The following is a 140,474-nucleotide window of genomic DNA, read 5'->3' as shown; positions in this document are numbered from 1 at the left end:
AAAAGAGCCCTGCGAAGCAAGCTTTATTAATGAAGATGGAGAGGTCATGTGACTTCCCCTAGGCCACACCGATGGGATTAAATCTAGCAGAGCTAATATACTCAACCACCCTGTCTATTACTTCTGTATGGAGGCTCTTTCTCATCTTGTGTGGGATGGGGAAAAAACTGAAGTCCATCAGTAGAGGCAACTGTATGTGGGTTCTGTAATGGAACACCATCATTCAGAAAGAGCTGGAGTCAGCTGTGCAAGTTCTATCATGAAATAATGGGCACAGTGCTTGTTGGATAGGAAAATCTGTTTGGAGCCACAATAATAATACAGCAGGTAATACAGTGGGTAAGGCACTTGCTTGGCAAGGAGCAGACCAGGGTTCGATCCCTGGCACCACATATGGCCCCCCAAGCACTGCCAGGAATGACTCCTGGGCACAGAGCCAGGAGTAAGCCCTGAATACTGCCGAGTGTGGCCCAATCCTTTCCTCTCCCCCACCTCTAAGAAAATGCTGTAGAACAGTAGACATTTATGTAAACCTTTATTTTAAAACTACTGTTTTTTTTTTGGTGGGGGGGGGGCAACACCCAGCAGTGCTTAGGGTTTACTTCTGACTCTGTTGTCAAGGATCACTCCTGGTGGGATTAGGGGATCACCAGGTGCTGGTGATTGAACCCCAGCTGGCCGCATGCGAGACAAATATCCTTCCTGCTATACTATCACTCCGGCCCAGTAGAGGATTTTAATGTGGGAACTTGTCACACTATTCCCATTCCATCCACAGGACTTCCCTGGTCAAGATTTCAGGGACAAGCGCTCTGGACTCTCTGAGGCTCTTCCCTCTGGTCTCTCACTGAGAGGGAGTCCTGACTTTGCTGAGAGTTGGGACCAGAGCGTCATGTCAGGAGGGGTAGGGTTGGCAGATAGAAGGAAGCCAGAAGTGTGAATCCTCCCTGGAAAGTGGGGGTGCATCTGAGAGTGACCACCGGAGGGTCGCCTTCAGAAATTTGATGGGAGGAGAGGGCAAATGGGTGGAGGTAGAAAGATGGGAGAGGGTGGTCCTGGCCCTGGGCAGCGTACTGGAAAAGAAAGCACACGGGACAGAAACAGAGTCAGGATTGGAGGCTGAGAGTGGAGGCGGAGATTGCCAACAGACCATAGCATCTGTGGCTTGGCACAAGAGACCACTGGATTACTCCTTGTGTGACTTTGGGTGAGCTGCTTACTCTCTCTGAACTTCTTTCCCTCTATCATCACTGTATCGCTGTCATCCTGTTGTTCATTGATTTCCTCGAGCAGGCACCAGTAACGTTTCCTTTGTCCTAGCCCTGAGATTTTAGAAAGTGCCACATTCAAGGTTCTTTCAGGGTCAGGAGAATGAGGCCCATCATTGTTACTGTTTTTGGCATATTGAATATGCCACGGGGAGTTTGCCAGACTCTGCCGTGTGGACAGGATAATTTTGGTAGCCTGCCAGGTTCTCCAGAGTAAGAACTAGGTAATAAGATGTCGCACAGCCGCGGGCGGGGAGGGAAACTCAACCCACCCTCCTCCAAGGGACCCGGGTGAGGACAGCTAGGCACGGAGGCAAGAGACTCTGCACTGTTCTCTTCTGGGAGCTGGGTTTTATAGTCTTTGGGTCTTGGCCATTGATGGGATTACACTGCGCCGGGGGCAGTTGGTGGGTGTAACGCCTACATATTAGAAGATGGGGGATCTGGGTGGAGGAGGCCCAGTCCCAATCAGAGCAGGCTTGGACATCTACGGCCCGGGTCCCGCACACCTGGGTTCCTCTGTCGGTTCCTTCGTGCGTGAGGCTTGTCTGAGCATGTGGAGAGTGGTCACGTGTGGAGAGTGGTCTTCAGCATGGCTGTGGCTGGAACCGGTCTTCAGCTGCCGGGGCTCTGCTCTGGGCGGGGAGGGAAACTCAACCCACCCTCCTCCAAGGGACCTCGGTGAGGACAGCCAGGCGCGAAGGCTGGAGACTCTGCCTCTATCATGGGAAGGATAAAGCCAACCAACCAGTTAACTGAGATAAAACTTATGAACAGATACAGAGCAAGCTGTTTGTCAAGGTAGTTAGCCACTTGGATCCTTGAAATATTCCAGCCTGAGCTCGGTTACTGCCCCCTTCACCCTGGGCATGAGTAAGACAGGATGCAAGCTCATGCACTGTGGAAGCTTTAGGGAAACCTAAGTTCATTGAGAAGATGCTGGGGAGGGGACTGGAGATATTTATAGGGGTTAAGGTGCTTGTCTTGCATGCAACTGACCTTATTTGGATCCCTGACACTGCATGTAATTCCCTGAGCACAGAGCCACAAGTAAGTCTTAAGTAGCACTTGGTGTAGTTCCACCCCCAACCCCCATAAAATAAACACACATTTCAAAAAGGGATAATGGGGAAGCTCACAGGGGCTCTCGGAAGACCATGTAGCCAAGGTCAGGAACAAAGCTGGGAAACCTGTAGCCGCCTGCCCCAGTCTAAAGAGGACTCTGAACCCCTCGGAGTCCGTTTCTTCCTCTACTGTCCCAGAAGCCTTTGTGGCACCAATCCCAGAGATTGGTCTCCACCCCATCTGGCACCTCAGTTATGACTTCTGTCCCACTGTCTGGGGTTGTTGGGGTGTCTGACTAGACCTGCCACATGGGCTGTTACAGTAGGAGGCACCTCCAGACTGATGCTGGAGCAGCGCCAGATGTTAGGCATCCCCAAAACCTGACAAAAGCCTACACAGGAACCAGAAACCAAGTAGAGCAGTTCCCGTGCTTGAGATAGTTTTGTGGGCAGAGCACTGTGCCGGGAAGCAGTGGAGGCAGCGGTGGAGGAGGTAAGTAGACAGCAGCAAACCAGGGAGCAGAGAAGAATCATGGTCTGTCCCTGGCCACAGGCAAGACTCCAAGATGCCCCTGTGGAGTCCGGGCCAGCCGGTTTACATGGTGGGTGGCATGTGATGATCACTGGAACCCTGCAGGGATGTGCAAGCCTCCAGGGTCGGGGGGTAAGGAGGGGTGCGCAGGGGGTGCCTTCTGTTCATGAGAATGCTGACATTTGCTCAGACTGGAGAGCTGCGTCCTGACTGAAGGCCCGTGGCTATTGGCTTCTGCCTTCTGAACATTTTGCTGGACCCCGTAGAGGTGTCCTGTGCCCTGCCTCAGCTCTCCCTCAAATGAGAGAACAGAATATTCACACCGGGGAGACCAGCAGTGGGCCAAGGAAGGGGAGCCTTGTCTGCCCCTTCCTGGGTTCTCATCCCGCCATGCCGGCACATGCCCCTGCCTGTCCCTGACCTGCTGTCACCGTCCCTGTCTTTCCTGCCATCAGCACTGACTGGTTCTTTCCCAGCCTGGCCCCTATCCCCAAATCAATCCCAGCTCCACGTCCCAGCCCTGCACTGTGTCTCCTGTTTAGCCTTCGGGTCCTCCAGAGAGGTGCCCCCCCAACCCAATTCCCCATTGTGGTCCCCAAACAAGCGCAGGTTCCAGCAACATGGCCGTAGTGGTGAAGGTAGGTGGGCGGCTCCTGTATTGGGTCCTGCAGGGCTCCCCACCTTTGCCCCTGACCATTCCGCCCATTTCCTATTTGCGGTGACTTCAAAGGTCACACCTTCCTGTCATCTCAACCACAGGCAGTGGCTCTGATGGCACTATTAGCCCACCCCCCTCCCTTCTCGGTCCAGAGGGGACTGCGCCAGTGTGTAATGTGCCTCACTCAGGCCAGGCAGCCCCTCTGGGGTGTGGGTGGTTTGGCAGGACACTGATGCTTCCTCAGTTTCCCTGAGAAGTTGTGGATGAGCCAGAACTCGACGGGGGGGGGGGGGGGGGGGTCCCCGTTAGGGGGAAGTTGTGGTTGGTGGGAGTGAACTTCAAAGGGTCTGACTCCTCAGCTCCCTGCAGCCCGAGTCTGAAATGTTCCCTCAGGGACTGGGCTTTCTGGGATGTAGTCTGAGGAGTACCTTGGGTCTTATTCTGGCCCAGGCTGCGAACTGCCTGTCTCTCACTTCTGCCAGGTTCATCTCTCTTCATCTTCTTCCTGCTCCTCCTATAAGAAGGCACCAGCTTCTGCACACCAGCCAGTCCATCGTCTCGCTGGGCAGGTAGAGAAACTGAGGCCGGGAAGGGTAGGGACTGGCCCTGGGCACACAGCCAGGCAGTGGCTGGGAAGTGGCTCCACTCATGTGCACTGTCCACCCGCAGGTGCAAGGGCATGAAGGAGCACTCCCTGAAGAGCTGGGTTGTGGCCCTGAGCTGGGAGCACCGAGGGCCACCAGGTAAGCTGGGGTCTCGTCCTACCTTGGTGCCTTTGGAGCCCCTTGAGCGCCACAATCTTTGAGACTTTAGAGATGCCCCTGACCCAGGTCTCAGTCTTTGCTGTAGGCAGGGCTGGGGCAGGGCCGGCTGGAGCTGAATGTAGGGGCTCAGGCCCAGCCTGCAGCCTTTGAAGGGAACCTGGCTCCATCCAAAGCCCAGCAGATGCTCTGAGAGCTGGTGGGAGCAGAGTGGTCAGGAAGGGGGCGTGGGAGGGAGCCAGGGTGAGAGGGGGGTTCTAGGCAGCAAAAGAGAGCAATCCTTGGTTGAGGGAAGGAATGGCCATTTGAGTCAGAGACAGGGTGGGGTGGGGGAGGTCTAGCTTTTCTCCCATTGCAAACCAAACTAAGAGTGGGGTTCACCCCCACCTCAGGAGTCCCGTCCCTGGTTGCCAAGCCCCTCCCCCCGCCCCCAGCCCTCCAGTCTTCACAGCCTGCAGGATGTAGATGCCCATGGCCATCCTATATTAGTCCCTTCCCAATGGCCCCAGCCTGGCCCACCCTGCTGGCCTCTTCTGTGGGCCTGGAGCTCTATCCATGTCAGGGTGGCCATGCAGGGCCATGCAGGGTCTTAGAGGGGCCACCTCAAGCACAAGTAAAACCCAGGGCGGGACAGACTTCTTAGGAGGGATTAAAAATGGAGGGATAGTCTTAGATTTCAAGGGAAGTGGGGAGTCCAGAGTCAGCCTCAGGCACACATTCCCATGTTAGCTCAAGTGTTCTGGTTTTGGGGTGCTTGAGGAGGTGACACCTGAGCAATGGTGACTTTGTCCAACAGTGCCCAGGAGCTGGTATAGGTGAGGTAAAGCCCTGTGAGTGGGGCAGGGAGGGTTGGGGGTGCTGCTAGTGATGTGAAATGCTCGAGCTAGGGTCTCTGTTACCAGAGCTTGAAGGAAACTCAGCAGTCAGCATGGGGGCCTGGGCTCCCTTTTCTTCCCTCTATGGAGAGCCTCAGTATGCCTTTGCCCTGCAGACACTGTGATGGGGACCATATGGGATGCCGGGGATCGAATCTGGGCTGGCCACGTGTAAGGCAAATGCCTACCCGCTGTACTATCACTCTGATCCCACCCTTGTGACTTCTGGGGGAAGAGTTGGTGCTGCGGGATCCAGCACAGATAGAAAGAAGTAGTTCAATGAACCAGTCAGTGGTGATCTGGTCTAACGACCTTCTCATGGGCTGCTGCATCTGGGTCCCATGATTGCTCTTCTCTACTGATCTAAATGTTTCTAGGCTCCTGCATTCATCTGCCTTCCTCTGTCCCCATTCTCTGTATCTTGTGTGGCCCTGTTGGAAGAACCACCTGCAATCAGGGACACGCTCTCCCAGGGACTGGCACCATCCCTACCTAGCCTTTTCAGTGTGGCTGATACAATTGAGAAGTGAAACTTCTGTTTATTTATTTTTTTAGGGAGTGGGGAGGCACACCCAGCAGCGACCAGGGCTTACTCCTGGCTCTACACTCAGGAATCACTCTTGGCATGTCCAAGGGACCATAGAGAGTGCCAAGACTGAACTCAGGTCAGCCTCACGCAAGGCAATATCTCCCTGTCCCTGAAACCTCTTTATTTATTTATTTTTTTTCAAGCAAAATAGTCTTTTTGTTTAGTTTTTGGGCTACACCTAGCAGTGCTCAAGGATTATTCCTGGCTTTGCAGTCAGGAATTTTTTTTTTGGCGGTGCTCAGGGTACCATAATGGAATGTCAGGGATTGAACCCAGATTGGCTACGTGCAAAGAAAGGGCCCTACCTGCTGTACTATCTCTCCAGCCCTAGTAAAATAATTTCATTTAAAAAATGTTAGTTAGAGGGGCTGGAGCAACAGCACAGAGGGTAGGGCGTTTGCCTTGCATGCAGCCAACCCGGGTTCGATTCCCAGCATCCCATGTGGTCCCCTGAGCACCGCTAGGAGTAATTTCTGAGTGCAGAGCTAGGAGTAACCCCTGTGCATCACTGGGTGTGACCCAAAAAGAAAAAAAATTTAGTTAGAGAAATGTGTGGAACGAGAAAGAGGGAGAGATACATATTTAAGAGAGAACATGGAGCTTCTTTGACACAGTGGAAAAAGACAGAGTGAATCCTTTTTTGTCCTTATTTACGATAATAATGCCATCACATGTGTCTGGTGACTGCCGCTCTGGCCATGACAGAACTGTCCTCATCTTGGGTGCCTTTTCACTTTTTGTTGGAAGGGTTTGTTTTAGAGCCACACCTGGCTGTGCTCAGGGCTTCCTCCTGACTCTGAGCTCAGGGATCATTATTGGAGGACTAGGGGACCATATGGGGTGCTAGGAATTGTTTTTGTTTTCTTTTTGGGTCACACCTGGCAATGCACAGAGGTTACTCCTGCCTCGGCACTAAGGAATTACCCCTGGCAGTGCTCAGGGGACCATATGGGATGCTGGGAATTGAACCTGGGTCTGCCCTACCCAAGGCAAATGCTCTACCCGCTGTGCTATTGCTCTAGTCCCTGGGGTGCTAGGAACTGAATGGATCAACCTTAGGCAAAGTAGGTGCCCTCCCCGCTATACTGTCTACTCAGCCCCCTCCACCCTGGCTGCTTTTTGGATGTTTTTTTCTTACCCAATGAAGCCCATCCCCAAAATGTCAGTTTTTCTTGGTCAGGGCAGTTGCAGGCCCAGAGGCACTGGGGGAAGCCCCTGGCACATCACACATGTCCTTGCAGGCTAGAGTTCTCTCCCACCCCTGCGGACAGGCTAGGAATAGAACTGACCCCAGGCTGAGGGGGTTCTGATAGTCTCCCCACTTTCTCTCTCAGAGTCACCAGGCTGCATACCAGTTCCAGAGAGAGCGAGAAACTCAAGGACCTTTGGAGCAGGGACAAGATGGAGAGCCAGCTGGAAAGAGTCTCTGAGAGGAGCCCCCATCCCTCCCCCTCCCCAAACAGAAGCTCCTCCCCAGATGCCTGGGACACTCTGAAAACCTCCAGCTCCATGTACCTTCTGCTCCAGTCCCCCTCCTGCTCCCCTCTCTAATGCACTCCCCCTCTGCATCAGCCCCTTCTATCCTGCCTACCCTCTTCGCCCTCCACCCTGCCTGCCTGCAGGTGGAGCAGTGTCTTCCGCCCAGTATTCCCACTCTTCATGCTAGCCCAGGATGCCTCCCACCTGGTGCCCAGCTTACTGAGGAGTGTCAATGAGCCAGAGCACCACAGGGCCTCAGGGGACACCCTGTTTTCCCAACCAGGGGCTACCCAAGCCTCCCATCCATCCCAGTCTTCCCAGGCCCAGAACGCAGGCCCCAGTATGGCCCCGACTGTGCTGGAAAGGGGGCTCCAGCAAAGCGGAATCCCCCAGGGTCCTGGGCAGCCGCCTCAGCACTGCCTTATCCGCTGAAGAAAGAACGGCAGGATCCAGTAGAGTGTAACGAGTATAGCAAGAGCTTCAGACAACTGTCCAACCTCAAGGTATGGACTCCTCCCCCTGACACTTCAGCGCCCCCTGCATCCCACCAATCCTGCCTCTAAAACCATCCAGGACTCCCGAGCAGCCACAGGATGTGATCTGGGAGGATTCATTTGGTTCCTCAGTGTCACACCTATAGAGACAGGTCCTCTCTACCCGAAAGGACTCATAAGTTCATCTGAGTTGAGTTCAAAACAAAAAACAGGCTGCATGGAGGTTTGAAGAACGTTGCTTTGATGGAGGGGCGCTGTTAGGCATTATTTCAGTCTCTCAACACTGAGCTCAAAATTCTTTCCTGAGAGATGCTCCTTTCTGGATTCCCAGTGGATCCTTCTTTTGTTCTTTTTCTTGAAGCTCAGGTTGGAGGTATGGGGGAGATTTCTGTGAGTCTAGACCACAGATAAGACAACAGCCTTTTACAGTGGGATTCCACAAATCAGCGCTGGGGCTGTTGGTGTCATCATTTGTATGGACAGCAGGGGGCAACAGTGGGTGCATGGCTGTGGGTGTAGGGAACAGCCGCTAAGGCTAAGAAGGCACCCACTGAATCTGAGAAAAGATACGGTTAATTGGGGAAACGTCCCCTTCAGCTTCTCCAGGGCATGGGCTCTCAGACACTGAAGAGCCTCAAACCGCCCACTGAGCCAGAGAACATGCAGAAAGCCCCAGTACCACAGATTTTGAACAACTGGTCTGAGACGAGACCGGGAGATCAGCATCCATTAGGTTTCCCGCCCGAGTGGCTACTTCTCTGAGGACCTCACTTTGAGAAGCAGTGCTGTATCTCCATGGCTACCCCCCCCCCCACACACACACACAAACACCTGGCCCCCTCCCACAGGGCAAGAGGAGGTGTGGGTATCCTGGGGCGTGAAAGGATACCCTGAGGGGGACATATTGGGAATGGAGGCACCGTGATACCAAAAGGGGTCTTGCTGGGGTATACGAAGATATTTGGAGAGGATGTGAGGTCCTTCTGGGAGATCTGCACTTCTCCCCCACCTGGCTCAGGTTCGCCTGTGTGTTACAGTGGGAAGCGTCCGTTCCAGTGTGCCCTGTACCAGAAGAGCTTCACCCATTTAGTTCACCCACCTGCAGAAGCATTACGTGATGCATACTGAGGAGCAATCCCACAAGTGCCCGATGAACCCTCCCTTACCTTCCCAGGCCCTGAGCAGCAGTGTATGTGTGTGTGTGTGTGTGTGTGTGTGTGTGTATGGGGGGGTGACACCCGTAGCCTCCAATTCCTCGTCCTCCTCCTAAGCACACTCCCTCTCTGCCTGGATGACTGGGCACACTCATGCGGGATGTCCAGGCTCCATCCCAGGTACTGAATGGTCCCCTGAGCACTGCCCTTCTGAGTGTGCCCTGCCTCCTCACCAGAAAAGAAAGAAAATGATTCCACTTTGTCTGAAAGGCCCTGGAGAACAGGACCTGAGATGGTGTCTGTGGGGAGAATGTAATGAAGGTGAGGGGTCCACGGGGTCCCCTTGGATTGCAGGAGGAGTTAATGTCAGAATGTGTACCAAGTAAGTCAAAATAGTCAGTTTGGCATTAGACCCCCGTCTCAAGCCTCCCACAGCCCTTGGGAGGTGAGAAGGTGAAGATTCTGTCTGTATTTCCCATAGATGGAAATGATAGTAATGGGCCAGTGAGATGTCTGGGCGACTAGGGTTCGAATCCAGGCCCTGACTTCATCTTGGGTTAGTTAGCGAGTCCACTCCCGTGAGCCTCTGCCTTCTCACTAGATCCTAGGAGTTGTACGAGGACTTAGTCACGCTGCTTCAGGGTTCCAGGGAAGAATGAGATGAGTCCAGTCCCTGGCATGTGGTAGGCAGCTTCCAGTTAATGGTAATTACAGTCACTGACACCACAGCCCTACGCATAAGGCTGCTATGTGATGATGTCATTCAGTCCACCCTACTTGTGCGGTTAGGTGTTAATAACCACATGTCACCAATAAGGAGAGCAAGACTCAGAGGGGGCGTCACCTATAAAGTTCACATGGGGAGTCAAAGAAGCAGGACACGCACCCTGGTCCTGACTGGCTCCAGTGCTCCAAACATGGGATCCCAGGGAGAAGCCAGGGACTGAGGGCAAAGCTTACAGTGACCAGGAGATGGGGTGGGAGCGGAAAAGGGGAAAGTTGAGATGTTGAGCCCCCTCCTACCTCCCGAGAGGGTTGAGCTAACCCTGTGCTCCTTCCCATCAGATGTGCTATAAGCATTTCTGCAGCTCCAGTAACCTCAAGGCCCACATGTGCCTGCACTCTGGGATGCAGCCCTTCCAGTGCAGTGTCTTCCCAGTATGTTTATCTGATGCTACACCAGCATCTGATCTGGAGCGATAGCACAACGGTTAGGGCATTTGCCTTGCACGCAGCTGACCCAGCTGATCCGCGTTCGATTCCTCTGCCCCTCTCGGAGAGCCCGGCAAGCTACTGAGACTAGCAAGCCACCCGTGACGTATTCGATATGCCAAAAACAGTAACAACAAGTCTCACAATGGAGACGTTACTGGGTCCGCTTGAGCAAACCGATGAACAACGGGAGGACAGTGCTACAGTACTACACCAGCATCTGCACAGGCCCCCAGACTGGTCGCCTGGTGCTCAGCCACCTGCCCTTGGGCCCTCTCACTTCCCTTGCCCGATGGCACCAGGGAGCAACAGATCTTGTAGCGACACCATCAAAGAACCTGGACACAGACAAGGTCAAGGTGTCCTTGGCATCCCAGAAAAATCCAGGTCAGCCAGACTGAGATGTGGGCAGCAGGCCTTCACTGGGAGGGGGCTGGGGCTGAACAATGAAAGGATTTTCTCCTGGATGCGTGAAGGCCTCTGGGACTTCCACAGTGAGAGGGGAGGCTCTGGCGTGCTTGCCACATCCACACCACCCCTGGGAGCAGAGGAGGAAGCACGGCCAGGGAGAACCCAGCCCTCCTAATGCCTTTGGTTCTGTTTCCTGCCTGGATGGGACCTGCCAGACACAAGACCTTGGTCTTGACCCACTCAGGACAGAGCAGCTCCACCCCCATCCCCATGAGGCCCTGCGTGTCTCGTGCCTGCGGGCCCATACCTGACTTAGAGTATTTGGTTTCTTTCTTGAACCAGATGATCCAGCGTTTGTCCAGATGTCTGCTACTTTGCACGGCCTCTGGTCTCAGTTCCTAGGTGCTGCGTCAGCTGGTGCACTGCTCCTGAACAGGCCAGGAATCACACAAACCTCTGGGAGCGAAGAAACACAAGGATGTCACTCTCCATCAAGGCCATGGTGATCAAAGGCTAGGAAAGTCCCGCAGAGGCCAAAGGAGGTGTCACAGGGAAGGGGCAGAGGCCTGATAGCGTGGAAGAAGTGGAAAGTGAGCCTGGGCAATTGGAACTCTTCCTGTTGCCCCAGAGGGTCCCCTCAAACGTGTAAGGTGTTCCCTACCCTAGAGAGTTAGGGAGGTAGCATTAGTGAGAAAAGGCCAGCGCCTGGGAGGCTTAAAAGCCCAGGTTATTATCACAGTAAACCCGAGGTATTACTAAATAATAGAGTAATTTTCAGGTGAGGAGGAATGGAGAAGCCACAGAGATAGAACAGTGGGTGCTTGTCTTGTACATAGCCGACCGGGGTTCGATTCCCAGCATTACGTGTGGTCCCCCAACTCTGCCAGGAGTGATCCCTGAACACAGAGCCAGGAGTCAGCCTTAAGGACTCCTGGGTGTGACCCCCAAACAAAAACAAGACTTTAGTCCCCTGGACAAGTTCCAACAGGAGGCGCCGTGCTGCTGAGACGGGTAGGTTTAGAGCGGTTCCCCCACCCGATAAGGGGCGAGATTTGCGCTGAGTTGAAGAGTCTTCAGGACCGAGAGAACCCTGAGAGCGGGAAGGGCTGGGATACTGCAAAATCGGCTCCAGAAACCAAAGTCTGCATTCTATGCCCCGAGCCCCGCCCCCGGACGCACGTCAGCCCCGCCCAGTCGGAAAGACGGAGGGCTCCGTCGGTCCCTCAGTCAGTCCCTCCTTCCGTCCCGCTCCTCCGGTGCAAGACCCAGCGCTCTGCCTCGCCACCGGCTCGCGCCTCCTGCGCATCTGGAACTGGTGGGGTTGGAGGCTGCCCCGGCCCCTTGGAGAGCTAAAGAACAGGAGTGGGGGTCGGAGCGATAGTACAGCGGGTTGGGCGCTTGCCTTGCACGCGGCTCACCCGGGTTCGATCCTTGGCATCCCACCGCCAGGAGTAATTCCTGGGTTCAGAACCAGGAGTGACCCTTGAGCATCGCCGGGTGTGCCTCCTCCCTCCCCCTCCCCCCCCCCAAAAAAAAACAACAACAACAAGAGCCGGCGGGCCCAGGAGCTAAGTTAAGGAGCTGGAGCGCAGACTACGTGCCCGAGCCCCGGCGTCCAACCCGCACCACCCCCACCTGGCCCGACCCCATAGCACCAAGCTGGGGAGTGGTCCATAACCCCAAATCCCCTCCAAATGATAATAAATATAAGTAGTACCATTATTTATTTTTTTTTTTTCAAAGCAGTTCAAGCACTAGGACCGAGAGCAAGTCCTGGGGTGGGCGTGGAAAGCTCGACAAGCACGGGGCAAAGCGCACGCCTTGCTCCAGGACAGGCACAGCATCTAGGTAGATCCTCCCTCCACACCGACTGCGGGAGGAGCCCCACTGTTGGTTCAGCGGGGCGGGCCGGAGGAGGAGGTGTTTCTCCGCTAATGAGCGGATCCGGGTGACCCCTGCGGCCAGGACCCGGCGCTGTCCGGTGCCTGAGGCTCTGAGCCCTCGTTATGGCTGTGCCTCGGCGGGGGAGCCTGGGGTCCCGTTTGCTCCGACGCCTGGTCGGGCTTGGGGGCTGGAGAGAGCGCAGGGGGAAGCGGACCCCGGAGGAGTCCAGAGGCCGGGATAGGTGAGGGGGTTGCAGGGGGGACCGTGTGGGACACGTAGGGGCCTGGTGTGTGTGTGTGTGTGTGTGTGTGTGTGTGTGTGTGTGTGTGAGTGTGTGATCTTGGTTCTGTGACTATGAACCAGTCTCTATGAATTCCACTTGCTCTTTTATTTGGGGGCGGGAACAGAAGCTCCAACCAGGAGTGTTTATAGGACTGACTACTCCTTGCAGTGCTCAGGGGTTATGTGGTTCAGGGGCTCTACCACAGCTTCCCACAAGCAAAATGTGCTCTGTCTGTTGAGCTGTCTCTGGGCACCCCAACCCTCCTCTGCTCTTTGGAAATGAAAACCACTTTGGCAAATCCTGAGTCAGCCAGGTGGCCTGCTGACAAAGGTATCCTCTCCAGAGACAGCTGGAAAGGCAAATGCAAAAGCTCCTTCCTCGTGGACTTTGACCCTCACTCTGCAGGCCTGTTTACCTGCAGCTTCACTTCCCAGTGTCACTCACTCCCTGACAGTTTCTGACACACTGTGGTCCTAGATGCCTCAGAGGGAACGGTTCCCTGCCCACCTCCAGGTACTAACAATGACCCTGAACTTGCCACTAGCTTCCTGTCTTGGCTAGATCAAGTTACTGAATCCTCACAGTCGCTCCACGAGGCAGGACTCAACTTCCTCATGACTCACATTCAAGCTGAGAGAGACACAGTCACCTGCCTATAGTTGTTCAGCTGGGAAACGGTGGTATAGACAGAATCTGCAGTAGGTGACTCCGAAGCCCACCCCAAAGGCCCCGGTGCTCTTACCTGGGTCCCAGTGGGACCGAGCTCTGACCTCACCCAAGTGCCACTGGCCTGTGACTTGAGCAAATGCTTCCATCTTTCTGTGCCCTGCCCGATGGTAGCAGGTGTCTTGTACAGAAGAGAAAAGTCTCTTTGAGTGGTGGAAGAGTGGCAGGAGAGGGTCAGTTAGGAGGACCCCACTTGGGCTTCCAGGACCTAGATCCGGAGGGGACAGCGTGAGTTCCCTTTCGGGCACAAATGTTTGTGTGTCTGTGCAGTTAGTGGCAATTTGTTCTGATTTTATCAAACCACAGATGCCTCCAGCCTGCCTGGGAGGGTAGGGGTGTGGTGGGGGCAGAGGCAGGGGAGGGGTGATACCCTTTCTCCGGAGGGAGGATCTAGCCACCCTGTGCCTGGAAGCCTGGGAGCCTGGGGATGCCTTGCCCGCCCCCACGGGAGACACACCCTCCACCTTTACCCTGGCTGGCAGGAACATGCCCGATAGGCCCAGGTGGTGCGGCCCCTCCCTTTCCCCTCTTGTGGGGAAGTAGAGTTAGGTTGCAGGTGAGTCAGGGTGGGGAGGGCTGAGAAAGCCTGTACAGACTCCTGGGTCCATGTGGTGACACATCTCGTGTGTGTACTAGGCCTCGGTTCTCTCCAGCACAGAGATTCCTGATCCCCTCCCTGGGCGTCCTGATGGGTGGGGGTGAGGGTTAGAAGCTCAGAGGAGGAAGCCAAGGCCCTTCCCCATCTTCCCCCAAGAGTGCAGGAATGTCCAAAGAGGCTTCAGAGGGAGAACCTCCACTCCAAGGCTGTGTGACACTGGGTCAGTCACTCAGCCTCTCTGGTCCTCAGTCTCCTTGAGAAAAGGGTACACTAATATCCACTTTTTTAGGATTACTGGAAGGCTTGAAGTTCATGAAGCCACACTGCTTAGTGCCAAGCCTGACTCAGAAAGATGGCGAACTCCCTAGCCATGGGGTTGCCTTATCCCCATTCTTGTGCCAGGCCCATCCTGCTTCCTGTCTCTGAAGCAGAACCCCCTCCTGGACCAGCCAGTACAGGGATAAAGAGCTTGGCTTGCATGTAGCCTACCCTGGTTTGTTTGTTTGTTTATTTGTTTTGGGGCCACACCCAGCGGTGCACAAGGATTACTCCCAGCTCTGAACACAGAAATTACTTTTGGCGGTGCTCAGGGGATCATATGGGATATCAGGAATCGACCCAGGTTGACCGTGTGCAAGACAAACGCCCGACCCACTGTATTATCCCTCCAGCCCCTCCAACCCTGCTTTGATCCCCTTACACCACATGGTCCCCTCAGTCCCACAAAGAAAAGGAGCTCCTCCCCCTTGTGGGACTTGAGAGCAGTAGAGGCAGGACACGGGGACAGACTGGGGCGGGAAAGGAGGAGGCCACTACACTCCCTTCCTCCTGTGCTTCCTTTCCAGGTCCTGGGGTGGCCAGAGCTGCCCTGATCTGGCTGGGCAGGGGAGCACCAGCAATATTAGCCTCAAGGTAGGAGAGAAGAGGGAAGAAAAAGGGGGGCCTCTGGGAAGGGCAGGGAAGTCCCTGAGAACCCTGACTTAACAGTCAGGCCTCTGGAGTTCCCAAGTCCTGCATCTTAATGTCTGGTTCTCTGTGGGATCCTGAGCTCATCTGTCAGCCCTGCCTCTGGACCTCAGTTTTCCCATCTGTAAAATGGAAACATAACTCTTCTAGGATCATTGTGAGAATAAATCAGTGGGTGGGGAGCACCAGCCCAGGGCCTGCCTGAGTTTTCTAATGCCAGGACCCTTGTGGGAGCACAGCTAGGGGTAGTGCCTGTTCCCAGGACCCCCTTTTCCATACTTCCTCCATTTTGGGCTCCTTTTCATCACTTCATGGCATGGCTCCCCAGGGGTAATGCTGGGCCAGCGGCTTATCTTTCTTGCCAGTGCCCCACCTGCATCCACACCTGAGCTGTTGATTGGACAGTGACAGGTGTCACCCTGATCTGGAGGTGGCTGTGGCTCTGAATGTCATTAATAATTACGAGCGTTTGTGGGGCTCTGCGCGTCCTCTGCCTCGGTTATCTCACCTAATCTCCGCAGTACCCCGGAAGCAGGCACTGTTATTAGCATGCTCATTGGACACGGGGGAACGCGCCAGCGGTGGGAGCTGATTTTCTCAGGCCTCCCCATGAATGTCTCTACCCACCTATCTTTGGAGGGGTTCAGCTGTCGAGGAACAAGAGGCCATATTCATTTCAAGGATGAGTGCATGGAGACATTTGGGTTCCAGAGGCTGGGAGAAAAAGTCTAATTCCACACATAGCTTCTCTGCAGCAAGGATGCAGCCTGGCCCTGAGAACAGGTGACTTGGACGGGCAATGGGTCCTGAGCCTCCTATGAGCCTGGGTCCCTATAGAACAAAGATGACAAAGGCTACAGTCCTGCCTTCTCTAGGGGGACCCTCTCCTCTTGCTGCCCCCTCCCCATATCGCAGGTAATTCTCAATGCCAAGGTACCTTCTCCCAGGTGTGCCTGGGTCCCTCAGGCTGGCAGGTTCACTGGGGAACTGGAGGTGGTTGTAGGCTCCCTGAAAGCCTGGAAATGGCAGAGGTCATGGGCACTGAGGCAGGGATGCCCACGCCCTTAATCTCCAGGAAAGTTGATGCCCAGAGCCTGAGGCCCATCGACACCCATGAAGGAGGCCACTGGTTAACAGAGCCACTGGGATTCTGCCCTGTGGAGGCAGGGCTGGGCATTGCCTCTCCTCAGCCTGGTGCCTGCGAGGCAGCTCTTTTGTGACTTCAAGCCTGTGTGGTCCTCTCTGGTCTCACATTGCCTGCAGACAGGGGTGAGGGATAAGCTAAATGCTAAGGGGCTTGCATAGAACTCTGCCCCTTGTGCTGCTGTCTGAGGTCAGCTCAGCTTCTGCTGTGCCGGTGACTAGGACAGCAGCCAAGGGTGGGTGGGAGATGCTGCCCCAGATCCTCGCTTCTGCTTTCCCCCAGACCCAAGTGCAGAGTTGCTCCGAATGGGACCTTCTTTCAAGAAGTCATGACTCCTCCTGGTCTTGGAAGCCGCGACACAGCTCAGGGGGCCTGGCTCCACCACCGACACTGGGACGCCTCCAGAGGCCAGCGGTGGGCAGTGCCTGTGACCTAGCCAGCTCTGCCCCCCTGAGCCCTGAGAGTTCTGCAGTGGCCTCAGCAGAGCTAACAGGTGCCAGGAGCCCTTCAGGTCTGGTAACAAATCTTGAACATTCGGAACAAGCACCTCCAAGGAGCGCCTGCCCGGAGCAACCCCAATCCACAGCCCCCAAGGCCCCTCTGGGGCCACCCAGCAACCAGGGTGAGCAGCCCTGCCCTGAGGGCTTCCCCGTGGCTGAAGGGGCAAAGGGCGAACCTGCCATCCCTGAGCCAGCCCTGCCAGCCCCAGCCCAGACCCTGCACGAGCGTCCTTTGGCCAGAAGGACCCGCTACTGCATCACTGTCACCCTTCAGGGGCGCAGGGAGGAGGGTGAGTGGCCCAAACCGGCCCAACCAGCTCCCCACCCCTGCGGCCCTGAGGAATCCAGAGGCTGGCGGGAGCCTTCCCAGGGGCCCCGCCCCATCACGGGGTGCTCCACAGACACGCCCCAGGAGCCCGGGCAGAGAGCCCCACCGAGCCCGGGGAGCACGGGCCAGAGACGGGAACTCCAGACCAGCTGGACACCTGGGTCCTCACATAGTGGGTGAGTACAAGCCGGTCCCAGCTGGGCCCAGGGGAGGGAAGGGCCTCCCACCTGCTCCCCGCGGGTGTCTGCCTAGTCTCTCTGCGTCACCATGAGCCCATTCATTCAGCTCTGGACTCACCATCCCCACCCTGCCCCAGCCCGTTCTCATCTCTTTCCCCTCACCCAAAAATTACCGCTGGAACCCTGAATCTGTGCTGCTCTCCTCCCCGGTCCACCTGAGGGGTTATGGGGCTTGTGTCAGGGAGAGAGCTCCCGGTTTCCCTCAGCCACACCCACCCCTCCTCAGTGCTGTTCAGGGAACACAGACCCAGCACTGGCTGTCCTGGGGTCTCCCTCTCAGGGCCTAGAGGTATGAGAAAAGAGGAAGGAGGAGGAGGTTACAGGGACAAGCTTTGGACTCCAGGGCCGCACTGAAATAGCAGGGATGCTTATTAATAACGCCTGGGTCGCAGCGGTAATTATCCCGCCTGGCTCTGTCGGCAGCCACAGGCCTAGACATCCAGCCTCCCGAGCTTTGGTTTCATTTTGGATCCAAAATGGCCTGGTGTGGGCTCCAAGGTGGGAGAGCAGGTCCCCTAAGATGCACTGAGGGTGGAGTGAACCCAGACCACTTAGGACAAGCAAGAAGGGGCATTGGCCCTCTGGGAAGTTCCCGGGGATGGTGGTGGGGTCTGTCCTGTGTGATTTGTTTCATGAGATTGATCCTATTTAATCCTCAGGATAGGACTAACCCTGCTCCCCACCCCCAGTGACAGTAGGGGAGCTCAGGCTCAGAGAAGTGACAACACCTGGCCAGAGCTGGCTAACAAGAAAAGGGACTGGAATTTGAACCTCCCCACGTCTCTGTCCTGCTCCTGAGAGAGGTGCTGTTGATTTGGTGCTGTGTGGATACAGGCTGAGTGCGGCTGTCCTGCCATGGGGATGCCCTGGTGTTCTGTGACCTGGAGGAGGCAGATTGGCAGCTTTGCACAAGCTAGGCTGCCCTGGGGGTACCGGGTCATGTGTCAAGGAAGAGGGGGCTGGGGGACCCAGGCTGACTTAGCTCTGTTTGGGGGCCTCAGCTAAGGAGAAGCAGCGGAGGCAGGTCCTGGGGGGCAGGTGGGGCCAGGCAGGAGCACTGTGTAGATCTAGGGGCTCTATCTGCCATTTTCTGGTTATTAGGGCCCGGGTGGGTAACAATAGACTCAGGAAGGAGGCAGGAGACCTCCCGGGACATCAAGTATCTGTGTCCCTTTTCTGGGCCAGGATTGGCAAAAATGGGAGGTAGGAACCTGGGATACACTTGAGACTGCCAGGGGAAAAGCGCCTGACATATCTTTGTCCACGTGTGTGCCTGAGAACCAGTGCGACCCTGAGCAGGGCCCAGCCTTGGGCTGACTGTGTATGGATGATGAGAGAGCACGTGTGTGTCATTGCATCTTCATGTTTCCGTGGTGTGACTTGTCTGTCTGCTGTGTCTCTGACAGTCTGTTACTGGGTGGCTCTGTGTTTGTTTTTCTGTCTGGCCATGTGTCTCCGTGAGTGTCTGCATTTTTGTGCCCATGGGACCCCGTGGGTCTGTGTTGGGATGTGTCTGGGTGACGCAGCGGTATTTGCGGGCCCGTGGGCCCGTGGACTGGTTTGGCCTAGTTTGGGGGTGACTCACAGGTAAGCAAGGAGAATCCAAGACTTGTTGGGTTAGACCAGGCTCTTTCCCACACTCCCCCCGCCCCCTCCTCAGCCTCTCCCTTCCCAGCTCCACACACCTAGTTACGAGGTCGCAGGTCACCGTCAACAAATCCTCTTCTGGTTTGTGGCCCTGGGGAAGAGAAGCACTGCTGCCAGCTTGGGAGAGGTGTCCTGGCTCACTGGGGTGTGTCTTCAGAGCAAAGACAAAAGCAAGGAGCTATAGGCAGGCCAATTCCATTCTCATTTTGAAGAACATTCTAGCAGTCATGATTATCCAGGCAGGGACCAGTTGTCAAATGGTGACTTCCCTGTCCCTAGAGGTATGCAAGGGGAAGCAAATAACCAAATGCCTGTGGAATGAGTGGCTGTCAGGGGTGTTGGCTGGGGCTGGGTCGAGAAAGGCTTTGAATTCTGATTGTTGGGAGGTCATTAACAAGATCTGATTAGCAATGGCTTTTCCTATTGCTCTGCTGAAGTTTATGGAGCTTCCAAATATGGTTCTTTGATTCCTGGGCTCCTAAATAGAGTTTTCCTGTAATAGTTGCCTTTGGATGAACCTAACTTGGCCTAGCAGACCACTCTAAGCAACTGCCATGAAGTGAATGGACTCTTAGAACCTAGACATCTCCGTACTATCAAACCTGTCAGGGAGAGGGAGCAGCACTGACTGGTGGTTGTTATTCTTGTCATTCAGAAACGGACTAGGTGCTGGAGAGGCAGCTCAGCCACTGAGCACATGATCTGAAGGCAAGAGGCCCATATTTCAATCCCCAACACTGCATGCTCCCCTGAGCACTACTGGGAATAATCCCTGAGCACTGCTGGCTGTGGCCCCCAAATAAATAAACCCCTACCCCCCAAAACAAAAATGGAGTGGAGGTTCGGAGTGGGGGACTATCAAGAGGGTGCAGCTTCATGTTGGGGAATACTAGCTCAGAGGACAGGGCTTTGTTGGAAGAAAGGGATTGTCAGTGGGCAGGGGGCATGGTTCACAGGGTGGGCGCATGTGCTTGGCATCCAGGAGCACTAGGCTTGATCCCTGGCACAATAGGGAACTCCAAGCATCACAAGGAATGGCCCCTCCAGCCAGGAATAGCCCCTGATCACTGCTGGGTGTGACTCCCCCAAACAGTGGGGGGTGTTTAGTGGGGATGAAGGGGAGGGTTGGGGGGGTCTCAGGAAAGTTCCACGAGCCAGGGCCACATGTAACTCCTGTTCTGAAACTCTGGGGATGGTCCCCATACTCAAGGTTTTGTTAGGTTCCTCAGACCCTGTCCCCACATATGTTCTGGCTCTTGTGGTCCCAAAGGCAGGTCAGGCTTCGCTGGGCCTCAGTATCTTTCATCTCTGTCCCTCGTAAAACTTGAGTCACTGCTGGGGCCACAGGACAGGGTCAAAGTACTGGGTTCTGCCAGCTACTCAGGAGGCAGGAAGCTAGAGATGGGAGGAGATGAGGGTAGTGGCTTCATTCCTGACTAAGTTCCCTCATCATGATCTGGGGGCATCCTATGGGCTGGAGGAGTCTATGTAAGTTTGACTGCCCTGAGGCTGGGGATGAGTAACCACTTTTGGGGTTTTTGGGGGTCTGAGAAGAAAATTACCGTTGTGTGTGTGGCCTGAATGTTGGAGTGAGAAAGTTGGAGGCTAGACTGCTGTGTGTTTGCTGACAGGACCCCTCCAAACCAGAGCACCCCGCCACCTACACTAGGGAGAAACTAGGGAGATGGGATCAGCCACACTCATATATGGTCCCAAGGGCCAATTCCTGGCTCTGTACCCTGGGCTCACTTGTGGGGATGCTTGGGCAACCATATATGGTGCCGGGGATCAAACTGGCATCATGTATGCAACGCAAGACAAAGCGAGAACCTTACCTCTATATTATTTTTCTGGCTCTGGGAAATTTTTTTTTCTTTTGGTTTTTGGGCTATACTTGACTTTGCTCAGAGCTTACTCCAGGCTCTGTTCAGGGATCATTCTTGGTATGTTTGGAAGCCCATATATGTGCCAGGGGTGGAACCAGGACCATGCAAGGAACCAGGACCATGCAAGGAAGGTGTCCCACTCACTGGACTATCTCTCCAGCCCCAGGGCAACTTTCTTAACCTCTCTGAAACTTCCCCCTGGTGTATATTTATAACTCTCAGTAATATTTATAACTTAAAAACTTACAAGTTGATAATTTATTCCTTATGAGGTATCAAACAGTCTTCCCTTGAAAATTCGAGAGGCTAAGGAATGAAATAGTACAGCGGGTAGGGCGTTCGCCTTACAAGCGGCCAACATGGCCGACCCGAGTTCGATTCCTCCGCCCCTCTCGGAGAGCCCGGGAAGCTACTGAGAGTATCTGATATGCCAGACACAGTAACAACAAAGTCTCCAATGGAGACGTTACTGGGCCCGCTCGAGCAAATCGACGATCAACGGGAGGGCCTTTACCTTTACCTTTACCTCGAGCAAAGGAATGAAAAGCTCCTAGCCCCAGCAAAGCGAGGCTTCAGCAGATGGTAGCTGGCATTTAACAGTCATTGCAGCATGTTCACCAGCGAGCTTCTAGGTGACTGCGACGTCTTCTTGGGCCTCTATTATTACTGTTCCCCATTTAGCAAGACCCCTGTTGCCTCAAGGGCAGGTGGGAAGGGCAAAGAGGGAAGGTAGGATGAGTTGTGTGATGAGATCCCGGTATGGTAGGATGTGCTGAGTGAGGGAGTAGGAGCGGGAGTGATAGTACAGTACGTAGAGCACTTGATTTGCATATGGCTGACCCAGGTTCGATCCATAGCACCTTATATGGTCCTCTGAGTCCCCCAGGAGTGATCTCTGAGCAGAGAGAACCAGGAGTCAGCTCTGAACACTGCCAGTGTGTCTCTAAAATAAAAACAAAGCCAGAGGAGGAGACAGGAGAGAATATGCCTGGATGTAGATTCGACTGTAAATTCTTTTTTTGTTGTTTTGTTTTTGGGCTATACTTGGTGATGCTCAGGGGTTATTTCTGGCCCTGAACTCACTCCTGGTGAGTTTGGAGGACCTATATGGGATGCTGGGGATCAAACCTGAGTCTGCTGCATGCAAGGCAAGGCAAGCACCCTACCTAATGTCCTATCTTTTTTTTTCTTTTCTTTTTTGGGTCACACCTGGCGATGCACAGGGGTTACTCCTGTCTCATGCACTCAGGTATTAATTCTGACTGTGCTCAGGGGACCATATGAGATGCTGGGAATCGAACCTGGGTTGGCTGCGTGCAAGGCAAACACCCTACCCACTGTGCTATTGCTCCAGCTCCTAATGTACTATCTGTGTCCCAATATGTTCCCTTTTTTTGGGGGGGGGAGTGGGGAAAGCCATACTTAGTGGTGCTCAGGGTTTATTCCTGGCTCTGTTCTCAGGGATCACTCTGGAAGGGCTCTGGGGACCATATGGGGTTCTGGGGGATGAATTTGGGTAAGCAGCATGCAAGGCAAGCGTCTACCCCGTTGGACTATCTCTCCAGCCCTCAACTGTAAATTCTAAGCACTGATTGAACTTAATAGCAGCCTCTCCTGGTGGTCTCTGCCGATCCTGTTTCTTCCTGAGGACTCCAAGGGAGAGAATGCCAGAGGACCGCAGGAAGGAGAGTGGGGTGAGGTCCAGAGTGCAGCTCCCCAGGGCTCCTCTCAGACCAGCAGGTGCACCCAAACATGCCTGGGCTGTGCTGTGCTGTGCCTGCATCCCACGGCTGACCAGGTGCACTGGTGCGTGGAGGCAGCTTGCATTTATCCTGAATGGGATCCTTCAGGTGACTGTCCACAGATTCTCAGAGCAGCAGTGTTAGAGTGAGGAGTGGACCTGCAGGAGAGAAGAGGCCAGCTCCATGTCAGCCAACCAGTGAACGACAAGGCCAGAGAGAACCAGTTTAGTAGGAGGTCAACCTCCTTATGTTAAGGAGCAGGGGCCAGGAGCAGCCTGGGCTTTCACCTTTCCCTCTCCTCTGGGATCTGGGGCTCCTGGGGATCAGGGGGTCACCAGCCAAGAAATGCACCTCTCTTCTTGGCTCAGGCCTCTACCACATCCTCCCTGAGGGGGACCCATGAAAGTAAGGAGCAGACAGATGATGAAGCAGGAGGAACCTGTGATGTGTCTGAGCTTTCCCTGTCCTGACGGGGGCAAGGGCAGATATTCTGCTTGTGGAGAATCACCCCCTGTCCTCGTTTCTCCCCTTCTAGCACCGTCTGCAGGCAGCTGGACAGCAGCGAGCCCAGGAACCCGCAGGACAGGCTGCGGGGGCCCGACATGGAGGAGGCCGGAGGGCCCCCGGCTCGGGCTGAGGCCCGCGTGGTGAGCGCCACGCTGATGTGGAGACAGCGCAGCCCTGCCCAGGACGAGGTCAGACATCACTTCCACAAGGTGTCCCTGGTGTCCGGCACCCGGGCGGACACCTCCCGAGAGGAGCTGCTCAGCCACCGGAGAGAAGAGGTCAATGGTTTTGCCGTCTGGGAAGAGGAGACAGCAGCTTACCAGGCTTCCCGGGATGGGGCAGCCTCCAAGAACTTCCAAAGCCACGGACCCATCTTTTCCAAGAAGTTCGCCCCACTGCCCAAGGAGAAAAGGCCGCCGGGGAGGCCGGGGGAGGCCGTGGACCGGGTTGATGGCAGGGTCCAAGAAGCCCGAACCGAGTCCTCCAGCGCAGCGTCGCTGGCCAGGACAGAGCTTCTGGTTCCACTGCCAGGCCCCCGGGAGCCGAGCCCCCACCCAGGCGGGAGTCTGCTCAGCGGAAGCCGCCGGGAGGAGCGTCGAGTCACGCGCACCGTGCGGACCACTGTGGTGATGGGGGGGCAGGTGGAGCGTCGTGTGAGCAGCTCAGTGACCTCGGTGTCCCCTGCGGCAGAGGCCCTGCCGCGGGGCCGCAATACTGTCCGCGCTGTCCGGGCAGTGGTGGTGAACCCCTCTTCGGAGGGGGTCCCTAGCCGCAGCCAGGCCCTGCAGCTGCTCAGCAGCCTGGTTCCTGCTGAACGGGGCTCCCCTGTCGGCCGCCATGCCGGGCTCCCCGCTGCCAGGCCGGGCCAGCTGCCTGAACGGGGGACAGCGGAGTCAAAGGACAACTCTTCCCGGCCATCTGCGGGGACCCCAGAGGGTTCGCGCCCAACTCAGGACCGGGAGATCCCTATTGCCCGCCCACACCGAGATCCCAGCAAATCCTCAGATCCTGCAGCATCTGAGGCCTCCAGAGTGCCGGGGGCGGCCCAGCCTCATCTGGCAGCACCCTTCTCGCCCAGATTCCCACACCGTCCCCTCTCCCTGGGCCTGGCCCAGCCCCCAGAGCAGCTGGCGGTTTTCCCTCACTCCAGGCCTCAGTTCACTCTGGAGCCAAGGGCCCCCCAAGCTCTGTCCTCTGGGGGCAGGGAAGGACTCACGGATTCCTCCGCTGCCACAGAGGTGCCCACTATGAAGGACAAGCCCTCTGCTCTTCCCGGGAGGCCCTTGGCTCCATCCCCTACAGGAAGTCAGGCTCTCCCTAGCCCAGGAGGCCTCTCTGCTCCTTCCTCCCCGCGGGATAAGGCGATCAAGGACTTGGAAAATATCCCCATCTTCTCCGTTACTGAGGAAGAGGAGGTGCAGAGTTCGGCTGCTCCCCCAGCCGCTGCCTCCTTGGAGGACAAGGCGTCTCCCAGCCAAGAAGATGCTTCTGCCCCAGAAGGGGACAAGGCGTCTCCCAGCCGAGAAGGTGCTTCTGCCCCAGAAGGGGACAAGGCGTCTCCCAGCCGAGAAGGTGCTTCTGCCCCAGAAGGGGACAGTGTGCCCATGGGAATGGGGTCCTGTCTGACGTCCCTGCTCGACCCTGACTCCGAGGACAGGGAGAAGGTACACCCTGACTCCGAGGACAGGGAGAAGGTACACCCTGACTCCGAGGACAGGGAGAAGGTACACCCGGCTGCTGAGCTGGAGGTGCCTCTGGAGATTCTTCCTGGTTTTCCTGATGCTTCAGCCTCGCAATCCACCCCTCTGGTCCAGTGCACAGACGGCAGACCTAGCATCCCAAAAGAGGATGTCCTAGCTGTCCAAGTCAGCCTGACCCCTTCTCTCACCAAGGAAGAGACGGTTCAAGATCTGCCTGCTCAGGCCATTCCAGCCCCTACACAGGAGAAGGTGGTCCAGGACTCAGCCCCCAGCCCCCAGGCCCCTGCTGCTCCATTTTCTATCCCCAGAGTAGTGGTCCAGGGGCCTGATGATGATCTCCCTGTCTCGCCTTCCTTGGTGGATGAGCTTCTCCCCAGTCCAGGAGGCTCCTCCGCCCCTGTGCCAGTGGATGTACAGCCCAGCTTGGGGGACTGGCCGGTCTCCGACTGCCCTGAGAGCAAGATGCTTCAGGAGCCCTCAAGGGAGGAAGAGGAGTTGGTCCTGGCGGCGGACATGGAGTCTTTCCTGGACACTCTGCGGCGCATGGAGCCCCCCGAGATCCTCCGCACTCATCGGCTACCACGTGCCCCTCGCTCCTCCTACCTGACCAGATATGCCACGCTGCCTGCCATTGAGGAAGATCAGCTTGGGCCGTGGGTGCTGGGGCCTGGCCCGCAGGAAGCCCCAGAACTGGAAGAGAAGGAGCAGGAGGAGGAGGTGGAGGAGGAGGAGCCTGAGAACCCCTACCTGAGTGACGATGAGAAGCTGCAGCGCCGGCAAGAGAAAACTGAGCACCAGCAGGAGAAAACCGAGTCCCGGCCGCTCTGGGAGTCCCGCCCTGCGCGGCGCTCTGAGACCTCTTGCTCGCCCCTGGAGATGTTGAAGAAGCACGTGGCCAGTGCCAAGGGTGCCCAGGCAGAGCCGGGGATGGAGTGGCAGGCAGGCAGCAGGCCCACTTCCCGTCTTGGAGGCAGCATCCTTTTTGGTAACTTGGTGCCCACCACCAGAGACACCCCTGCCTTGGAACCGCTGGGCACAAAACTCTCTGCTCTGCCGCCCCACAAAGCCCCAGGGCTCAGGAAGGTGCCAGGACAGCTGCCCCTTCTCTACAATGAAGAGCCCCCGGCTGAGAAGCCTGACAGTGCCCGGCCCCCGGAGGGGTGGGTGAGTGCAACCGTGGATGGGTACACTGGAGGGTGCCTGGGTTTGGATGGCCCTGCGGGCACAGTCTTCAGCGGGACTACTGTGTAAGGGTTGGTGGCCCTGCGTCTCTCTCCCAGTCTCAGCTGCAGGAGTGTTGCACATGGATTCCCAAGGGCTTGGTGGTGCCAATCTCTCAGAATTAGGGGAGAGGAACCCCAGAGCCCCAGCTACTGGGAGAGTGCACAGAGGCCCCTGGGAGTTGGAACAACCATGGCTTCCTCTGTGGGCTGGCTAGGGGAAACTGGAGTGTGTGCGTGTGTGTGTGGGGGGGGGATGCAGGATCTGAGAGCTTGTGAGGAAGCTGCCCCATAACACATTTCATCATCCTCCACTCCAGCACCCAGCACTGAAGACCCAGAGCAAACTGAACACCAGGCCTGGCAAGGTAAGGGAGGGCAAGGGGTGGGGGTGGGGGGCACCAGGAAATGGGGGCTGGGGCTGACTGTTCTCACTGTGCCTCTTCCAGGTCATCCTCTTCTCAGAGGCTGGCTGCCGAGGCAGCAGCAAAGAGGTCTGGGATGATGTGGCTGACGCCTCTTCCTGGGCCCACGTGGCCTCGGTCAGGGTGGTGCGAGGCTGGTGAGTGTGAATGCCCAGGAGTGCCTGCTTGGGACCCAGGGGTGCAGGGCAGGGTGAAGTGCCCGGGCCAACCTGGCAGGAACCCCCTTACCTCCCCAGAGCTCATCTGAGGGTCCATCCTCTCTCTCCCCTCCCCTCCCCCGCACCTCTGTGCCCACAGCTGGGTGCTTTATGAAGAGCCAGAGTTCCAGGGCCAGAAGCTGGTCCTGCCGGAAGGAGAGGTAGAACTCCGGGCCCTGGGCTCAGCGTGGAGGACCCAAGGCATTGGCTCCCTGAGGAGGGCTGTCCGGGTAAGTGGCTATGGCAGACTGGATGCTGCCTCCTCTATCCTGGGCCCCAGGAGGCACTCTCGGGGGCCTGGAGTTGGGGTCTCTATGGTGTGCAGTATCGGGAATGGACCAGGACCTCCCCATGCAAGGCATTGGCATTCCTATATAAAAGGGGTCATATAGGGAAATGGTAGAGGGGTTTTACTGTGACTCACCCTCAGATTCCTCATGTCAGAACCCAATGGGGAAAAAAGCTGGCTTGGGGAAGTGAGGGCAGAGCAGAGACCCAGCCACAAAGAGGGAAGTTGGAGGTGGTGCTGAGGGAGTCCGTTAAAGCAAGAGAAATGGGGTGGAGAGTGTTAGCAGGAGCCCTGCGCCGTGCCTTGCTGGTCCCAGAGTCAAGCAGAGTTGTAGGCTGGGTTTGAAAGAGAGCCATGTAACCAGGCTAGGGATTTATCAGCACCCCCAAGAAGACCAGCAGGAAGCATGGCTTCTAAGCCAGGGGCTTCTCTAAATTTTGAGGGATCCCAATGCATATACAAGAGTATCTGTATATGACAAGTGAGGGGGGCATTGTTTTCTCTAAACCAACTTCAAAACTACTGAAATGAAGCCAGACAGAACCACCAAGCGTTGAGAGAGACCGGAAGAGAAAGCCCTAACTTGGAATCCAGAACCCAATGGGCTTTCCGAGCCATTGTGTGTTTTATTTTTGAATGAAAGGAGGTAGGACCCCAGCGCCACTGCCGTCCTGACAAGAGCGGATGAAAGGTCCTAACTAGGCCAGTGGCCTGGCTGTGCAAAGGAGGGGGACAGGAGTTTTCAAAGCCTCCCCAGAACCACACAAATGCTTGTGGACAATTTATAGCAAGCTCCTTCCAATAAATTCATCTTTGTGTGGGAGGTAACGAGGTACAAGAGAAAAACAGAGGCTTTGAAGTCCCATGGCGTCGATTCGTTTGATTCATTCAGCACCTGCCGGGCGCCTCCTATGTGTTGGATACTGGGGTGCGCGGGGGGCAAGGTCTCTACTGCCTTGTCCTTGCCCGGACACCTCCATGTGTTCCCGTGGGAGCACCTCATGGCGAGGCCTCACTTTCCCAGGCTAGCTAAGTGGGAAGGGACTCCCCCCACCCCCCCTCCCTGGGGGAACAAACTAGACTGGGAGGGTTCGCCGTGTACCAAGCACTCGGTAGACGCTCCATAAACACTCGTTAAAGAGTGAGGCAGCAGAAATGGTCCTAGAGGAAGAAGGGCCTGAATGCTGGGGGAGTCACCTCCTGGAAGGAGGAGCCACAGCGGGAGGACTCGAGGGTAAAGGAAGGGACCCAGGTCAGGCCTCAGGAAGCACCTCAATGGGGCGAGGGGCAGGAGTGATAGTATAGTGGGTAGGATGCTTGCCTTGCATACAGCTGACCTGGGCTCGATCCCCGGCATCCCATATGGTCCCCCGAGCACTGTCAGGAGTGATTCCTGAGTGTAGAGCCAGGAGTAAGCCCTGGGCACAGCTGGGCATGACTTCCCCCCTCCCCCACTCCTACATCCCCCCAAGAAAGGAAGAAAGTGCTTCACCACCAGGCTGGCATCAAACTTGGCACTGACACCAAGTTCCCCAGAGGCGAGGCCAAGGGCAGGGCATTGGCAGCTCTGGTAGGAACTTTGGTCTCAGTCTCAAAGGGTAAGGAAGGATCAGCAAGGTTTGGTTTCGGGCTTATCTGGCAGACCTTGTACAAAAACACCCCAGACACCTGCGTAGTTTCAAGGGAGATGACCTCAGAGCTTTCCCAAAGTCCTCAGGAGCCCCGCTGGGCTGACTGGGGAGCCAGCACAGGTGTGGGGGGCTGTTTCATCCCCGTGTCAATGGTCCACCCCTCTCCTTCTGCAGGACTATCTGACTCCACGGATCAGCCTATACTCTGAGGAGGGCCTCATGGGGGAGCAGGTGATACTCACTGAGACCTTGGAGACCCTCCGGCACCTGGAGAGGCCCCTGAAGGTGGCCTCTGCCTCTGTCGCTGCAGGACTGTGAGTCTGGGCTGTTCTGGAACCTTTTCATTGAGCAGTCACTCTGTGGGCTCCTGGGGACACAGTTCTTCTCAAGAATTGCTGTCAACTTGTAGGGACAGGCAAGTAAACAGTAACAATCGAGTTCCAGGCTGTGGGAGCACAGGAAAGCACTGAATCAGCCTGACATCAGAGAAGCCTTCCTGGAGGAGGAGACATCTCAGCTGGGATGAGTTGGTCCCACAAGGATCTTAGCTCCATGAAGGCAGAATATTTTGTTCACCCTAAGGCATGAAGCTGCCATGACCCCATATATTTTATTTATCCCTAAACACACACACTCACACCACACACACACACACACACACACACACACACACCTATTCTAAAATATTTTAATTGAAGAAACGGAAAAAAATGGTGTATCTAGACCATTTTTTTTTAATCTCTCCAGAGACACTATGCAGAGACAGTACAGTACAGCAGGTAGGGCACTACCTACTAGGTAGCTGACCCAGTTTTATTTATTTATTTGTTCTGACCTGGGTTTGATCTCTGGCACCACCCTAAGTCCTGCCAGCAGTGATCCCTGAGCACAGAGCTAGGAGTAAGCCCTGCTGGGTGTGGCCCAAACCAGACTCCCCAGCAAGTACATTTAGCAGAGGGACCAGCCCCTTACAAAATCTCAGAGGTTTAAGAGAGCAGGTTGAGAGGCCAGCCTGGCCAATGTAAGCAGTAAATTGGGGAGAAATGAGGCCCAGGAGAAGGGGAGGGGCTAAATTAGAGAAGCCCTTTGCGCCGTTGGACTGTCTCATGTAGCTATGACAGAGGGAACCAACTTGTGAAGCAAAGAGAACAAGTATGTCCACTACACAGAACTTTCCTGGATCAGGCCAGAGGAAGAGAAAGTCAACTGCAAGAATTTATGGGTCCAGGGCCTGAGAGATAGTACAGTAGGTAAGGTGCTTGCCTTGCACGTGGCCAACCTGGGTTCAATCCTTGTCATCCCGTATGGTCTCCTAAGCCTGCCAGGAGTAATTCCTGAGTGCAGAGCCAGGAGTAACCCCAGATCATCACCAGGTGTGGCCTCACAACAAAACAAAATAGAATAAAACAAAACAAAAAAGAATTTATAGGCCCAGGGCCAGAGATATTGTACAGTGAGCAGAGTGCTTGCCTTGCATGTCACTGACCTGGGTTCAATCCCTGGCACCCAATAAGGTCTCCAGTGGTCCCCACCAGGAGTGATTCCTGAGTGCAAAGCTAGGAGTAGCCCCTGAATATTGCTAGGTATGAACCAAATAACAAAAACAATAAAGACTACGGAGCCTGACATATCCTTAGAATTCCCTTGTGGGTTTTTCTTCCCCCCAAACCTGCTTCTTTCCTTTAAACACTTCCTTCTATCAATCTGTGTCCCTGGGCATTTGGGGGTACAACAGTCTCTCTGCCTTCCCTCAGATGGCTACTGTACCCCAAACCCTGCTTTGAAGGCACACCCTGCATTCTGGAGCCTGGAGAGTACCCCACCTCGAAGGCATGGGGTGCCTCTGACCACAGCGTGGGCTCCCTGAAGCCCATGACATTGGTAAGAGCACTCATGGGAAAGTAGCTTTGTCCTGTTGTCTGGGGGAAGAGGCAAGACCTGGGAATTCCTACTGGAGATGAGACTGGAGAAGAAGGGCAATGAAGTCAAGGGGTGACGGAGGGAGAGGGGCAGGAGGCCCACCACTTTATAGAGGGTGTCAGGATCAAGTGTTCTCCTGCTCTGTCTTCCTACACCTCTGGGCTGGGTGTCAGCTCTGTCCCTTTTGCAGGGCTGCCCAAGCGTGGAAAAGCCAGGAGAACCCAAGGTAAGAGTCTCTATCTCTGTGTGGGCAGGTGTGTTGGGGCCACACCCTGGGTTGGCTGAGTATGGGTCTAGATCTGTGTGTGTGTGTGTGTGTGTGTGTGTGTGTGTGTGTGTGTGCTTGTATCAATGGGCCACACCCTGGTTTGGCTGAGAATGTTTGGGTCCAGGTCACTGCCACATGCTGACACTCCCTCTTTCCCCAGGCTGTGGTGTATGAGGCCCCGGACTTTCAGGGCCAGAGCTGGGAAGTGAGCAGAGACATCTACAACCTGCGGCAACCAGAGGACAGTCAGAGCCCCCACTTGACTTCTGTGGGGTCCCTGCGAATACTTGGGGGCTGGTGAGGATTGGGGACTTTTCTTTCTGTCTCCTCTTTCTGTTTCTTCTGACTCTTCTTTCTCCCACCGATCCCAGGGTGGGGAGCCCGCTGAGCTGTCCAGGGGGTCTTCTTTCTGACTCCTTTTTCCCCTTCCATCAGCTGGGTGGGCTACGAGAAGGAGGGCTTCCGGGGCCATCAGTACCTGCTGGAGGAGGGAGAATATGCTGATTGGTCGCACTGGGGAGGCTATGACGAGGTGCTGACATCTCTACGGGTCATCCGGACGGTAAGTATGAGCAAAGCTGGGCATTTGGTTGAGGGAAGAATTTGTGTCCCCTCTACCTGGTGTCCCTGAGGTCTATCCTCTCTCCCTCTTGCTACTCATCCCCAGGACACCCTGATCACTATTCCCAAATTTCCCATGTGGGCTGCGTTCTGGGGGTCTGTGTTCTTCATTCTGATCAGTGGGCAGGAGAGACCGGATTGTCTCTGGCTCCAGGACTTTGGGGATCCGGCCGTGGTGCTGTTTGAAGCCATGGACTTCGAGGGGCACAGCGTGGAGGTGAGCGAGGCATTGCCGGACGTGGAACTGGAGGGGCACTGTCCCCACACGCAGGCCATCCATGTGCTCAGTGGCGTGTGAGTGACGGGCTCCCGGGGGCGGATGGGGCGGGCAGGGGGCGGGTGCATTGAAGCGCCGGCCCCGCCCCGCCCCGCTGACCCGCGCCCCGCCCTTCCTGCAGCTGGGTGGCCTATCAGGAAGTGGGGTTCTCCGGGGAGCAGTACGTGCTGGAGAAAGGCGTGTACCGCAACTGCGACGACTGGGGCTCGGGCAACAGCGCCCTCGCCTCGCTGCAGCCAGTCCTGCAGGTAAGCACGGGCTGCAGGGCGGGCCCTCTGGTGAGGGTGGAGCTTAGTGTCGGGGCTACACGAATGGAAGCAGCCGACGGCGAGCTGGGGGCGGGGCCTCGGGGCGTGGGCGGGGCCTTGCCTCGGGGCGGGGTTCAATGAAGAACCGTCTTGGGGTTGGGGTACTGCAAGGAGGCTCATCCATACTATGCATGGAGATCTCTATATTATGGTCTCTCCCTCAGGTCGGGGAACACAATCTACACTATGTCTCGAAGGTAAGTTACTGCTGGCGGCCTGTATCAGCTCTTCCTTTCAAACTTCTCTCCACTTCTTTCCTCTCTGCATCACTAATCGTCCTCTTACTGACATTGCTTTCCACCCCCATCTGCAGATTCAGCTTTTCTCCGGCCCCGATTTCCTGGGCGACCACATCTCCTTCGAGGATGACCAGACCTCTCTGCCTCTCTCCTTCCATCCCCAGTCTTGCCGCGTCCAAGGCGGCAGGTGAGCATCCGAGGGAAGGAGGTTCGGAGAGCAAGGCAGTGGGTACCTGCCTTGATGTGCCTGATTCAGGAGGAGGGATTTATCTTCAAATGGTTTCCTTTCTTACGTATTCAGGCCCAGGCCGGAGCAATAGTATAGTGTTGCACATGGACAACCTAGGTTTGATTCCTGGTGTTCCATGTGGTGTCCTGAGCGCTGCTGAGTGTGGTACCCGAACAAACAAAAAAAAACCATTAAAAAAAAATTAGGTGAACCGGTCACAGTAGTGACATTGATATGCAAAGTCACCTCACCTTTACTACCACAAAAGTGCCCCAGACTCCACACTGTCCTCATGTCACTTCTAATTCACCTCTTTAGTGGAATATTTTAAGTTTCCGTATCAACATCAAATTTCACAGGTAGAGGCAAGAGAGAATCTCAACAGACTGGGGCTCATGCTTTATATGCAGTTCAATCCTCAGCACTGCAGGGCATGCATGGTTCCTCAAGCTCCTCTGGAGGTGACCCCAGCAGTCAGGATTAGCTCTTAAGCACCAAAACAAAAATAAACCACAGCAAAATATTTCACAGGTAAATACTTCAATAGGCGGGGTGGGAGAACATGCTTTACTTGGGATACCATATGGTTCCTGAGTGCTGTCAGGAGTGACTCTTAGTCACCATGCAAGAAGTAGCCCCCAAACACCAATGGGTGTAATTTCAAAACAAAAGCAAACAATGAAAAAAAAATCATTAGGCATCTCTAGTAAGAAAGAATCTTTACCTCCCCATATATTCACAAGGTATAATCTTATCTAATAAGATAAACGGGGGTTAGAGCAATAGTACAGGGGGAAGTGCATTTGCCTTGCACGCGACTGACCTGGGTTCAATACCTGGCATCCCATATGGTGCCCCGAGCCAGGAGTAATTCCTGAGTGCAGAGACAGGAGTAACCCCTGAGCATTTCCAGGTATGACCCAAAAAGCCAATAAATAAATAAAAATAAAATAAACAGTTATGTATTAGTTTTACTAATACCCAGTTCTTGTACAAATTTCTCTCATTATCTTTAAAAATGTCTTTGTGTTGGGACTGGAGAGGTAGTACAAAGGTTAAGGTGCATACTCTGCTTACAGCTGACCCTGATTTAATCCCCAGAAATATGTGGTCCCTTGAGCATCCTGGAGGGAGGGGGCTGGGTAATCCGAGCACTGCAGTAACCAAGCAGCACTGCACCCCTGCATCCTCACATTGAACCCAGACCAGGTTGACTAAAGGACTCCTGAGTTTTCTGAGTACTTCCCCCAATCAAAAGGGGAAAAAAAAGCCCTGTGAAATTGATTGGTTTATTATCATTATTTTGGTTTGGATTCACGCCTGATGGTACTCAGGGATCACTCCTGATCTTAGACCCATTTAGGGTGCCAGGAATTTGTACTAGGGTTCGCCTGTACTAAACTCTGCTCTGTGCTAGCTCTCCAACTCTAGTTAATTTTTCTTCTTTTGGTTATTTTATTTATTTATTTTTGACTTTTTGGGGTTAGAGCAATAGTACAGGGGGAAGTGCATTTGCCTTGCACGCGACTGACCTGGGTTCAATACCTGGCATCCCATATGGTGCCCCGAGCCAGGAGTAATTCCTGAGTGCAGAGATATGCAACCCGGATATGCTCAAGTGTTACTCCTATCTTTGCACTCAGGAATTACTCCTGGCGGTGGTCAGGGGACCATATGGGGTGCCAGCGATCAAACCCAGGTTGGCCATGTGCAAGGCAAATGCCCTCCCTGTAGTACTATTGCTTTGGTCCCTCTTTTGGTAATTTTAGGCCACCTCAGTGATCCTGATTCTCAGGGGCTACTTCCAGTTCTGTGGTTGGGGGTTCTTGGGGGTGTTTGGGGGTGCTTGGGGGACCATGCAGTACCCAGCATCCAACTTGAGCCTCTCACATCTGAAACATATGCTCAGCTTGCTGAACTGCCTCTTCACCAGGAAACTAGCTGGCTTTTTTTCAGAATCCAAACAAGATCCCAATACACGCTGCATGTGACTAATTTGGTTCTTAATCTATCACAGTTCCCATCACTTTCTTTTAGATCTGATTTTATTCTTCTTTTTTTTTTTTTAAGAAACCCAATAATTCACCCTCTAAATTTCCCATCTTCTAGATTGGGCTGATTGGTTCCTGATGGTGTCTTTGTTACTGGGGTCACACTTGACAGTGCTCAGGGCATGAGATGCTATGCTCAGGGCCTCCTGCATACAGAGCGTGTGCTCCAGTTCGTTTGGGCCCTGGCCATATTGACTGTTTTCTTAAGTCTGCCCTCAGTCCCTGCTGCTGCCATGCCTGGCCATGCTTGGTGTCCCCTGGCCTGGAGTCACCATCAAGTCTGTACCCATACTGTGATGGGGGGATGGTCAAGTAGAGGCCCAAACAGGCTCACCTACCCATTGCCTGCTCTGCCCTTCCCCAGCTGGATCCTGTTTGACCAAGACAACTTTGAGGGCGAGCAGCACATCCTCTCCGAGGGCGAGTTCCCCACGCTCACGGCCATGGGCTGCTCTGCCTCCACAGTCCTGGGCTCTCTCCGGAAGGTGCCCCTGGTGAGTGCTCCGTCCAGGGAACCCCAAAGATAGGGCTTTTCATTGCCCAGTATGCTTCAGGGGCTTGGACCCTGTCTTCTTCAGAGCCACCCCAGGTCTCCTGACCCCAGGGGTGCAAAGATACTTCTGCCTCTTGGGGATTTCTTGAGTACTGGTAGTGCTGGGTCCAGGCAACCTGAGCTACCTCAGACATAGTCTGCCTTCAAAGAGCCCAGAGTCAGATTGGCACAAAGGCCAGCACATGCAAAGGTTGTCCAGATGCACAAAGGGGTGCAGGGTCAGGAGGGTGGGTACTTGGGGTGGGCTGGAGAACTGCTGAGGATATAGTTCTGGGCAGGGTCAGTGAGGCAGAACGATGGATCTATGGCAGTGTGGGGATCAGAGGGGGTCTAGGGTGGGGGGGTTGTGCTGTGACATACTCAGTCCCAGTAGATGTGGGGTCCATACCAAGAAGAGCTAGACAGTCCTGAGCCCCTGTTCCTGAGCTGGGACTGTGGAAGCTGCTGGTCAGGTCAGGGGTGCCTAAGTAGTGTGTAGGGTGCAGGGTGTGGGTGGCTCCATGGATGCCCTACAGTTTCCCCTTCTTGCCATCACCCAGGATGTGAACATGTTACATGCATTAAGGGGTTTGGAGTAAGAGAAGTAATGTTATTCACCACAAGGCATCCTTACAATTGTTCTGTTATATTCTTCATTACTTGGTTTTGTTTTAATTTTTTTATTTGACCATAACTGGTGATGTTCAGGGGTTACTCCTGACTCTGAACTCAGGAATTACTCCTGGTGGTGCTTGGGGGACCATATGGGATGTCGGGAATTGAACACAGGTTAGCCGTGTATAAAGCGGGCACCCTACCCGCTGTACGTCTCTCCAGCCCCGACTCTGGTGTTAGTTTCTTTCAGGGCGTCACTTATATCATAGATGTGTGTGCACAGAGAACACTTATGAACAGCTCTAGCCATAGTGTTAGGGATTCTTGGAACGTATCTCCTAAGGGGAAAGGGGACATCTTTGTGGTATTTAATCCTCACCACAACCCTGTTGGATAAGGCGCTGTCATCATCTCCCCATTCCAAAGGTGGAAACAGACAGAGAAGTCATGCCTTTGCCCCAGATGTCACCAGCAGGAATCAGGCAGAGACAGGTTTGCCCAAGGCAGCCACAGTCTGGAGCCCAGGCTCTTTGCAGCTACCAGCCTGGCTCTGTAGAGAAAGCTGACTCCGAATTAGCTTTGGGGCCTTGGCCATGTCATTTACCTTCTCCTGCCTCAGTTTCTTCTCTGACAAGTGGGCAGAATGATGACAGCTTGTTGTTGAGGAGTGATCTAGAGATCAGGTAAAGCCCTGGGCATAGAATGGCAAGGCCCAGATGAGTGGCCAGTGGTCCTTTTCGTGATTGTTTCTACTGTTCTCTGAAGGACCACTTAGTGGGCAGGAGTCCGGAAGTGGCATTGGGCATGCCAGGCTGGCACAGACTGACTTTTAGGATCTGGATGATACCCAACTGTCTATACTCTAGAGTCAGGAGGCATGAGGGACTCAAATATCAGTCTGGCTGTCTGGGATGCCTGGAGCGGGACAGTGTTGTTGGGGGTTCTTGACGCCTCACTGCTTCTCCATGCCCATGGGCCCCCAGCACTTTTCAGAGCCCTCCATCTTCCTGTATGGACTGGAGTGCTTCGAGGGCAAAGAGATCGAGCTCAGCAGGGAGGTGCGAAGCCTGCAAGCAGAGGGCTTCAACAACCACGTGCTGTCAGTGCGGATCAAGGGGGGCAGGTGAGTGGACTTGGGGGAGTAGACTCAGGGGGCGGGGCTGCTGGTGGGCTAGAGGGTATTGGCTTCCAGGCCTTGCTCCCCACCTGCCCTGGGGGCCTCTCCAGGTCTCTTCTCTGCCTCGCAAAACTCACCTCTACCTCCCAGCCTCCTGGTTCCCTCCGGGGACGCCCAGCGAGAGAGCAGAGGAGGTAGGGAATGCTCTGATGTTCATGTCTCTTCCCCCGCCTATCTGTCTGTCTGCTGTTCCGTTCCTGGCTCATCCTGGACCCAGCTGGGTGCTGTGTGAGCACAGCGACTTCCGGGGCCGCCAGTGGCTGGTGAGCAGCTGCGAGATCACCAACTGGCTGACCTACAGCGGGACGCAGAGGGTGGGCTCCCTCTACCCCATCAAGCAGGTGGGTAGGCGTTGGGTTGTGCCTGTCTGGATGGATGTCTGGTTATGTTTCCCAAACACCACATTTGCCTCCTCCTGTGACCATTTTTTTTTTTGCCACGTTATCATTCCTCTTCAATCATTTTTGGACCATACCTAGCAGTGCTCAGGGCTTACTCCTGACTCTGTGCTCAAGGATCACTCCTTAAGGGGTTTGGGGGACTATATAGGGTACTGGGTAAATGACAGGGAATCAAACCTGCATTGCCCTCATGCAAGTGCTTTACTGTCTGTATAATCAGTTCAGCTTTTTTTTTTTTTTTTTTAATTTTGGGCCACACTTGACAATGCTGAAAGTCACATCCAACAGTGCTCTGGGGACCATGTGGTGCTGGAGATCAAGCCTAGGCCTCTGGCATGCAAATGTGCACTCAGTTCATTAAGCTGTCTCTCCAAGCCCTAATATTTTTTTTCGCTATTCATTTTGTTTGTTCTTATTTTTAAGTAATAATACCTATGGATATATCTGTTTCTCCTTAATGGACTTGATAAGAAATACATTACTATGCAATCTCTGAAAACAAGATAATTTATATGCGACTGAAAGCTACAGAGCTGACGGGGCCTGGCTTGGGTAGAGCACCTGCCTGGCATGGAGGTGGCCCTGGATTCCACCCCAGCACAACCAAAGGAAAGAAAGGAACTTATTTCAAGTGGCACCCCCCTCAAAGTGAATACTTCTGCCTGGGAGCCCCGTTTCTGTTTCTTCAAGTGCCATCCCTGTGGGTCTCTGCCTGCACACATGTATGCAGTGTGCACACACACTGATGGGGCAGCTGGGCACAGGGGCCCAGCTGTTCCTGTGCCCGTGGCACTGTGATGTCTTCTGTGTCCTGGTGTCTGTGTGTTCTGGACAGAGAGAGAGCACGCCTGTGAGAATGTGTTTATGGTCACTCACCTGTCTTGATGACTCTTTGTGTGCCCTATAGAAGCAGACTCTTACAGCATGCTGCTAGAAGTAATCTTTCGGTGGTGGGGTGTGTGTGTGGGGTGGGGTGGGGGGAATGTGGGGAGGCATCACCAAACCTCATGTTTTACCGATGGGGAACTAAAGGGCCAGAGACATGGGCAAAGATTTGCTCCGCAATCTTGGGCAGACTGTATCTCCCTGGGTCTCAGTTTCCTCATCTGTACAATGAGCATAGCATGCGTGCTGGAGCTGTATTGAAGGTAGAAGGCCAATTAATCAAGCTCTAAGAACAGAGCTTGAGAGGTTCAGCCCTCAACTGTAATCTGTGGTTTTTGCTATCATTTTTAAATTTCCAGTTGGCTGTGACAGAGTCAGGTCTATGGGTTCCGGGCCAGGCTGACTTTGCCCCCAGGCTTCTGTGGTTAGCTAACAGGAGCCTGATGCCTGCTCAGGTGCGAATACGTGCGTGCCTGCAGCCACCATCTGTGCCGCCTTGTGGATGTTGGGTGTGTCAGTGCTTCTTTGTGGCTGTGGGACAGGGTGACTGAGTGTGTGCTTGGGGTGTGGGTGAGAAAAGGGTGACGTAGAAACAGGGCCAGGGCTGGAGTGATAGCACAGCGGATAGGGTGTTTGCCTTGCACGCAGCCAACCCAGGTTCCCAGCATCCCATTTGGTCCCCTGACCACTGTCAGGAGTAATTCCTGAGTGCATGAGCCAGGAGGAGTAACCCTGCATTGCTGGGTGTGACCCAAAAAGAAAAAAAAAAGCAGGGCCAAGGAAGTCTTCAGGTGGGAAAAAGGGTCTGGGAGCTTGAGGTTGTGGCACATTGAGTGCAGAGAGTGCAGGGGGTCGAGGTGGGAGCACCCCTAGGGGAATCCTGACTCTCACTGCCCCTCCCCCACCAGCGCAGGGCTTATTTCCGCCTGTGGAATGAGGCCCTGGGGGGATTCCTGGCAATGCCGGACCACGTGGAAGATATGAAAGCAGGCCGTGTGGTGGTCTCTGAGCCCCAAGCGGGAGGCAGCTGCATCTGGTACTACGAAGAGGGGCTGCTGAAGAACCAGGTACGAATTTAGGGGCTGCGATGGGAACGGGCCCCAAACCCCATCTGAGCAGCACCCAACTTTGGCCAAAAATTTCGGGTGGTGGATATTTTTCTGTTACTTGTAAAACAGCCTAATTTCTCAGTGGAGTTCACAGGCCTTGTGCCCCTGGCCTTGTGGGTGCTCCCCTGGGCTCAGTTCCCTGTCTGCAAGCAAGAGTACTCATACTCTAACTTGTATTTCCCCTGCGGCACCCGGTCTCATCAGTAATGACCCATGTGGGGCCGGGGAGATTGCGGTGAAGTTAGGGTGAGTGCTGCGCCCGTGCCTGATGTGGGTTATTTCTAACCCCACAGGGCCCCCAGGCATCACTGGGTATACACAGGTCACCCAGCTCTGCAGGGCCTGAACAGCCCCACATCTGCAGACCCTAGCACTGAATCACCAGCCCACTGGGCTACATATTGCCAGGAATGGTCCTGGGGTCCCCTAAGCACCATTTGGGAGGCTCCCTCCAAAAGAATAGGGCAAGAAATATCTCAGCAGGCTGAGGGGTTCTGGGTCATCATATGATTTCTTTTGGCCACACCCAGTAATGCTGGTGCTTAGGACTTACTCCTGCCTCTGCACTCAGGGCACTCCTGAAGGTGCTCAGGGGTCCACATGGGATGCCAGGGATTGAATCTGGGTTGGCCACATGCAAGGCAAATGCCTAGCCTCCTTTACTATCACTCTGGCTCCTGATATTGTCCCCTAAGCACCACTGGGAATAATTCTTAAGCATGAGCTGGGAACAGCCCCTGAGCATTGCTGGGTATAGCTACAAGAAAGCGATTTAAAAAAAATTTTTTTGAAGGGTCACACCCAGGAGTTCTCAAGGCTTTCTCTTGATTCTTTGTTCAGAGATTATTCCTACTGGGGCTCTAGGAACCATATAAAGGTTGAACCTGGGTTGATATTATGCAAGGATTGATCTCATACAAGGATTGAACTTGGGTTGATCTCATGTGTCTTACCGTTATACTATGTCCCTCCGTCATGGAGGGCTTCCTGGAGGAGCTAATATTTTTCTAGTTCGATCCCCACTACCTTATTAGTTCCCCTAAGCTCACCAGGAGTGATCCCTTAGCACAGAGCCAGGAATAAGCCCTGAGCACTGCTGGGTGTGCCCTCCCCCCCAAAATACAAAAGCTGGTGTGTCCAGGGTATGTGGGACCCTGTAGGAAGAAATGGTACCTGATCTGCCCTGGGGCCTCAGATGGCCCCCACCATGAGCCTGCAGGTGATTGGACCTCCCAGCCTGGGCTCCAAGGTGGTTCTGTGGGCTGAGAGCCGTGTGCCCCGCCAGACATGGAGCATCAGTGAGCTGGGCCACATTTGCAGTCAGATGTTCGAGGGCCGGATCCTCGATGTGAAGGGTAAGGTGGGGTTGCACGTGAGAAGCCTTGGGGGGGCTGGGGAGGGGGCCGAGTCCACAGTTCTGACCATCTCCTGATCTCTTGCCCTTTTCCCCAGGTGGCCGGGGCTATGACCGGGATCACGTGGTGCTGTGGGAGCCGACCAAGGACAGGCCATCCCAGATCTGGACTGTCCATGTGCTTTGAACTGTCCCTCAAACCCGCAGCCCCAGAAGCTTTCCTTGGGATAGAATGTTTTTATAGGTTGTTTTGTTGTAACATAAGCTATTTTCTGATATACTCCAGGTTTTTTCGTCTCTGTTCACTTTGATATTTGGGGGTGGCTGAGGATTTTGTTCACCTGCCCTCTTGCCCTATTGGGTTTTCTTCCCGCCGACTTTTTTTTTTTGTCTGGAGCCCAGATGTGAGGCCTTTTTAGGCCACCAGGGGGTGCACCAGGACTAGACACACTGATTTGTGTGGCCCTCTGTTGTCACCCAAATAAATGATCCCCAGAGCCTCTAGAGCTAGGGACTGACCATGGACTAAGGGAGCTCATGTGGGAACAAGCTCATTGGTCCTGGCCCTCAGGGAACTTGGCTCCACGAAGGATCCTGACAGGTAGAGCAACACCGTCAGTGAGAGGTTGCATTGAATGGACGCAGAAGAGGAGTAACCCAAACATTCGGGGTGCTGGGCAGGCCACCTAGAGGAACCCCTGGGACTGGGAAGGAGTCAGCTGCACTTAAGGATGGCAGAAGGAAAGCGTTTTAGGAGTGAAGACAAGTTCCAGGATGAAAGTTTGGAAATTCAGTGAGAAGGGTACTGGGGGTGAGGGATGCCCCAAGGGTCTTGCCCACTTGTGTGCCTCTCAGTTTCCCTCAAGTCTGGCTTTAGGCCTGAGTCAGGATGGGGTGTGGGACCCCCCTTCCCAACTCCGAGAGGCCGCACATAGAAGAGGAGCAGCTCTCTCCTCCCTCCCATTCCCGGTCTAGTCTCAAGGAAGAGGTGAAGGGCCTTCTGTGGGGCTTCGTAAACCGCCCCTCCCTCCCACCCCCCCCCCCCCCCCCCCCCGCAGCCCCAGCATCCCAAGGCAGGAGGACGGTGGCTGTTTATCCTTCCTCTCTTCCCCACCCTGAGGGGAGAGAAGCATATTGCTGCTCTGAGTTTCTTTCTTCTTATACCCCCTGGCTGGAGAAAGTCCGTGAGACCCCCTATAGTGGCGGTCTCTCAGAATCTGTCATTCTAAAAATGCAGATACAGGGGCCAAAAATATGGTACAGTAGGTTCATCGTTTGCCTTGCACACCGTCCATCCCAGTTTGATCCCTGGCATCCCATATGGTCCCCCATCGCCAGGAATAATTCCTGAGTGTAGAGCCTGATGTGGCTCCAACCAACCCCCCAGCCGCACACACACAAATAAAAATTCAGATACAGAGGTGTGGGATTCTGGCCACCCTTCCAAACACCCAGGGACAGGTGAAGGGGCAGGTGAAAGGTGGGCAAGGGGGCAGCTTCAGGGCCTTGGTCCTGGAGGGGGATGGAATGGGGAGCCTTCAGCATTTGGATGTTGGGGCAGGGAAATGGGTGGAGACTCCTCGGGGCCCCTCTTACCCTGAAGGGGGTTTGGAGACACCGCGGTGCTGCTGCAGACCTGGCTTGGGGCCCTGTGATATGTAGTGACCACACACAGGCCCGTGCTCCAAGAACAGACAACTTTATTGACCACAGGCGCTGTCCTGGTCTTCCAGAGCCCCCAACGCTGCCTCTCAACTCCCATCCTCGTCAGCGCCGAGCTGACCCTCTTGAGCAGAATCTCTCCTCAGGCTTGAAATGGACTCAGGCAGGCATCGACCTCAGCTGAGGTAGAAGAGGTGGATGAGGGTGCTGGTCAGGAGAAGGAGGAGGCTGCCTCCGCCCAGTGTGCCGAGGGTGGAGGCCGCATCGTTCCCAGGTTCGACAGTCGAGCTGTTTCTGTTCTCTTCTAAGACCACAGTTTGTATCTGCAAGAAGAGAGGTTGGGCACATTCAGGGCACCTGAAACTCTGCATATTCTCCAGAGACATGTTCTATCTCCTCCACATGAGTCTTCAGTCTGTTCTCGTGTCCTGTGTGGGGACACGGGGTCCCCTTGGGGACCACAACACAGGCAGGACCAGAGGCTGTCCCGGGCTCACCCCTCAGAGCCTTTCTTCCACCGAGGCCAGGCCATGAGCTTCTCCAGTCAGAGCACCTGTGGCCCCAGCCCTTGACATTCCCAGCTGGGCCCTGTGTCCCCGGTGGCTGTCACAGCTCCGGGTGCCCTGAGATGGGGCTGCTGACACCTGGTGAGGTGTGAGTCGTGGGGAAGGGTGTGGGTAAAATGTCTTCCCCTCTGAGGAAATGGCAGCACTCAGACGACTGATGGCTGGGCTCTGCCCTCTGCAGTGCTCAGCTGCTGCCGCTGGCTGCCACACAGCTCCGACCCAGGACCCAGGACGTGGCGGTTCCCTCCCCTTGCCCACTAGAGCCCACACCTTTCTGGAGTGGGACACTTCGACTGCCTTTGTGTCCCCCAACCTAGCAGCACCTTCGCCAGCTGCTTCCCACCCCTCCAGCACTGGGGCAGTCATCTGGGGACCTCTGTCCCCCACCCTCTTGCTGGCTCCTTGTGGACTGTTCGCCTGGCATTCTGGGGCGGTACCTCGGGGCACTGGCACTCTGCAGGTGCTCCCCGGCCTTGGGCTTCTGCTGGGAGCAGCCGTCAAGCAGCCACCCTGAAGGGCTGTAGGGCTGGAGCCTGCCGGAGTCCCAGTGCAGGAGCTGCACTGCCTCTGCAAGTCCACGGGAGAAGGCTCGGGGAGCAGGAACCTGTATTCCCTCCCTCCATACCTGTCTGGGTATCTGGGGCGAGGGTGTTGTGGGGCCTGAGGCACTGCATGTGCTGTTTGGTTTGTTTGAGGCCTCTGAGCTCACTCTTGGTGGTGCTAGGAGGACCAGCCAGTACTTGAGCCCCGGGATCTGGCATGCAAAGCCTGCGCTCAGCCCTTTGAGCCATCCGCTGCCCGGGGAGGCTGCTCTTACCTGAAGCATTAGCAGGAGGCTGATGGTGACCACGATTAAGAAGAGGCCCTTCATCCTGGGAGACTCAGAGGCTGTTGGAGCAGAGCACTAGGCTGTGGGCTGGTTGCTTTTGGCTGTTGTTGAACCATGCGGCAGGGGAAGCTGCTGGGAGGAGAGAGAGGAGGGCTCACGGGGTGGGGTGGGTGCCGCTTCCTTTCCCCAGACCTCAAGCTTGAGAATCCCAACCCTGAGTCAAAAGGGGAACAGAGTTTGTCACCTTAAAATATATTTCTAGCGTAATATATATATGTATATATATGTGCAATCATTCTATGTTTGTCCTCCCTCCCACTCATTTCACTCAGCATGATACTCTCCATGTCTAACCATTTATAAGCAAGTTTTATGACTTCATTTTTCCCCTGGTGGCTGCATAGTGTTCCCCTGTGTAGATATACCATAGTTTTTTCATCCAGTCATCTGTGCTTGGGCTGGCCAGTTGACTAGTTTTCAGAGCCACAGACACAGGGAAATCCTTGGAATGAGTAAAGGTCATGCTTTGGAGAGCAAGTTCCTCTGTGCCAGGAGGGGGAGAGGGAGCAGGCCCAGAGACCCCCACGTGAGGGAGGCAGCTTCCTTAGTCTGCTAACCAGTCTGCCAAACACAGTGTCCTCCCCCTCCACTGTCTTTCTAAGGCAAGGAAGGCTCCTCCATATCCAGAGACTTCCCCCTGTTCCCATACAGATAGGTGATGAAACTTGTACTTAGTCCTGTTTAGTTTTCTCTTCCTTCTCTCACTTAATCTTCTTATGGGAGTGGCAGAGGAGGCCTTACCCAAAATCCTAGATGAGCAGAGGGAGGGTCTTTTTCTTTTCTTTTCTTTTTTTTTTTTACTTTTTGGGTCACATCCGGTGATGCTTAGGCTCTGCCTTCAGAAATTACCCCAGCAGAGCTCGGGGACTATATGGAATGCCGTGGTTTGAATCCGAGTGGGCCGAGTGCAAGGCAAACGTCCTACCAGCAGTACTATCTCTCCAACCCCAAGGGAGGTTGATTTTTTCCTGACCTCCAGCTCTAAGTCCCTGGCAGGGGGTGGATGTGGGACTGGGACTGAGCTGAGTATCAGGGGTGGAATGTGGCAAATGTAGGGAGCAGGAGGGAGCCTGCACTTGGACTCCTTTATTATGGACTAGTCACCCTTGAACTCTTAGATGGAGGTTCTAGAACTGGTCCTTCTGAGCTTCTAACAGCTGCCAACCAGCAAATCAAGAGAGCAGCATGAGACGGGCGGGGAGAGGCAGTATAGACAGATTCCACTTCAGAGACATTGTGGTAGGTGGGCCCCGGGCTCAGAGAAAGGCCTTGGAGTTTAGGGGGCGGTCTCCACAAAAAGAAGGAGCACTGCTCTTAGGAACCAGAAAGCCTCACTTCTGGGGGTGTCCTTTCCCTCCTGGCCACAAGCTTTCTTATGTCCAGGGAGGAGACACGTGGATTATTTCTGAAAACCCAATGTGAAGCTGCCCCTCAGGGCTGGACCCTGAGTGGTCCCTAGGCAGTTCTGGCTCCTCTGCATGTGTACCCCAGCCCTGGAGAACCCTAAGTTGCTTCTCCTTTCCCTATTTTGTGTCTTATTTGCATGAAAGCCAAGAAGTAAGAAGGAAGCAGCAGTAGGCTGGGGGACCATGGGGGAGGTAGAGGAGAGGGAGAGCCCCTCACAGCCACCCCCTTTCTTCTGGGCCCTCCTGAGCCTTTCACTCAAGTTTCAGCTGCCTCTCTGGGCCACCTGTGGGCGGATAGTGTTGGGTGGATGAGGGTATGTGAGTTGGGGTGCCGGCAGGTGCTGGAAGGGCACTGGCCCAGGACACTGTAGTGCTGGGAGTTCAGGACTGCTCTGCCAGTACCCCCAGGTAGTCGTTAATAATCTTAGAAGAGGCAAGAGAGGACTGAGAGATGGCTCAAAGGGCAGAGCTCAGGCTTTGCATGTGGGAGGTGGGCCTAAGTTCCCCATACTGCATGGTCCCCTGAGCTGCGAGTGATCCCCCCCTTCCCAACCAAGCACTGAGCCTCAAGGAGTCCTTGAGCACCACCAGCTGTGGCCTCAAAACCAGAAGAACAAAAGGCAACTGGGCCCCCTAAGCTCTGGGGTGGGGCCCTTCCTGCCCCATGATGAGGCGTGGGCAGCACATGTAAATGTGGCTCTTTTGTAGAAGTGCCTGGGATTCTCCCACCCGCATATCAAGAACTAAGAGCCTCACCCCTTTTCCTCTTCTGCCTTCTGAGCAAATCACTCTGTCTTGACAATACGTGGATAGTCAAAAAACACCAGCCACAAAGGAGAAAGAGGCAGAGAAACTTCTCTGATGGGCAGACAGAAGGTCTGAGGTTAGGCTGGAGAGGAACCAGCATGTATCTCAGCTGCAGTGTCCTACGGCAACCCCTCAGGCCCGACTTCTGAACTCTCCTCAGCAAGCTAGGTAATCTCCGGTCACACTCTACACTGTCCCTAGGAGTCATAAGGGAGTTTGAAACTCCTCCCCAGGTCGTCCTCCCACTCTTTTTTAGGTTCGGTTGTAGCCCCTTTCCCATGCCCATATAGCCTCCACCCAACTGTTATCTCCCTGGTTTTTACAGTTCATGTATTTTTTTCTGCAAAGAAAGCCCCCTCCAATTACTTTATCTGACAAACTCTTACCTGCTTTTCAAGACTCAGCTTAGAAGCCCCTTCCCACGAAAAATTTGCACCAGGAAACTCCTTCAGAAGAGGAATTTGTGCCTCCACATTCCAAGAGCTCCTTCTTACTGACATCTGGTTTACAGATGTAAGACAGGACTAAGGAAAAAGGCTGAACCACCTGCAAGCAAGAAAAGTGAATTCTAACTGCCCAACTCAACAGTCTTGGGCAACTGCCATTCTCCATATCTGCTGGGCCAGATGTGTGAGAAGCCCTCTCCCCATCTTTTTTCTGTTAACCAGAACAAGGGACTCTCCCAGCTCCTTTGGGTTCTCATCTTGTTCTCTTGATGTCTGCTCAGCAGTTTTTTTTTCTTTTTTTTTTGGGGGGGGGTCACACTTGGCGATGCTCAGGGGTTACTCCTGGCTCATACACTCAGGAATTACTCCTGGCAGTGCTCAGGGGAACATATGGGTTGCTGGGGCTCGAACCTGGATCGGCCGCGTGAAAGGCAAATGTCCTACCCACTGTGCTATCGCTCTGGCTCCTCAGCAGTTATTTTAGATCTTTTTCAAAGAGTCCAGCCTGGTTTCTGGCAGCCTAACACAAGATTGTGTATGCCTATTCCCTCAGAGGGTTACTAGGTCTGGTCACTCTCTAAGCTAGCACAGCACAGAGCACAAAGTGAGTGGTAGTGTATCCAAAATGAATGATGCCCCCACTGCCAAACCTCACTTACCTGCATCCAGTCAGTTCATTAATACAATTCTTTCCCCAGATTTTAGACCATGCCCAGCTCTGCAAGGGTTTATTCCTGGTATGCTCAGAATTTACTCCTGGCTTTACACTCGGGGTTCACTCCTGGTGGGAGACCATATGGGGTGCTGGGGTGACATCAGGTCAAGTGCCCTACCCACTTTAATAATGAACACTATTGCCCCATAAATACTTTTTATTGATTTGGTTTTGGGACCATCCCCAGCAGTGATCAGGGGCAACTCCATGCTACATATTCAGGGATCACTACCAGCCATGTTGAGGGACTATGTGGTACTAGGAATTGAACCATGCGTTTGACATGCAAAGCATGTGGTCAGCCCTTTGAGCTACCTCCCTGACAGAATCAATACTCTTCAGCAGGGTAACAGCAGGCTAAGAGTTGGAGTGTGACCACTGCAGAAGAGAGATGAGCTTTCACTTGAGACAGCTTTTCCTTAAAAATATTTGTTACGGACGCAACCCAGAGATGCCTCCAGACCCTGCACCAGGCTCTCATCCAGGGCAATTTGCAGGTGGGCAGGTGAGTTCTCCTCCCTGCCCCAACAGAGTCCTGGCAGCCAAAAACCTCCACAACTCAGTCACCGCCATGCTCACAGCCGCTCTCCACAGGCTCAGATGAGCCTCACCCATGAATGAATCTGCTGTAGAATTCCTGGAGCACACGGCCGTTTTTGCTGCCATAGGACATCTCATACTCTATACCACTGATGTACTAAGAGTAGCATATCACATTTGATGGGGTTTAAAGTACAAGGCAATATAACAGTCTTTACACACTTTCCTCTATACAAAATTATTTTGATTCTGCTTCGGGATTTGGGGTGGAAACATTTGAAATATGGTAGTGGGAAGGTGGCTGGGATTAGTATTTGAGTATTAAATGTAATAAATCATTGTGAACGACTTTATAAAAAAAATTTTTTAAAGCATTTGTTACTTCCACTAGAGTCAACTGAGGAATGGAAATGTTTTCTGTAAATTTATGAAGCTATGAATGGAAAAAAATCTATAGTTCAAGACTCTCTAAGAAAGGGGAATCCAAAGGTCAGAAAAATAGTAAAGCTGCTGGGGCACTTGGCTTGTACATGACTGACTGAGGTTCAACCCCCAGAACCACTCATGGTACGCTGAGTGCGGCTAGGACTGATCCTTGAGTGCAGAGCCAGGAGTAAAGTAAGCCCTGAGCACTGCTGGGTATGGCCCCCAAACAAAGCACAAACAGGAAAGAAAAAAAGAGAGGGGGTGGGAGGGAGAGAGAGAGAGAGAGAGAGAGAACAGGAAGGAAGGAAAAAAAAGAAGACAAAGAAAGGGAAAGAGGAGCCCTGGAAAATCTACTCTGTTCCACATTAGACTGTGGGTTGGGACCAAGGATTATACTTGAGTAGAGAGGAAACAATCATTTCATTTTTGTTTTTGTGAGGATTTGAGCTCATTTGGAAGTGCTCAGGGCTTATTGCTGCTGGCCTTGTGCCCAGGGTCACTCCTGGTGGTGCTTAGAGAACCACAGGTGGTGTCAAGAATTGAACCAGGTAGATCATGTACAAAGCAAGAGTCTTAACCCCTGTACTATCTCTCTGGCCCTCCCTCCTCACAGAAATTGAAGCCAAAATGACAAAAACTAAAAAAAGTAAAAGGTAGTAGAAAAAAATTACTTACATAAAAGATCCAAATAACTATGTATCTCATGATAGTTCAATTTAAAAAAATTTAAAACCAGATAATGGAATTGTCAATAGAACTTTTAAATAGAATGCTTTTAACTAGAAACTTTTAAATAGAAAGTCCCCAATATTATGATTATTATATTATGTAGGCACCTGTGTATCAGGTACTGTTCTAGGCAATAGGGAGACAGAAGTGAACAAAAAGACAAGCCTGTTTGGGGCTGGAGCAATATTACAGCAAATAGGGTGTTTGCCTTGCATGAGACTGACCCAGGTTTGATTCCAGCATCCCATATAGTTTCCCAAGCACTACCAGAATTAATTCCTGAGCACAGAGCCAAAAATGGCCCTTCAGCACCTTTGGGTGTGGTCCCCAAACAAAACAAACAAAAAGATAATCCTGATCTTAGGGCACTGACATATGAATGGAGGACAGAAAAGTTGGGGGTCAGAGTGATAGCACAGTGGGTAGGGCAATTGCCTTGCACGTGCCCGGCTTGATCCCCGGCATCCCATATGGTCCACCTGTGCACTGTCAGAAGTAATTCCTGAGTGCAGAACCAGGAGTAACCACTGAGCATTGCCAGGTGTGACCCTCCCAAAAAGTTTAAAAAAAAAGTAATAGTGATTTCAGCTTTCAGTAAGTGTTATGAAGACATCAAGAGGAAATTGGGGGTGGTGATAAATGGGAGGACATATTCTAGGTGACTCTTCTGGGAAAGCCCTGGAAGAGAAAGTGTTTGTGTTTGAGATATTAGAACCAGCTCCAGGAAAGCGAAGCACTTCAGCCCGCTCCCCTGGCAATCTTCTTTGATGGCTGTCCCCAGGGATACATACAGGTGTTCACCACAAACACACAGACTGGAGTCCAGCTGGGAAGAAGGGAGGGAGAGAGCTTTGCAGCTCTTGGACCAGTAGGATCTGCCCCGCAGCTTCCATTCCCATCCAAAAGGAGGCAGATCCAGAGCACTACAAAGTCAAACTCTCTCCATTTAGATGGCAAAGATCCATTTCAGACAATTTATTGACAGAGAATGTTCCCATTAAAAGAAAAGACATAGGGGCTGAAGCGATAGCACAGTGGGTAGGGCATTTGCCTTGCAGTGGACGACCCAGGTTCGATTCCCAGCATCCCATATGGTACCCCGAGCACCGCCAGGAGTGATTCCTGAGTGCATGAGTAGCCAGGAGTAACCCCTGTGCATCGCTGGGTATGACCCAAAAAGAAAAAAAAAAACATAAACATAGGAAAGACCTGACCATTTCTTTAAAAAAATTTTTTTGGAAGGCCACACTCTGCTATGCCTGATCAGGGCTTACTCCTGGCTCTGCTCTCAGGGATCTCTCCAAGTGGGCTCAGGGGACCTTATGAGACGCTGAACCCAAGTGGGCCATATGCTAGGCAAGCGCCCTTCTTGCTGTACTATCTCTCTCTGGCCCAGAACCTGACCATTTCTAAAACCTGGAGAAGGGTTAAAGGCAGGACCCATAATGTTAAACCTCTTTATGTTTTATGTTGCTCTACGCCCAGCAGTTTGTAGTGGCCATTCACAACTTTGTGCAAGGGAGCCATGCAGTGCCAGGGATTGAACCTGCATGCAAAACATGTTCAACTTGTTTCCAGTTTCTCAGCACTAAAAAACATTTACTTAGCTAGTATTTATTGCTTTCGAGGCCACACCTGGCGATGTTGTGCACTCAGGAATTACTCTTCATGGTGCTCAGGGATTGAACCTGAATCAATCGGAGAAACTGTCTCTCCAACCCCTGAAAAACACCTTTTAAAAACAGTGATGTGACAGCGCTATGAGAATTTTAATTTGCACAATTATTCTATGAGATAGTCTATCAGTACTTCTGCTTTTGGATCAAGAAACCGTGGTGGTTCAGATAACTGAAATAGTTTGAGAAGGAAGAACTAGTGAGTAAGCCTGATGTCATAGGCTTGCTAAGATACATATCTCCCCGGTAAAGGATTATTATTATTATTATTTTCTAGATTCAACAATGAAAATTAATACTTTCAAGAGTCTGATTTCCGGGGCTGGTGTGATAGCACAGCAGGTAGGGCGTTTCCTTGCACGTGGCTGACCCAGCTTCAATTCCCAGCATCCCATATGGTCCCCTGAGCACTGCCAGGAGTAATTCCTGAGTGCAAAGCCAGGAGTAACCCCTGAGCATTGCCGGGTGTGACCCAAAAAGAAAAAAAAAAGAGTCTGATTTCCCTTAAGAAATGTTATTTTGGGGTGGGGAGGGTTTGAGCCACATCCAGCTGTACTCGGGCTAATTCTTTTTATTTTCTTCCCTAGCTATATTTTTCTTTTTTTAAAAATTTTAATGAATCACCATGAGATAGTTACAGACTTACACACTTTCATGATTGAATTTCAGTCAGTGTTCAAGTACCCATACCTCCACCAGTGCCCATTCTGCACCACCAATGTTCCCAATATCCCTCCCCTTCAGCCCCACCCCTTCTCACCCCCTGCCTCCATGGCAGGCACATTTCCTCTTACTCTCTCTCCCTTTGCGTGTTAGGGTTTGCAACACAGGTACTAAGCGATCAGACCTTATTCTTGACTCTGTGCTCATGAATCATTCCTGGGCACGGCTTGGGAGACCTTATGGGGTGTTGATTATAGAAGCAGGGTTTGCCATGTGCAAGGCAGAGCCTGTACTATTTCTCTGGTCTCAATACATGCTGTTTTAAAAGAACAATAAACTAGGCTTCCAGGTTAAAGACTGCAGCCTCTCTTATAGGAACTAGATGGTGACTGAGTGTCTGGTGCTGCACAGTTTTGGTGCAGGCTGCACTGGGGTGGAGGCAGGTATGTGGCTGTCTGAGACAGCAGCTGGTTACGCTGTCTCCCAACACTATGGTGTGAGAGTCCAGAGTCTGGACATTGAGGTAAGAATTCCTGCTACAAGTTCCTGCTTTGCTTTTTTCAGTTTTTTTTTTTTCCTTTTTGGGTCACACCTGGCGATGCACAGGGGTTACTCCTGGCTCTGCACTCAGGAGTTACTCCTGGCAGTGCTCAGGGGACCATATGGGATGCTGGGAATCGAACCCGGGTTGGCTGCGTGCAAGGCAAACGCCCTACCCGCTGTGCTATCTCTCCAGCCCCTCAGTTTGTTTGTTTTTTTTTTTTACAAATTTTCACGTAGAGCTGAGTCTTCAAAAAGATGGTGATCTCCTCTCCAAACACCTTAGAAATAATAAGCGCCTTGTTCTTTTTTTTTTTAATTTTTATTAGTGAAACACCATGAGGTACAGTTGTAGACTTACAAATTTTTGTGCTTGGGTTTCAGTTATATAATGATCGAATACCAATCCCTCCACCAGTGCCCATTCTCCACCACCACTGATCCCAGTATCCCTCCCACCTCCCCCCCCCCCCCACCATCCCACCCTGCCTCTGTGGCAGGGCATTCCCTTTTGTTCTCTCTCTCCTTTTGGGTGCTGTGGTTTTCAAAAGAGGCATTGAGTGGCAATCATATTCGGTCTATAGTTTACTCTCAGCACACATCGCCCATCCTGGGACGATCCTCCCAACACCCTTCATTTGGTGCTCCCTTCTCTATCTGAGCTGCCTTTTCCCCTAGCATGTGCGGCTAGCCTCCTAGCCATGGAGTAAACCTCCTGGTACTTATCTTGGCTATTCTTGGATGTTAGTCTCCTATTTTGTTATTTTATATTCCCCAGATGAATGCAATCTTTCTATGTCTATCCCTCTCTTTCTGACTCATTTTGCTTAGCATTATACTTTCCATGTAGTACCACAATGTAAATGTCATGACTTGGTCTTTTAACAGCTACATAGTACTCCATTGTGTAGATGTATCAAAGTTTCTTTAAACAGTCATCTGTTCTTGGGCACTCAGGTTTTTTCCAGGTTCTAGCTATTGTAAACAATGCTGCAATGAACACACAAGTGCAGACATCACTTCAACTATACTTCTTTGCCTCTCTGGGATATATTCCCAGGAGTGGTATTGCAGGGTCAAATGGGAGCTCAATTTCTAATTTTTTGAGAATCGTTCATACTGTTTTCCAAAAGGGCTGAACCAGTCGACATTCCCAACAGCAATGAAGGAGGGTCCCTTTCTCGCCACATCTGCACCAACATCCATTGCTTTTGTTCTTTTGGATGTGGGCCAGTCTCTGTGGTGTGAGATGATATCTCACTATTGTTTTGATCTGCATCTCCCTGATGATTAATGACGTAGAGCATTTTCTCATGTGCCTTTTAGCCATTCGAATTTCGTCTTTGAGAAAGTTTCTGTTCATTTCATTGCCCCATTTTTTGATGGGGTTGGATGTTTTCTTCTTGTGGAGTTCAACCAGTACTTTTTATATCCTTCATATCAACCCCTTGTCAGATGTGTATTTGGCAAATATTCTTTCCCATTCTGTAGACTGTCTTTGTATTTTGGTCAGTGTTTCTTTTGAGGTGCAGAAGCTTCTTAGTTTAAGATAGTTCCATTTGTCTGTCTCTGTTTTCACTTGCTTGGTCAGTGATGTGACATCTTTGGAGAGACCATTAGCTTCAATGTCATGGAGGGTTTTGCCAACTTTGTCTTCAATGTACCTTATGGATTCTGGTCTGATGTTGAGGTCTTTAATCCATTTTGATCTTACTTTTGTACATGGTGTTAGGCAGAGATCTGAGCCCAGTTTTTTGCATGTAGCTGTCCAGTTTTGCCAGCACAATTTGTTAAAGAGGCTTTGCTTGCTCCACTTCACATTTCTTGCTCCTTTATCAAAGATTAGATGATCATATGCTTGGGGGGAGATGTCAATATATTCAACCCTGTTCCATTGGTCTGCAGCATGCCTTGTTATTCCGGTATCTATTTCAGGCTCACACTCAAACTTGTAGCCTGAAGTTTGCTTTGTGTGAGTGAATAGAAATTCCCGTCACTCAAATCTCTGCAAGGATTTCACTTCCCTAGAGTGGAGCCTTGGGTAAGGAGGAAGCTACCTGATCAGTTGGTTTGGGTGGCTTATGCTTTCTCATTCACAATAAGAATTTGCATATTCTTTTTTGTTTTGGGGCCACACCTGGTAATGCTCAGGATTTACTCCTGGCTCTGCACTGAGCAATCATTTCTGGCAGGCCTAGGGACCATGTGGGGTGCGAGTCAAACCAGGGAAGATGAGGCAAGTACCTTAGGTGCTGTACTATCTCTATGGCCCCATGAATTTGCATATTCTTACCTTAAGATACCATCTATAGACCCCAGAAACATAGTGGTAAATCCTGATGCCTGGTAAATGCCAGTTCGTGCTCACCCATCTTGCTGAAGCAGGAGGTAGTGGGACGCAGGCCATAGGAGAACTTATGAGGCCAGAGCTCCCTGCCTCAGGTACTGTTGGTTGTTGCTTTTTGTATTTTGTTTTGGGGGCACACCTGGCAATATTCAGTAGTTATTCCTGGCTTTGCACTCAGGAATTACTCCTGGTGGTGATCAGGGAACCATATGGAATACCAAGGATTAAATTTGGGTTGGCTGCATGCATGGCATATGCCTTATGTGCTGTAGTAACACTGCCACCCCAGTAGTTAGCTTATTTTTGTAGTTTTGATTTTGGGTCACACTTGGCAGTATTCAGGATTTACTCCTTATTCTGTGCTCAAGGATCATTCCTGGCAATGCTCTGGGGACTATAGGTGGTGCTGGGGTTTGAATTCAAGTGCCTTACTCACTATACTTTCTCTCCTATCTAGGTCCTTGTTTATTTCTAAGAGTGGAAGATGGCACTATAAATTCATTACTCTGCCAACCACAGACCCAACTTAAAAACAACCAGACTGTGTTCTTTTTTTCAGGGCACTAGATAATTGGAAGTTCCCTTCAGCCTCCAAGTGATGTATAAAGAATGCCTTGGTGGGGGCTGGAGCAATAGCACAGCGGGTAGGGCGTTTGCCTTGCACGCAGCCAACATGGCCGACACAGGTTCGATTCCCAGCATCCCATGTGGTTCCCCGAGCACCGCCAGGAGCAATTCCTGAGTGCATGAGCCAGGAGTAACCCCTGAGCATCGCCGGGTGTGACCCAAAAAGCAAAAATAAATAAATAAATAAATAAAAATGCCTTGGAGAGCCTGCCCTGCCTGAATGCGTAGGTTAAAAAGTTTAATGGGAAATATTAAAAAGTACAATCTGGGGACTGGAGCGATAGTACAATGGGTAGGGAGTTTGCCTTCCACGCAGCTGATGCAGGTTTGATCCTCAGCATCCCATATGGTCCCCCGAGCACTGCCAGGAGTTAACTCTTGAGTGAGAAGCCAGGAGTAACCTCTGAGATCACCACATGAGACCCAGAAAGCAAAGCAAAAAATAAAAAGGCACAATCTGAGATTTCCCCTAAAGGGTTTTAAAAGAGGTTGTATCTAAGTATAAAGATATGAGGGCCAGGGGCTGGAGAGATAGTACAGTGGGTGGGGGGCTTGCCTTGCAAGGATTGACACAGGTACAATTCTTGGCATCCCATATGGTTCCCTAAGTGTCTCCAGGAGTGATGTCTGAGTGTGGAGCCAGGAGTAACCCCTAAATGTTATCAGGTGTGGTCCAAAGCCCCAAGACAATAACAAAAGAAGTGGGTAGCAGAGGTCAAAATCACAGCAGCTCAGGGGCTGAAGCAATTGCACAGCGGGTAGGGTGTTTGCCTTTCACGCGGCCAACCCCGGTTCGATTCCCAGCTCCCATATGGTCCCCTGAGCACCGTCAGAGGTAATTCCTGAGCGCAGAGCCAGGAGGAACCCCTGTGCATTGCCGGGTGTGACCCAAAAAGCAAATAAATAAATAAATAAATAAAAATAAAAATCACAGCAGCTCAGGCCTTCACAGGTGTGAGCAGTGAATGGTCACACTATTTAAAAGAAGGATGTGTGGTTGAAATCTAAGTTTGGGTGCTGTGATTGGTACTTTTTATGTATCGTTTTATCTATTTCTCACAGTTACCCTGTGTGTGGTGGGCAATATTCTCATTTTACAGATGAAGAGAACAGGAGTAAGGACTTCAGAGGTCCAAGTTTACACTCTTAACTAAACTGCCTGTTTGCTTCAACATTTAAATTTTACAGATGAGATTCAAGGAAGGGAAGAATCTTTTTTTAAATTTTATTTTTTTTGGCTTTTTGAGTCATACCAGCAATGCCCATGGGTTACTGTCGATTCTGCACTCAGGAATGAATTCTGGTGGTTCTTGGCGGACCATCTGGGATGCTGGGGATCGAACCGGGTCCTCTGCATGTAAGGCAAAAGCCCTACTATGGCTCCGCCCCCCCTTTTTGTTTTAAACCATTTTTACTGAAGTATCTGGATCTACAGTACCGTCAACCATACTTTTCATACACACATCATTCCAATACAACCCATCACCAGCGGGCCCGCCTCCTTCCACCCAGGTCCCAAAGAGCCCTCTAAACCTCCCTGCCCTCTACCCGGAGGGGACAAATCCAAAGGTAAAGGAGTATCAAACGCGAACTTTACATAAAGAACTAAAATGTGGGCGTCCCGTTAGGGCAGCATCTGGTCAAGAAGTTAGCATAGAAATTCAGATTTAAGAAACATCAGTACCACGTTGGTCAAATGGGGAAAGAAGATTAGAAAGATAAGTAACTTCCCAAGAATCAATTTAGCGGAAACAGCGTCGGGACCATATACACAGGTCCTGATGTTTCCAGCAGCTTCAGGAATCTAAACCCAGGTTCCCGCTTTCTGCGCGGGTTGAACGCTCAGTCCGCCAAACCCGGTACGTCCAGAGCAGTGGATTCTGGGACTTGAAGTACCTCGCTCGAGTTTAGACACTATAGGCCAATAGAATTTAAGTAGCGATGACTGTACCCGCCTCCGCCGCCCTCGAGTTAGCCAATGAGAAGTGCATGATCCTGGTCGCCTGGGAAACCGCGTGACAACAAGATGGCGGCGCCTCCGGACGGCTCGGTGGCTCTGTCTGGTGAGTCCCGCCCCCCAGCAAAGCCTTTCTGAACCCGAATTCCCCCTCATAGGCTGAGGCCTTAGATCACCAGAGACCCAAGGATTCACGAGCCCCAAGGACCAGCATTCCCAAAAGGCTCTCCGCGCCCTGATGATAGTGGATTCGGACTGCCGTTCACCAGAGCTAAGGGTGGAGGCGACAGGATGAGACGCCCGGCATCCCGGGGTGAATTTTGGTGCACAGAAGTCGTTCCCTGAGCGCTTCTAGCGGTGGATTTAGGTCTTGAAGGCACGCAGCCGGCCGAGCCCGGTCAGTGCTGGACAATACTGGGACCTGGGGGAATGAGGTGGGGTGGGGGAACTAATAGGCGGAGGATTGTGATGAAGGATGGTGTTAGACACCGCCCTGATTTGGGTCCCGGATATGTAGGGACACAGGACACAGTCTTCTACTCAGTGCCCCAAGTTGATGGGGACGACAGAGTGCTCCTGGATGCCCCAGAGTGAAAGAAGTTAATATGGCTCTCTCCTGAGTCAGCAGTCCCCAGACTGATGGGGAGAGACCGCAGTCACCCTCACAGGGTCTCTTGTAACTCCGTAGAGAAATTAATCTTCGCTATTGGAAACCAGTTGGCAGCCACTGTCACAGGCCCAATGAAGGATATGGATAGCTTCTCAGGTGACCAACAGTGGCATGGTCAGGAGCAGCTCTGTGTGAGATGCTGAGAGTTTAACCTGCAGGTTTTGGTAGGAAGGAGCGAGAAAAAAATGTAGCCAGGAGCGGTGGATTTTATTAAGAAGAGAGGTGGGAGGAACTTATGTACTATCTTTACTGTCTCTCCAGCCTTGAATTTATAATTTTAAGTAAAAAAGTGAAAATATAATTTAAAAATAAACTAGGGGAGAAAAAAAGAGAGGAATTAAACTGAGGGATAGAAGAGGGGAAACTATCCTGGGACGGGGTTCCAGGCTGGGTGCAAAGATCTGGAGTGTTTGGGTTTGACAGTCATAGTGGCTCAGGTGTGTAGGGGTGGACGGTGGTTGGGGACATAGGGTGAGGGCAGGAGTCACTGTGTTCATCTGTGTTAAGATGTTTCGGAGGTGTCTCGAAGGCTGGAGCTCATGCTTTGCTCACAGGGGGTGTAGGTTCCACCACAGCACTGCATAGTCCTCCAGCACTGCTGGGAGGGAGCCCCTCATAAGGCCCTGGGAGTAGCCCTGAGAGACCTAAAGTATGAGGGGGGCGGGGGAGAGGAGAGGGGAGAGAGAGAGAGGAAAGAGAGAGGAGAAAGGAAGAGAGGAGGGAGGGGAAGAAAACAAAAGACAAAAGAAAGGAGAAAATATATATACTTTGGATTCTGACAGCATGTACAGACTGGCAAAGGGAACCATGAGACCATGAGCGACTGGCATGCTTGGGCACACAAACCAGGAGGATGCCCATACAAGTTGGCAGGGGCTGGGGCAGGCCAGGGAGAGTGGGAGAATGGATGGTGAGAGTGAGGACATTCTGCGTCTGGCCCTTGGGAAGGGTGCCTAGAGTGAGCACCTGGTTTCAATGAACTCGGGGCTGCATCCAGAACCCCTTGTTGGATATCTGATTTGGTGAGGACCAGAAACATTTATTTCCAGAGTGGAACAGAGACTTGATTCAAGCCCTCACAGAAGTCCTTGGCCCTAGAATTTCTAGATACTAGTCATATAGCATACTGGTTACAGAATACCATAGCGACCTTTGTCTATGTCCCTGGTGTGCACTGACCTTTGAGAAGGAAAGGGAAGGAAGCGAAACATGTGTCAGATAGAAACACAACCACAGCCATGATTCACTATTTTAGGTGTTGCTTGTGTGCAAGATACTGGGCTAGGGATGTTATATGTGCTACCCCTGACTGCTTTCAGTAACACTACCTTACTATAGTGAGATATTGCTATCCCAGCCTCTGTGTGTGTGTGTATGTGTGTGTGTGTATGTGTGTGTGTGTGGCACTGAAGGTTGCACCCAGTGAGGCACATGTGAGGCATTGGATCTCTCCCACTGGGCCATCTGGCTCCTTTTGCCATCTCTATGGCCTGGACTGCACTGGTGGGTGGTAGACTGTGACCAGAGCCTGCATTCTGCTATCCTGACCAAGTTCAGTGGGGCTGTCAGACCCTGTTCCAGTGCTGGGGTGGGTGGAAGCTCATCACGGGAAGAAGATATTTGACACAGCAGCCTGTCTGAATGGTCAACTCAGTTCCAACACTGTTCACCTAGATATAGTATCCACATGTAAAGGCTCAGTCTCCCAAGACCACCCTTTGCTTCAGGGCCAGATGCCCAGGTGCCCAGATTGTTACTAACTAGAGGTTAATCAGAGCTTCCTGTAACCCACTTCTTAGTTGGATTCATTTGCTAGAGTGCCTTCCCCAGCTCATGTGCTCATGAGATTGCCAATTGATTACCAAGCATCATCGCAGTAGCCATTGGGAAGAGATGCCCAAAAGATATGGGGAGGGGGCTGGTGCAATAGCATAGCGGGGAGGGCGTTTGCCTGGCATGTGGCCGACCCAGGTTCAATTCCCAGCACCCCATATGGTCTCCTGAGCACCGCCAGGAGTAATTCCTGAGTGCAAAGCCAGGAGTAACCCCTGTGTATCGCAGGGTGTGACCCAAAAAGCAAAAACAAATAAAAAAGGTGTGGGGAAAGGTGCAGAGCTTCCATGCCCTCCCCAGGCATGCCACACCTCCTTGAATCTATACATGACCACCTGCCTGAAAGCTCTCCAAAGCCCCCCCCTTTCTGGGAGGTTTGGGGGCACACTTGGAGGTGCACAGGTGCTGTTCCTAGTTTTGTGCTCTGGAGTTACTCCTGGTTGTGCTCAGGGGACCACGTGGTGACAGGATCAAACGTGGGCCTTTTACATGGGAATACGCCCCAGCCCCCATTGAGCTGTCTCCACTCCCAGAGCCCATCCTTTTTGGGGTTTTATGGAGGCTTCAATACCTTGAGAATCATTGCAATTTAAAACTGAACTCAATCTCCATTCCCTTTTGTCCAAACTTTAAGACTTGAGGAAGCCCCAAGCTTTTGCCCCTCCATTCCCACTCCACTCTGCTCCATCACCGCATCTGGAGGCCTCTGGGACTGGAGCAGAAGCACGTGTAGCAGGAGGAGCAGGTGGGCAGCAAGCGCAGGGATCCAGATGCCAAACGACCTGTAGAAACTTCTGTAGGAACATGGCCAGAAAGTGCTGCTCCTTGGGAAAAGGAGCTGGGTGAGAGGACATCTCAGGCCACTCCCTGAAGCCATGGCCCCTATGAACCCAGAACTTACTTCTTCCTTCTTAGGGAGTCCTTGACAGGAACTGGAAGTGGAACTATGAGCTCACCTTTGGCCTCCCTTGGTAAGACCCGGAAAGCTCCCCTGCAGCCAGAGCCTGTGAGTTCATGGTAAGGAACACCCTTACATGGGCAGAGCACCCCGGCCCCCCACAGCGAGGATGACTGCTAGCCTTTTCTTTTGTTTTGTAGTTTTGGTCTTTTTGGGGGCCACACCTGGCAATGCTCAGGGTTTACTCCTGGTTCTGTGTTCAGGGATCACTCCTGGTGGTGCTCAGGGGACCATATGCATATGGGATGCCAGGTTGCCCAGGTTGGCCATGTACAAGGCCTGTATTATCACTTCAGCTGGCCCCCATTACTGCTAGCCTCCTAGGGACAATACTGAGGAGTCTGGTAGCTTTCTCTCTCTGACCAATTTTTCTTTCTCTTTCTACTTTCTGGGAGCTGGTTGTTGATCCCCCTGCTGAGATCCAGGGCCCTTTGACTGTATGAACCCCACAAACATTGAAGTGTGCCTTTCTGTGATAGGCAAGGATGACTAAAGGATGGGAATCTTACCTGCCTAGCCATGTGCCTTTTTACAATATTTTCCGACCTATCCATACTTTTCGGAATATCACCTTTTTTTTTTCTTTTGGTTTTTGGTTCATAGCCAGCAATGCTCAGGGGTTACTCCTGGCTCTGCACTCAGGAATTACTCCTGGCAGTGCTTGGGAGACCATATGGAGTGCTGGAGATTGAATCTGAGTTAGCTGCCTGTGAGGCAAACACCCTATCTGCTGTACTATCGCTACAGCCCCCAGAACATCACTTTGACTCACACAGAGGCGAAGGAGATGCAGAGAGGTTAAGTGAGAGGCCTGGAGTCCCGCAGCTATTCAGAGCAGAGCTAGAGTTGGGCTCCTGGGTTTGGGAATGGATGTCACCTTCCACCCAAGACATGGCCCTTGGCTCATCCTCACCACTGGGGAGGCATCAAATAATTCCAACCTTGGCCTGCCTGTGCCAGAGGTGGATTTGGAGGTGGCTTTCCTCAGGAGGCAGAGGCCCAGCCCCACTCTCCTTAGGCTCCTTGGGGGGCTGGTGTCTGGAGCCTTTCCCCTGACATGATCCAGGGGTTCCTAACTTACTTGTCTTCCTTCCCCTTCTTTCCCGGTTTCCCAGGAGACGAAGCTTTAAAATCCACGGTGCTGGTAAGTGTGGGCTCCTCCCTTGGGCTCCCACTCACCCGCACTGCCTGGCAGCAGGGTTATTGGCAGTGGTGCATGAAGAGAGGGTGAGACCCTCAGCCAGGGCTGATGCCCCGTCTCATTCCCCCCACCCTTTTACCTCCTGAGCCCAGAGCGTCCTCCTGGCCATGCTCGAATTAGAAGATTACCCCCCACTTTAGCAGCCATCACCCTGAATTTCTGAACCCCCCACCGACTGTAAAAAGGAACCCCATGAAAGGACTGAGAAGTTGTCCTGCCAGAGACACAAATCCCCCTCCCTTGGGACTTTCCTCACCTCCCCTAACCCTTCAGGCTCATGCCTTTGAATCCCATCCCTGGAGTCTGAATAGTCAGCTTCTCCCCCCCGCCCCCGGAGTTGGATTGGTTGAATCCTTGCTTCTAGACATCCTTAGCATTGGGGGACAGAGTACAGGTGGTTTCACTCTGACCAGGGCCCGGGGCCCCCTTTCCTGTGGTCACCTCACCAGTGACCTATGCACTCTTGTCTACAGAAGATGAGGTGAACACGCTGAATGGCTCAGAAGAAAGCATCACTTTCCCTTCCTGCTATGGTGTCTTAGGGGCCCCTGTGAGCAGGCAAGGTGAGAGCAAAGACCAACAGGGGTGTCTGGGTCCCCAACAGCAGAAAGGCCAGGTCCAATGAGAGATGGCACTGGCTCTCTGCTGGCTGACAGTGACCATGTGTCTGCACCCCCAAACCTGTCCAGGGCCTGGTTTGTCCTAACCCCTCCATTAGCTCAGGGAGTCCGACCGAACCCCAGACAAGGCTGGAGATGGAGTCCCCATCAGTCCCATTAGTGGACTCAGGACTCTGGGTCACAGAGCCATAAAGCTGGAGTTAGAACTCAGCTTCCAGTCATCCATTTCCTGCCATCGCCTGGTTCTAGGCCAGGTCCTGCAGCCCCTGAGGAGTCTGGCCTGGCACACACCATCCTTTCAGGGCTGTGGTGATCCTGCAAGTCAGGAAGGAGAGTGGAGTGGGAGGGTTGCTACCCAGAGGTAGCAGGATGGAGCGCGCCTGGGCGAAGGGGAAGCTTGCACTGGTAGGGGGGCTGAGTACAGCATGAGGGGCTGAGTCTGAGAACCTGGAGCAAAGCGGGATGAGGTGGGAATTTTACCCCTGGCTGGGGCATCTTGAGTGCACAACCTCTGTCTCCATTTCTTTTTTTTGTTTTTTCTTTTTGGATCACACCCAGCGATGCACAGGGGTTACTTCTGGCTCTGCACTCAGGAATTACTCCTGGCGGTGCTCAGGGGACCATATGGGATGCTGGGAATCGAACTCGGGTCGGCCGTGTGCGAGGCAAATGCCCTACCCGCTGTGCTATCGCTCCAGCCCCTGTCTCCATTTCTTAGAAATGGGAATGGAAACACCTGCATCAGCATGTCCAAGGTAGTCCTCCACCAAACTCACCCTCCATCTGACACCTGGGGAATTGTGGTCCATAGCCATGCCTGTACACACAGCCAGGCTCTCCTCCACCTCCACTAGGGACATTTTCAATCGTGCAACGACCATCCGTGCTCTCTCTGCCTCTTCCCTGCTTCATTCTGCTCTCAGCCAATGTTAGTCCCTAATGTGGTCATCCTTGAGGACTTGTCTTGCGCCTCTTTGCACAGCAGCGTTCTGCTACTCCACCCGTGCCCCCTCACCTCATAGGTCTGGTCTCCAAAACACCTTTCTCCCGCACGGCTCCCCTCCCTGCTCTTTCCTCCCTTCCTCTGCTCTTCTGGCTTTTCCGGGCCATGTTCCTCTCGCTGGGTTCTCCTGTCTCCATGCTGCCTCAGTGAGCTCAGCCACGGTCCATGTGCTTCAATCCCAAATGTTTGTATTCCTTTAAGAGGCTTTTGACCACAACTCATCAGAAATGTTTGAAGTCATCTCAGCTCGTCAGGGGTGATTTATCATCCCACATCCTCAGGAGTCCTATGAAGGCAGCTTCTGGATGGTTTCTCCACCAACTCCAAGACATTCTCAGTTCAGTGTAGACTCACGGTGTTATTGCACATGTAAGGGTTTTGTGCTAATCACTGTATCACTGTCATCTTGTTGTTCATCGATTGCCTCGAGCAGGCCCCAGTAATGTCCTTCATCCTAGCCCTGAGATTTTAAAAAGTGCCACATTCGAGGCTCTTTCAGGGTCAGGAGAATGAGACCCATCATTGTTACTGGTTTTTGGCATATTGAATACGCCACGGGGAGTTTGCCAGACTCTGCCGTGTGGGCAGGATACTTTTGGTAGCCTGTCAGGTTCTCCAGAGTAAGGACTAGATAATAATGTATTTGTTCTAATACCTTGTTTAGTTGTGTTTTGGTGTTAGATATATACAACTTGCATATCAATTCATGTGAGGGTGGGCTAATGCCCAGATATATTTTTAATAAGCATATATAATAGCCATACATATTTTTAGTCTGTCAGTATGGTATATTACATTAATTTCTAAATGCAAATTCACCTAGCATTACTTAATCATGATTTGTTATTTTGTTTTTAGATTACTGAATAAATTTATTTATAGGGGGTAGTTTGGAACACACTTGACAGTATTTAGGGCCTACTCCTGGCCTTGTGCTCAGAAGTGATCCCTGGCAGTGCTCAGGCAACCATATGTGGTACTGGGAATTTCAACCAGGGTTGCATCCACAGGCAAGGCAAGTGCCTTACCTCCTGCACCATCTCTCCAGTCCCTCTAGCCTACCTATTTTGTTTCTTTGTTTCGGAGGCACACCTGGAAGTGTTTAGGACTGCTCCTGGCTCTACACAAAGGGATCACTCCTGTAGGCTCAGGGAAGACCAGATGGGTGCTGGGGATTGAACCCGAATCAGCCATGTACAAGGCAAGCGTCCTACCTGTGATACTATCTTTTCAGCCCCTATAAGCATTTTTCTTTGGGGTCAACACCCTGTGATGCTCAGAGATTACTCCTGGCTCTGCAGTCAGGAATTACTCCTGGTGGTGCTTGGGACCATATGGGATAGAACTCCAGTCAGGTGAGTGCAAGGCAAGTGCCTTCACCACTTATATGTATTTTTTTTTCTTTTTGGTTCACACCCAGCGATGCACAGGGGTTACTCCTAGCTCTGCACTCAGGAATTATTCTTGGCGGTGCTCAGGGGACCATATGGGATGCTGGGAATCGAACTTGGGTCGGCCGCATGCAAGGCAAACACCTTACCCTCTGTGCTATCACTCCAGCCCTCCCACTGTATTTTCTATCCCCTTGAAGCATATTTTTTCATGAACCATTTAGAAATGAATTGAATTGGTATGGCATTTTACCTGCAGACACCTCGGTGTGCATCTCCTAAGAATAGGAAACTCCACAGCCAAGAGCTGTAGCAATAGTACAGTGGTATTGTCTAAATGCAGCTGACCCATATGGTCTCCTGAGTCTGCCAGAAGTGACCCCTGAGTGCAGAGTTAAAAATCAGCCCTGAGTAGTGTGAACAACAACAACAACAAAAAAAAAAAACCCAAAAATGACACAACCACAATCTCACAGTCACACCTAAGGATACAGACACTTAGCAATACCAATCTCCTTCATATGTTCCTTTCCTCACATTCCAGAACTAGTGTACTGCTTTTCTCGTTAGATCTGGGTCCTATTCACAGGCTGTGCACTGCTAGATTGACATATTTTATAGTGTCCCTAGCTTTGAAAAATGATGCTGCCCCCCCCACACACAAATAAATAAAAAGTGCAAAAAAAAAAAAAGACTTGCAACTTTAAAAACAAAAAAACAAAACAAAACAAAAAAACAGCATGGCATTTGAATAAAGATAGACCCTCTGATCAATGATATAGAGTTGAAAAAAAAAAAAAAGAAAAAGAAAAATGATGATGCCTCTTTGAAGAACCCAGGCCACTGTCAGCAGGATTCAGGGGCCCATGAGATTGATTGTGCACTTTGGATAATGCTCAAAGTTATCAGTACATTGCGCCAATTACTTGTACACTTGGACAAAAGCCTGAAGTTCTCTGCCTGTTCCTGAAGCCCATCCTCCCTGATGAGCATGGGAATTGATTCGTGGAAAGTGCTAGAGTGGCTCTTATTCTCTCTGTGGTAGCACCTGGTACTCTCATTTGTACACTTGGGATTCCCTCTCCCCTCCCCTGGGCCCCTAACCGTTAGCCCCGGCCTGGGCTCCAGGACTCTGTCTGCTTGTCAGTCCCTATGGATCAGAACTCGGAGGCGATGGGCAACATGGTGAAGAACTTACGTGAACTGGAATGGAGGGTGAAAATCCAGAGTGAAGAGCTGCTGAACAAGGTGGGAGTCCGGCGGAGAGAAGGCCAGGTTCCAGTCTGAGGAGCAGAGGGCCATGGGCTGGGGAGGCCAGGTTGAATGGGTTCTAGAACCATCTTCCCCCACCGAACCAGCCAACTTGAGGGCCCCTGTGGCCTCTGACTGGTCTGGCTCCTTATAACGGGACTAAGGGCAGGGGGATCTTCACAGCTGAGCCCCCTGACCTCCACAGGTGGCATCCAGAGCCTCACACTTGGAGGGCTCCTGAAGGCTGTGTGTATATGTGTGTGTGGGTGTGTGTGTGTGGGGGGGGGGGTGTTGTGCCCAGGTGTGGGTGAGGCCACATTTAGTCTCCTCCATTGGAAAGGGCTCCCTGAGCTCCAGGAGCCTCCTACTTATCTTGTTACTGCAGGACAAGAAGATAAAGGCCCTGGAAGAATTAGTGGAGACCCTTCAGGGGAGCCCGGGTAAGAGGCACTCTCCACAGGGCTTGGCTTCTCTGGGTGGCCTGAGCATGGAGCTGAGGCCTGGGTGGGGTCTGGGCAGTGACAGCCAGGCCTGTGCCTCCTGGGGTCCTGCCCTTGTACGAGGAGGGAACAGGGCATCCCTGAAGCCTCTTCTCGGGGTGAGGGGCAGCAGCATCTCTATGGGGGCAGAGGCCCTGAGGCAGTTCCCTAGGGACAGCCTCTGGGATGACCCACGGCAGAGGTGGCTTGGCCGCTTCCACGCTTGGCTGCGGAACCCTCCCGTCTTTCCCAATGGTGCAGCCGCCTACAAGCAGCGGGAGCTGGAGACCACATGCAGGAAACTGCAGAAACAGGTGGCGGAGATGGAGGTGAGAGGCCTCAGCGGGCTGCCTGCCCCCCGGAAACAGTCTGCCCACTTCCCAGCACTCACCAAACAGCTTCCTGCCCAGCTTTAGTGGGGTGGTGCGGGGTGGGGGTGGGCTGCTACTGGGACACCTGCTCTCGGGCTGGGCGGTCCTGCTGCCCCTCCCCGCTCCTCATCCAGGGCCCCCTCTGCCTTGCGGCCCACATCACTCTTCAGCACCTTGGCCCCTGCTCCTTCCTTCACCTGCAGTGTTCTTTCCACTCCCCACATCACCAGCTCTCTTTCATGCTCAGTGTCAGGGCCAGAGAGATAGAACAGCAGGTAGAGCACTTGCCTTGTATGCCGCTGATCCAGGTTTTATCTCCAGCACCACATATGGTCCCTCAAGTCCAGTTAGAAGTGATCTCTGAGGGGCAGGAGCGATAGCATAAGCAGGTAGGGCATTTGCCTCGTAAGCGGCAGACCAAAGTTCAATCCCTGGCTTCCCGTATGGTTCCCCAAGCACTGCCAGCAGTAACCCCTGAGCATCGCCTGGGTGTGACCCAAAAAGAAAAAAAAATCTCCGAGTGCAGAGCTTAGTGTAGACCCTGAGCACCCCAGGGGTGGCCCCCAGAACAACTTCAGTGTCAAATTGAGGTGAGGGCCCTTCCACAGTGTGACCCCCCACCCCATCTCTGGCTGGCCCTATGTGTTCTCTGGGTTTACGCCTCATTCCTTGTAGGGTGTGAGCTCTGAGAGGAGGACCACTTTTCTCCTGTCCACTGCTGCCCTCCCAGGACCAGCACAGCTCCCGGCTGCAGAAGCTAATCCTATTTTACCCACTTTTCTTTTTCCTTTTTCTTTTCTCTGTTTTTTTTTTTTAATTTAATCACTGTGAGATACAGCATTACAAAGCTGTTCATGATTGCGTTTCGGTCATACAATTTTCCAATAGCCATCCCTCCAACCAATGTATTTTCCAGTACCAGTGTCCCCAGTTTCCCTCCTATCCCTTCAAGCCACCCCCCACTCCTGCTGCCTCTATGGCAGGCACCAATCTCTCTCTCTCTCTCTCTCTCTCTCTCTCTCTCTCTCTCTCTCTCTCTCTCTCTCTCTTCCTCTCTCTCTGCATTATGGTTTGCAATACAGATGCTGAATTATCATGTATATCCCTTTACCTACTTTCAACACCCAGTTCACGTTCAGAGTGATCAATTACACTAGTATGTGATAAAGCACCCTCCTCTATCTTAACTACCCTCCATTCCCCATACCTGTGTTACCCACCTTTCTTGTTCCTGCCCACACCCCATTCATATGGCCAGGCCTGAACTGAAGGGACCCTAAGCGAGGGAGGAAGCTCCCCGCTCCCCACTGGCTCTGCTAGAGCTTTCTGAGCTTTAACTTCCCTTCTCCACTCAAAATTGGTTTCCAAAGCCCTAATCTGACCACAGAAGCAACCCCCAAGCCACAGCCACAGCTGTGGGCCCTCCCCATGGGACACGGGAAAGGTAGGGTGTAAATAAACATAGCTGCTCCCGGGCCACTGGGAACACTGGGGCTGTGGCCTCTGCAGCTGTGACCCACCTTCCCAGCGTTCACCTGTGTATTATTTCGTAAATGGTGGAAGTCAACTCATTCCATACTGCTCGCGTGTGCCAGCACCCTGCAAGGCACTGGGGCAGCCCCCCACCTCTTGGAGTGGACGGGAGGTGTGGGGCGAGATGCAAACAGGATCACAGAAAGAGACCCAGCCGAGAAGTGGCCACATTCCTCAGGCTACCCCCTTGGCCCAGTTAACTCTGGGGATGAGATAAAATGCTGAAGTGTGTGCCTGAAAAGAGAGGAGTTGGGGTCACTTGGTGGCACTGGACTAAAGCCCATGAGGATGAGGAGGGGGCCAGGGAAGCACTCATCCTCCCCGCACTGAACTGCAACTTGTGGGTGGTTGTAGGGAGCAAGAGGGGCAGTGGGGGCTGAAGGGACCACATCACAGGGCCTTGCCGTCGTGAAGGGCTGTTTTGTGCTACAGAGAATGGGGAACCCTAGAAAGGAGTGGGAGGGTGGAGTAGAGTGGGCAGAGGAGAGAGGGTCAGGGGTGAGGCCTGGTCAGAGGGGGTGCTGTTCTCTGAGACAGGAGATTTGGAGGCTGGAAGCAGGGAGTCAGAACAGTTTGGGGTAAGTTGCTTTTCAGGTGTCTGTTAGACACTAAAGTACAGATGACAGGTTCTCAGGGGAGAGGTCTGCATTCAGTCCAGCTGGGGGCATGGTCTGTAGCTATTTGGGACCGGATGAGAACCATCAGTGAAGGGGGCCCCGTGGCCCTCATGTCAAATGTTGGGTAGAAGACGGGGAACCTGTGGAAAAAACTGAAAAGGAAGGCCATGTTGTAAGAGATGAAGACAGGGTGTTATCACCGGGTTAGGCAACGGGCAGTGTCCTTGGGCTGCAGAACTGAGGAACTGAGGAAGCAGCGTTGAGAAACTGAGCTGAGGATATAGACAATTCAGTTTTCCTAGGATGAGGTGTGGAGCTGTGCATGGGCAACCATGTCCAGGCAGGCAGTTCTGCCCCTCTGCACACCCAGACCCACAAAGTCCCCTGCTGCCACCATGCAAGCCTCCAGCAAGCTCTTTCCTGTGCCAGATACTTGGCAAAGGCTGGACATGCACTTTTTTTTTTTTTTTTTTTTTTTTTTTTTTGCTTTTTAGGTCACACCCGGCAATGCACAGGGGTTATTCCTGGCTCTGCACTCAGGAATTACTCCTAGCGGCGCTCAGGGGACCATATGGGATGCTGGGAATCGAACTCAGGTCGGCCGCATGCAAGGCAAACGCCCTACCCGCTGTGCTATTGCTTCAGCCCCATGCATTTTCTTATGAGCATATGCAGAGTAGATGCTGTTCTTTCCATTTCATGAAGAGCCAAGAAGTGGCCACATTCCTCAGGCTGCCCTTTGGCCCAGTGAGCTCTGGGCACCGAGGACTGACACTGGGGACTGGGTTTCCCTGAGAAGGGGCCGAGCTGATGGTGCCAACTCCCCACCCTCTTCTCTCCTCACAGAGATTTCTTGCTGATTATGGCCTGCTGTGGGTGGGTGAGCCCTCGGACCACAAGGACTCAGAGGATAGCGAGAGGGACTGGATGACAACCATGAAGTTCTGGAAGCCAGGTAGAGCAGGGGGTCTGTCCCCAGCCCCTCACAAAATTTCTAACAGCTTCCTGTTAGCCAGCAGCGGTCCCAAGGCCACTTCATGTATGCCCAGGCCTCCCACACTTAACTCTGACCTAGGGACAGGAGGAAGGCCTCAGCTGGCAACATGCATACATTTCCTGCTTGACCCCGTCACTGACCCCTAACTTGCTGCCACCACTTTCTTCCTCTGATGCCCTCAGATTGCTTAATTGTCAAGGTTCCAGAGACAAGGTTTAGCAAGACTTCACTTGTTTCAGGCACCATGGTCTATAACGTGCGCTTGCACACATGCACACACACACACACACACACACACACACACACACACACACGCACACACGCACGCCTCTGACCCTTGGAAGCTGGCCCTGAACCTCAGGATTCTGCTGTCTCCTCAGACTTCCTTTCAAGGTTCATTTAAAGCGAATCCTTTGCCATCCTTTAGTGGGACCCACCCCTTTTTGTTTTTAACTAATATCTAGAGGGATGTGTCCCATGAACTTGGAGGTTTCTGAAAGCAGGACCCATTCTCCTCAGAGAATAATGGGGGTTGCTTCCTAGTACTTTGCCCGGTTCTGGGATTAGTCAAACCTGTTCCCTCATACCAACTCCACCTCCTATTACACATGTGACATGGGCACAAAACTAGTCTCTGAGCCTCAAGTTATCAGAAATGAGGTGGGGGCGGTGGCGCCAGGGACTTCGGGGGCGCAGTTTCCGAGTTAGGCCCCACATGGCCTTCCTGTTTATTTTGGGACCACACCTAGTAGTGCTCAAGGCAGTGATCACTCCTGGTGGTGCTTGGGGGACCATATGCTGTGCTGATAATCAAAGCCAGGTTGGTCTGTACAAGCAGTGTCCTTATCCTCTCACTGCACTTCTGGCCTTGTGGCCCCCATCTTTTAAATTTTCTTTTTGGGTCACACCTGGCGATGTACAGGGGTTACTCCTGGCTCTGCACTCAGGAATTACTCCTGGCAGTGCTCAGGGGACCATATGGGATGCTGGGAATCGAACCCGGGTCTTTTTTTTTTTTTGCTTGTGGGCCCCAGTTTTAAAAAATGTCATGAGGAGTCAGTGGGTGAGACACAGAGCACCTGACACTGACCTTGTACTTAAGCAGCCCAACAAGTAGAAGCTCGTTCTGTTTTCTAGTCAGAGGCAGTGTAGTCTCTTGGGAGCATGGGCCTGTCTCCTAAGGGAACAATCTGGAAGGTGACAGCACTCATGCATTTCCTGCTTGATAAAAACAGCCTCAACTGCCGAGAGTCCCTTCTCCTCAGCTGCAGCACTGGTTAGGTCCCCGAATCTTAGTTCGTACCGCCCTCACTGCTTGTTCTAAAAAATGTCTCTTCCCACTGATCCAAGCCACCCCCAGCTTCCCAAGTGTTTCCACACCAGCCTTTCATACGCAGGCGGAAGTGACTCCCTTTGCCTGGAGCCTGGAGAGCGGGCGGCTGAATTAAGGGACCAAGACTTCTGTGCCCACCTGGAAGGGGATCACAGCCACGGGGGGTGGGGGGGTGGGGGGGTGCTGATGTTGGGGGTTCAGTTCTAGAAGGGGCAGTGGGGAGAGCTTTAGAAGGCAGGTCTGTGGCCTGGGTGATAGACTGACCTGAGGGGGCGGGAGTCAGGTGTGACCCTTTGTGAGGAAGATGCTGAGCTCCAGGGGGTGATGGGCAGAGTTGAGGAGGGAACACCAAAGTCCTGCAGCCTCCACACAGCAGGCCTGGGTGCAGACAGACCACTCTGGGAGCCTGGGGGAGCCAGGAAAGTCCCCCCCCCCCCCCACACACACACAGGCCTTAGAACTCTGCAAGCTGGTGGAGAGGAAGAGCTGAATTTTCCTCCTGCCCATGGGGCCTCCCTGCCCCTTTGGGGAAATGGTTTGCTGACCTGGCTCTCTGGATTCTTGCCGGCGCCACCCCCAGCGGAGCAACCCCACTGCTTTGTGAGCTGAGCTGAGCTAATGCCTGCAGCTACACCCCCTCCCCTCCACCCCCGCTCTGTGCAGCTGCTTCCCTTTGCTTTTTTTGGGTCTTCAACATGGAGCTTTTCTGCTTGATATATGTGAATTCATTTCTAGCATCTTCTCATGCTTTCTCTCCACCCCACCTTTCTTTGGTGGGGGAGGGGAGATACACACAGGCACTATTTTTAGGGCTTACTCCTGGCTCTGTGCTCAGGGCTCCTGGCAGGACTCTCCGGGGACCCTATCAGATGCTGGAGACAACCCAGGTTGGCCTCATGCTAGACAATGCCCTTCCGGTACTCTTGCTCCGGGACCCGTACTGCTTTCCTGCTCCTCTCCTTCCCGTTCCCCACTCGCCAGCATGCTCTGACCCCAAAGCCCTTGGGCCCACTAAGCCAGCATGGTTCTTTCTCTGTGGGAACTAGGGGCAGTGGTTGGGGGAGGAAACAGGGTAGCTGTGAGGGGCCAAACTGGGGCTGATTCAGGTGTTGTAGGAGGGAGGACTCTCACTGGAGAGAGGGAGAAGGCTCAGGGGCCGGGGAGGAAAGTGGAGGAAAGTGTAGCTGGACCTTGACCTGAGGCTGGAGCCTGCTCCCATCCCGTCCAGCCTTCAGCCCTGCTCTGGCCACACTACCCAGGCTTGGGTGAGCCTTAGGCAGGAAAGCTCCAGCCGGCTGCTCTGGACTCCTCCCCTTCCTCCCTCATCTCTGCCTCTCCCAGCTCTCTAAACTCCTCCTTCTCCTCCCCATTCTCTCAAGTCCCACTCTCCCCTCCTCTATCACCCTTCCTGCCATCAGCTCCCCCCTCCCCCCCACCGCTTTCCCTCCTTCCACCTTCCTTCCCCCCTCCCCCCCAGCTCTTCCTGCCCTGTTTCTCCATCTGGGTGGACCCTCAGGGAGCTGAAGGCCCGCAGGTCCCCTCAGCCTCACTACCTCCACCTCTGCTGTGGTCACCTCTGCTGTGTCCACACTCTCTGCCCCCCTGCTCCCCCCCTCCGCCCCATTGCCCGTTTCTTTCCCTCTTCGGAAGCTCACTTTAAATCCTACCTCCAGCTTCTTGATGCCAACTTGCACTGTTCTGTTCCCCTGCAATTTCTTGGGCGCAGGCCTCTAGGCACTAGGCAGGGCTCTGGACTCTGCAGTGAAAATGAACTAGGCGAAGAAGTCTGGGTTGGATGGCACCATGTGGGCAAACAGCTTTGCCCCTGAGTCCATGCTCACATGTAGAGTGATCCCAGGCATGGAGACCTAGCAGCATCTTGCGTGCTGAGCGTTCCTGTGGGCTGGTATGGGGTGAATGGACAGTGACCAAGACCCTGGGCCTTACCAGCCCATTTGGCCCTGATGTGGCTCCCAGGCAGGGCATGTACACGCAGTGGGCAGGGGGTGCGGAGGGGGCCCCTTCTGGGCACTGGGGCAGCCTCTGTACAGAGATGTGTCGTCGGCAAACACCCCACAGCAGGGGTGGGTGGCACAGGCAGTGATACTCTCTGACCTGGTTTCTACCTCTGCCTGGCTCTAAGGGGAGGTGGCCCAGGTGTGAGAAAAGTGGCATGGGTCCCGCTCAGCTGCTCTTGCCAGGGTGAGGTGAGGAGGTGCAGGCCCCCTTGCTCACTGTTTCACAGCACCAGGGGAGGGGCCAACCCGAAGAGGCTCTGGACCAGAGCAGTGGGGCAGTTGTCACTCACTTAGTTTTCTACACTCAAATAAGGATGGGGGGGTGCGGGCAGGGGGAGAACCTGGACTTGCAGGGCCCAGCAGAGCATGGTGGTATGGCCCAGCGCCTGCTTGGGGGCGCCCACTCTGGGCCAGGCCCGTGTGCAGTGAGTGCCTAGCATGGTTGGCAAGCCTAGCGGGCAAAAGCAGCGCAGCTTGTGATGAAGGCTAAAGGAGTCACACTCCGGGCCTAGGAACGCAGGAGCTGGGTCTGGCCTCAGGATGCAGGGTTCCTGGTAGGCCTCAGAGGAGGTGGTGAGCACTGTGAGCCCGGAGAGGCAGAGGGTGGAGTGTCAATGACAACCGCAGCCTGAGCGCCACAACAGCCCGTGAGCTGAGGCCTGCTGCCCGCATTTATAGAAGCAGCAGCTGAGGCCCAGAGAAGCCAGCCCACCTGCCAAGGTGACACAGCTCCAGCGCAGCAGCCCCGGGCTGCAGTGGGGAGCCTGGGTCTGAGGGCCTTGGGAGGTGGCCAAGTTGCTCAGCTCCCACGTCCATGTTTCCTTTAAAGCAGTCATGGCTTCAGAGGGAAACACTCCTGTTCTGTGTCCCCAGCGAGTCTGGGGGCCTGCATGGTTATCGATCTATAAGCATGACCTATAAGCAGCATGGCCTGTCACCTCACAAGGCCCAGTGTCCACCTGAGTGTGCAGGGGGTAGGCACAGAGTTCCGGGTGCTTAGCCTGGAACCAGCTTGCTGTCTCCTCTTTAGTTCAGGGCTGGATCTGATGGGCAGGAGCAGGATGCCCGTCATCGCCCTTCCAGGGAAGCCAAAGTGCCACCTTACTTACCTGGCCACACCTCCCTGAGCTGTGCTTTTGCGCTGCTCGCCTCTGTCCACCAGGCCGGCTTAAGGCCTTTAGTTAATCTCAAACTGCTTTTCTTAATTCCCTGCATCCAGCTATTCCCCTGGGTTTGCTTCTGCCCCTACTCGTGCCCATACCCCATGCCCCTTTGCTCCCTGAAGCAGCCCTGGCATCCAGGGCCAGACAGTACAGCGGGTAAGGCACTTGCCTTGTTGGCTGCTCTGGTGGCAGCAGTCATGTTTCACGCCCATGGTCCCCTGAGCACCGCCAGGATCACTCCTGAGCACACTCCTGGAATAGCCCCTCAGCACTGTCGGATAGAGTGGTCCTAATGACCCTGTTTGGGGATTCCATGGATTGAGTCACTTGACTTCACTTTCCCATCTGTCAGGATACTGGGACTGGACTTATTGTTTTTTTCTTTTTGGGTCACACCCGGCAATGCACAGGGGTTACTCCTGGCTCTACACTCAGGAATTACTCCTGGTGGTGCTCAGGGGACCATATGGGATGCTGGGAATCGAACCTGGGTCGGCCGCGTGCAAGACAAACGCCCTACCCGCTGTGCTATCTCTCCAGCCCCTGGGACTGGACTTAAAGAGATGAGCTTTCCTGTTATCTAGGATCACCCATGTGTTCTGAAAATCGTTCATGAAAAAAAGGTGGTTGTTATTGTTCTGACTCATCCCAGGGATGTCCGGGATGTTCTGCTTTCTCATTTATCCCAGGGACTCCAAGGGGGCCCAGGAGGGAGGTGGTGCAGATAGCCTCTACCTCAATAAGAAATGTCTGGGAGAAGGAGGGCCAGCTGGGGCTCTACCGTTTGAGAAGCCACAAAGGCAACAGGAAGCAGGCCACCCACATCTGTACTTCCCCACCCTGCCATTGCACTTCTGTGGGGAAGGAATTGGGTCCCCAGAGTCTGGACCCACATCCTGCGCAGCCTGTCTGTCTTGTTGAAAAACAGCATCCCAGAAGGCCCAGAGAGCCACTGGGGTTAGGAGGAGGCGTCCTTGGGGCTCCGGTTCCGTGAGGAATCAGAACCGTTTCCCACCCACACACGCCGCCCTTCTGACACCCGTGTTATTAGAGCTGTCCCCCCAGGCCAGCTTCAACCTCTGAAGCTTATGCACACCTGTACTGGCAACGTGTCTCAGAGAGGAGCTGAGGCTCACAGGGGCCACTCAGGGCGGCTATGCCAGAAACATTTGCACAATCCAAGGTCTAACCCTTATCTTTCTGCCCAGCAGCCACCTGAAACCTCCGTGCTAGCCATCTGTCTGTCCCTACCCACACGCCCTCTCCTGCTGGTGCCAGTGGGTGGGAGATGGGGCAAGTCCAGTTTCCTCCCGTTTGATGGAGGTAAATAGCCCCTGCCCAGCCTCGGGGCAATCCGAGGCCCATCTGTGTGAGCTGGTAATGGTAACTAACATGGACCATGTGCTGCCCGTACATGGTCATCTCGGAGCCTCGCTGCCATGTGGGGAGGCAGAGACTGTTCTCCTCTGCCCTGGAAGACAGAGCTGGCGGGTAAAGCGGTGCCTGCCTGCAGTGAAGTCACGGGTACAGGCAGAGGAGCCAGGATCTGAACTCAGCCTTGATCCACAGCCAGCAGCTCAGAGCTGTGCTTCTTAGCTGCCAAGCCGGTGCCTGTCACACACAGACCTGGAGGCAGATCCTGTCCCTGTCCCCATGTCCCCACGCGAGCCATTAACCATCTCCAACCCTCAGGTTTCTCTTTTGAAACAGGGACGGCTGCAGCCATTACAGTGGGTGCTAGGATGAAGGGAGGATGGATGAGGGCTACAGTTAGTGCTTGCTGAGAGGTAACTGTTACCCTGGGCATGTTCATGATCTTCCCTCCCCACAAGTTAGCACTAAAAGCGGAACTTAGGTGCCCCCTGGAGGAGGGGCTGTGGGCCTCATTCTGCAAAGGCTTGGTCACTGCCTTTGAACTGAGAAGTTCATGGGTGTCATTCCTCTTTGCTAGGGAACTCACTGGCGCCCCCTGAGGTGGACTTTGACAGGCTGCTGGTGTGTCTGAAGGATCTCAGTGAACTGGTGGCTGAAGGTGAAACGCAGGTGGTTCCAGTGTCTGGTGGGGCCCGGTTCAGGACCCTTGAGCCCATCCCGCTGAAGCTCTACCGGAATGGCCTCATCATGTTTGATGGGCCCTTTCGGCCCTTCCACGAACCAGCCACACAGGTAGGGTCAAGAGGGGAGATAAGCTGCTTGTTTCCTCACATTAGTTGGAGGTGGTGAGCCCCTGCTTACCCCAGCCTTGTCCCTCCAGTTACTTGCACAACTGGCAGATGTGCTCCCCCTCCACACACACACACAAGTCCTGGGTCTCTGAATATTTCCTGTGTGGGTCACCGCAGGACCTGGGCCTTGCAACCCAGACAGAAAGCAGGATGAGGGGCTCCACACAGGTACTGCTGGGGCCTCATCCTTCCTCTCCCCACCTGCAGCGCTGCCTCCGAGACATACTGGATGGCTTCTTCCCCTCAGAGCTCCGGCGCCTGTACCCCAATGGGGTCCCTTTTAAGGTGATGGTTGTTCAAAGCTCCACTCCGAGTGGGGTTTGGAAGATGACAGGGATAAACAGCTTCCTCACACCTTACTCTGAGGCAAGAGATGGCCCACATCAGCGGATCCCAGGAGGATGGAGCTGTTTGTGCCTGTAACCTAGGACTATGGTTGGGGAGCAGAGAGTGCCCCCTGCTGGCACACTGAGGTCACACCCCACCCAACCCTCTTCCCAGCATGCAGGACACCTTCATTGCCTGGGGTCCCTGGTGAATCTTGGCCAAGTGGCCTGGCTTCTCCCACATACTCCTGTTGGCATCTGATTGGGCTGGAAGGGAGTAGGGGGTTGGGTGTGAAATGGGGGAAGCACCAGAAGCCACATCCCCCAGAGGGTGGTGTGCCCCATAGTGACAGGCGAGGGGAGTGTGTGCCACCAAGGTGTGCAAAACAGGAAGACTCAGGAGCAATGTCGTTTGAGGCTGGCCGTGTCAAGGCCAGGGTCTGGGAGGTGTGCCTAGTTTGGATGAGTGAGGTGCTCCACTGCATTGCAGAGGGGTGGCTCCTGAGAGGGGCTATGAGGATGGCAGCACAGCGGCTGCAACTGGCTATGGGGAGAAGTGCTCCCAGGAAGAGCACAGCCCAGTGGGTGCAAGCTACATGGATTTCAGTCCTCCTGCTTTCCCCCAGGACCTCAGTTTCCTCATCAGTCAAACAGAGATGGCCTCAGCTCATTGCTGGAGCCCTGTTTGGGCAAGCAGGGGTAGGTTTTGGGCCAAGGCTGCAGAGCTGGGCCTGCTGCTGTCTCCCTTGTCAGGTGAGTGACCTGCGCCATCAGGTCTACCCAGAGAATGGGCTGGACCCGTTCCCAGGCGAGGGGCGTGTGGTGGGCCAGAAGATTCACAAGATCGTGGACAGGCCAGAGAACGCAGGTGAGTTCAACCCCATGGTGGGGCCAGGTGGCAGGAGCGCTGTGCAGGGCAGGCTTGAGGAGGCCGCCTCCACCATCCACCACAGTCCGCCCCCAGGCTGAGGGTTCCCACACCTTCCTTGCAGACTCCAGGCTAACCCCTGAGAAGTTTCTGAAGAGACTCCCTAAAGTCGTGATCCGGCAAGGCGAAGTGGTTGATATCAGAGGCCCCATCCGGGACACTCTGCAGGTGAGCAGCCCTGGCTCCCCAGTCGTCATGGGCTGTTTCCCTACAACTTGGCTCAGTATCTCTCAGCACTGGTTAGCCAGGAGCACAGACCTGGGGGCTGGAGGCGGGTGTGGGTGGAGAGGTGATGTGTGGATGGACAGTCACTGTCTCACATGAAGGGTGAGCGCCCAGGCTAGAATCTTGACAGCCACTATGTTAGCAGGATTGTGGCTTTAAGAGGAGAGAATGCCAAAGTTTGGGTCACAGGTCAAACCCCTTTTGCTCTAAAGTTCCCAGCTGGTCCTGGATGGCTTTTCCCTCATATCACTCACCCTCTCCCTGCTCTCCTCGTCCTGCTGCTCCTCCTAGGGTTCTGCTTTCCAAAGACCTGCTTCCTAGGCCTCAGGCTCCACTCAAGTCCAAGTCCTGACTTTTCTGTCAGCCCAGGTCTCCTCAATTTATGCCTTTTCTCCATCCCCACTGCCCACCCTTCTGATCCAGGCTCCCATCTCTCCCACTCCACTCTGGCCAAATTTCATCCGGCACTCAAAGCCTATCATCCAATGCTGGTCCTCCCCTTACCCCCTGTCCTTCCACTCCAACCAGATTCCTAGCTTCAGCCACAGGAACTGATAGCACTTCCAAATACTACTTGTCAAGGGGCTCTCTGGAATTTCCCTCTTCCTTTACCACTTCCAAGTCTTACCCATCCTTCTGTCACAGCTCAAGTGCCATCTCCCAGAGAGAAGTCCTCCCTGACCCCTGTGAAGTTAGGTTTTCAGCCTGGGCATCTTGTACGGCTCCTGGGAAGGCAATGAAATGATCTCCCAAAGTTTCCCTTATGTTTCCTCTGCTCTGGGACCAGGTTATCTGGAAACCCTCCCCCTCCCCGTTCTGGCTCACAGTCACTCATCCCTGGTCAGGGAGAAAGTGCGTCACGACTGGGGAACACGGTGTACCCCTGGTTGAGTTCAGAGCTCTGTTCACTCTCTATCAATGACTTCCAGAACTACTGCTCTTTGTCTGCCCCGGTCCCAGAGATCTTGGTGGAGACGCCTGCCTTGGCTGCTGAGCGACAGAGGTGAGGACCTAGTGGAAAGGCTAGGACCCAGGGGTTGGGTCAGGGGCACTGACCGCCTTTGGGCCCACAGGAGCCAGGAGTGGCCAGAGTCATCCCCACCCCAGCAATCCTTGCTGCGTATCAAGTCCGAGGATGGTGAAAAGGTCTTCCGGCTAATGATGCAACCACAGGACACTATTGGGGATGTGCATGGCCTGCTGGCGAAGGCCAGGTGAGTGCAGAGTAAGGCTGATGGCTAGAGGGGCTCTGTGACCTGGTCTAGGCCTGACCCTTTCTGCCCTGCCTCAAGGAACCAGGATGCTGGGACCTTCGAGATCTTCAGCACGTTCCCGCCTGTGGTTTACGACGACCACTCGGTTACACTGCAGGATGCAGGCCTAGTGCCCAACGCCATGCTGCTGCTTCGGCCTCCCCGGCCCCCCCCAGGCCCACACACTACCAACCCCCGACCCCTGCCTGGGCCCTGAATAAAGCGCCCGCCCCCACACCAGCTGCTTCAGGAGCTCTCGCAGTGCTGCTCCGCGGCCCCGCCAGGGAAGGGGCGGAGCCCAGCCCACCCCTACGTAACATGAGACCCAGCTGGCGGGCCCGCAGCGGCGTCTTTGTCCTCTAGGTTCCTCTTTCTCTCCAGAAGGGCTAAGCCCCTGCAGTGAGAGCAAGGCTGGCCCCTGCTCAGCCTGGATGGGGGCGACCAGCAGATCCCTGTGCAGAAAGGCGCAGAACCCCAAGCAAGTGGGGGACACTCGACACTGTACAAAGCCACTGTCCCCACGAGCACACTGCAGCCTGCGCCCTCTCCCACGACACACCCACTTGAAGCCAATCTGCTGGAACACAGGCAGGCAGGCAGGCGGCCATGTGGCACGGCTTCACTATTGACAGGCATGCCCTGCAGCCCACCAAGGCACAGGTATGTCACCGACCCTGTCCCATGCACAGACACTGGAGGAGATGCCCTCCCCTAAGCTCAGAAACCTGCACATAGATGCAAACTCATCCGCGGCCACACCCAGGCACCACATGGGCAAACTCAGCTAGCCCCACAGGAGCACAGCCTATGCACAATCTCATCCACCGGCCCTGTCCAGAGCAGGGAACCCAACGCCCAGGCCACACCAAACCGACACAGTACCAATGGAATGGAATTTAATTTTCTCTACGAGGCTCCCGGGGCAGGGATTGCAGGGCCTTTGGCAGAGCCGCGGCTAATGGAATCAACAAAGGTGCCCATCAGCCAGCGCCAGGCAGGGTGGCAGCCCCAGGGTCTGGCTGAGGCAGTCAGCATTTTGGGCTGTTGCTTAAGACAGTTTCTGAGACTAGTTGGGGGTAGGGAATGTTGCCTTTGAACAGAGAAGAAGGGGCTACAGTTAGAAAGGGGCTGGCTGGCTGGGGAGGGACTCCAAGGTCAGAAGGTGAGGAACAGGGAGTTGGTCACAAGGTCCTTCATGGCCGGGCAATGGCTGAGGGGAATGTGGAGATGGAGTCCAACGGGCCGCGTGGATCAGGCCAGTTTCAGGAACTCCTGAAGTGTGTTTTGTTCCACAGCCTCCACGAAGAGCTCATAGTCCTGGAGAAGGGAGGCAAGACATGGTCACCTTGTGCTGGTGCCTTGTCTTAGTCGGACTCCCCCCACCCCCGGTCCCTGGCCCATACCCCACAGTACTGGTCCCCGTTGACAATCTGGGGTGGGGTCGCCTTGGGGTTGCCTGCCAAGGCTCGCATCTCATCCCGCAAAGCGTTGTCCTGGGAGATGTCCACTAGCTGGTACTGGATGCGCTTCCCATCCAGGATGCGAGTCACCTCACTCTGCTGAGACTTGATCTGGGGGCAGAGGGTGGACAAGGTTAGAGTAAAGAGGCTGGAGGATTTGTTGGGGGAACCTGGACAGAGGGGAAGGGACTAAGTGGGAGCTTGCATTCTCCACATCCACACCCTGGGGAGGGCTCTCTGGATACCAGGTGTAGGGAAGGGGAGTCAACAGCAGTGGTGTGGGAGGACAGACCTCCCCAATCACGAAAAGTGGGATCAAGTTCGGAATGGGGCGTGCCCGGAGCTCCAGGGGGGAAAGGCTGGGTAGGCCTGGGTGGAGGCTGGCCAGGAGACACCCCGGTCCCTCCCAGGTACACACACCAACGATAGGTGAGGCATGGGAAGGCCGTGGGCTGGGTCTGCCTAGCTGGAAGAAGGGATGTGGACAGAGGACAGGTGTTCCAACGACGGGGGATGGGCGTGGGAATTTCAAGCTGGGGCTGCTGAGAATCTAGGATGCCCAATGAAGGGTTTTGGGCTGGGGCCACAGGGCCCGCTCGCAGACACCACCCGGGTGGCAGTGCCCAGCGCCGTAAACCGCTTCCCCACCCCCCACCCCTACCTCCTCCTCTAGCCCCGGGGGCGGGTCCCAGGCGCTGGGTCCGCTGGGGACCTGGCTGCCCGCGCTCTCCCCCAGCGCCGCCGCGGGCGCGCACTCACTTCTCGGGAGCCGGTGACCGACGTGCTGTAGACACGCAGGCCGCTCATGCTGCGGGTGTGGGGGCAGATCGACAGGAGCTGCACGGCCTGGAGACGACGACGCCGCCGCGCTCGGGAGCGGTTTCCTTCCTGCTCAGCCCGAGAGTCACTGCTCGCCGGACCAATGGGCGGCTCCGCAGTCTCGCGGCCGGGGCGGGGCCTACACGACCCCGCCCCGCGCAGCCGCCCCCACTCTCCCCTCCCCCGCGGGCCAGGCGGCCCCGCCCGCCGAGGGCGCGGTACCGCCCACCCCTTTTCCGACCTGGGGGCTGGTAGGATGAGGCTGCGCTGGGATCTCTAGGTGGGGACAGAGCCCAAAGGTTAGCAAAGGCCTCCGCGGCCTGCTGGGATTTATAGCCCAGGCACCGAGCCCTACTGCCACGCCGCCTGAGGCTTTCAAGGCTTCAGCTCTTTTCAAACGTGAGGGCGGTCCCCAGCGAGGCATCCTCCCTGCAGGATCCTCCTTTTTCTTACTCTCAGGCGGGTGGGGACACAGCCACCCACACCTAGCCACATGACCAGAGCTGCATGAAGGCAGGGCCAGCCCCCACTAGAGAATTCCCCCAAAGTTCCTCTGCACCGAGAGGCAGGTTTAGACAAGGGTGGGTGGTGGCAGGAGGCGCAGCCACACCCTGGAGGAGCCAGATGGGAGCCAAGGTGGCAAGCACTGAGAAGGATGGAGGCAGAGACGGTATCCCTGGGAGAGCCTGAGCCCGAGTTCGAGTTCTACCGGAAGTCTTCAGGTGCTCGAGTTTCATCCCCAACTCCATGCTGCAGAATAGCAGCCCTAAATTGCCGCTCAGCGGGAGATTTCACACCAGGCCCAACTTTGGAGACTGTCTGCAGGGCTGGACAGGACACCCCTCAGAAGTCTCCCTAGGTTCAGGGCTAGAGAGTGGCTGTGAAGCAGTGGCCTGAAATGCTCTAAATTTGAAACCACTTCCTTACAGCAGCAATGTAGAGGCAGGCGACTTCCTCTCTCAGGTGATTACCTAAACTTCCCCTAACAAACTTGCTCATGACTCAGGGCGGCTTAGCCCAATAGAAAGTGGTGTGGGAAGAGCTTATTTGGCCCAGAGAACAGAAGTGGAAGTGCTAAACAGGACATGAAGCTGGACCTGCAAAGGCTCCTCCTTGCTGTTGTCTGGGGAAGCTGGCTAAACACTCAAGTTTTAGCTCTAGTAAGCCAAAATGAGGGGTGGAGGGCGGTGGTAACGGAAGGCAATGGAAAACTGGGGAGGTCTGTTAAATATTTTATTTTGTAATCAAAATAGGCAATACAAACCAGCTGACATAACAAGGATTCATATAAATAACTGCTTATAAACTTTATGAGGAAACATACCCGTGAGCATGGTGGCTGGGCTCCCAACACAGGGTGGAGACCAACAAGGTGCTCTGTTTTTAGGAGGCAGGAACCCAGAGGCTGAGGGGATGGCTGGGTGGAGCTGCTCTGAATGGAAGGGATAAGTCACTCCATAAATAAAACACAAAACTTGTAAAAACACTTGAGGCCTAAGAGTGAGGTCCAGGATGTTTGCAAGAATCTCAGTGGCTGATTCTGGCTTGTGAGCCACTCACTGTTCCTCCAGATCCACAAGGCTCCTCCTTGGCCTGACTCCAGATCTAGAGAACATGGGCCAGTCTGACAATAAGGTACAAACTATGTGTTACTCCCTAAACAAGGAAGCAAGAGAAAACCAGAAAACAGAGGGGATCCAAAAGTCCCAGAGAAACAAAACAAACCCAGAAAACAAAGCTGTATCTTACAGTCAATATGTCCTGGGGGGCCTGGAGCGATAGCACAGCAGGTAGGGCGTTTGCCTTGCACGCAGCCAACATGGCCGACCCAGGTTCGATTCCCAGCATCCCAGATGGTCCCCCGAGCACCGCCAGGAGTAATTCCTGAGTGCATGAGCCAGGAGTAACCCCTGAGCATCGCCGGGTGTGACCCAAAAAGAAAAAAAAATGTCCTGGGGTCTCTGAACATTCAAGAAGCCTTAGAAAAGGAAAGCTACCAACCCTCTGCACTCATCCCAAACATGAGAGGCACAAATAGGGGGATGGGCCTTCCCCATAGGGCCAGGGGATGAGCAGTTTCATAGCTTCCATGAAACATTCTGGGGGTAAATCGTGTCTAAACCAGGACAAAGTTAATACTTTTTAAGTCCAAGGGGCCTGAGATTAATGAGAAGGACAAAAACCCAAGAGTACAGGTAGGTTGGAGAATGGGATCTCCAACAGGATACTGTAAAATAGTATCTGAGCACAGATGATGGAGCACTGGCTATAGTCTCCAAGTCCCCAATTCTAGGGGGTTCTTTTTTAATGAATGAATAATCACCCTGAGGCTTCTGTGAGAAGAGCCCTGAGGAAAAAGCAGTGAGATTGGGCCTAAGAAAAACTAGGAGGCCAGCTCAGTTCCCACAAGCTGGCACATGGAGCCTGAGAATTTTCTAACTGCCATAACTACTGGCAGTCTTCCCAAACCCCACTAACTCTGGGCATCAGCAGATCAAGGTATGGAGTGGAAATGGGCGTGGAGCCATCTCAGAGGATGGAGAAGGTAGCTGAGTAGCCTTGCTTGCCTTTTACGGCCTGGAGCCGGGAACAGTCTGTGAAGACTTATATTAGTCCACCTGCAAAAGGCAAATGAATTTGTATGAAAGGAAAAGTACAATCTGACAAGGCAAAGCCAGTGTAGGGAAATGAAGGCAGATTTCCCTAATCAGTCTTTACCCAGATAAAGGCTCTTACTTCCTCTCCCACCCTTTACTCTGGGAATAGCAGCAAATAGAGGTAAGGGATTGTTGGGGCAAAACCTGCTGGACTGGGTTCAAAGATCAGATCCTCCAGGGCTAATTTTAGCCCATCCCACTTCCAGCATTTTTCACTGTGTGACACAGTTTTCTCCCATATCCTGGGCGTATCTGTCTGACATGGTGGTCCTCAAGTCCTCGATGTCATGGCGCAGCTGTTGAACCTCTTCTAGTTTCTTCCTGAGCACCTCTGGCTTCTGTAAATCTAGCTGAGTTCCTGGATGCTGCGTAGCTATGAAGAGAGCATTTTAAGAGAACATTCTTAAGTCATTTAGGACAGTAGTTTTCAATCACTGGTCTGCAGATCTAAAGATTTAGGGGGCCAAAGAGATAGCATAGCAGTAAAGGCATTTGCTGAGCATGTGACCAATTTGAGTTTGATCCCTAGCATCATATATGGTCCCCTGAGCACTGCCAGGAGTAGCTCCTGAGCACTGCTAGGTATGATCTCAAAATCAAAAAACGTAAACCACTAATTTTTAAGAGACACTTTCACTTGGAGGGAAAAGTATGGACTGGCAGTAGTATCTTGAGGTCAGTGGTCTTAGGATGACACACTTTTCAAAACGTAGTTAGAGTGGGGTTGGAGTGGTAGGGAACTTGCCTCGCACATAGCCACACTGAGTTTGATCCCTACTAGCACTACACCAAGCCCCAAGCCCCACAAATAATCACTGAGCAAAGCTAGGAGTAAGCCCAGAGCACTGCCAGGTGAACCCAACAACAACAAAAATCAGGTAGAGGGGGTGGGGATGTGACTCGGTGGTAGAGTGTAAGTCTCACATGTGTGTGGCTCTGGGTTCGATCCCCAGCACTACACACACATATGCAAAATAAAAATAAATGCAGATGTGAGGCTAGGGAGATAGCTCAAAAGGTTGGGTCTAATCCTTGGCACTGAATGGTCCCTCAAATACTGTCAAGGATCCCTGATCATGTCAATAGGGGCAGCTTCAAGCACTGCTATGTGTAGTCCCAAACAAAAAGGCAGATGGTAACAGTGACTAATTACCTTGCTGCTCAAGGTCCACTTTCAATCTGTCTTGTATGCAGATACCAGTACAGATATCTATTCTCAAAATAAATTTAAAGGATTTACTTTGCAATGGGCTAGAGTGATAGCACAGCAGTAGGGCGTTTGCCTTGCACGTAGCCAACATGGCCGACTCGAGTTCGATTCTGTCGCCCCTCTCAGAGAGCCCGGCAAGCTACCCGTGACGTACTCGATATGCCAAACACAGTAACAACAAGTCTCATGATGGAGACGTTACTGGGCCCGCTTGAGAAAATCGAGGAACAAAGGGAGGACCAGGGAGGACCGTGACCGTGACTTTGCAACACAATAACTTAGAAGGAAAGTGACCAGGCCTACTTAACCCTGTTGGTAAAGTTGAATAAAGTGAGGAGAATGAAAGCCACTGCCTCCTAGATCACCGACTAGCTTGAGGACTCACAGTGAATGCCCAGGAGCAGCGAGAGATTGGGGTCATGGCCCTGGGCCCTCTGGGTCACAATGCTACAAACAGCCTGCAGATCTTGAAGGCAACTGGCCAACTCCTGATGTAGGTCAAATGCCAGCTGGGTCGTGTCTGGTGAACATGGAGACGCTGATTGGGCCTGGCGCAGGTGTTCCTGCAGTGTTAGATTCTTCTCAATCAAGTCCTGGTTCTGCACAGAGAGCTAAACAGATAGATGGGCAAGCATTAGCCCAGGCTTATGGAAAGGCAGAGCATTTGTGCACAAAGGTGAATATGAGCATATACGGGTGTGGGGGAGGGAAGACTAAGTCCCAGGCATTGTACCCCTTCACCTAGTTCCTATTCCAGGTTGGTTGGGCCCATAGGGCTCTAGCCTTGAAGAGGAATCTGCTCTACAGCAGCCTCTTAGTCATTAGCCTCCAGGTTTCTGTTCAGGAACTAAAGAAGATACTCCCGCCCCTCGGAACTCTATCTGAAGCCAGTCCCTCAGCCAACTCTGTTAGCCAGGCTATTAGAGAAGGCTTAACAGGAACTCTGAAATCTGAGCAGTCCCTGGTTTCAATCTCTCCCTGTCACCCTGACAAAAATGGCCACCAGCCAGCCTGATTAGAATGTGTCAGAGGAATAAAAGGGGAAAGACAACGTGACAGACGGGAGTAAAGGGAACTGGAAAAATTGGGGACCTGGAGGATAGTGCTAGAATATATTCCTTTCCAAACCTTAAGACTAGTTATTTATGTGTAATTGGTGTTTCTTTCCAGCCCATCTCTGAACAGTTTAACCCAGTCCCTTTCCTTCCCTACCTCTACTCTGTTTCAAAGACACTGAATAGACTTCTCTTCCAGGCCCTGCCTTTCACTCACACTGGGCTGGGCCATGTGATAATCTGAGTCCTGGGAGACTTCTTCCTAGGCATTCAGCCAATGAACTTGGCCACCACCTGCTGACAATTGTTTACTCCACGAGGACTACCAAACTCTTAGTTTTCTTGAGTCCTTCCCCTGAAACACCAAATTTATGGCAGCAGGAAGACAAAGGGAGAAAGAGAATGAGTTCACAACCAAAAAGAGTATTTCTGGGTCACTCTAAGATAGGCTTAGTATATAGAGAAATGCAAATTGTCCTACTTGTCTGCCCCCAAAAAACCCAAAAACCTACTCTCAAACATGGGAACTCTTTGGGAAAAGGGTAGGGAAGGAACACAGAAGTCACATGTGCAGGCAGTACTAGGAGACCTAGTTGATACTAGCTCACCTCTTTCACAGCAGTGCGCAGCTGCTGCAAGACCGTCTCCCTCCGCTGAGCCTCCTCTTTTAAGGCTTGGCTTGTTCCTTCTTCCTGAGCCACTTCTTGTTCTAGGCTCTGAATTCATGGCAAGGAGCAGGGACAGAACACATCAGGAATAACAAGCTGGCCTCAGATGGTACCCATACACTGCTGCTACTGAGATTATTTTACAACAATAATCACAATTATCTGTGACTTTCCACTTAAACTCTGGTGCAGTCCCTACACCAGTAACAAAGACCACCTTTCCTCAGCAAGGCATTCCAGGAAAGCCTGGCCCTTCCTTACTTTTCTAGCTGTATCTGTGTGTGCACACAGTGGGAGGTGGGTGTGTGTGTGTTGAACCCTGGGTTCAATGTATTGGAACACAAGAGAAGCATGTGCTCTACCTCTGAGTCATATCCCTTGGCCCTAGTCATAATTCTTTATACCTTATACATTACTTCCCTGCAGTCACATGAAAATGAATCATCCTTCACAAGACTGTAACTTACTTGAAGGCAAGAATGTGCCTTCAGTTGAGTTAAACAATCACTAAGCACTTAACTCTAGCAGGCACTGAAAATATTAAAAATAATACCAACAGTTGTTTTTAGAGGAGCTCACAGCCAAATGCTTCTGACAACACTGTCCATTAAAAGTTTGACAGAGAAGAGAAGGGGTATGAGAGCACTCTCACAGGCATCTGGTCTAGAAGTATAGGTGTATGTATGCAGAAAGTCAGGGTTACAATTAGCTACAATTTTGAAACTAAGTTGGGTACATTTTTTGTTGTTGCTGTTTCTGGGTCATACCCCATGATGCTCAGGATTCATTCCTGGCTCTGCACTCAGGAATAACCGTTGGCAGTGCTTTGGGACCATATGGGATGCCGGAGATCAAACCTGGGTCAGCCATACCTGCTGTACTATTGCTCCAGCCCCAATAAATTCTTAGTTCTGCATTTTCTCATTTTGTATTGATAAAAAAGATGACCACCAATTAAGTCTCTCTCATTTCTATGAAAGGTTTCAAGGTGATCAGTTGAGGTGACCTAATTCTAGAAAACTCACCTGAATTTTAATTTGCCTGAGAAATGTCAAGGGTAACTGTACTATTTAAAATACTGGGTTTGGGTGTAACTTTTGAGTGCAGAGCCAAGAGTAGTAACACCTGTGCATCACCAGGTGTGACCCAAAAAGCAAAAAAAAAAAAAAAAATACTGGGTTTGCAGGGGGGAAAGGGTACTGCCCCTCCACCTGCTCCCTCTTGGTGGCTTGGTGGCCACCATCCTCCAGAGGCCACTGGACAGTCAGGTTTGGGTTCACAGTGGTGAGACATGTGGGGCCTCACACGATGGGGGTGGAGCTGGCCCTTTCCTCCCTGCCCCAAAGAGACCCTGAGTCGCCGCCCATGAATGGCCTCTCTGGCTCCTGATCAAGCTGCTTAACGGCCATGATCCAAGTTAGACTCAGGAACAAATCTCGGAACCCAGCAGGTTTTGGCAGAAATCCTTCCAGATTTAATTGTTAAAATTTTGGAATTGGGGCTGGAACAATTAGCACAGCGGGTAGGGCATTTGCCTTGTATGCGGCCAACCCGGGTTCGATTCCCAGCATCCCATATGGTCCCCTGAGCACCGCCAGGGGTAATTCCTGAGCGCAGAGCCAGGAGTAACCCCTGCATTGCCGGGTGTGACCCAAAAAGCAAAAAAATAAATAAAATAAAATAAAATTTTGGAATTCCAGAATCATAACCTGCAATAGAAAACAAATTGTCTACTGTTGCCTTTTTGGCAGATCTGAGTGTTGGGGTAAAATCCCAAATAATAATGGTGGGTCTGGTGTCAAAATATTGAATGTAATCAAAGTAGAGAGAGAGTAATGTGGAAATAACTTGTCCCACAGGTAGGGGGAAGGCGTGGGATGGGGGGTATACTGAGGTTTTTGGTGGTGGAAAATGGGCACTGGTGAAGGGACAGGTGTTTCATCATTGTATGACTGAGACTTAAACCCAAAAGCTTTGTAACTGCTCTCACGGTGATTCAATAAATAAAATTATAAAAAAGGAAAAAAAAATAAGGTGGAGTTCATGCCCAATTCAATCAGCCTAATCAATGGCTGGAATAAATAGCAATACTCCTACAAAAAAAAAAAAACCACTGGGTTTGGGCTGGAGCGATATCACAGCGGGTAAGGCATTTGCCTTGCATGCAGCTGACCCAAGTTCGATTTCCAGCATCCCATATGGTTCTCTGAGCACCGCCAGGAGTAATTCCTGAGTGCATGAGCAGAAGAAACCTCTGTGCATTGCTGGGTGTGACCCAAAAAGCAAAAATAAAAGACTTAAATTAAGAAAATGTCTATTCTGGTCCAAAACAGAAACTAGGAGCCATCTTTTTTTTTTTTTAATCCTTTAATCTCCCAAGTTCTATCCAGCACCGATTTCTCTCAATTTTACTTTACAAATTCAATTCAACCTGACCCCTTACATCTCCCTTGCTTAGCTGCCTTATGCTAGCCTCGGTACCTTCATCATTTCCCCCTGTGATTTCTGCAATAATAGTCAGCTTTGCCTCTTTCTAGGTGACCATCTTCCACATGCTAGCCTGAGGTGCAAACCTGACTAAGTCACATCTTACTTAAGTACTATAGTAGATTCCCATCACCTAAGATTAAAAGCTAACTTAGTTGAACAGTTTTTCCAAAGTTCAGTTCTCTATTCACCATTTCACTTCAGCAAGGTCAAACTGTTTGCAACTGCATGTTTAAGTTAGTTTTTCATCCCTCCATAATCCTATCTGTGCTGTTCCTTTGACCTGGAATTCCAATACAACCCTATCTAGCATCATTTCTGCTGTTTAACTGTTCCATCCTTCTTCAAAGCTTATAGTTCCAAAAGTTCTGACATATTCCTAGCCACATAGGGTACCTGGACATTGCTTTTACAGTGCTGTACCAAACCCCCTTCCCATTAAGACTGCAGAATAAAATTGACAGCCTCATTCTTATTTTTTGGTTTTTAGGTCACATCCGGCAATGCACAGGGGTAACTCCTGGCTCGTGCAGTCAGGAATTACTCCTGGTGGTGCTTGGGGGACCCATATGGGATGCTGGGAATCAAACCCGGGTTGGCCGCGTGCAAGGCAAATGCCCTACCCGCTGTGCTACCGCTCCAGCCCTGAGAGTCTCATTCTTGAACTTGTATCACTGAGCTAATTGTACAGAAAAAAAAAAATGAAGTGCTGGCTGAATTCTGGAGTCTATTAGTAAGTCCTGCCCATCATATCCCAAGAACTCTAGCTCACCTGTACTTGTGAACGCAACTGATCCATCTTCTGCTGCTGCTTCTCCACAATCTGAAAAATTAGCAAGGAAGGTTTTAAAAAACAAAAGCTGTTGGTGAGGTCAGGAATCAAGAGGCTGCAGTAGGATCATTTTGAAAAATTTTTTGGATTTTGGGCCATATCTGGAGGTGTTTAGGGTTTCTATGTGTGCTAGGGATCTGAAAACCCAGGTGAGCAAGATAAAAGGCAAATACTTGAACTGTTGTATTCTGTCTCTCTAGCCCCTCACTGACGCCAGCCAATCAATAGGGAACTCAGAGTGAAGATAATCTAAAAAAAATGCTAGAGGGAAAGCGCAATGCCTAAGGTACTGGCCTTGCATGTTATTGGCCCTGGTGTGATCCCTGGTACTATATATGATACCCCAGGAATGACCCCAGAACACAGGGTCAGAAGAAACAGGAGAGACTCAAAAACCAATACTTAGGCCTGCTTGAGCAATATAGATGAACAACTGGAGGACAGTGCTATAGTGCTGCAGAAATTATATAAAAATATGTATCAATTGTTTTTTTTTCCTTTTTGGGTCACACCTGGCAATGAAGAGGGGTTACTCCTGGCTCATGCAGTCAGGAATTACTCCTGGCGGTGCTTGGAGGACCATATGAGGTGCTGGGAATCGAACCTGGGTCGGCCGCATGCAAGGCAAATGCTGTACCTGCTGTGCTATCGCTCCAGCCCCGAAATATGTATCAATTGGGATGATGTGACAGTACAGAAATGAAGGCACTTGACTTTGATGCAGCACCCAGCACCACAGGGAGTGACCCTCCACCAAGTATGGAGCTGAAAGTAGTCTCCCAATGCTACCAGGTATAGCCTGAATGACCTCCCACCTGCAACATACACCATAAAAAAGGAAGTATGGAGAAATGTAACCTGGGACTTCATATCCTGGCTAAGCAGCTTCATACTTCTCTGCTCAGTCACCAAAACAGGCTTAGACAGAAATGGTATGTCTGATGACTAACAATAAGGATGATGGGGACACTGATCACTGTAGAACAATTGAACCAACTTTACTTTTATGTTTGTTTTTTATTTTTAAAATTTTAATTTATTTTTTTAATTGAATCACAGTGAGATACACAGTTACAAAGTTATTCATTATTTGGTTTCAGTCATAATATGCCAAAACCTGTCCCTTCACCAGTGTATATTTTCCAACACCAATGTCCCCAGTTTCCGTCCCGACATTCCCCCACAAACACACACATACAACCCCCTCTATGCTTTGTGGCAGGCACTTTTCTCTTGCCCCCCCCACCCACCCTTTTGGGCGCTATGGTTTTCAATACAGATACTGAAAGAACCAACTTTATTTATATATTTATAGTCAGCAAACACTCTGGTTCTTTGGTAAAAGAAGTAACTGGAGCCTGGAGATAGTACAGCAGGTAGGATGCTTGCCTTGCACACTGATGACCCAGGTTTGATCCCTAATTGAACCACCTATGGTCCCCTGAGCACCACAGGAAGTGATCTCTAAGTGCAAAGCCAGAAATAAGGCTTTTTTTTTCTTCTTCTTTTTGGGTCATACCCGGTGATGCTCAGCAGTTGCTCCTGGCTCTGCTCTCAGAAATCACTCCTGGCAGTGCTCAAAGGACCTTATGGGAAGCTGGGGATTGAATCCAGGTACACTGTGTGCAAGGCAAATGCCCTACCTGCTGTACTATCACTCTGGCCTCCAAAAATAAGCCTTGAGCAACAACTGGATATGGCCCCTTCAATCCCTTCCCCACAAAAAGAATTCAGTTTCATGTAATCTAACCTATCTAGTCTATTCAGGGTTGTGAGATTGTATAGCTTTTGTCACACTGACTCTGCCAGGAGAGAATCTGAATAGACCCTATTTTCTGTCCTTTGAGACTGAAGATACTCTAAGAATCATTTCTGGGTCTTCTTCTTTTGCTTACTTATGATTAGCAGACCTTAGCTCCTTTTCTGATTAGTATGGCCAACTCACTGGTTAGAACTCAGCCCTATCTAAGAGTTTCTGTATGATTCTGAGTCATAAATGAAATGTACTTTCTTTTTGGCCTCACGCAGTGATGCTCAGGTATCACTCCTAGTGGGCTCAAGGGACCACATGAGGTACGAGGGATTGAACCTGGGCTGGCGATATGCAAGGCAAATGCCTTAGCTGCTGTGCTATTGCCCCAGCCCCTGATATGCATCACTTCTGAAGCATCTGGTCTGGAGATTTAGAGTTATGTCCTCTACTAACAAAAGGAAAAATACCCAAAATACACAGGGCTGACCTCCTACAAAAGAAAAGCTCAACTCTCGATAGAAGGTGGTCTAGGGTGAGAAACTTATGGTTTCTTTTGAATACATGGGCTGGAGCGATAGCACAGCGGTAGGGCGTTTGCCTTGCACGCAGCCAACATGGTCAACCCGAGTTTGATTCCTCCGCCCCTCTCGGAGAGCCCGGCAAGCTACCGAGAGTATCTCCCCCGCACGGCAGAGCCTGGCAAGAGCCTGGAAAGCTACCCGTGACGTACTTGATATGCCAAATACAGTAACAACAAGTCTCATGATGGAGATGTTACTGGGCCCGCTTGAGCAAATCGATGAACAACGGGAGGACTGTGATGGATTTGAATATACAAAATTCTCTTTTTCCTCAGTCTACTCTTATTACAATCCAGACACCCTCAGTTACCTTCCGGAGAGAATCACATTCTTTCTGCCAGGACTCCATGCCCACTTTGGAGCCTTCTTCCTGTTGAGTTGAACCTTCTCCACTGATCTTCTCCACATACTGCTTGTCTTGCAGGCTGGAAGATAGTGGTCCCTTTAAGAGATGTGGCTTTGACTTGTTCTGAATTGTTGGGGCTATTTTGGGGTTAGACCCTTTCAAGCCACAGTTGGCATGAAATATATGGGAAGTGTCTTAGATCTGATGTATATAGAGTACATCACACAGAAACTGCTCAGTATGTTAGTTCCCTTCCCTACTACTCGGAATCTATCTAATGTAGATTCCAAATAGTATATATTCAGATATTCTCTACCACCAATTCTCTACCTGTCCAAGACTTTTTTAGTCTTTGCTGTGATTTAAATATATACGTATATATACATATGTATTATAAGCATTTAAAGTCTTACATACATACTACAGAAATTCTAGGGAATATATATTTTTTCTTGACACATATAGTTGGAGGAGAAGCACTTGACACATATAGTTGGGGCACAGCCAACTTGTGCCCTAACACCGCTTCTGACTCCAACTGTTGGTCCCAGAAAATGATTTCCATCATATCCCAATATCTGAGACAAACAGCAAGGTCAGTATGATTGACTACGGGATGAGAAATCCAACATATTTCATTAGAAACTGGATTTGGTCCAAGAGACTGCTGAAATAGGTTTTCAGAAATTACAGTTAATATTGAGGTTTCCAAGACACCCCCAGAGTGTATTACAACATTCTGTTTTGTTTTAGAACTGTGGCAATTGAGAGCAATCCCTAGGGCTGAAGAGAAACAGATTCTCCCAGTAGCCTTTAGCTTACAAGATTTAAAATAATGATTACCCGCAGTACTAACAATCAGAATCTTTTTATTTTTTTTTTACAAATATACAAGTAACTCATTTCTCAGTTTACAAAGTGCTTCTATTTATGCAACACACCTAATACTCAAGGATAATTATGCAGGATTATTATTATTCTCGAGAGTATTTCGCCCGCATGGCAGAGCCTGGCAAGCTACCCGTGACGTATTTGATATGCCAAACACAGCAATAAGTCTCATGATAGAGATATTACTGGGCCCGCTCGAGCAAATCGATGAACAACGGGAGGACCGTGACTGTGACCGTGATTATTATTCTAGGTACTGCTTGAATCCTTCCAAAGAATACAACTGAAAATATCCATTACAATTCTCATTGCATCTCAAATGCATTATTTTTTGCCCATAGCAATTTCTCTATTACTCACAATACCCCAAGTTACACAGAAGTAAATGGGGTAAAGGAGGACTAGACCTAAGCTTTACACTCCTCTCCTCAAGCCCCGAAGGGTATTTACCTATGTCTTGTGGAGGAAAATTCTGCTTCTCTTTGTCTCAGGCTTTCAAGTTGAACCTCCTTCTCTCTGCAGGCTGCACGGGTTTTCTCCAGCAAATTCTCCAGCTCAGACATTTTCTCCTGTAGCTCTGTGCTCCTCAACTCAGAATCCTTAAGCTGAGAAACAGAATCCCACGCTTAGGTCAATAAGCCAAGAAAGCATTGTCTCATTATCTAAAAAAATTTGCAGTCTTTGGGGCTGGGGCAATAGTACAGCATGTAGGCACTTGCCTTATATGCAGTTGACCCAGGTTCAATCCTCATACGGTCCCCCAACCCCCTACCAGGAGTGACTCCTAAGTACAGAACCAGCAGTAAGCCCTGAGCACTGCAGGGTGTGATCTCTCAAAAAAAAAGAAAAAAAATTGCAGTCCGGTTGCAAATCTGATACATATAAACCTGAATATGATTCCTTTACAGTTTTCATTTCAGGAAGTCACAGGGTGACTGCACACTGCAGAGGTGAGAAAGTGCTTCTGCTTGGCCTCTCCCTGCTTGCACCCAGATAAACCCAGACATTACTACCTGCTGGCTCTGCTTCTGATGGTCTTCTAGGGTTGGCAGGTCAGCCAGGTAGCGTTCCAAGGTTTCAATACGCTGCTGCTTCTCCCGGTTTTGCTCGGATTCCTTCTGGCATTTCTTTTTTAAATTATTGATATGTTTATCACGACCCTTGACCTATGGGGAAAACATAAGAAGCTGTCTCCAGTGACTTCTTTAAGATGCTGAACATCAATATTTTTCAAATTACCGTTGTCTCTGTCCCATAGGCTATACATATTGTTCTGCTCAATAAAGGGAGGAAGCTGATCAAGTTTTACTATTGAGATTGGGGTAATACAACAGAACTTTTTTCAATCCATGGTATGGAAGAATTCCTTGACCAATTTAAGAAAACTGGTAGCACTCGAGTAGTAAAAAAGAAATGTGTTGTCAGAGATTTCTAGGAGGTAGTTTTTTTTGGTTTGATTTTTCTCAGGATTTACTCCTGGTTCTGCGCTTATTGATCACTTCTGATATAGCTCAGAGGACCATATTGGATACTGGGAATCAAACCAGTGATGCGTGCAAGGCAACCCTCTGTACTATTGCTCTGGCTCTCTAGGAAGTATCTCTTTCAAATAGAGCTTGAATTGAGATGACACAGGCAAGTGACTGAGCACAATCATGCCTAACTAATGAAACCTTAATAAAAACTCTGGATACGAGCTTCTGAGTTAATGAATGCAAGAACATGTTAGGGCAACAAGCCCTGATTCCATGAACTGAAGGCACAGAAACATAGCTTTCAGATCTTTCCAGACAGTGCCCTATGTGTCTCTTCATTTGGCTGTCCTTTATAATAAAACTGCGAATTAACTCATTTTTTTGAGTTCTGAGTCATATTGGTGACTTACTGAACCTAAAGGGTTCATGGGAATAACTGGACTTCTAAAAAGCTGGTCAGTCACATGGGTGTACCAAGAACTGAACTTGGCATCTCAAGCAAACAAGCAAGTCCTATGGTAAACTATGCCCTTAAACTGCTTGACACCAACCTCTGGATTGTCTATATCAAAACTGAAGGATAGGGCTACAGAGACAGCAGAGGAGATAAGGTGTTTGTCTTGCATACAGCTAATGTGGTATCAGATATGGTCCTCTGAGAACCACAGGAGTGATCCATCAGCACAGAATTGAAGCAAATATAGGGGCTAAGTGATAGTACAGTGGGTAGGGTGCTTGCCTTGCAATGGCCGATCTAGATTTGATCCCAGGCACCACATATGGTCCCCCGAACTTGCCAGGAGTTATTCCTGAGTGCAGAGTGCAGTCCTGAGTGCAGTGATTCCTGGGCTACCTTCCTCTCCCCCCCAAAATAACTGAAATATAGAAGGAGAGATAACTATCCTATAAATATAAAACCCGTTTGCTCTGCATGCAGGAGGACCAGGTTTACTCCCTGGCACTACATGAACCCCTAAGCACTGCCAGGAGTAATCCCCAAACACAGAACTGGAATTACCCCTGAGCACTGCTGGATGTGATCTCCCACCACCAGAAACACAAAATTTAAGGGCCAGAGCAATAGTACAGTGGGCAGGGTGCCTGCCTTGCACATGTGCTCATCAGGTTTGATCCCCAGCACACCATTTGGTCCCCAAAGCACTGCCAGGAATAATTCCTGAGTGCACACCTTGAATATTGATGGGTGTGGCTCCAAAACAAAATAACAAATTAAAATTTAAAAAGGATAGTAAACTGACCATGGGTTTATCTTTTCTCCTTTCCAAAACACCTCAAATAATCTAAAAAGTAATTTGGGTCCAGAGTGATAGCACTGTGCTAAGGCATTTGCCTTATATGTGGCCAACCAGGACTTGATCCCTGGCATCCTATCTGGTGCCCTGAGCACCACCAGAGTGACTTCCTGAGTACAGAGCCAGGAGTAAGCCCTGGGCACCACCATGTGTGACCTCAAAACAAAATGAAAAGTAATTTAACTCAAACCATGTTAAAATAGTACTGCAGAAAATCACAGGTTAAAAAAAAAATCAATGTAGAGGAACAGTGAGGTAGGATGGGAGGAAGCATTACCAGTGGCTGACTCGAGTTTGATCCCCAGTGATAGCACAATGGGTAGGGCGTTTGCCTGGCACATGGCTGACCCGGGTTCAGTTCCTCCGTCCCTCTCGGAGAGCCTGGCAAGCTACAAAGAGTATCCCACCCACACAACATAGCCCAGCAAGCTCCCCGTGGCGTATTCAATATGCCAAAAACAGTAACAACAAGTCTCATAATGGAGACGTTACTGGTGCCCGCTCGAGCAAATTGATGAACAACAGGACAACAGTGCTACCACACATAGTTTCCTGAGCACAGGAATGGGTCACTCCTGAACACAGCGTTAGGAATAACCTCATCAGAGCACTACTAGGTAAATCCCAAAAAGCAAAGAAAAACAAAAACCAAAAACCCCAACGCTGGAATAGTAAATTTTAGGCCTGGAGATGGGGTTCAGTGTTAAAAGCAAGCCTTGCAGGATGGGGGGGTGGGAGGGATACTGGGATTAGTGGTGGTGGAAAATGGGCACTGGTGGAGGGATGGGTACTCGATCACTCTATGACTGAAACCCAAACACAAAATTTTTTAAGTCTACAACTGTACCTCGTGGTGTCTATAAAAAATTTAAAAAAATAAAAAAAAATAGCAAGTCTTGCATGCAGAGACCTGGGTTTGATCTTTGGTACTTAAAAAAAAAAATCAAAACAAAACAAAAAAACAACCAAAGCTCTTTAGCAGAAAGAGATTAGCATTCTGAGGTGGAATCTGAGAATAGTATAGCAATGAAGCTACATGTTATATGGAGTTTCATTGCTATATGAAATGAAACTCCATATAACAATCATATATGGAGATATATGACTGTAATGACTTTATGAAAAATGAAATGCTGTCACTATTAATAAAATCAAAGAGTCTTTAATAAAATACAAGGAAAGGCTGGGATCAATCAACAGTTAATTTAAAGCTGTGAATAAGAACTTTAGGTAGCAGTATTAGTATACTCCGGGGAAGAAAAAAAGCCCTTGATTTCATAATGCTTCTTGTCACATTAAGGTGATAGAAAAAAAAATACATATATAAATAATATATAATTTAATTTTTAAAAAAGGAAAAAGAAAAAATCATTTCAAAGTGTTTTTTAAAACTCAACCCAGACTAGGTCAAAGAGTCAACATACTAAGAAGCCAAAAAGAAGAAAAATATCCTGTTTGAAAGAATTTATAAAACTTTTGCCCACTTCTACTTTGTGACTCCCTTCTATCTGACAATGACCTCATCCTTCTTTTTCTGGCTATAAAAATTCTGACTTTTGCTCTCCTGGATGCAGCTCAGTGGCAGAGCTTACCTTGCATGTGGGAAGCCCTAAGTTCAATCTACTAGTATGGCCACTAATAAGCCCTGGTGCTACTTCTCTTACCTCCCCCCTCCACGAATATATTTGAAAGGAGTACATTTTAATTTTATTTTGGGGGGAGGGTACATCCAGTAGAGCTCAGGTCTGACTTCTGGCTCTGCACTCAGGGATCATTCCTGGAGCGGCTCAGGGGACCATCCAAGGTGTGAAGGGGATCAAAACTGAGTTGACCTTGTAAAAGACAACTGTATTATCTCTCTAGGCCTCCAAGTGATTTTTTTTTTTTATGTAGGAGTGAATTCTGCTTCACAATGAAGGGCTGGAGCGATAGCACAGCGGGTAGGGCGTTTGCCTTGTACGCAGCCAACATGGCCGACCCGAATTCAATTCCTCCGCCCCTCTCGGAGAGCCCGGCAAGCTACCGAGAGTATTCGATATTCCAGACACAGTAACAACAAAGTCTCCAATGGAGACGTTACTGGGCCCGCTCGAGCAAATCGATGATCAACGGGAGGGCCTTTACTTTACTTACTTTACTATGTAGGAGTACTGCTATTTATTCAGCCACTGATTAGGCTGATTGAATTGGGCGTGAACTCCACCTCCAAGTGATTCTTAAGCACATTAAAGTTTATGAAGCTTAAGTTTTAATAAAATCAATATCCTAGTTCATTCTGATGCAAGTGATCCAGAACTAAACATTACTAAACTGATTCCTTAAGAACATATGCTTCATGGGGGTATGGTGCCACCAGCAGGTCAATCTACACATGTGAGGCGAGTGTATCAGCAGCCTGATGGCGCCTTCAGACTTCCAGATACCCCAAAATTGCTGCTGTGCCTTTGGCTAGACCCCAAATACTTGGGGCAAAGTTTACCAAGAAAGTAAACAGCCAAAAGTTAGGTATGTGGGAGACACACCCACAAACCACCTCCAACTCAGCTATATAATTGGCGGCATGGCCTCTCTGGTTCCTGATTGAACTCCTTAACGGCCATGATCCCAGAGACTCAGAAACAAATCTCGAAACCCAACGGCTTTTGGCAGAAATGTGTCCAGTCCCTGCAGTAAGTTACAGGCGCTGGGCCACCCAGGTGGGAATAGGTTTCGTGCCTTGGCCTCTTCCCCCTGGCGGCCCGGTGGCCACCATCCTTCAGAGGCCACTGGACAGTCAGGTTTGGGCCCACAGTGATGAGACACATAGGGTCTCACAGGATGGGGGTGGAGCCGGCCCTTTCCTCCCTGTCCCAACAAGACCCCGAGTCGTCTCCCACAAACGGCCTCTCTGGCTCCTGATCAAGCTGCTTAATGGCCATGATCTCAGAGACTCAGAAACAAATCTTGAAACCCAGCAGCTTTTGGCAGAAATGCATCCGGACCACGCAGCCGGTTACTGTCACCAGGCCACCCGAGGGGGTTAGAAAGGGTGCTGTCCCTCCACCTGCTTCCCCTTGGCAGCTTGGTGGCCGCCATCCACCAGAGGCCATTGGACAGTCAGGTTTGGGCCTGTAGTTATGAGACACATGGGGCCTCATGGGATAGGGGTGGAGCCAGCCCTTTCCTCCCCATCCAACAAGACCCCGAGTCGCCGCCCACTAACGGCCTTTCTGGCTCCAGATCAAGCTGCTTAAGGGCCATGATCCCAGAGACTAAGGAACAAATCTCAGAACCCAGCAGGTTTTGGCAGAAATCCCTCCAGATTTAACTGTTAAAATCTCGGAATTTCAAAATCGCATGGCCACTACTGCGGCCACACGACATCATATGTTATTCATAATCAGGAATAGAAAACAAATGGTTTTTGTTTTCTATTTGTTTTCTGCCTTTTCAGCAGATCTGAATGTTGGGGTAAAATCCCAAATAATAATGGTGGGTCCGGTGTCAAAATATTGAATGTAATCAAAGCAGAGAGAGAGTAATGTGGAAATCATCTGCCCCACAGGTAGCGGGAGGGTGTGAGATGGGGGCATACTAGGGTTTTTGGTGGTGGAGAATGGGCACTGGTGAAGGTACGGTGTTTCATTGTATGACCCAGAATTAAACCCAAAAGCTTCGTAACTGCTCTCATGGTGATTCAATAAATAAAATTATAAAAAAAAATGCTTCAGAGTAAACTATAGTCAGAACAGAAAGATTTTAAACCAGCTTGTTCCATGATAACCAACCACACCTTGGTTATATAAAAGCACTGGCAAAAGTAGAAAAAAAAACTCCAAAACTAGCTGTACACATGGAATTCTTCTCTACTTTTTAGGCAGAGTGAGGAGACACCAGACTAAATTATATATATTTATCCTAAGTATTAAACATCTGTCCGATGTAGACTGATTTTACACCTGGGTAACCTGAAAGCCCATCATGACCTGGGGAGTGAGGTATACAACTTCCCTTCTCTGTGGTAGGTTTGTGAAAATGAAACAGAAAGGAGAAATTCTAAAACCAACAGGTGTCCCCTCATTAGTTCTTCCTGGTTCCAGTAATGAAAACACAAACTGCTTAGGTTTTGGTAGGAAAGGACTCATGCCAAATTCCCTTGTGAATTAGAGCAATCAGTTCCTTAGCTCACCCTTTCTTCCTGTTTCTTCCCCTCTTCTGAATGCTTCTGCAGTGCCACTTTGAGTGATTCTCTGATGAGCTGGACTTCAACTTCCAAAGCAGAGAGTTTCTTTTCGAGTTCAATCTTTTCTTTGCTCAAGGCTTCTGTCTTTTGTGCAAATTGTGCACGTAAGAAAGTGTTCTCTCGCTGTAATTCCTGCCAGAAAGATTCTCCATATATAACTGTTCTTTACCATCAGTTATATGTACTTAACCTATCCCTAGCACACTTTGTGATCTTTCGCTAAATAATTCTTCACATAGTGATATTAAAGTGTGTTCTTGGACTAGTAACATTGACATCACCTTAGATTTTTTTTTTGTTTTTGTTTTTGGGCCACACTGAGTGGTACTCAATGGCTAGTCCTGTCTCAGAACTAATACTCAGGACTAAACCGCCCAGTGATGGTTGGGAAACAGTATGCAGTGCTGGAGACTCAAATCCAGGCTGGCTACATTCCAAGTATCTATCCTTTTATACTACCTCTCCAGTGCACCAGGTAGTTCTTTAGAAATACAAATTTCTGATCCTAACTCCCATTGAATCAGAACTTCTAGGGCTGGTACCAACAATACCAAGTTTTACCAAGTCCTCCAGTATTCTGTTGCACTCACATTTCGATTTAACTCACATTTCAGAATCGGTGCTTTAAAAATGGCTGCTTATATACTTTTCTACATGCAATCATGCTTTGCTTAGTTTTTATGCAACCCTGAATATTTAGGTATAAAAATAGGTATACAGCAGCCTGAGATCTCAATAATCTGGAGTGCAAACTCTGCTTGCAGGAGGATCAGATTTAATCCCTGACACTACACCATCTCCTGAGCGCACTGGGAGCAGCCCTGAGCACAGTCAGCTGTGGCCCCAAAACTAACAAAAAATATCAAATCAAATATTTACTGATAATAAACAAGTTTTACTTTAGGACTCAGAAAGATAGATCAATGGGCTGGACCACAAGCTTTGTATCGCAGAGGAACCTGGCACCGCAAGGTCCCCTGAGCACCACAGGAAGCAACCTTGAGTCCTAAACCAGGAATAACCTGCTGAGTATCACTTAAAAGAATAAACATTTTCTTTTTTAAAAAATGTGAACACATCTGTTACCTGTTACCTATGCCTTGGCTGGTAGATTCTGACTCAGATCATCACCCAGTTCTTAGACCTGATTATGTACTTTCTCTGCCTGGCTTTTTCTTCCATACTTGCCTGACACCAAGGCGTCTAGACTACCACCTGTTTCTACTCTTAATCTTTTCTGCCCCTGCAAGGTCAGAACAAAATATGCTTTATTATTAGGGTGCTTACTCTTTGACAGCAGGTATAACTTAAACCGTTGGTCCCTTTTCTACTTCCATGATTCCTAACATTGTCAAGCACAATGAAGATACTGAATTCTGACAAGCAGAATGCCATTGTGGCTACCAATGCTTACCTGCAGCCTCAGCAAGCAGATATCCCCAAAGGGGGCAGGGCGACCCAAAAGGGCACTGTGGACTTGTAGTTCACTTTCTCTCACTTTCTGTTCCAGCTGAGCAATGTGTTTCCTCTGCCTAAAAAAGTTAGTAGAGTAAGGTCCTGGATTCTGACATTAACCCTTTGCAATACAAAATCTTATTTTCCTTAGGTAGGTACAACCCTTATATATTAGCCAAGACTATGAGCTTTTTTCTGGGAGGAAGAGAAATGAGAAAGCTGATTCAGGGGAAATAAAAAAAGGAAAGAAAATATGCAGGGTCAGAGAACTAGCTCAATGGGCTGATAAACTATACTCCTCAAGAGGGCTGGGTTCAATCCATAGCACTACATGGTCCCCCACAAAGCACAGCCAGGAGTAACCCTCAAGCACTGAACCAGGAATATCTCCTGACCACTGCTGAGTGTGACCCTAAAATATAAATAAACAGAAAATAAGAAGATCTGATGCAAAAAAACAAACAAACAACCGTGCCCTTTATGTTAACCCTAACCTCCCCTCCCCAACCCCACAATGAATCCCTGCAGAGATAACTGGCCTATCATATTAGATATAGAACTGAACTGCTTAACACTCCAGCTTGACAATTAAGCAAGATTAGGGCCTAAACAAAGGGAGGAAAAATTTACTACCTATTCTCAGTCATGGCTAATAGAACAGAGGCTAACTCGATGGCAACCTTTGCCCTCTTACTTGTCAATGAGAAGCTCCTTTTCCTTCAGAAGGTGTTCATTACTATTTAAGATGCTGATCCACTGTGCTGGTTCTAAGGTTGGCAATGAAGGAGCAAAACCAGTGGGATGGTGGCAGATGGCTCCATTCTGAAGCTGAAAAAGATAAGCCAGAGGGCAGCACAGGGGTTAAGGTGCTTGCCTTGCACGTGATTGACCCTAGTTTGATCCCCAGTACAAGTAGAGATCCCTGAGCAAAGATACAGGAGTAAGCCCTGTTCTTACCCTATCTACCCATCCGAAAGTGAACATAAGCAGGCTCACAGTGGCTTAACCTTGGCCCAAATGTACCTAAAAACACCTGAATAGTACCCAGTTGAGTTTGCAGTCAAGACCCACCTTTGGCTCAAACTGAGACGGCCCAGTGTTCATGAAATAATTTTAGCTCTGATGCATGACTGGAAAAAACCTGCCATAGAGACTTCTGCCAACTGGACACTCCCTGCTCAGAAAGGCTCCAGTTTCTAAGAAAAGGCCAATTAACTTTTATTATATGGCAACAGAGGCAAACCAGAAATTAAGGTGTCCTTACCAACAAAAACAACTATGCTCAGCTTCCTTCCTTTCTACTCTTAAGGAATGTAAGAACTTTTTAAAACAAAAGTCGTTCAAAGAAGGATTTTTTTGATTTTTGCTTTGGGGACCAGACCCGGCTGTGCTCAGGGCTTATTCCTGGTCTGTACACAGGATCACTCCTGGCAAACTCTGGGGATCATATGTGATGCCAGGAATCAAACCTGTTTTAGCACGTGCAAGTGCCCTACTTGCTGTACTATCTTTCAACCCCCCAAAGAAAGTTTTTAAAATCCTAATCCTGCCACATACCAGCTCTGTCAACCTGAATAAACTGCTTAGTCAAAGAAGCTAGCAAAATTTTACATTTTCCTCCTCAGGGGGGCTTTAAGGATTAATAAAGATTCAACAACTAACCTAGAGCCATACGCACTTAAATACAGTGTTAGTGTCCTATGTTCTTTTAGCTTTTTCCTTGTAACCTTCTATACTTTGGAGGACCTATCTTCTATTTAGACTACCAATAGATTTAACTAAATTCACAAATCTTCATCTCCTATCTACAAATGTTTCTTTCTTACAGATGTTTTTCTTTTGAGTCAAATTATAGGATTTAACATATACATGATTCCAACACCTGCAGAGAAACTGAAAATCCAAGGAAAAAAGGGTCTTCTACCTGCATTTGTTCCATTTGTAAACGGATCAACTCCAACTGCTGACGACAAGTGCTAAGCTCATAAGATCGCTCCCGGGGATGCCAAGAATCAAGATTCGGCTGCCACACCTGAGAAGGAAGAGGCTTTGGAAGCCCAGGAGCAGGTTGGAGGCCCAAAGGGAGCACTCCACTGCCATTAGGGTGTTGTCCATTCCGTTCACATACTGCCCCACTGCCTGGTGCTTTCTTGGTCTCAGGCAACACTTTGTACAAATCCTTGTTTGTGTCGGTTCTTGGATTGTGAAAGTGGACTCGGTAGTGGGGATCAGAATAAAATGTCTCCGTCATTGGCGACTGATTGAGGGTAGATTCCATATTGGGAATATCAAATTTCCTCACTTCTTCTCTTTCATGGCCCACTGCTGGAAACCAGGATTGTTCAATTCCATTTTCTCCGGCAGTACCACAAAGATACATGATGTCTCTAGACAGGCCTGGAGAACGTTTAAGTGCACCAAGATCCCCATTTCTTATCATTCCCACATTTTCAGTTAACCCTGACAAAGGCAGATTGGAAGAAGGTCCAGCAGGTGTAGAATTTGGCTTGGCAGGAGAGGTCCCCAAAGTAGAAGGCATCACATGGGCTGTTGGAATGGTTACGTGACTTTTGATGGGCTGGAAAGAAGGACTGCTATTTGAACTGCAAAAATCTGTGGAGAGAATAATCTTCCATAAACCAAAATTGAAGCTCTTGAGTTTGGCTGCAATGCCAACCATTCCCTGCTTGTCCTCAGATTAGGCAGAAAGGGCACCATCATCACAATTATCAGGCAGAAAGACATAGCAGCCTAATTGAGAGATGTGTGTCTTAGGATCTCAAATGTCATTTCACAAGGTAAACCAACTAAACACAATACTGCTCCACTTTTAACTTATATACTTTCCTCTGTATTTGAGTAAAATCAAAAACCCAGAAAACCAGTAAGGCTGAAAACTAAAGAAAAAAAGTCACTTACTTAAGAGAAATGGATTAGGTTCCACTTTTCTGGAAGCTCGGTGACACTAAGCCACAATCCAATCTAATAAATATGTTGTTTCCAAGGGTGCCAAAATCCTCTGTGACTTCCAAAATTTTCCAGTGAAGGTGAGTAATGAATCTAAACTATCTGAAGAATAAGGCAAACTGAATAGTGCTGCTCAGTGTATCCAGGGCAGGCAGTACATCTGAATCAGGATTTTGTTCTCTCTCCCACAGGCCAGACTAGACTGCCTGGATATGTGAAGTTATTCTTAGTAACTCTCAGATTTCATTCTAGCAAAGGGAACACTCTCAAGTGGCATACAGTGAAATCCTCTATATTTTATATTTTAAATCTCACCCCTTGATTCAGAATTAATTTTTTTCTTTACTGTTATTGTAGTTAACATGTTTATTGCAGTGTTAGCATTTATGGTTTGACTGCACAGTCCAACTAGGATTTTTCACTTTTCCTTCAAATTGAACCTAAGTTCCTGCCTAATCTTGAAAGACAACTCTCTCATTAGCCCTACTATAGAAGTTTCCATTTCTATGTATTTCCAACTTTCAAGTGCTGCACAAAAGAGAATTACAAGGTCAGAGAGCAAGGATAGTTGGCTACAAGCAACAAAAAAGCACTGTGAGGAAACATACCTGTATCTTCAGTAGGCAGAGTTAAGGGGAAAGGAATGTGTATGTCTTTCTATATATCAGTGTCCAAAATGTTTACTGAACTAAACACACGAACCATCTTTTTTTTTTTACAACATAAAGTCTATCAGCTAATGGAGGCACGTACTATAACCTTTCCCAGAATTATATGAGCACAGTTCAACTACCATAATCTAATATGGGTTTATAAGTAGCTCTTTAAAAATATTGGTGGGAGGGACTAGAGAGAGGATACATTGGGTAAGGTGCTTGCTGGGTGTAGCCCAAAACCAAAATTAATTAATTAATTAAAAACACTGGTGGGAGCCAGGTGAGATATTTCAAAGGGTTGGAGTATATACTTCATAGCAACTATGCTGACACCTCCTTCTTCATTTATGGCTGCACTCTTACAACTCAGCAAATTCAGTTTGAGTCTGTAACAACCTAAGTATTACTAAAACCGACATCAATAAGTAAATAAATAAACAAATAAATAAATAGAGTACTAGATACTCTAGAGTAATACATGGGTTAAGGCACTTGTCTTGCATGAGGCCAGCCTCAGTGTGATACCCAGCAAAGCAGCACCCCCAGGAATAATCCCTCAGCAGAGAGACACGAGGAAGTCTGGGACAATGCCAGGGTTGGTCCTCTCCACAAACAACAAAAACAAAAAACACTGATTCAGGAGAATGCTTTTTTCTAATTTTCTAGTGAAAGCAATATATCTAAAAAGCCTCTTTTGAATAGGTCAAGCAGCTGCCACACCTGATTTCCTCTGCCATAAAAATGGCCCTGCTCCACCTCATAAAGCTCTTCCCTAAATTTCACAGTACTTGCAGCCCAGTAGGAGCAACAGTAAATTGAATGAGAAAGTTGCATTGCATAGAAGCTCAGTGAGTGAAACAGTAATAGAGGGCTCAACCAGCACCAACCAGCACAAGAAATCCTTAATGACCATTGTGAGATATAATAATTATAAATTCACTTTTATTGATCTGTTTTTGTCCCATTTGCCATTGTGTTCTAACAAGCAATGTTAAGTAAATTTGTTTGTCCTGCTAAGTGGGCAGGATTTGGGATGGAACGCTGGTAGAAGGAAGTTCGCATTGGTGTGGTAGCAGGATTATGGTTGAACACTATGTCTGAAACAACTCTATTATATGAACAACTCTATAAGCCATGGTGTAATAAATTTTTTGTGTGAAGCAATAAAATTTTTATTGAAACTTAATTAGAATATGAGGGGAGAGAAAGAGAAAAGTACATGTTCAAGATAGAACACATGCTTCTTGAGAGTGGGAGCAGGTAAGCAAAGATGGAGACAAGCAAGCAAGATATGTGTTCAAGAGAGAACACAGGCTTGAAGAGCAAGTCAAAATTTTTTTAATTAAAAATTGTTTAAAGGCAATACATCTATGGCTATTATGCTTTTTCTTAGCAATACATCTATGGTGATTATGCTTTTTCTTATTTGGTCTACCACCCCTCCTTTTCTTTTTAAGCACTGTAGCACTGTCCTCCCGTTGTTCATCGATTTGCTCGAGCGGGCCCAGTAACGTCTCCATTGCGAGACTTGTTGTAACTGTGTTTGGCATATCGAACGCGTCACAGGTAGCTTGCCAGGCTTTGCTGATACTCTCGGTAGCTTGCCTGGCTCTCCGAGAGGGGTGGAGCAATCGAACCCGGGTCGGCCAGGTCTGCTGTGTGCAAAGCAAATGCCCTACCTACTGGGCTATCACTCCAGCCCAGAAAATATCACTTATTTCTATTAAGGAAACTGCATGATTCTGACACTATGCTAAAATTACAATATTAAGTTTAGCTTGTGAATGTTCTGGAATGTTTTGGATTTGGGGCCATGCAGTGGTGCTGGGGGTGATAAGTAGGGACACTGCTCCTGGCTCTATACTTAGGGGACCATGTAGTATTAGGGATCAAATCTGAGGCTCCTGTATACATAGCATATGCTCAATCTGTTGAGCTGAAATCTCTAACTCAAACTTTTTGAAACAAAATTAAGACAACCAGGAGCGACAGACACAACAATGGAAATGATAGAGTTAATAAGGGCTGGTAATGAGTTAAGTTAAATTATGCATGTAGTGATGGAGAAGAAAACAAAAACAGCAACATTTATTTTCAAAAGAGCCACCATCTTCTATAATTTTCAAAGACTTAAAAATTTAGCGTATAGATTGTGGACTGGAGCGATAGCACAGCGGTAGGGCATTTGCCTTGCACATGGCCAGCCTGGCCGAGCCGGGTTCGATTTCTCCGCCCCTCTCAGAGAGCCTGGCAAGCTACCGAGAGTATCTCGTCCGCATGGCAAAGCCTGGCAAGCTACCCGTGACGTATTCGCTATGCCTAACACAGTAACAACAAGTGTCACAATGGAGACGTTACTGGGCCCGCTCAAGCAAATCGATGAACAACAGGAGGACAGTGACAATGACAGGGTATAGAATATATAATTTTTATTTAGGGACATTTTCAAATCATCAGGTTTTTGAACTTTAAGGTTTATCTTCAAATTTCTCTTCTCTCTTCAACTATACCTTTCGCCCCACACATCTGCCATTCTCCCGCCTAACTGAAAACCTAACTCAAACCTTCCTTCTTGGTAAGGGGAAAACTTGATTAATACTAAATTCTGATCAGGGATATAACACTATATCCCTTGCTAGTTTTATAAGCATGGTAGCTTTCACTAAAGAGTTCAAAGTTTTCTGATCTCTCTAGCATCCACCTCTATCCCCTTTCATCAGATTCTTCTCCCTGCTAACATGGGGCCAGAGTCAGTACATTAATTAGGTAAGGCATTTGCCTTGCCCCCACGCAGTGTTCAATCCCTGGTACCCCATCCTGTCTCCTGAGCTGCACCAGGAGTGATCCTTGAGCTCAAAGCAGGAGTGAAAATACTGCTGAGTATGGCCTAAAAACAAAAACACAAAAATATTTAAGAAGATGATAGATCAATGGATAAAGTGCTTATCTTCCGTGTCTTAAGTCTTGAATTTGCTACAAAGATATAATAAAAAAATACATTTTATGCCAGTCAGAAGGGTTATCAACTGGGATTCAAATAAACCTAGTGGGACCCATGAACAAAAATGAGCAAGAATTAAGATAAGGTCACTGAAACTGGAGAGAAAGTACAAGGGTTAAGGCCTTTGCCTAGCATGTGGCTGTGCCTATGAACCAGGTTGGGGTTCCGACACAATATGGTCCTTGACCCTGATCACTGCCAGGTATGCCCATTAAAAAAAAAGATGAAGACCATGGTATATAACAAATAGGTTAGAAAATATACCTTAGATCAGATTCCCAAACTTATTTGGTCTACCACCCCTCCTTTCTTTTTTCCTTGGGTTTCTCCTACCTCTGCTCAAGGGCCATATCTGCTGGTGCTGGAGGACCACATGTAGTGCCAGGATTTGATTATTCCTGTGGTCACAGCTACATGCAAGGCAAGTGCCTTAACCTCTGTACTATCTCTCTGGCCCTACCACTACCCACATGCCTATTTTTTAAATTTTGGCTCATACTTGGTGGTGCTCAGGAGTAACTTCTGCTCTGCACTCAGGAATCACTCCTGGTAGAGCTTGGAGGATGATATAGGATACTGGGGATCAAACCCAGGCTGGCCACATGCAAGGCAAATACCCTATCTGCTGTACTATCTTACCACTCTGGCCCCTACCACCCTACCACCCCTTTTACATTAAAAAAAATTTTTTTTTAAATTGCTCAACAGCTCCCTGGAAACCTTCCTTAAGTGAAAAACAGAAAGTCCTCCCCAACTGTAGCCAAAACTATTACTGCTCTCTGGATCATTTCCAGTGTGTGTTTTCCCCCAAACCCCAACAGTACTGTCCACTATGAGAAACACTGACTTAGATCCTTAAAAAAAAAAAAAAAAACATGCAGGAGCTTTGGGTCTGATTCCCAGTACAATATGGTTCCTCAATCACTGAGTCAGGAGTTGCCCCTGCCAAGTATAGCCAAAATACAAAAACAAAGTAAAACCTAAAACAAAGGATACACATAAAAAAGGGCTGGGGGCCAGAGAGGTAGTCTAGTGCATAAGATGCTTGCCTTACAGGACTCAATCCTTGGTCCCCCATCAGGAGTGACCCCTGAGCACAGAGCCAGGAAAAAGCCCTGAGCACAGCCCTATGTGGCCCCGAAGCAAAAACAAAAGATCTGAGTTAAATTTAGTTAATGAATTTAACAGGGGAAAAAAAAATTTTTTTTTTTTTGGTGGGGATGTCATACCCAAGATGCTCAGGGGTGTTACTCCTGCCTCTGCACTCAGGAATTGTAGGAACTAACTCCTGGCAGTGTTAGGAAAACTGTAGGATAACGCTGGTTTGTCCTTTCTGCCTTGCCACAAGGTGCTCAGGTTTACTGGGTCACTCCCATCACAGTGCTCCCATTCCTCTGTGTTGATCTGTAACCTCTTTCTTTGTACTGTTTCCCCAACAGGCCAATTACCTTAATCTCCTAATCAGACTCTTGTAAATACTGCTTTTCTCGTCTCCTTAAGTCCTTTCTATAGTTAATTCAGAGCAATGTCCTTTTTGTATAGACACAGAAAGATGGCTAATGCTATGCTTTTTTAACTTGGGAGTTAACTGACTCCGAATGATACTCACTTCTGGGCATTTGCTCTCTCAATTTAAACCTCAACTGCCCTTACTTCCTAGCACCCCAAAAGCAGGGTCCCAGATGCAAACTACGATGGCATCGAAATGGGCCAGGCCAAAGTACCATAATGCTTAACTATAAGAGCATGGTCATGGACAATTTCTGTCATGATCCAAAAAGTAACATCTAGATTAGGACTCTGCTAGGGTTAGGAAAGATTAATCTGGCCTGAGCACTGTAGTCTGAGATCTACAGCGAGATGTCCCCCCGAGAGCCACCCTACAAGCCTCAAGCCTCAATGTATCTCTTACTGTGTCCATACAAAAATAACTAATATTAAGAAGTAGAATTAAGATAATTAAGATGTTAATTAAGTTACTGAACCAAGGAGAGGAGAAACACCCCTAGGTGGTACCCCCCCAGCCTAATGGGCAATCAGGAAAGGCTTTTGATATGTAGATTGTGCTACTTCCAATGCAAGGAGGATTTCTAATGCTGGAGAGATGAGAGAGAGATGAGTGGGAGAGACAGGAGGAGATGGGAATTAGGGGCAGTGTGAAACTAGAAAGTGGGGCTTAGAGAAGCTGGAACAGGTGCATTTATTCTGTTCTCCCGCGGGGGGAGAACAGAATAAACAGCAAATTATTAACAACCAGCTTGGCCCTTGTTTCCTCCTTCGTCCGCTCATGGCATTGGCCGTCCCAGGTGGGCAAGTGGCCAGAAATCACTAAACACAAGCAGTGAGAGAGAACTGCCAGGGCTCCCTAGCCACCTCGTGATTACACAGGAGACCATATATAGAATGCTGGGGATTGAATCCGGGTCACTTTTGTGCAAGACAAACACTCTACCTGATGTACTATCTCTCCGACCCCAACAGGGGGTAAACTCTCCATCATGGATTTACCTCCTTTTTATTTTTTAGTGCTGGGGATTGAACTCAAGGCCTCATGCATGAAGGCTTACATTCTACACTGAGCCACATCCCTGTCACCCATTGTTGGGTTTTTGAAAAAACTTAAGTACAGGGAACAAGAATACAGTTTTAATGGTTTAACGGCACTAAGTGCTTGTTTGCAAAGTACTAGGTTATCAGTGAAAACCCCAGCTTTGTAACTGTGTATCTTATGGTGACTCAATAAAAAATAAATTGAAAAACAAAGAAAATGCCCCCAGTGTTGCCACATGCAGGAAAGTGGCATGGAAAGTCCTGATGGTTGTGATTCCCAGCAATCACAACTTACATATATGAAAGACAGACTTCAAACCCCAGAAGTTGAGGCAATCCTGACATTCTGTTATTAGGGATCCCCAGTGAGAAAGGGCCCAGAAAACAGTTCAATAGTTTAGAGAGCACCCAGGGAGTGTGAGGTCATGCGCTTATCCCCAGCAAAAGACTAAGGGGTCAGGGATATGGGCCCAAAGGGCTGGAACACGTGCTTTGGTCCATGTATTAATGGACAGATCCCCAGCTTCAGGTTTCACCAAGCTCTGCCAAGAGTGACCCCTGAGCACAAGCCTGGAATAGCCTGGTCCTAGGAATAGTGAACACTGGTGACTGTAGTCCCAAAAACTATTATTTATTTCAGGGCTAAGAGCATTCTTTGCATGTAGGAGACCCAGGTTCGGTTTTAGTACAGCAAAGTTCCCTGTATAGTCAGAAGAGCCTCCAAGTACCACCAGGTGTGATTTAATCATTCTCCCATCCCCCCAAAACAAGTTATTTCAAAGGGCCAGAGAGAGAATTCAATTGTCTGGAGCACATGCTTTGCATGCAGGAGACCTGGGTTCAAATCCCAGCACATGGTCCCCTTCAAGTATCACCAGGAACAACCTCTGAGCACTGAGCTAGCAGTAGCCCCTGAACACTGCCAAGTGGGTCCAAAAACCAGGGAAAAAAAGTTATTTCAGGTAGAAGCACTGTAGCACTGTCCTCCCCTTGTTTATCAATTTGCTCTAGTGGGCACCAGTAACGTCTCCATTGTGAGACTTGTTGCTACTATTTTTGGCGTATCAAATACATCATGGGTAGCTCGCCAGGCTTTGCCGTGCGGGAGGAATACTCTCAGTAGCTGGCCGGGCTTTCTGAGAGGGACGGAAGAATTGAACCCGAGACAGCTGTGTGCAAGGTAAACACCCTACCTGTTGTGCTATCACTCCAGCTACAAAAAAAAAAAAAAAAAAAAAAAAAAAAAAAAAAACAGTCAAAATAGAGAGAATAGGATCAACTCTGAGGAAGAAGAGGGTAATAATCAAGCAGAGGGGACAGAACAATTAGCACAGCGGTTATGGCACTTGCCCTACACATGGGCCATCTGGGTTTGATCCCAGCTCCCCAGATGGTGGCCCCCAGAATTGTCAGGAGTGATCCCTGAACTCAGAACCTGGATCAAACCAACCCTAAGCACCACTGAGTGGCCCCAAAACAAAAAACAGACAAAAAAAAAAATCAAACAGGTTCTCTTGATTTAAAGAACTATTTATGAATACATAGATACAAAATGAAACAATAAGACATGGCTACCAAATCATTATTATTTCAAACCTACCTTCTGCAATATCTGAGCATGACGTGCCAATGGCTGTATCTCCACTGTCAGCTACACTTGAACACCGGCTGAAGCGGCTCCGGAAGGCTTCGGAGACAACTGGGGTCTGCCATTCAGTCCCCAAGGAATTGCTCTTCTGAATCACACTGGAACCTGAAACGATTGCATTTCTCACCTTTAGTGTCAACCACTTCATACTTTTTTTTTTAAATCATTTAAAAACTGGGCTGGAGGGGTAGCTCAATCAGTTGAGTTTATGACCAGCACACAGGAGGCCCGTGTTCAATACCTGGCATTGCATGGTCCCCCAGCACGATTGGAAGCAACCTTCAGGCATCACTGGTATGGCCCAAAAACAAAAACCAAAAAAAGAAAAAATTATTAAATTCGAGAGCCAGAGATGTGGTTTAGCAACAGAGCATATGCCCCACATTTATGAGAGGCCCTGGAATCTCCAGCACTATAAGGAGGAAAAAAATGAAAAGAAAGAATTGTCTATCACCCATCCTGTTGCTGAAGAACACACTGCTCCCTCTAGCAGAAGGGAATACAGCCTACTTTAAAAACAAATGGCAGCAACTCCCCCTCTAGTGCCCAACCCCATGGCAGACTACTCTCTTCAGTCTTGCCCATAACGCTCACAGTGTACTCAGTAAATCTCTTTCCTTCTAGCTCCCATTTCAGCTTTTCATAAATTCCTGTGAAAACAGCCAGACCCTCTACCCAATGCAAAAAAATTACTTAAGCCTTATAGAGAATAGCAGCACCCTACCTACCCCTTTTTCCTTTATAAAGTCTATTTTAGCTACCCTAAGCTAGCTTTTTTTAAATTAAAACTATAGCAAGGAGAGAATTAAAACAGAGATAAGATGTAAATAATTCCAAGGGTACTGGGACAGTAAAACAATATTTAATAGCAAGGACTATTTTTCTTTGGTCTTATTTTTTATACTAATCTCAGCAATGCTCAGGTTACTTCTGGCTCAGTGCTTGGGGGAACATTGGAGTGCTGGGAATCAAAACCACGCCTCCTGCATGCAAAGAATGCACTCTTGGATTGCTCATAATTCACTGAACTACCTCTCCAGCTCAGCAATCACTACTTTTTAAAAATCCTTACAGGAGCCAGAGAGAATGCACACATTCAACTTGGTTTGGACTGCCACTTGCTTTGCATTGCAGCACTATTCACAACAGTACCACATAAGGTCCCCTGAGAATCACCAGGAAAGATTCTGAGCAAAGAGCCAGAAGTTAGCCCTAAACTACACTGGATGTGGCCAAAACAACATACCAAAAAACCCCTTACAGTAATCTACAAACATAATCTCATTTATCTACTTAATAAAAAGTAGTATTGCACAAACTCATCACTAATTCTGAAGTGAGTGAAATCATGTTTGCTAAAATAAATGCCGCGATAGAAGTGTATCAACTTCAGATACTACTGAGGTTGCCTATTCTATCCTAGTATCCCTGTTTTACAGAGGGAGTGAGCTAAGATTTGAAACTAAATTGTTCCAATTCTAATATCCACATTCTTCTTACAAATTTTCTTAACACATGCTTTTAGCATTCTGGGAATCACAGTTCTTTAACATGACAGTTTTATACATTATAGAATGGTTGAGCATCCCTGGTCCTCAGACACTAAATACCAGTAATAGCCAAAATAACTGCCCAAATGTTTCCTAGGGTAACTAGCAGTCTAGTTCTATGCTAAAAACCACTACTTGGAGATTAGCACACATCCAAATAACAAGAACAACTAGTGCTGGTATGGGGAGAAAGGACTCTTATTCATTGTTGGTTGGAATGCCAACTGGTCCAGCCTTTTTAGAAAACAATGTGGACATTCCTCATAAAACTAGAAACTAAATGTATCTAGTCAAAGTAGATAGAGTATTAACTAGAACTCATCTGCCTCACAGGAATTGGGAGGGGTGGGAGGTGGGGTTCTATTGGGGTTCGCGGTTAAAAATAAGTATTGGTAAAGGGAAATGTGTTTGATATTTACATGACTGAGACCTAAACCCGAAAGCTCTGTAACTTTTCCCACAGTGATTCAATAAAGAAATAAATTAATAAAAAAAAAAAGAACATAAACAAAAAAGAAAAAAAAATTAAAGAAAAAAAAATTAGAAACTAAACTCCATTTGACTCAGCAATACCACTTCTGGGAATATAGCCTGGGTGCCCAAAAACTCACAGCAGAAACGTCATCTGAACTTCTATGTTCACTGCAGCACTACTCACAATAGCCAGAATCTGGAAATAAGCCAAGTGCCCTAGAGTAGATAACTGGATAAAGAAACTATGGTATATCTACATAACAGAATACTATGCAGCCGTTAGGAAGAATGAAGTCATGAAATCTGCTTATAAATGGATGGATATGGAGATTATCATGCTGAGTGAAATGAGTCAGAAGGAGAGGGGCATGTATAGAATGACTGATTCATAATATATAGTGTGAGACTAATATCCAAGGGCAGGGCAAACAGGGACCAAGAGAATTAGTCAATAGTTGGAGGCTTGCCAAAGATTATGTGTGTGTGTGTGGGGGGGGGGCAAAGGGCAGTTAGGATAGAGAGGGGACCAACATAACAATAATAGCTGGAAATGATCATTTTGGATAAGAACTGAGTGTTGAAAGTAGGAAAAGGGATATACCTGATAACCTTTCATTATCTGTATTGCAAACCATAAAACCCAAAAAGAGGCGGGAAGAGACACACACAAAGAGACAGAGACAGAGAGAGACAGAGACACTGTGACCATTGGCAGTAGGAAATGTACACTGGTGGTGGGACGAGTGCTGGAACTGAAACTGAGTTATATAACTGAAACACAATCATGAACAACTTTGTAACTATGTTATTACTGGTTCAATAAAAAAAAATTTAAGAAAATAAAGAAAATCACTGCTTGACCAAATCAGGGTACTCTCTCAGTGGGCAAAAGAATCCAGATAAAGTTGACTTTTGAAAATCTAAAGAGGCCAGAGAGGGAGCGCAATGGTCTGGAGTACCTATACTGCATGATCCCTTAACCACCACTGAGAGTGAGTTCTGAGCAGAGCTCAGCTACTCCCAGTAGCCCAAGACAACTTCTGGATGTAGCCCCCCAAAACCACCTCCTGAGGTAAAAAGAGAAAGAAAAATGTTGGGAAAAAAATTAGAAATTAAGATTTTATTCTGGAGGGGGAAAAACAATCAGTAAAACCCTGAGCTGGTAAAACAAGACTGATGGGATTTATTTGACTTTATTTGTTGAGACCTGTTAGGTAGCAAATATTCAATAACTACTTGATTTACTAACATACTAGCAAAGACAAATTCTAATAATTTTTTAAAAATAAGGGAGTATGGGGGTTGGAGCGATAGCACAGCGGGTAGGGCGTTTATCTTGCACGTGACTGACCTGGGTTTGATTCCCAGCATCCCATATAGTCCCCCGAGCACCACCAGGAGTAATTCCTGAGTGAAGAGCCAGGAGTAACCCCCATGCATCGCCGGATATGACCCAAAAAGCAAAAATAATAATAATAATAATAATAAGGGGGCCAGAGCAATAGTAGGCATTTATCTTGTACATGGCCAACTCAGGTTCGACCCCTGGCTTCCCATATAGTTCTCCGAGCACTGCCAGGAGTAATTCCTGAGTGCAGAACCAAGAGAGAACCCCTGAGTATCTCCGGATGTGATACAAAAAGAAAAAAAAAAAGAAAAATCGCAATAAGGACGGAGAGGTAGTTCAAGAGGCCGAGTACATGCCTACTACGCTTATGGCCCCAAGTTCAATCCCCAGAACCACATGATCCTCACCACAGCACAAATATAGCCTTGGAGGTCCCCTGAGCACCACCAGGCCTAAACGTCCCCTGAGCACCACCAGGCCTAAACATCACCAGGAATAGTTCCAAACTTCCCTGAGCACCACTGAGTGTGGCCCCTATTAACAAAACGAACAAAAAGGAACCAGGATATATTTCAGTGATAAAGAATTTGTGTTGTTTAAGGCAACCTAACTTTCTTCAAGGACTCCTTTTTTTCTTTTTGTTTTTGTTCATACCCAGTGGTGCTCAAGACTTACTAACAGCACTGTGCTCAGCGATCATTCCTGGAGGGTCTGAGGGACATATGGGATGCCAGTTAGCTACCAGCAAAACAAATACCCTACCCACTATACTGTCACTCTGGCCCCAAGATTCTTCTTACTGAGTCATGGTGGATTGTATGAGTCAAAGAATCTACAAAATCCATAATAATTTTCTTCTGTTTTTGCTTTTGGTCAGTTGGTGGTACTCAGGAACTACTACTAGCTCATTGCTGGCATGTGTATGTGTGTGCATTCATGTGTATTCATGTGTGTGTGTGTGTGCGCGTGCGCGCGCATGCACGTGTGTGCATGTCCTGGCTATGCTCAGGGGATCATGCAGTACCAGGGATTGAATCCAAGGCCTCCTCCATGCAAAGCATTCGCTCCACGCTACTGAGCTCTCTTGGTTACTGTAGTGAGCATTAATAGAGGACACATCTTCTGAACAGCATAAGACTTGTCAGTGTTTTAAATTAAGTGCAATTCTCGTTAAAAGCAAAAGAAAATTGACCTTCTGATGATTTTAATATGGTTTTATCTTTCTGGCCGGGCTGGAGCGATAGCACAGCGGTAGGGCATTTGCCTTGCACGCAGCCAACATGGCCGACCCGAGTTCGATTCCTCCGGCCCTCTCGGAGAGCCCGGCAAGCTACCAAGAGGATCTCGCCCGCACGCCAGAGCCTGGCAAGCTCCCCGTGAAGTATTCGATATGCCAGACACAGTAACAACAAAGTCTCCAATGGAGATGTTACTGGGCCCGCTCGAGCAAATCGACGAACAACGGGAGGGCCTTTACCTTTACCTTTCTGGTCAATCTGTAAAAAATAATGAAAATTGACTGAGAGCCTCTTCTATCATGTACGTGTCACTAATGGAAACCATTCCTTGTTACTAATACTTTTCTTCCAAGCTGTACCACTGCTCCTTTTCCATCTACCTAATCCACACATTAATTACAAGATAATTATGAAAGTATGCTTTAGTATATAGTTATTGAAGGAGTGATCTTTGGGTGCAAAGCCATATGTGTTCGAAAAACCATAATGATAAAAAAAAACCCTTAATTGAATAGTTCTTTTCTTCATTAATACAAAATTCAAAGGTATTTTTTTTTATTTTTAAACTTCATTTAAACAATGAGAGATGGGCTACACACGTAATGCGATTTGGAGATGACTGTTGGACTAGAGCCATTACCGATTGGATTCCATGGGACGTCAAAGATCAAGTGGCCATGGGAAGGGGGGCATTCCCGGCTCGTCCTTCACGCCCTACCGAGGTCACCAGTTGCCCCCCACGAGCGGCTCTCCGGCACGGCCATGGCTCCAGAAGCACAAGGACTTAATGCAGAGCCCAGCAGCTTGCAGCAGAAAAGTGAACGGTCTATGCGTTAATCCACGCCACCATGTCTGCTCGGAGGAGAAAAGGTGTTGGTCCCTTCCTCCGTCTTCCCTCTGGAAAGAAAGATGGCAGCCGCTTGGGAGCTTTGTGGAAAGCCAGGTATGAGCAGGTCGTGATGGAGCGACTAAAACCTCATGGGAAGGGGGGTGTTCCCGGCTTGTCCACACTCTACGGAGGTCACCAGTTGCCCCCCACGAGCGGCTCTCCGGCACGGCCATGGCTCCAGAGCACAGAAACCAATCTCTTAATTATCTGACTCTCAGCAGAAATACTTCCAGGGTTAATAAGTAAAACAGCAGAAATCCAAAACCGCGCGGCCGCGATAGTGGCCATGCAACATCATTTAATTCTTGAACCCAGCTGTAGAAAGCAAATCATTTCACGATGCCTTTTCAACATGTCTGATTTGGGGGTATAAACTATAAATAATAATGGTGCATTTTTTATCGAAACAATGAATCTAGTCAAAGTAGATAGAGTGTTAACTAGAATTCATCTGCCTCACAGGCATTGGGAGGGTTGGGGGGTGGGGGTTTATTGGGGTTCTTCGTGGTAAAAAATAAGTATTGGTAAAGGGAAATGTGTTTGATATTTGCACGACCGAGACCTAAACCTGAAAGCTTTGTAACTTTTCCCACAGTGATTCAATAAATAAATAAATTTTAAAAAAATGTTGTAGCAAGCAACACAAGTAAATTATTTTGTGCCTGCTTAGAGAGCAGGCTTTGTGGGGTGGGTGGTAACTGAGATATTGATGGAGGGAGGGGCACATTGGTGGTAGGACTGATCTTGGAGTATTGAATACCTGAAACCAACTACATTATTAAACAGCTTTGTAAATCATAGTGTTTAAATAAAGTTTCATTCAAGGCAAAAAAAAAAAAAGATCAAGTGGCTGCCCATCTACAAGACGGTCAGACTTCTTCGTTAAGACTCTGAACGAGGGGCTGGAGATAGCACAGTGGGTAGGGCATTTGCTTTGCACGCGGCTGACCCAGGTTTGATTCCCAGTGTCCTATATGGTCACCCGAGCACTGCCAGCAGTAACTCCTGAGTGCAGAGCCAGGAGTAATCCCTGTGCATTGCCAGGTGTGATCCAAAAAGAAAAAAAAAAGACTGAACAAACGGTTTGAGGCTCTTGATATTTCTGGAGCGAGCAGTTGCCACTGGGCTACACTAGCACGTGACAGGGATGAATGGAGACGTTACTGGTGCCCACTCGAGCAAATCAATGAGTAATGGGATGTCAAGTGATCAAGTGATTTAAATAATACAGTGTATTATGAAACAATTGTTCACAATACAGCTGTTTTAAGTACTCAAATACTTCAATACCTATCCAACCGTGCCCTTATCTCCACCAATGTCCCTGGTTTCCCACCCACCTCCCAAGTCTGCTCCCTTAGCAGGCATTAATTAATTTACTTTATATTGCTTATTACAACATTTATCTCATAATGGTGATGCTAAAGTCATGGCCTGAGGATTTAATGAGCTGTTAGGTACGAGTTGGGTCTTTTGTGTTATTGTTTTCACTCATTAAGCTTAGTGGGTTTCTATTCAATTTTCCCATCTAATTTTCCTATTTTTCCTGGGCTGTCAGTTCTGCGAAGCTTGGAGGTGTTCCGCAGCTGCATATGTGGCTGCATGCTTAAGGGGTTTTGGAGTTGGAACCATCTACTGCATGTGAAATCTCTTGAAGCTGGTTCATTTCTCTGGCAGTGATGGGAGTCAGATGTGGGAAGGTGGAGAGCAGGCCTTTAGCAGGGCGGGGACTTAATCTGCCCATAACCCAATAGGGTCCAGAGATCTTGGCTTGGTGATGGTCAGGCCTTTCCGGGATAATTCCACTGTCAGTATCTCTTGAGATCAGTCCTGAAAGTGGGCTGTTTTTTTGGCAGCAGCAGGAGCTGGATCCAAAGCCAGTTTTCTTTTCCTTTTTTTGTTTTTGTTTCTGGACCATACATACCTGGTCGTGCTCAGGCTTACTTCTAGTTCTATGCTCACAAATCATTCCTGGCAGGGCTAGGGGACCGATATAGGGTGCTGGGGATCAAATCTGGGTTGGTTGCATGCAAGGCAAGCACTCTACCCTGTGCACTGTCACTCCGGCTCCTCAAAGTTGCTCTTCTAAAATCTTACTATGTGAACAGACCATATCTAAGTTTGTCTGAGTGTGTGTGTGTGTGTGTATATGTTATATATTCTTAATAAATCCATTTAGCATATCTAGTGAACTTTCAAAATCTTGTTAACTCATATAAAGCTAAATTCCAGACCACTCAGTGATAACACAACTGAAACTGTTGGCATTCAAAAAGAATTCCAATATTTGTCGGATAAAAGATTACTGATACACAGTCCCAAAACTACAAAGACAACATAGAATACAGTCTTTCATGTTGTGTTATTCTGACTACAAACTGAACTATGTACCAAAGTCACTCTATTACAATTCTTCCTTTTGTTTCAGTATTTGGGCCACACACAGCTGCTATTGCTTGAGTACTATCACCAGCACTAAGGCACTATGTACTATGGAGGTAGGGGGAACACAATCTTTTGACCATTTCCCCCACCCTGTTTCAGATCTGTTTAATTATTTTTTGGAGGGGGGGAACCCAACTGTACTTGGGGCTCGCTCCTGTCTCTGTGCTCAAGGCAACACTTTTGGCAGACTTGGGGGAATATATGGGGTGCTGGGGATCAAGCCAGATTGGCCACATGGACGACAAATGCCCTACCCACTGTACTATCACACAGCCCCTTATTTTAGTTTTTTTTTTCTTTTCTTTTTGGGTCACACCTGGCGATGCTCAGGGGTTGCTCCTGGCTCTGCACTCAAGAATTACTCCTGGTGGTGCTCAGAGGACCATATGGGATGCTGGGGATCGAACCTGGATTGACCACATGCAAAGCAAATGCCCTATTGCTGTGCTATCATTCCAGTCCCTTCAGTTCTTCATATGACTTTTATTCCTAATCAGCCATGTGCTCTTGTTGGAATCCATGTAGGATTAGGATTAGAAATGAAGGGCTGGCTCACCCCCACCCCACCCCAAGAAATCAATAAATCAATCCATAAATTCACTTAAAATCACTTAACTTCCCATTAGTCGTCGATTTGCTCAAGCAGGCGCCAGTAACGTCTCCATTTGTCCCTGTCGCATGCTAGTGTAGCCCAATGGCATCTGTTCGCTCTGGGAACATGAAGAACCTCAAACCAATCGTTCATGATCTTGATGAAGAAGTCTGACCATCTGGTAGGTGGGCGGCCATGCGGTCTTTTGACATCCCGTGGGATCCAGTCGGTAACAGCTCTAGTCCAGCGGTCGTCTTTAAATCTCATTATGTGACCAGCCCATCTGATTTTTGACACCTTGGCACTACCACTACCCAGCCCCGCCACACTCCAGGACGCTTTCGGGACCCGCGCAGCTGCGCGACACATCATAAGACACTAAATACCCATCTTCCGGAATTGCCGTACCATATTTGATAGGGTTCAAATATGGTAACACCTACGAGGGCGATTAGAGGCCGCCCCAAAAGCCTCTATCCCTCTCGGAAAGACTGGCAAGCTACCGAGAGTATTCCGCCCGCAAGGAAGAGCCTGGCAAGCTATCCATTGTGTATTCGATATGCCAAAACCAGTAATTACAACTGGTCTCATCCACCTGACCCTGAAAGGCTTCACCGAAATGGCAGCACTAAGAAGGATGAGAAAGGAGAGGCCGACAAAATCTCAAGGCCGACCTAGGCTGCCACAACGAAGGAAGACAAAAATGATTGTCTGTACTTTCAATGCACGTACGCTAGCATCAGATGCATTCATCGAGGACCTGATGGTACAAGCGCGAATGATCAAGTACGACATCATTGGCCTGACCGAGACAAGAAGGCACGAATCTCACCATGCCATTTTCAACACTGGAGAAGAATTGTTTCTCGGAACATGAGATAAAAGAGGTGTCGGAGGCGTCGGTGTCCTTGTCAACACAAATTTGGCCATGAGCATTGATTCACTCGAATGAATGCCTAACAACCTGAATCGGACGTTTACATTTGAATAGACGTGGCTCACTGCCGGCAGTTTCTATCTTCGTTGTCTACGCACCAACATCTCATTATGATGAAAGAGAAATCGAGAAGTTCTACATGGAGCTGGAGAAGTTCTATAAAGAAGACCACACACCTTCTACAAGATCATTGTGGGTGATTTTAATGCCAAGATAGGACCGAGAAGATCAGCTGAAGAACTTCACATCGGGACCCATGGCCTAGAATGGAACGAACAGCGTGAGAGACTGTCTGAGTTCATCATGTTGACCAAGACCATCTATGGTAACTCACAGTTCCAGAAGGCAGAATCTAAACGTTGGACATGGGAGTCTCCCGGTGGACGATTCCACAACAAAATAGACCACATCATATTCAATCGACGGTTTTGCCTGACCGATGTCGCTGTTGTCCCAAAATTCCGAACAGGATCGGACCACCGTCTCCTTCGTGCAAAATTCTACTTCACAGAGCGGGGAGAAAGGGCTGCAAAGTTTAAAAAGAGAACTCCCAGAACGACCACCAACTGGGAGCTCTTTGGCACTATTGCGACAACATGGGAAGATGCCATTGTTGACAACATTGACAAGGAATACAATCGACTGGTTCAGCACCTCCATGATTGTGCGAGGAACGCCAAGAGAGAGATAGCCACAAAAAAACTCCTGTCTTCGAAAACTCTTGAGCTTATTCGCCAATGTGGTTTGGCGCATGCCTCAGGCAACTGCAAGCTAACGTCCGGGCTCGCAAAGCAGTGCAGAGATGCGATCAAGGAAGACCTCAAAGAGAGAAGAGCAGAAGTGCTGGTAGATGTGGCAGAAGCCGGGAAAAGTATTCATAACGCCCACCTGTCCTTCGCCAACTACAAGACCAAGATGACTGCCCTCCGATGTCCTGATGGATCCATCACATCCTCCAGAACGGCAATGGAGAAGATTATCCATGACTTCTACTCAAATCTCTTCGATAGCCATGTCCACTTGCCGACATACCAAATTCCACAGGATGGATATGTGGTTCCCAATGTTCTCCCTTCCGAAATCCGACACGCCATTTTGTCAGTAAAGAAACGAACAGCACCTGGCCCAGACAAGGTTAGACCTGAACACCTGAAGAACCTGCCGTCAGTACTCATCAATACACTGGCTCGGCTCTTCACACGCTACCTGTCTGAATGCAAGGTTCCGTCCCAATGGAAAACCAGCAGGACCGTACTACTGTTCAAGAAGGGAGACATCCATGACATTGGCAACTATCACCCGATCTGCCTATTGTCTGTCATCTACAAGTTGTTCACTCGAGTCATCCTAAATAGGATTGGCAGAACACTAGATGAAGGACAACCATGCGAGCACGCCGGGTTCCGCAAAGGATTCAGCACCATCGACCATATCCACACGATAACCAAGCTCATTGAGGTTTCTCGGGAGTTCAAGATGCCGCTGTTTAATGTTCATTGATTTAAAGAAGGCCTTTGATTCTGTTGAGACGGAAGCGGTCATTGAAGTCCTAGCCAATCAGGGCATTCAAGCCCAATACATCAAGATCCTCCATGAGCTGTACTGCGGATTCACTACCAGGATCTCACCATTCTACAAAGAAGTAATCATTGATGTCAAGAGAGGGGTTCGGCAGGGTGATACCATTTCACCGAAACTCTTCAGTGCCACCCTCGAGAACATCATGCAATGACTGGAATGGGAAGGAATGGGAGTGAAGATAGATGGTCGGCAACTACACCACCTCCGCTTTGCTGATGACATTATTTTAATAACACCAAACATCAGCCAAGCGGCACAAATGCTGGCCGACTTTGATCGTGAGTGTGGAAAGGTAGGACTACAGCTGAATCTTACGAAGACAATGTTTATGAGAAACAGCCTCGTTCCTGATGCCCCATTCGCTCTCAACGGAACAACCATCTCCGAATGCAACAGCTATGTGTACCAAGGTTGAGAAGTCAACATGACAAATGACCTAGCACCTGAACTGCGCAGGAGGAAGAGAGCGGCTTGGAACGCCTTCAAGAACGTCGAAGAAACAGCTAAGAGGATGAAAAATCTCCGGCTTCGGGCACATCTCTTTGATTCCACTGTTCTTTGATCCATAAATTTAAAAAAAAAAATAGAAATGAAGGGCTGTGCTCTGAAACCTGAAGAAACCTGTTTTACCTAGTCAATGTACCTGTTGTTACTCTTATTCTTTGAATACTATTATTTTGGTGAATACTTATCTGTTCAGGGTTTCCTTTAGCGGAAGTTTCTGTTAAGGAATAATAGAGCAAAGTTCTGAATTTAACCAGAAAATTCTGTTTACTCACTTGGTGAGGTAGCATGAGAGAGTCTCTCATTTGGGTACTTCTCTTGCATGGCCATCAACACAGTTATTTGAGTCAACTGCAAAATGAAAGAAAAAAAATTTAAAAAAAGATCAATCTCTAGAGGGGGGAGAATACACACACACACACACACACACACACACACACAAAACCCACACACACACACACACAACACACAGTTTTGTTTTCAGTGCTAGGGATCAAAACCAGGGCCTCTCTCAGGGGACCGGCAAGTCCAGCAGGTAACAAAATTGTCTTCACGAGGTTGATCCAAGTTCAATTCCCCCGAGTATCACCAGGAGTGACCCTGAGTGCAGAGCCAGGAATAAGCCCTGGCCACCACCGGATGTGGCCCCCAAACAAAACAAAAAACCAAACGAGGCCCTCTTATGTATAAGGCAAGTGTTCTACTACTCAGTGACATCCCTGGCCTTTTAAGGGGCATATTTAGGCAAAGCAATTCCCAATATTCCACCTTCCTAATGCAATAAAAAACCTAGATGTAGTCAGAAATTCCCAATACTAATTCCAATCTGATCCTAGACTCTTCAACTGGAAAAATTTAAATAAAATGTTCTTCATCTAGAGAGAGAGCTCAATAGGCTAAGGACAAGCTTTGGATGGAAGAGGCAGATTCTATCCTTTCTTGGCACCACATGATCCTCCTGACACCCAAGCATCAAACCTGGAGTACCGCATGAGTACTACCAGGAGTGTCCCAAAACCAAAAAATAAAATGGGTCTAGGCCAGTGAGATAGTACAGAAGTAAGGCAATTTCCTTGCATGAGGTCAAGCCTAATTAGATCCACAGAGCTGCATATGGCTCCCAAGCACTGCCAGGAGTGATCCCTAAGCATTAGAGCCAGGAGTAGTCCCTGTACACTACTGGGTATGACCCAGAGATCTTTAAAAAAAAGGGTGGGGGGAGCCTAGAAGGTTCAACGGCTTAATGTGCGTCTTAATTTTTTTTCAAAATTTATATTTTTATTCAATCTCTGTGAGATACAGCTACAAAACTTTCGTGATAGGGTTTCAGTCACACAATGTTTCAACACACATCCCTCCACCAGTTTACATTTTCCACCACCAATATCCCCTCTATCTTTCCTGCCACCTCACCCACTGCCTCCCTCCAGCCTACCTCTCTGGCAAGCACTTTCCTTCTTTTCTCCCCCCTCCTCTCCTCCTCTCCTCCTCTCCTCCTCTCCTCCTCCCCTCCCCCCTCCCCCCCCTCCCTCCCTCCCTCCCTCCCTCCCTTCCTTCCTTCCTTCCTTCCTTCCTTCCGTGCATTATGGCCTGCAATACAGATACTGAGAGGCCATCAGTTTGGTCCTTTACCCATTTCAGCACACATATCCCATCCAGAGTGATCCCTTCCAACTGTCACTGTCATAATGCTTCCTTCTCTATCTCAACTGGTCTCTCTCCTAGCCCTTGAGCCAGGCTTCAACCGTGGATCATTCGTCCTACTGTCCATGGATGTTCGTCTCCTACTATGTTTTAAAAAAAAAATCCCCACTACACCTTCCCTTTCTTCTTTGTTATAGCAATGACTAGAAGGTAGGGGTGAGGAAGGTTATGGGTTTGGTAAGATTAATACACATGCCTGGCTATCGTGTTCACTGAGGTTTACACTAGTTGCAATGTTCACACATATTCCCAGGGTTCACATTCTTACTGGGCAAGGCATTTGTCTGGCAAGGACAAGATTGTGAGTTTAAATCCCAGTGTTACTGCATGTGCTGAGTTGATCAGGGCAGTTCACTGTGATGCCTAACAAATGGTTTAATGGTTTGACAAGTACAGCAAGTACAGGGCCAAGTTCCTGGAGCCAAAGCACTGTGTGGTCCTGAAAACCACTGACTGGGGTCCCCAGCAAGGAAAAAAAACAAAAACTTAAAAAAAAAAGTGGACCATATTTAGAAGTGCTGGGGATATTCCCAGTTCGATGTTCAGAGATCAAACCCATCATTCCAGCATCTAAAAGAACACACTCCAGCCCACAGAACTATTTCCCTGGCCCTAAAAATAATAATGATTATGGGGCTGGAGAGATAGCTCAAAAGGCTGGAGTGCATGTCATGTCATAGTCCAACCACCACTGGGAGCAACCCCTGAGCAATGAGCTAGGAGTAGCCCCCAAGCACCACTGGATACAGCATAAAATTCAAACAAAATTATGATTACGTTCCTGATCCCAATTCCTAGCATGGATATATGTGGATGCTGCTTTGCAACAATAAGCTATTCTTATTTAACACCAAGTTAAAATAGTTTGCTCTGCAGTGCCAGGTAGACCTGGGGTCTACTGCATGCCAGGCATGGGCTTTGCTGCTCAGTCACATCCCAACTTAGACACCAAACAATTAATGTCCTGATCACCAAATTCTGGTGGAGTGCATGGGAGAAGAGATAAGATTCTCCATACCAACAAATAACGCTTGCAGATCAGAAGAATGTCGAAAAATTCAACTCAACTCTACAAAGGTTCAATCTCTAGATTCTGCTTCACTTCAGAACCTTAGTCACAAATCCAACTTAGTACCTATTGTTTTTTAAACTAATGTTTCTGAGGTTTCCAGGCCTCCCACCACAAATTCCATTAATTTGCTGGAGAAATAACAGAACTCAGATAAACATTTTACTTACTAATTAACTGATTTACTAGAAAAGGATGTAACTGCTAGATACTAGAGAATATAAGGCAAGCTATAGAGAAAAGGTAGAGCATTCTTGCCTCCCTCCTGAAGCACCATCCTTCCTAAATCTCTACAGGTTCATCAATCCAGAAGCCCAGAAGCTTTCCAAACCACATCCTTTTGGTTTTCATGGATGTTTCATTATGTGGGCATGATTGATTTAATCCAGAGGTTATTAAGTGATTGAATCCAACTATTTCTCACCTCTCCAAGAAGGATTAGTGGGGTGAGGGATGGAACAAAAAGTTCCAGCCCTCTAATCTCATGTTGGTTTTCCCAGCATCCAGGTCCCCAATCTTAGGTAAAAGGTAAAGGTAAAGGCCCTCCCGTTGATCGTCGATTTGCTCGAGCGGGCCCAGTAACGTCTCCATTGGAGACTTTGTTGTTACTGTGTTTGGCATATCGAATACTCTCGGTAGCTTGCTGGGCTCTATGAGAGGGGCGGAGGAATCGAACTCGGGTCGGCCATGTTGGCCGCTTGTAAGGCGAACGCCCTACCACTGTGCTATCGCTCCAGCCCCAATCTTAGGTACTTTCCAAAAAGTCACCTCCACCAGCAACATAAAGAAACACACTGGTCACAATCATTACTTAGAAAAATCAAAGTTTTGGGGAGTTGGAACTTTATACCATGAAAAATACATGAAGATTATAACACCGCACATTACTTTTGGCTTTTAAACTTTGCCATGAATCTTTGTAACCATGGGGACAAGATGGGAGGATGAAGTGGAGAAAGAATAGGGCTAGATATAGTACAGGTGTTAAGAACCTTCCATACACCATTTGTCCCCAAGCACTTCTAAGAGCAGTCCTTGAACACAGAGACAGAAGTAGTCCCCCAGTAAAGCCAGGTATACACCCAAACATCTCCCCCCCAAAAAAAAAACTAAATAATCAATAGTGAAGTAGTATAGCTTCAATTATAATTAACATAAAACAAATTACTTAATTTCCCAGTAATGAAAGTTAGTTGTAAGAAACACAAAGAGGGGGAGAAGAAATAGAACAGAGATATAAAGTGTTTGCCTTTCATGTATCAGGGCCCAGTTCTGGAAATACTGGGTACAGCTCCGGGAGCCCCCAACACTCCAGAACCCTCACAGCACATCCTTAGGTCTTTCAAACTATCTGGCCCAGTTGCCAAGAATGGTTGGGATGGTACCCAGTCCCCCTGAACCTCTTAGGAGAAAGACTGCACCCAAATTAAAAATTTCTTAAAATTTTATTTGGGGGCTAAAGAGATATGGCAAAGGTACTTGCCTTGTAGTAAACTCAGGTTTGATCCCTAGCACTGTATACAATCCCGAGACCCTCCAGGAGTGATCCCTGAGCACCATCAAGAGTGGCCCCCTTTGGGGGTATGGTGCCACCAGCAGGTAAATCTGTACCTGTGAGGCGAGTGCATCAGCAGCCTGATGGCGCCTTCAGACTTCCAGATACCCCAAAATTGCTGCTGTGCCTTTGGCCAGACCCCAAAAACTTGGGGCAAAGTTTACCAAGAACGTAAATGGCCAAAAGTTAGATATGTGGGAGACACTCCCACAAACCACCTCCGGCTCAGCTATATAATTGGAGGCATGGCCTCTCTGGTTCCTGATTGAACTGCTTAATGGCCATGATCCCAGAGACTCAGAAACAAATCTCAAAACCCAGTGGCTTTTGGCAGAAATGTGTCTGGACCCCGCAATAGGTTACTGTTGCCAGGTCACCCGAGGGGGGAAAGGGTGCTATCCCTCCGCTTGCTCCCCCTTGGCGGCTCAGTGGCTATCATCCTCCAGGGGCCATTGGGACCGCAGTGACGAAACTTGTTGGGCCTCATGGGATGGGGGTGGAGCCAGTCCTGTCCTCCCCGTCCCAACGAGACCTCAAGTCATTGCCCACAAATGGCCTCTTTGGCTCCTGATCAAGCTGCTTAATGGCCATGATCCCAGAGACTCAGGAGCAAATCTCGGAACCCAGCAGGTTTTGGCAGAAATTCCTCCAGATTTAAGTGCTAAAATTTTGAAATTTCAAAATCGTGTGGCCACTACTGCAGTCACATGACATCATATGTTATTCATAACCAGTAACAGAAAACAAATTGTCTACTGTTGCCTTTTCAGCAGATCTAAGTGTTGGGGTAAAATCTCAAATAATAATGGTGGGTCTGGTGTCAAAACATTGAATGTGATCAAAGCAGAGAGAGAGTAATGTGGAAATCATCTGCCCCACAGGTAGGGGGACGGTGTGGTGTGGGGGTATACTGGGGTTGTTGGGGGTGGAGAATGGGCACTGGTGAAGGTACGGGTGTTTCATTGTATGACCGAGACTTAGACTCAAAAGTTTTGTAACTGCTCTCACGGTGATTCAATAAAGAAAATTATAAAAAATGAAAGAAAAATAAAAGAGTGACCCCTCTCAAAAAAAAAAAGAAAAAAAATTATTTATTATAATGGTAGTGCTGAGTATTCTGCAAAAGTCTGATTACTATCTGTATGAACAAAAACTTTATAACAATAGCAAAAAATACGATGTTCTTGGCTATTTTTGGTCACACTTGGTGATGCTTGGGTTACTCCTGGCTCTGCACTCAAGAATTACTTTTGGCAGTGCTCGGGGGACCATATGGGATGCCAGGGATCGAACCTGGGTTGGCCGTGTGCAAGGTAAATGCCCTATCTACTGTACTATCACTCCAGCCCCAACTCTATGATTCTTATACCACCAGGGAAAGCCCCTGGGGCCTTGGGCCAGCTGGTCCTAAGTGCTTGGGCAGAGTGGACAAGGGCTATTAAATTTCAGAATTAGGATTAAATGTATCCATATAAAATGTTAGTAATAATAACTATGATGATGGTTTGAGGGCCACCCAAATATAAATATCTTATATTTGAATACTACTTGAGAGGCAGTACAAAGGAGTGGTTCAGAGTATGGACACTTGATCAGAAAGCTTGGGTTGAAGTCTAATTTCGGAACTTAATCTGCTGTGTAATTTTTTATTGATTAATATATCTTGATTTCTTCAGAAATATGAGGATAAAGCAGGACCTAATTCATGCTAATTCATTTACAATTAACATAATCTTCCCTGGCATATTAAATCTTAAGTTTTTATTATTAGTTGACAGAAGTACGAATTTAGAAACACTTGACTTGTTTTGAATAGGGGGCTTGCCTTGCAAGTGGGCAACCTGGGTTTAATACCTGGCACCACATATGGTCCCCTAAGTCACTGGGAGTGATTCCTGCGTGCAGAGCCAGCTCGGTGTGACCCAAAAACAAAATAAAACAAAATTTAAAAAAACAGTCCCTGAAGAGTTTGGCATAAATATAATTAGAGTTAAAATTCAACTTTGGAGGTGAAAAATAAAACAGGTTATAAGGATACCATTTCTCTAATGTATTTTATTGACCTCTATCGTTTTCTCTTAGTAACAACTCAAACCCTGATTCACTATATCTAAAACAGACATGAGACCATCCCCTGGACATCCAAGTCTTCATAAACTCAATGCACTTTGACTGCTTAATTTATGGCTATTATTCAGTGTGTCAATGGTGACATTAGAAAAATTCTATTTCCTACTACTAGTGATTGCAAATAGTCAACATCAAAATCTTTTTTTCTTTAAGGCAGAGATTAAAACCCGGGCCTCACACATGCAAAGCACGCACTCTACCACTGAGCTACCTCTCCTGCCCTCAAAATCCTTTTCTTTACCCCTTCCTTAAAGTATAAGGAACGGATGGTAGGGCTGGAGCAACAGTAGAGAAAGTGGACACTTGATTTGCATGCTACTGACCCAAGTTCAATCCTCAGCATCCCATACAGTTCCCCATGTACTGCCAGGAGTAATTTCTGAGTGCAGAGCCAGGAGAAACTCCTGAGCATTAATGTGTGGCCCAAAAGCAAAACAGAAAATAGCAGGAAACAGAGAAAGAAAGAAAGAAAGAGAGAGAGAGAGAAAGGAGAAAAAGGAAAAGAAAGGAAAAAAAGAAAGGAAAGGGATAGTAGGCCCATTAGAGTATGAGACCATTCTAATCTAATAGCAGACCTATTAAAAACAGTGCAGCTCTGGGCTGGAGTGAGAGTAAAGCAGGCAGAATTTTTGCCTTGCATGCAGCACTCAGGTTTGATCCCTGGATGGTCCTCCCAGCCCCACCAGGAAAAAAACCTGAGCACAGAACCAGAAGTAAGCCCTGGGCACAGCCAGGTGTGCCCCCCCCCCCACCAAAAAAAATCCCAACAAATAACTGTACAGATTTTAAAAACGCAGTGTACAGAGGCAAATATTTAAAAAGTACACAACATTGATGGCTTCTATCATCAAAGCCCTTTAAAATACAGACAGACACTGATGGAGGGATGTGGATACTGGTGGTAGGTCTGGAATCAGAACACTGTACACTGTAAGCCTGAAACTCTATAATTAACACCACTGTAAATCGCAGTGCCTAAATAAAAAATTCTTAAATAAAATACAGACATGATTATTCAACAAATTCAACATGTATTCAGTGGTTACAATCCATCAGGAACTGTGCTAGCCACTTGGCAGGTACCATGTTTAATAATCACCTCAAAATTATAAGGCGGTTTACTATTATTATTATTCATAAAGACAAGAAAATAAAGGTTGAGAGAAATAAAAGTTACAGAGCTAGGAAGAGGCTTCAAAGCCAGGACTGCATGCTAATGTTGTTTAGCCAGCATTCTTTGATGTCTGACAAAGAGAAACAGTTATTAAAGCACCACAAATTGGAGTTTCTACCTCAGATGTAGTCAGAGCTGCCAGTCCCATAGCAGTCAGGAACAGGGACAACTCTCATTTCTTAACACACACTCAACCATTGGCTATCACCCAGGCTTTATTTCCCCAAGGTGCTATCCAAGTATTAGATTTTGAGTTGTAACAAGCATTTCTCCTCTAGAAGAATTATAACCTCCGTGTGGAATGTCACAGTTGGCAGCTACTGAGCTCAGCACATCAAGCTGGGTGAGGATCTGAAGGACAGACAGCTGACATAGGGACGTGAAAAATCTCACACAACCACACTCTTTTCACAGCACTGATGATGCATTAAACCAAACCCTCAGGAAAGAAAAAAAAGAAAAACAACGACATCCTTGCCAAGAAGCTGCCTTGACAAGGGCCAAGACCAAGTAAATCCAAGGAAGCCCAGAGACATAGGAAACCATCAAACCATTCCTTCTGAAAGAGACTGCAATGAGATATGAGACTTTGGGGCGCTACTCCCCGCAGAGGAAGAACCCAGGGCTCAGTGTGCGTGTCCACACTGCAGCCTTTGAGGGGACCTCTGCATCGTCCTGGCTGCACACCCCTACCCTCCACCACGCACTTCATCACCCAGAAGACATGGATTTGAGCCCTCCTCTGGCTGCTCTGGGCCACGGGCTGGAAACGGAGCAGAGTGAAGGCAACGGGGCGTGTGATCTCCGCGGGTCCTGGGGCGAATCGAGCGCTCCACACGCTACATCGCACAAGCTTTTGCCTCCGACACTTGAGCCTGTTATCAGCCAAGCCGCGGCTCCTCCTCGTCTAGACTCCAGAGAAGGGTTCCCCAATCTCGGGGCTCCTGGCATCGCAGGTGGGCTGAATCTCGGGCAGGGGAGGAGCTGTCCTCACGAGGTGCGAGGCTGTCGGGCGCGCCCCTGACTCCCAGTCAGAATCCTCTTCCCCGAGAAGCCGCTCACACCGCGGCTCCCCGTCTGACGTCCCCGACTACGGCAGCGCCTCTCCCGCCGAGCTCTCGGAGTTTCTCCCCCACTGAGAGCAAACCGGGTCAGCGCCCGTTGGGACTCCGCGTCCCGCGTGTGGGGGCAAGGAGGGCTCCCCGCCGGCAAAGCAGCGGAGCGGCGGAGGGAACACGGTGAAGAGGTCGGGGAGGCGACAGCGACCGGCGGGGCTGTGCGGGTTTGCGGGGGAAGGGGGAGAAAAAAAATTTAAGGCCAGGCGCTGAGAGACCAAGGGGAACCGGCTCAGGGGCTCTGCGCGTGCGCTCTGCTCTCCCGCGCACCCCCAACTCCCGGAGGTAGGTAGCGTCTGAGGCTCCGCCCGGACTCCCAAGGTGGGGTAGGGTCAGTCAGTCTGGGGCTCCCGAGGGCAGCAGAACTTACGTGGGCGTGAAAACTGCGGCGAAATCGCACACTCAGGGATACTGACTAGTCACCACGTCGGAAGCGAACGGCGGTTCAGTCTCTCGGTTTCGCCAACGGCCGTTACACGCCCGCCTGGCCGCGCGCCTGGCCGCGCGCCCCGCCCCTTTATGCTCGCCTGAGACCAATCAGGAGTCGGGCCGCACCACTGTCCCGCCCCTTCGCGCTGCAGCTGGCGCCCAGAACAGGAGGATCTTTTTTTTTTTGCGCATGAGCCCGCGTCTCTCGAGCTCCCTTAGTCTTCTCGGCTGCGGCAGGCCGGGACTCGCTGTGGGCGGAGCCCTCGTCACCCAGACCTAGGAAGTGGCGCAGCTGGAGGCCCGGGCGAATCCTTCGGGAATCCCACGCAGCCCGCCCAGCGGTCCTCCATCCCCCACCACTCCTTCTTAGGCCTCCCACCTGAACCACGGGTCAGGTTGTGACCAGGTGTTATGGTGTGGCACGCAGCTCCTTGTCAGGTTAAGAATCTGCGATTGAATTGGTCTGAGTCAATGAAGGGTCAGGAACCCAAGGGTAGGGAACCCAAACTCAGTTCCCTAGGAAAAGGATCTAAGTTCATTTGCATTATGTATATATCCTTGAAAAATCCGACTGGGAAACTGTTTTAAAAAGGAACTCTGGCGGCAAAGATAGTACAAGCGTGAAGGCGCTTGCCTTGCAGGCTGCTTACCGCGCTTCCATCTCAGGCACTGCATATGGAGCCCTCAGCACTAACTGAAACGGAAGAGTAAGCCCTAAGCAACGTGCGGTGTGACCCCCTGATGCTGGGAATCGAACCCTGGTCGGCAGCGTGCAAGACAGACACCCTCCCCACTGTCCTATAGCTCCAGCCCAACCTTTAGGACCTTTTAAATTCTATTCCTGACCTATGAAGTCATTATCTATTACCAATGAAATGTGTACGCTAATTTAACAAATGTGTGACTTTGACAAACAAAAAAAAAATATATATATATAGATAGATTGTTCACGACTTAATTTTTTCATGAGTTGTTAAAAGCATTTAAATGATTTAAAAAAAAGAATTTGGGCAATTTAAAATTGAGTGGACCAGAGAGATAGTACAGTGGGAGGAGTGTTTGCCTTTCACATACATGTCTCATCTGGGTGGGATCCCTGACCCCAAATATGGTCTTCTTGATCCCTGCCAGTAGTAATTCCCTAAACACAGAGTAAGCCCTGAGCATCACTGGATGTGGTCCAAAAATAAAAACTAAAAGACTTAAATTTGGTATTAGAGAGGTAGTATAATAGGTAAGAAAAATACTTATACTCACAACTGACCTAAGCCCCAGACTTGATCCCTGACACCACATATGGTTCCTGCCAGTAGTGATTTCTAAACATAGAGCCAGAAATAAGCCCTGAGCATCACAAGATGTGGCCACCACCCCCCCCCCCATTAAAAAAACAGACTATTATTGGACCTCTAGATGTGTCATTGGGGGGCCTCTGAGCCATAGGATTTGTATGGCCTTATAGCCCCCAGCACTGCCAAATCGAAGTACTGCATTACTGGGCAGAAGATCACACTGCTGTACCCAGTACTCAACCTCATTGGATGGAGTAGAGCATAGTCCAGATTGCACTATTGAAAATGAAGGAAAAAATTGGAAGGGGCTTAGGGCCTTCTTGTGATTTTATGTAGGTGTCATCTCTACCAACTTAAAAAGTCTGTCTTGAATTCTGGGCTTTCTACATTCAGCTCTTTTCTCTGTAAGGTCAAAGATTGTATTTTGTGTAACTTTAAATCCCCCAGTCTTAACGTAGTTGTTGGTAACTTTCAACTTGCTTTTTAGAACAAGCACTGTTGTATCCGAATTCTGCTAGACAGCTCATACTTCATGAGGTAAGAAATAATCAGTGAAGGGCCAGAGAGATAACTTAGCAGAATGTACCAGAGAGCTGGGTTCAATCCAAGCACCACTAGGGGTAACTTCCTTGAAGCACTGACCTGGGAAAACAGGAAGAGCCCCTGAGCACTGCAGTGTGTGGCCCCCAAACCATCATCATAGTTATTATTACTAACATTTTATATGGATACATTTAATCCTAATTCTGAAATTGAATAGCCCTTGTCCACTCTGCCCAAGCACTTAGGACCAGCTAGCCCAAGGCCCCAGGGGCTTTCCCCGGTGGTATAAGAATCATAGAGTCTTCATGTTGAAATAGCAATCACCTGATCAAACTGTGGACTCCATAGAGAAAAGAGTAACTACACACACAAAAACACACACTCAGACAAGGAGCTAATGTTTTACAGTCAGATCACACAGGAAAGGAGTCAGACAAAGGAGAATTCTCTAGTGTTTATTGACCATATTCTGTGTACTGAATTTCTGCCATATTGAGCAGCTTGGAAGAATTGCAGAGAAGGGAAAAGGATGTGAGATGGGAAGCATAGCCAAAAGCTCAGAGGCTCCACTCCTCACCAACGTAGAAGGCTCAAACTTGGGTCCTCTTTTCACGCCCTAGCCCTCTGGTTCCTAACGCAAGGACAAACTAAATTTTGCCTCTTTCTAAAATCGTTTTCCATCAAGCAACTAAACTAGAGGCCAAGGACTAGAGTCTAGAGAAAGTACATAAGCAGAACTTTATCCTAGTATCCAGCCTATCAACATCAGAAGAGAGATGGTGATCCAGACTCCTGTAGGAAAGAGAAAAATGATTATAAAAAAGGACTGGGTGGCTTTGGAAACCTTTTAGGCTTAGATGATCTTCTACTTTGAGAGATCACTAATCCATTCATGCACTTTTTTATGCCAGCTCATCTGTTTTATTGGCGTCAAGGTGGATGGGGAGAAAAAGACAAAAAAACACTCTCTAGTTTAATGTGGACTCAACTTAACCCCCCTCACCATTACCTACCTGACTCTGTGTCTAGAAATTTCTGTCTCTGCTCTATATTAATTCTGGGGAGTGTCAGTGATGAGGGGCAAAACTTTAGGACAATCTACACCTGTACATTGATCATTCTGCCATGAACTACTGAGGAAGCCGAGAATCAGAGTAACTGACTTCTCCCAGATCACATGGTATTGAGTAGACATGATCCAAGACCAGTACCTGACAGAACACACTGTGATCCCCAGAGCCCATTTACTAACCTGTTGAACTCCTGTTGCTGGAGGCATTGGACTCTAAAAAGACACAGAAAGACTGAGTTTAGGGACTGGATGTGGCTCAGTGATTATGTGTGAAATTCTGGGGGTGGTTATATATGAAATTCTGGGCTTGATTCCCAGATCAGCAAAATAGAAAAAAGAAAGATCGCACTTGAGGAGTCATCCTGGCCTATACTTACCCATCATTTCAGCCTTAGGCTTTTGCCTAAAACTGACCCCTTACTGATGTTGAGACTCAGAAGGTCATGATAAATGAACCTTCTACCTCTAATTTAGAATGGATTTACAGCTCATTCCCATTCTGGAATTGCCTGCATTCCAAATTCCAATATGGAAAGTGTAATTCTTTTAGTTTGTAGAATTCCTTCTTCTATCTCATCTTTCTTAAACAAAACGATTTTACTTTACTGAAAAAAAAAAAAGAGAGAACAGACTTACTGGATGGGTGAGAGGCTCATAGGGCTGAGCACATGTTTGCATGCAGGAACTGGGTTTTGGTTTGGTTTGGATTGGGGTCACTTCTGGCAGGGCTCAGGGTTTACTCCTGGTTCTATACTCAGAGACCAATCTTGGCAGGGCTTAAAGAACCATATATAGTACCGGGGATCAAACCTGAATTAGGGGGCTGGAGCAATAGCACAGTGGGTAGGGCGTTTGCCTTGCATGCAGCCAACCTGGGTTTAATTCCCAGCATCCCATAAGGTCCCCCGAGCACTGCCAGGAGTAATTCCTGGGTGCAGAGCCAGGAGTAACCCCTGAGCATCGCCGGGTATGACCCCCAAAAGTAAAAATATTAAAAAATTAAATTAAATTAAAAAATCTGAATTGGGTAGGTACAAAGGAGTCTGGTTTGATCCCCAGCTCTCATGGTCCAAACAACACCAGAAGCCTAGCTAGGAGTAGACTCTGAGTACCACCAGCTGTATTACTACACCACCCCAACTCTCCCAAAAGAATAGTGTTACTGAAAAAAGACTTTCCTGAGAGGGAAAAGCTTTGAAGGACCATCATGGAACAGAAAAAGATGGTTCTTTGGGATCAAAGGAAGCACAGGGATTAAGATGGTTGTCTTGCATGCAGTTGACCAGGGTTTGATCCCCAATACTCCATATGGTCCCTCGAGCCTCAGCTGACAGGAGTAAGCCAAAAAATGTGGCCCTAAAGCAATCAAACAAACAAAAACAAGACAGTTCCCAGGACAGCAAGGATTTACAAATGAGGGCTGCCTAAAGGAAACACAGACAAGCTAACTGGGGGACTGGAAAGGTGAGAATGGAAGGAGAGGAGCAGAGTTGGTCTCAGCCTATAATGTTAGAGAGGAAAGGAATCCTATGAGAGGAGCAGATCCGATGTCAAGGAGATTGGGCTGGTGTGGGAGACTTAGAATTAGGAAGGAGTGCAAGAACATGAGAATGGAAGAGGACTCCAACGTAAGGTCAGGGTTCTCAGGGCAGATCCCTGGGAGATTTCAAAGAGGAGGCAGGGAGGCCACCACGTGATCCAGTTACCGCTTATTCGGATGGGCCCGAACTCTATCCAGACAGATTGACTCTCCAAGTCCTTGCTGCCTCGAATCTCCCAAGGCCGATTTTTCGCAGGCGAACTCTTCTGGCTACAGGTCTGTGGGAAACCGACCATAAGAGTCGCTAAGTCCCTTTCCGCCCCAGCCAGGGAGGACCTTGCCCTGAACCCCAATAAGGTCCCGCTACAGTAACCAGAAACCTAAAATTTAAAAATCAACCCTTACCCCAATGAGCCCCGCCCCCGGACCGGATAGGCCAATCCCCCGCCCGGCCCCGCAGGATGAGGGCGTTGCTGCGACCGTTGCCGGCCAACCCTGGCTGTAGGAGGCTGCAGCGACTAGGGCTGGGAGCTCCCAGGGCTTCCTGCTTACCGGCTGGCACGGATGTCCTGCTCGTTTGTCGCATAGGGTCACTCGGCCGTGCAGGTAGAGTGTATCTCTGGCCAAGAAGCGGATCAGGTTGAAGGCCAGCGTCACTTCCAGAGAGTCTCCGTTGGCTCGCAGTCCCCCGAGCAGCTGGTTGCTAACTGGGCAGCTACCGGAGGAGAGATAGAACAGAGGTCACGGCGATTGCCTCCAAGTTTGATTGACCCCGGTGCAATACCCGGCACCTATCTGATACGCTGAGTACTGCCAGCAATGTGCCCTGAGCACCGATGGGTGCGGCCCAACCCGCCCACCAAACAAAACTAAAATTGTGCAGCTGCAAGAAGGGGCAGCGCCACCTACTGTTAGCAATCCCGGCTTTCGGGAACTAGTGGAGGTGAACTCTGATTTCCCCGTTATTGTCCTGTTCGGAAATTCCCAAGTGAGAGAACTTTAAGTGCATTATTTCGTTTTATCCTCACATCAGTCCTTGGAGGAAGACAATGTCATGCCCACTTCCTCCCTCATTTCTTTCTGGTTCTTCCTTTCCTGTTTAGTTTTTATTGTCAGGCTCAAATACAGGGCCTCACACATGCAAGGCAAATAAATGCTCTACCATAAGCCTCCCCAGCCCTCAGGCACTGGCATTTGTGGAAAGATCTTGGGTAAGACCAAAGTTTTGAGCTTTTCTTTATTTTGTTTTTTTGGTTACACCCCAGCTTAAGAAGCCATGTGATGCCAGAGGTTGAACATGGACCTTCTGCATGCAAAACATGTTTTCTAGCCCTTCTCCCTGGCCCCCTTTCCTTTTTAAATAATCTTTTCTCTCCTTTTTTCTTTTATTTACCCTCTTTAACCTCGTGGTTATTATGTTTATGTGTCAGTAGTAATTCATGGCCAAATAACATTTTCTTGTCTTTCTTATGTATGATGTATATATAGTAAGTTAAGGGATTTATATAGGGCCTGTGATATAACATCCACAGACAGAAAGAAATTATTTAGCTTTACTTATTTATTTATTTTTGGTTTGGGGCAAGCACCATACCTGCTATACTATCTCACCACCTCTCCACTCTCCAGAAAGGTTATTTTTTTTTTTCTTTTTGGGTCACACCCAGCGATGCACAGGGGTTACTCCTGGCTCTGCACTCAGGAATTACCCCTGGCGGTACTCAGGGGACCATATGGGATGCTGGGAATCGAACCCGGGTCTGCGGCGTGCAAGGCAAACGCCCTACCCGCTGTGCTATCACTCCAGCCCCTATATAGGTTTTATACAACATGCTCAGGAGAATTGGGAAACATAAGTGAACAAAACAGATCAAACCTGTTTTCTTTGAGAGATAGAAAGAGTGAGAGAAGAAAAGTGCCTGCCATAGAGGAAGTGGGGAAATCATAGCAGGAGGGAAACCGGGGACACTGGTGGTGGGAAATGTACACTGGTGAAGGGATGGGCATTGGGACATCATATGACTAAAACCCAATCATGAACAACTTTATAACTGTACATCTCATGGTGATTCAATTAAAACAAAACACTCTTATTTTCTTGTGAATGAGGGGAAATTTTTATCTTTTTTTCCCCCTCCTGTCAGGGGAAAAATATGGGGTATTAGGTCAGCCACATGCAAGACAAATGCCCTACCTGCTGCCCTACCTACTCTCTCTCAGACCCATATATTTTTTTTTATTTTAATTGAATCAATGAATTGCAAAGATTGTTCATGTTTGAGTTCCAGGTGCACAGTGTTCCAGTACCAGTCCTTTCACCAGTGTCGACCTCCCTCCACCAAAATCCCCAGTTTTCCTCCCAACCCTCAACCTGCCTCTATAGCAGGCTCTTTTTCCTTCTTTTATTTCTTTCCTCTTTTAAGCACTGTGGTTTACAATACCATTGGAGGCAGGTATCTTA

At 49.7% G+C, this 140,474-nt stretch overlaps 4 protein-coding genes, 2 long non-coding RNA genes and 1 pseudogene across 8 annotated transcripts; 3 read left to right on the top strand and 4 right to left on the bottom strand.

Annotated features, from left to right (window-relative positions):
- The first annotated feature begins 23,042 nt into the window (after window positions 1-23,042).
- On the top strand, window positions 23,043-40,582 carry CRYBG2 (crystallin beta-gamma domain containing 2). The gene is made up of 20 exons (XM_056123609.1): window positions 23,043-24,502; window positions 24,605-25,811; window positions 26,188-26,235; window positions 26,317-26,429; window positions 26,590-26,719; window positions 28,584-28,723; window positions 30,164-30,290; window positions 30,520-30,555; window positions 30,758-30,894; window positions 31,033-31,159; window positions 31,373-31,512; window positions 31,617-31,743; window positions 31,968-32,000; window positions 32,117-32,229; window positions 34,687-34,816; window positions 36,453-36,592; window positions 36,864-36,987; window positions 38,841-38,999; window positions 40,237-40,396; window positions 40,494-40,582. The coding sequence occupies exons 1-20, from the start codon at window positions 23,043-23,045 to the stop codon at window positions 40,580-40,582; spliced, it is 4,740 nt and encodes a 1,579-aa protein (XP_055979584.1).
- A 1,514-nt stretch (window positions 40,583-42,096) lies between these two features.
- Window positions 42,097-72,375, bottom strand: LOC130031779 (uncharacterized). Its single transcript, XR_008793707.1, has 3 exons — window positions 72,316-72,375; window positions 43,441-43,666; window positions 42,097-42,380 (listed from the first exon to the last, which is right to left on the bottom strand). It is a non-coding gene; the product is annotated as an uncharacterized LOC130031779 (long non-coding RNA).
- Window positions 56,471-79,008, top strand: UBXN11 (UBX domain protein 11). 2 transcript variants are annotated; one of them, XM_056123274.1, is made up of 14 exons: window positions 56,471-56,497; window positions 59,810-59,865; window positions 60,968-60,996; window positions 65,196-65,315; window positions 65,704-65,758; window positions 66,059-66,126; window positions 69,165-69,273; window positions 75,781-75,995; window positions 76,262-76,339; window positions 77,134-77,248; window positions 77,373-77,476; window positions 78,463-78,536; window positions 78,607-78,747; window positions 78,826-79,008. In XM_056123274.1, exons 2-14 carry the CDS (start codon window positions 59,841-59,843, stop codon window positions 79,001-79,003), a joined length of 1,311 nt encoding a protein of 436 aa, XP_055979249.1. In that variant the 5' UTR covers window positions 56,471-56,497; window positions 59,810-59,840; the 3' UTR covers window positions 79,004-79,008. The 2 variants fall into 2 exon arrangements, with proteins under 2 accessions (XP_055979249.1, XP_055979250.1); XM_056123275.1 differs by lacking the exons at window positions 56,471-56,497; window positions 59,810-59,865; window positions 60,968-60,996 and adding an exon at window positions 61,442-61,616 and having other exon boundaries at window positions 65,215-65,315.
- A 657-nt stretch (window positions 79,009-79,665) lies between these two features.
- Window positions 79,666-81,176, bottom strand: SH3BGRL3 (SH3 domain binding glutamate rich protein like 3). The gene is made up of 3 exons (XM_056123349.1): window positions 81,006-81,176; window positions 80,190-80,357; window positions 79,666-80,103 (listed from the first exon to the last, which is right to left on the bottom strand). The coding sequence occupies exons 1-3, from the start codon at window positions 81,051-81,053 to the stop codon at window positions 80,038-80,040; spliced, it is 282 nt and encodes a 93-aa protein (XP_055979324.1). The 5' UTR covers window positions 81,054-81,176; the 3' UTR covers window positions 79,666-80,037.
- Window positions 81,177-82,284: 1,108 nt separating this feature from the next.
- Window positions 82,285-133,646, bottom strand: CEP85 (centrosomal protein 85). Of its 2 annotated transcripts, XM_056122896.1 has the most exons (14): window positions 133,508-133,646; window positions 124,666-124,741; window positions 112,785-112,937; window positions 103,935-104,623; window positions 102,705-102,838; window positions 101,970-102,087; window positions 100,502-100,687; window positions 94,559-94,711; window positions 93,996-94,150; window positions 92,619-92,733; window positions 89,915-89,965; window positions 86,596-86,703; window positions 85,318-85,543; window positions 82,285-84,095 (listed from the first exon to the last, which is right to left on the bottom strand). In XM_056122896.1, exons 2-14 carry the CDS (start codon window positions 124,718-124,720, stop codon window positions 83,935-83,937), a joined length of 2,304 nt encoding a protein of 767 aa, XP_055978871.1. In that variant the 5' UTR covers window positions 124,721-124,741; window positions 133,508-133,646; the 3' UTR covers window positions 82,285-83,934. The 2 variants fall into 2 exon arrangements, with proteins under 2 accessions (XP_055978871.1, XP_055978873.1); XM_056122898.1 differs by lacking the exon at window positions 124,666-124,741.
- LOC130032212 (uncharacterized) lies at window positions 114,144-114,262 on the top strand (annotated as a pseudogene).
- Window positions 133,647-136,075: 2,429 nt separating the features above from the next.
- On the bottom strand, window positions 136,076-138,768 carry LOC130032147 (uncharacterized). Its single transcript, XR_008793728.1, has 4 exons — window positions 138,566-138,768; window positions 138,180-138,291; window positions 136,654-136,686; window positions 136,076-136,193 (listed from the first exon to the last, which is right to left on the bottom strand). It is a non-coding gene; the product is annotated as an uncharacterized LOC130032147 (long non-coding RNA).
- Window positions 138,769-140,474: the final 1,706 nt, after the last annotated feature.

Source organism: Sorex fumeus, unplaced genomic scaffold (assembly GCF_029834395.1).
Source record: "Sorex fumeus unplaced genomic scaffold, SorFum_2.1 ptg000047l, whole genome shotgun sequence".
Classification (NCBI taxonomy): Eukaryota; Metazoa; Chordata; class Mammalia; order Eulipotyphla; family Soricidae; genus Sorex; species Sorex fumeus.
This window is presented reverse-complemented; position numbering and strand designations above follow the sequence as displayed.

Coding starts and splice junctions, on each gene's coding strand:
- CRYBG2 (XM_056123609.1), top strand. CDS start 23,043: ATGGAGGAGGCCGGAGGGCCCCCGGCTCGGGCTGAGGCCCGCGTGGTG. Junction 26,430..26,589: donor GTCAGGGTGGTGCGAGGCTG/GTGAGTGTGAAT, acceptor CTGTGCCCACAG/CTGGGTGCTTTATGAAGAGC. Junction 28,724..30,163: donor GCCTCTGTCGCTGCAGGACT/GTGAGTCTGGGC, acceptor GCCTTCCCTCAG/ATGGCTACTGTACCCCAAAC.
- UBXN11 (XM_056123274.1), top strand. CDS start 59,841: ATGAGCTCACCTTTGGCCTCCCTTG. Junction 60,997..65,195: donor CTTTAAAATCCACGGTGCTG/GTAAGTGTGGGC, acceptor CCTGGGCTCCAG/GACTCTGTCTGCTTGTCAGT. Junction 69,274..75,780: donor CATGAAGTTCTGGAAGCCAG/GTAGAGCAGGGG, acceptor CCTCTTTGCTAG/GGAACTCACTGGCGCCCCCT.
- SH3BGRL3 (XM_056123349.1), bottom strand. CDS start 81,053: ATGAGCGGCCTGCGTGTCTACAGCACGTCGGTCACCGGCTCCCGAGAA. Junction 80,358..81,005: donor CGGTCACCGGCTCCCGAGAA/GTGAGTGCGCGC, acceptor CTCTGCCCCCAG/ATCAAGTCTCAGCAGAGTGA. Junction 80,104..80,189: donor ACGGGGACCAGTACTGTGGG/GTATGGGCCAGG, acceptor TCCCTTCTCCAG/GACTATGAGCTCTTCGTGGA.
- CEP85 (XM_056122896.1), bottom strand. CDS start 124,720: ATGGCCATGCAAGAGAAGTACCCAAATGAGAGACTCTCTCATGCTACC. Junction 100,688..101,969: donor TCTGCTTGCTGAGGCTGCAG/GTAAGCATTGGT, acceptor TCTTTCTGGCAG/GAATTACAGCGAGAGAACAC. Junction 94,151..94,558: donor ATCAGAAGCAGAGCCAGCAG/GTAGTAATGTCT, acceptor TCTGTTTCTCAG/CTTAAGGATTCTGAGTTGAG.